We start from the raw sequence: 144,179 nt of genomic DNA, 5'->3' as shown, positions 1-144,179 counted from the left end.
TCATCGACAAGATCCTCCCGTGTAGTGTTGGGCTGATTCCTCACCGTTCTCCTGATCATTGCAACTCCACGAGGTGAGAGCTTGCATGGAGCCACAGGCCGAGGAAGATTGACAGTTATTTTGTGTTTCTTCCATTTGCGAATAATCGCACTAACTGTTGTCACCTTCTCACCAAGCTGCTTGGCGATGGTCTTGTAGCCCATTCCAGCCTTGTTTAGGTCTACAATCTTGTCCCTGACATCCTTGGAGAGCTCTTTGGTCTTGGCCATGGTGGAGAGTTTGGAATCTGATTGATTGATTGCTTCTGTGGACAGGTGTCTTTTATATAGGTAACAAACTGAGATTAGGAGCACTCCCTTTAAGAGTGTGCTCCTAATCTCAGCTCGTTACCTGTATAAAAGACACCTGGGAGCCAGAAATCTTTCTGATTGAGAGGGGGTCAAATACTTATTTCCCTCATTAAAATACAAATCAATTTATAACATTTTTGACATGCGTTTTTCTGGATTTTGTTGTTGTTATTCTGTCTCTCACTGGAAGGCTAAAGCTAGTTACTTTAAGGAGCAGTTCTCTCTCTCTGGGTCTAACCCCAAGAAGTTCTGGAAAACAGTTAAAGACCTGGAGAATAAACCCTCCTCCTCACAGCTGCCCATGTCCCTTAATGTTGATGATGTGGTTGTTGCTGACAAAGAGCACATGGCTGAGCTCTTTAATCACCACTTCATTTAGTCAGGATTCCTATTTGACTCAGCCATGCCTCCTTGCCGTCCAACATTTCCTCATCTCCCACCCCTTCTAATGCGACTAGCTCCGATGCTCCTCCCTCTTTTTCCCCTGCCCCGCTACAAAGTTTCTCCCTGCAGGCGGTCACTGAGTCTGAGGTGCTAAAGGAGCTCCTTAAACTTGACCCCAAAAACACATCTGGGTCAGATGGTTTAGACCCTTTATTCTTTATGGTTGCTGCCCCTATCATCGCCAAGCCTATTTCTGACCTTTTTAACCTGTCTCTCCTCTCTGGGGAGGTTCCCATTGCTTGGAAGGCAGCCACGGTGCGTCCTTTATTTAAAGGGGGAGATCAAGCTGAAACTAACTGTTATAGGCCAATTTTTCCCTGTTTATCAAAAGTGTTGGAAAGCCAGCTGACTGGCTTTCTTGATGTCTATAGTATTCTCTCTGGTATGCAATCTGGTTTCCGCTCAGGTTGTGGATGTCACTGCAACCTTAAAGGTCCTAAATGAAGTCACCATTGCCCTTGATTCTTAGCAATGTTGTGCTGCTATTTTTATTGACTTGGCCAAAGCTTTTGATACGGTAGACCATTCCATCGTTGTCGGCCGGCTAAGGAGTATTAGTGTCTCTGAGGGGTCTTTGGCCTGGTTTGCAAACTACCTTTCTCAAAGAGTGCAATGTATAAAGTCAGAACATCTGCTATCTCAGCCACTGCCTGTCACCAAGGGAGTACCCCAAGGCTCGATCCTAGGCCCCATGCTCTTCTCAATTTACATCAACAATATAGCTCAGGCAGCGCTCTCATCCATTTATATGCAGATGATACAGTCTTATACCCAGCTGCCCCTCCCTGGATTTTGTGTTAAACACTCTACAACAAAGCTTTCTTAGTGTCCAACAAGCTTTCTCTGCCCTTAACCTTGTTCTGAACACCTCCAAAACAAAGGTCATGTGGTTTGGTAAGAAGAAAGCCCCTCTCCCCACCGGTGTGATTATTACCTCTGAGGGTTTAGAGCTTGAGGTAGTCACCTCATACAAGTACTTGGGAGTATGGCTACAGTGCACTGTCCTTCTCTCAGCACATATCAAAGCTGCAGGCTAAGGTTAAATCTAGACTATCGTAATCGCTCCTCTTTCACCCCAGCTGCCAAACTAACCCTGATTCAGATGACCATCCTACCCATGCTAGATTATGGAGACGTAATTTATTGATCGGCAGGTAAGGGTGCTCTCGAGCGGCTAGATGTTCTTTACCATTCGGCCATCAGATTTGCCACCAATGCTCCTTATAGGACACATCACTGCACTCTATACTCCTCTGTCAACTGGTCATCTCTGTATACCTGTCGCAAGACCCACTGGTTGATGCTTATTTACAAAACCCTTTTAGGCCTCACTCCCCCCAATCTGAGATACCTACTGCAGCCCTCATCCTCCACATACAACACCCGTTCTGCCAGTCACATTCTGTTAAAGGTCACCAAAGCACACACATCCCTGGGTCGCTCCTCTTTCCAGTTCGCTGCAGCTAGTGACTGGAACAAGCTGCAAAAAACACTCGAACTGGACAGTTTTATCTCCATCTCTTCATTCAAAGACACTCTTACTGACAGTTGTGGCTGCCTCGCGTGATGTATTGTTGTCTCTACCTTCTTGCCCTTTGTGCTGTTGTCTGTGACCAATAATGTTTCTACCATGTCTTGTGCTGCTACTATAATATGTTGCTACCATGTTGTTTTCATGTTGGGTTGCTACCTTGCGGTGTTGTCGTGTGTTATTGCCATGCTATGTTGTTGTCTTAGGTCTCTCTTTATGTAGTGTTGTCTCTTTTGTTGTGATGAGTTTGGTCCTATATTTTATATATTCATTTTTTTTAACCCAGCCCCCGTCCCCGCAGGAGGCCTTTTGCCTTTTGGTAGGCCGTCATTGTAAATAAGAATTTGTACTTAACTGACTTGCCTAGTTAAATAAAGGTTAAATAACTAAAAAATACTCAACCCTGAGCCTTGGCCATGACCCAAATGGTTCTGTCTGTCCGGACCGAGTCCAGCTCCAATACTTCAAAAATGTATCCTTCCTTCCTTTTCATTGAGACAACAACAATTACTGATCCAACAACATTGGATGGGTGAAACCAAGGGTCTCACTACAGTACAGGTGTAGCGGATGCCAGCTTTTGACCTGCTCTGACAGGTGACAGCTAAAAGGTAGTTCCTGAGTCTGGCGAGAGAGACTAACTAAATCTGTCATGAGATCTGCTCTCACTTGTCAGGTTGTGTCAGATCAATGTGGACAGAGGAGAGAACAGGAGCAGGCCACTTTAGACAGCTGACATACAGCGCTGCTGGTGGAACACTGGTTTCAGAGCGGAGTGCCACCCTGTCTGTCCTGGAGGCAGCATGTCTCTTTCCCACACACACTAGGTGAGTTAGTTTCGCATGGCCCGGTGCCCCGGGTGGGCGGAGTTTGGACATTTGAGACCATTCCATTGGTCCTAAAGTAAAATCTCCACTCACCCAGAGCAGCAGGGCATGCAAAACGAACTTGCCCGTCTAACATTTCTGTGCAAACAGACTGGCACACACACAGTGAGACATTATTTATTCTTCAGACATTTATGCGAGACAGGTTTAATCTCTGCTCTGTTTATGTAGTGGGTGGGAGGTAGATGTATTTATTCAGAGCAGTGTGGGGTGAATGCCACTCAGGCTCCCAGTCTAAGGCACTGCATCTCAGTGCTTGAGGCGTCACTACAGACCCCCTGGTTCGATTCCAGGCTGTATCACAACCGGCCGTGATTGGGAGTCCCATAGGGCGGTGCACAATTGGCCCAGCGTCGTCCGGGTTTGCCGGTGTAGGCCGTCATTGTAAATAAGAATTTGTTCTTAACTGACTTGCCTAGTTAAATAAAGGAAAAATAAACCAACATTTCTCCACTTAATTAATTGCATTCATGATTTTCTTTAACAATAGTTTATTAGATACTTTATGCTTTCTTTATAAGGTGAGTTAGCTAAGAGTTGAGGTGTCGCATTAATTCAGAAGAGTTAACCAAATGAACAACAGCATCATCTCAGACATAATCATTTATTATCCTACATCACCTACACCAAAAATAAATAACATACAAAAATACAGTACATCTAAATCTATGAAATGAATCATGACAAAAATAAATTTATCATTTTTCTTCTGACATAAATAGTTCTGCTCTAGCAGGCTCTTACAGAGCTCAGAAATAATTGTTGCAATGAGTAATATCCAGAACCACTGTTAGACCACACTGGAGGTCTTTGACACTGGACCACTAGACCACATGAGCCACACTGGAGTTAGAAGTTGCCACTAACCACAGGTCTAGAATAACATTATTAACACTAAATCCTAACTTTAACCATTAGGAGGATTTTTAAAAACCTGACCATGGACCACTGGTTAGGGGCAACTTCTAGCTACCTAGTCCAATGAACCGTAACTGGACCACACTGGAAGTTTAACAGCAAGACTGGTCATGTTGCTTCATTGAAGCAAATCCCCTCTATCGCCCTCTCAGAGTATCAGTTTCTTCTTTATGGTGCCTGAAAAGGAAAAACAACCATTGCTGTAATGAACGTATACACTCACCATCTGTTAACAACTAAATTCACATTTCAGCACCCAGAGCCTCTTTTCAACTATAGCTCATAGTATTATAATTTACAGCCAGTCAACCCAAACAGTTCCCAAACCACTAATTGATCCTCCCAGTAACACTGGGTTTTTGTTGCAGTAAAACGTACCGCCACCATCCCTTCAACTGTGTGTGTGTGTTAGTCCTGGGTTGCTATAGCACTAATTTGTATCGCCTACATCCTTGTAATTATTGGGCTCTGAATCTAATGGGATTCCAGTTCTATGTGAGTAGACCATGTTACTCTGAAAGTGTGTGAGAATATTTGTGTTTAATTGATAAGGGTACTTCTGATAATATGGTCACAGTACAAAAATATGTATGCATTCTAGGTATGGGAGGGCCCCTTGCTGGCCCCATCCAAAACTGGAAACCAGTCATTGACTCCTTTGTACAAGCCAAACCATCAGTTTAAATAAGCAAGCAGAATAATATTTACCATGTTGTTATTAATATCATCGTCAAACATAACCATGTCAATGAGGTATTCAACCTTCTAGCTCTGGTATATGATGGAATAATGATGTATGTGCTATTGATTCCAATGGTGAGGCGTACATGTGTGTCTGTGTTGTTCATTACTTGTCCCCAGACCATCTCGTTTCCTCTTGATTCCGATGGTGAGGTTCTCCTTCTCTTTGAGAGCCTCTGCTGAGGAGTTGAGCTGGGGCTGCTGGGGTCAGCCCTGGTCTGTTAGTGAAGTACCTCATCCTCAGAGGCTGGAAAGAGGGGATGGGAGGAGAGGGGGGGGGGGGGGGGGGGGGTAGAGCTGGGAGAAACAGCACTGAATAAACAGAGACCAACTTCATCCCAAATACCTCCCTATTTAGTGCACTGCTTTAAGCTCTGGTCAAACGTAGTACACTAAATAGGGAATAGGGTGCCATTTAGGACGCTTCCAGAGAGCAGCCAAAGAGAAGGGAGGTCGACAGGGGCATCAGGGGTTCCTATAGCCTGAGGTAGTTCTGAAACAGAACTGAACTGAACAGCAGGAGGGACAGGCTGACAAAGCCACACAGCAGCTGGAATAATATATATGTATGCCAGGTCACCCTCCCACACAGGACCCAGGGACCCCCTGTGTGTGTGCTGAACTGTGTATCACATTACAGTCGCTAAAAACAGGTTATACAACCCAGCGAGAAACTAAGTAACTTGTGAAAGATACTAAGTGCCATAGCTTACTAGCATGCCTGTGTAGCTGTAAGGCGTGTGGAGGGGTTGAAGGTGAATAGACCCTGAAGTCGTTCTAAGAGGTTGTTTCCTGCAGCACTGAAGACGTGTTCCAGAGGAGTACCAGAAAACAATTCAAACTACAGAGAGAGAGAGAAGCACAGTTAGATAGAGACATGAAGGCATTATTTAAATCCACAATGTATTATTGAGGACCCCGATATTTTAAAAGGCGATGCTTGGTCTTAAATGAACCACACATGCAGACACAGAAAATACATACACTCACAGGCCAGGTGTCATCTGTAGGAGCTTCAAAGATCTTACTCAGCTGGTCCAGACCTGAGTCTCCTGTTAGGAATGGTAACTAGAGAGAGACAGAGGGTGTTACAGCAAACATGTAGTGAGCATGGGTAGAGTCCCAAATGGCACCATATTCCCTATTTATTGTACAACTTTTGACCAGAGTCCTATGGGCCCTGGTCAAAAGTAGCACACTATATAGGGAATAGCGTGCCATTTGGGATGCATCATTATGTATACAGAAAGGTGTGTGTCTGACAATACAGTAGTCTGAATCTTAATGCTCAGTCTGGATAAAAAAAAGTCGCAGAGACAAGACAATTTCAGAACAAAGTTCAATTGAGCTGCCTAGTTTCAGAATGTTTTAGTGCCATTCTACAGACAACCCCGTTTGTCTCGTCTCAATGTTTAAATTGGACTGAGCTTATGGTGTGTGTGTACCCGTAGGAGGAGCTCTGCAAGGATGCAGCCCACGGCCCACATGTCGATGCCCACCCCATACATCCTGGCACCGAACACCACCACCTGAGAGAGCAAACATTGTATCGCAAACACAGTGACACATGAAATGCTATTTTAAAAAATAAAAAATAAACTGACAATAAAGACTGACATGGTCTAGACTCTGTTAGGGCTACAGAAAGCTTTTGCCAAACCAAAATCAGCCAGCTTCAGCACCCCCTCCTCATCCAGCAGCAGGTTATTGGGCTTCAGATCCTACACACAGTATTTTACTATGGCGCAAATATAATTGATTTCTAATAAACATAATTTATATAAAATACAATTACAAATATCATTTCTGAAGTGGAGACGAGTCTACCACGCCTAACTTCAGCTCACACAGGCACCTATGAGAAGGTGTGTATTGTATGACGGTGCTTTGAGGTGTGTGCATGAACCTACCCTGTGCAGGACCTAGTGGTGGTGCATGTACTCCAGGCGCTGTAGTCATCACTATGAAGGCTTTGATGTTGTCTGGAGTCACAACCAGACTGGTATCTTTAATGATCACCTAGAACACAGGAGAGAGAGAGAGTTAGACCAGAGGTGTCAGCCAGTCTCTCAATAGTCTACCTTTCTTAACTCCAAGGTTGAAGGTCCACAGACAACAAAACGCCTCTCAGGAAAGGACAAGCAGAAGAGAATTTCTCTATATGTAGACTCAGGCTATCAAATCCTCCGAATATTTCAGTCCTCTGTGAGCTATTTCTGTCTGTCTATGATTTGATCATTGTCATTACATCATCTTGAGAGCTACGGGGAGGGTGGTATTGATTATTTAAGACCAGCTATCAATCCTTAATTATGGCTCTAAGGGGTCTGTGTTCCTACTCTCTAACTGAGTTGGCAGTGAACCTGGGCACTCATCTGGAGTCATCTGGCAGGCACAGACTCTCATATATCCAGAGCAAATGGGAGAGATAGAGATAAGGAGAGAGAGAAATAGGGATGGCAGAGAGAGAGAGAGAGGGACAGAGAGTGAGACAGAGGGACAGAGAGAGGGAGGCAGAGATGCAGAGAGACAGACAGAGAGGGGGGTCCCCCAGGACCAGAGCTGGCCCTACAGAACCCCTAAGAGAGAGAGATATAAGCAAACTAATACCATAGCTCTCAGGTTGCTCCCACTCTCTGGTTCTCTCTGGGCATCAGCCAGTCTTTGATGTTCAGTATGACTGAACCCATATCTGTGCCTCAGGGAGGACATCACAGCGAGCTATCAGAATGAACAGAACCTTCATACTGTGAATTGGATGGAGTATCCCTCTAGTGGCCTCTAGTGTCCAAGGTTACTTTTAGAATAAAGCCGTGAATGTCAGCATTTACTGGGGCCAGTTTCCTGGACAGAGATTAATCCTAGTCTTGGAGTAAAAAGCCATTTCGGTGGAGTTTATCCATTGAGCAAGCTTAATCTGGGTCCAGGAAACCGGCCCAATATGACCAAAACATAAAGCTCAGTCTTACCTGCAGGTCTGTCTCTATGAAGTCAAACACCAAGCTGATGTTGGATTTGTGCCCAAATATATCAAGGAACTGAGAAACATGATGGACATATATTGATGTAAGTGTAGGGACATATATGATATTGTGCTTTCTTTGAGAACATTACATAATTTCACAGTAAAGGTGATGGTGAGCAAGATAATTAGTATCGTTTATACAGGGTGCTTTGGTTTGGAATAATATCCAAATGAGCTCTAAATTATCATGAATTCTGAAATTGATGCAACGCTCAACCAGGAAAGCATGAATATTACTACTGGCAGTTTCCATTTAAACAGTAGGAGTTTAGTTAGATTCTTACCCCGATAATGTTTGGGTGACTTAACTCCTGCAGTAGTTTAATCTCTCGTAGGGCTTTCCTGTTGATGCCTGAGAGATACATGACCAACAAACATGAGACAAATATTCAGAACCAAATTTCATTGGGTGATTTCCCAGAAAAAAGATGAAGCCTTTTCAATGGAGTTTTTCCACTGAGCATGCTTTTTAGTCCAGGACTAGGCTTAATCTGTGTCTGGGAAATCACCCCCATACATAGTTTTAACCACTCTGAACTGTACTGGGATGCACAGACACTCACCATCTTTAGCCTCTGCTCTGTGTCCAACTTTGATCTGTCAGGAGAATCAGCACACACTATTAATAGTGTACAGCTAACATTATGAACACATCAAACCGACATAGTGTGGATATTAAATCAACAAGTTTCATTAATGGCATTATGTAACCATGGTCATAGCTCATTTGCATATTTTGTTCAGAGTGTCTTAGTGTTCTGTTCTCCCCACAAGGTTATACCAAAGATTGTTATAACTAACCCAAGATAGACCACAGACTGTCATTTCCAATGGGAGCAAATGAATCATAGTGAGCAGAACAAGCAAGGAGGTGGGCAGAGCCAAGCACAACCTAGCTAGATCCAATTGGCGCATTCTAGCATGTATTTGCATATTTTCGTTAGGGAACGCCTACTACGTGAAGTGCGTTCACCCATGCACTCCTTTTAAACAACACAATTTTTAGATAGATAGATGAGCTTATTAGTCACATGCACAGGGTCGCAGATGTAATTGCAGGGTACAGTGAAATTCTTAAACTCTGAGCTCCAACAGTGCAGGTCCAAAAGAAAAGTGTATGAAACAATAATAATAATATATACATATTTACAAATGTAAACACTCTGACAGTTTTTTCCATGATGCTCTTATACTACCCGCGTCTGAGTGATGGAAGCGGGGAGAACAGGCCATGGCTCGGTTGGCTGAGGTCCTTGATGATCTTCTTGGCCTTCCTGCAACACCTGGTGTCGTAGGTGTCCTGGAGGGCAGGCAGTGTGCGTTCGGCTGAGCGTACCACCCTCTGTGGAGCCTTGCGGTCAGCGGCGGTGGAGTTGCCATACCAGGCTCTGATGCAGCCCGACAGTATGCTCTCGATGGTGCTCCTGTAGAACACTGTGATGGCCTTCAGGGCCGCTCTTGTGCCTTCTTCACCACGATGTCTGTGTGATTTGACCATTTCAGCTCCTCTGAGATGTGTACGCTGAGGAACCTGATGTTTTTGACCGTCTCCACGCGGCCCTGTTGATGAGGATACTACTGCACTGCTGCACTGTTGGAGCTAGGAACACAAGCATTTCGCTACACCCGCAATAACATCTGCTAAATATGTGTATGTGACCAATACAATTTGATTTGATTTGGGGGCGTGCACAGCTTTGTTCCTCCTGAAGTCCAATATCAGTTTCTTTGTTTTGCTGACGTTGAGGAAGAGGTTGTTTACCTGGCACCACCATCACGTCATCAGGGAACTTGAGGTTGGAGTTGGCAAAAAATTTTGGGCCACGCAGTTGTGCGTATACAGGGACTTTGGCAAAGTGTAGTCTTAAAAACTTAGTCCACTCTGTTCGTAACAGATTCTAGTTTTCGGAGCAGAAAACTGTAGTGATCAAATGTTTCATCAATGAGAAAATTTGCAGAATGTCGGCCAAAATCCATCCTCTCCCACTGCCAGCCTCTCATCACCATGGTGAGTGGAAATGTCAACCGGATGCTTCAGATACATACATCCGGTGAAACATCTGGCTCATTGTTTTATCTGTGGTTATACATCCAAGGTTATACCCCTTCTGGGCATGTGTTAGGCCTACACAAAAACCTTACAGCAAAAAAACAGCTGCTCCTGGCAATTTACTTTGTACCATTCATCACAGATCTTAGAGACATGCTGAGTCTCTTACCTGCTTGATGGCAACTATCGTGTCGTTGGTCTTGTCCCTGGCCTTGTACACAGTGGCAAACTGTAAAGTAAAACAGAGAGAAACACTAGCACCAACTTTAAAAGTGACAAGCTGATGAATGTAGCCAGCTAACTTGTCAACAAACCGAGCTAACCTTAGCGTAGCTAGATAATTGTCATTTTGAAGGTGTTGCCTTTGCTGCAACCGGCAACTTAGCTTTAACAACAACTCATGCCACGGCTAGCTCATTCATTGTGCTGCTATAGTAGTTAGCTAGCTAGCAATCAAACTGTTATCTTAATCTATACAGCGCTAACCTTAACAAAGCGGCTCACACGAAAAACACAACAACGGCAATATAATACTGTTTCTCATTACCTGACCCTCTCGTAGAAAATCGAGTTTTTCATATATTTTTGCTCTGGACTTTACATCAAGCGCCATGATTTCAAACTGTAATTTCTCCAACTTCCGGCTTTGTTAATGGTCCATAAGTATTTTCGGGTAAAAGGACCCTCGTGTTGAGAATTATGCTTTTTGAACAACAGCGCCATCTGTTGATTACTGTAAACCTGAAGAATCTTATATTGATGTAATAACAATCTAACCTTCAAAACAAAGAGCAACGACAGGTTTGTAGATATTTTATGTCCTTTTGTCAAATGGAGAAAAGCATGTACTTGTAATATGGCAAATTATTTGATGAGTGTATATTTTATAACGACTGTTTTATGACAAAAATGACTATGTTGAAGACTACAAATGATGATCATAATTTTTTCATAAATCTATTTATGTTATACTCATTTAGTCTATTCATTATTTAAAACCGTTGGTGCCAGTCACAGCTATCAACCAAGGCTTTTTTTACTCACTCTTTCTTTCTAAATATTTCACAGGGATCCCAGAGACATGTCTTTTTCAGTGTGGAAACCTGTGTGATATATGCACCAGTGAACACACACACACACACACACACACACACACACACACACACACACACACACACACAGCTCCATGGCTTCTTTCAGCTCAGTCATATACTGTATATGCATCAGTGAACACATCTCCAGTCTCAAAATTCCATCTTCTACATCCCATCCCAGAGGATTAGACATGGGCCTGCCCCCCTGACCCTTACAAAGATAGTTTGACAGACCCCCCCCCAGCTCCCCCTTATATGCATGCATACACTCATCCTGACAGCTCATTTCTCTCCCTCTCCATCTTTCTTTCTTTTTCTTTCTTTCTTTCTTTCTTTCTTTCTTTCTTTCTTTCTTTCTTTCTTTCTTTCTTTCTTTCTTTCTTTCTTTCTTTCTTTCTTTCTTTCTTTCTTTCTTTCTCTCTGTCCCTCTTCCCACGGGGGGCCAGTATGAAAAATGTATGCACTCACTAATTATAAGAGCGTCTGCTAAATGACTAAAATGTCAATTGGATCACAAAAAAAATGTCTCTCTGTCCCTCTCTCTCTCTCTCTGTCTCTGTCCCTTTCACTCTCTCTCTCTTTCTCTCTTTGTCCCTCTCTCTCTCTCTCTCTCTCTCTCTCTCTCTCTCTCTCTCTCTCTCTCTCTCTCTCTCTCTCTCTCTCTCTCTCTCTCTCTCTCTCTCTCTCTCTCTCTCTCTCTCTCTCTCTCTCTCTCTCTCTCTCTCTCTCTCTCTCTCTCTCTCTCTCTCTCTCTCTCTCTCTCTCTCTCTCTCTCCACCATTACTCTATCAGACACAGACTCAAATTCATGCAGACTCCTTGGTCCTTATGTATGCGTACAGTTGCCTCATTTTAAAGCCACATGACAGACGTGAATGACAGGAGCGTATGTGCTCATGCAGCTGGGACGGGATGGAGGAGGAAAGAAAGATAAAGGGAGAAGAGACGGACGAGAAAGAGACTAGAGAGAAAGTGATGCTATTTTGTGTTTTTTTTTTTTTTTCATGATGTTTCCGCCATCGTTTCATTTGACCAAAAAAAGCTTCTGGACATCAGAACAGCGATCACTAACCTCGATTTGGATGAGGACTTCTACTTCCATGAGTCGTGGCAATCAGCTGTAAAGGGCCATAAGCAAACAAGAAAATGTTCACTTAGAGGTGGCACTCCTAGTGGCCAGTGATTTGAATGCAGGAAAACTGAAAGGAGCTGATTGTGGAAAACAGGAAACGGAGGGCCGAGCATGCCCCTATTCACATCGACGAGACTGTAGTGGAGCGAGTCAAGAGCTTCAAGTTCCTCAGTGTCCACATCAATAAGGACCTATCATGGTCCAAACAAACCAACACAGTCGTGAAAAGGGCACGACAATGCCTCTTCCCCCTCAGGAGGCTGAAAAGATTTGGCATGGGCCCTCAGATCCTCAAAAGGTTCTACAGCTGCAGGATTGAGAGTGTCTTGGTATGGAAACTGCTTGGCTATAGTAGTAAAGGCCAAATTCAATATTTTATCAAATAATTTTCTTCTATATTTTTTTGATATCTAAAGGGGTCCAAAAATGCAATATCAAATAGCTAAATGATACACAGGTGTGGTAATTTGTAAGTCTAAATTTAATTAATGATGATAGATACATAGGAAGTTTCTGCATGAATGCTTTGTAGATAGACACAATAAAATGCTGCTCTCTCCTTACATACAAAGAGGTCCAACCCACTTTTTGATAAAAAAACACTAAGTGAGTTCTATAACCATCAGCAGTAATAAACCTAAGGGCAAAATGGAAAACAGCATCTAGTGGTTTAAGATGCTGCTGCATGCATATAGATAATATCACCATAATCTAAAATAGACATAAAAGTGACCTGGACAATTTCCTTCTTATTAACAAAAGTCAGACATGCTTTGTTTCTGTAAAAGAAAGCAACCTTAAACTTCAACTTCTTCACCAGCTCAGTGACATGTTTTTTAAATGACAGTTTGTCATCAAGCCAGATACCAAGATATTTGTAGGATGGAACTCGGTCAATTTGTGTACCGTTCAAACTAGTCATTACAAATTCATTAAAATCTGGGTTATGGGACCTACAAAAAAGCATGCATTTTGTTTTGTTTGCATTTAGCACTAACTTTAGATCCAATTGTGACCTCTGCAGTGTTTGAAAATCAGACTTCAAATGTGAAAAGGCTTTGCCAACTGATGGAGCAATTGAATACAACACTGTATCATCAGCATACAAATTAATATATTTTTTACAGCATTACCAATGTTATTTACAGGGCATTCAGAAAGTATTCAGACCTTTCCACATTTTGTTATGTTACAGCCTTATTATAAAATGGATATAAAAAAACAATCTCCTCATCAATCTACACACAATACCCAACAATGACAAAGCAAAAACAGGTGTTTAGACTGAAATACCTTATTTACATAAGTATTCAGACCCTTTGCTATGAGACTCGAAATTGAGCTCAGGTGCGTCCTGTTTCCATTGATCATCCTTGAGATGTTTCTACAACTTGATTGGATTCCATCTGTGGTCAATTCAATTGATTGGACATGATTTGGAAAGGCACACACCTGTCTATATAAGGTCCCACAGTTGACAATGCATGTCAGAGCAAAATCCAAGCCATGAGGTCAAAGGAATTGTCCGTAGAACTCCAAGACAGGATTGTGTCGAGGCACAGATCTGGGGAAGGGTACCAAAACATTTCTGCAGCATTGAAGGTCCCCAAGAACACTGTGGCCTCCATCATTCTTAAATGGAAGAAGTTTAGAACCACCAAGACTCTTCCTAGAGCTGGCTGCCCGGCCAAACTGAGCAATCCGGGGAGAAGGGCCTTGGTCAGGGAGGTGACCAAGAACCCGATGGTCACTTTGCAGAAGGACACACCTTCCAGAAGGACAACCATCTATGCAGCACTCCACCAATCAGGCCTTTATGGTAGAGTGGCCAGACAGAAGCCACTCCTCAGTAAAAGGCACATGATAGCCTGTTTGGAATTTCCCAAAAGGCACCTAAAGGACTCTCAGACCACGAAAAACAAGATTCTCTGGTCTGATGAAACCAAGATTGAACTCTTCGGCCTGAATGCCAAGTGTCACGTCTGGAGGAAACCTGGCACCATCCCTACGGTGAAGCATGGTGGTGGCAGCATCATGCTGTGGGGATGTTTTTCAGCGGCAGGACCGAGAGACTAGTCAGGATCGAGGGAAAGATGAATAGAGCAAAGTACAGAGAGATCCGTTTTGAAAACCTTCTCCAGAGACCTCAGGACGTCAGACTGGGGCGAAGGTTCACCTTCCAACAGGACAACGACCCTAAGCACACATCCAAGACAACGCAGGAGTGGCTTCGGGACAAGTCTCTGAATGTCCTTGAGTGGCCCAGCCAGAGCCCGGACTTGAATCCGATCTAACATCTCTGGAGAGACCTGAAAATAGCTGTACAGCGACGCTCCCCATCCAACCTGACAGAGCTTGAGAGGATCTGCAGAGAAGAATGGGAGAAACTCCCCAAATACAGGTGTGCCAAGCTTGTAGCGTCATACCCAAGAAGACTCGAGGCTGTAATCGCTGCCAAAGGTGCTTCAACAAAGTACTGAGTAAAGGGTCTGAATATTTATGTGAATGTCATATTTCCGTTTTTTTATGTTCTAATTATGTACTTAGCCTTGAGATGCTTTTGGGAAACCGGGTCCAGTAGTCTTGGTGGGTTAATGAGCTAAATTAGTTATTGGATAACACATCATGACCGATGCGGCCGATGCGGTGGTGGCATCACGTAAGACCGGGTGGCAGGCAAGACTAACATTAGGCCGAATAAAACGTATCTTGTCTCTTTCCTATTGGCAGGTTATCGGCAGGTTAATGTATTTTGTTTTCGTGTCCCCATTTTATGACACAACTTAATTTCTAGTCTGAATTTATGTGATAAATGTTGGCTCCTGTGAACTGTAACTAGCTAGCTAGCTTAGTGCTAACGTTAATGGTTGACACGTGTCAGATGTCGACACTAGCCTTCTTTGCCCCAGAAACTGCTACTTCACCGCACTAGTATTCAACAGAATGTGCATTCTATCTGACACAAACTGGATCATGACAATTAACATCAGCTTATATATTTTGATTAGCTAGCTAGCTAATCATGAAACTGAATTTGTGTTCATAGAGCTCTGGTTGATATTACGTGAAGATAACACAATCAGCCATGTTATAACTTGTGAATATCTTAGTTACTCCTATTCAACAATAATTGTTTTGTACAGTATGTCATAGGCTATGTCATGCATGATCTCATATCATGTGTATGTGAAAACAAACTCATGATCAAAATAAGGAAGGTTTTGTGGACATGTAGGGCCAACATTTATTTACATTTACATCATTTAGCAGACGCTCTTATCCAGAGCGACTTACAAGTTGGTGCATTCACCTTATAGCCAGTGGGATAACCACTTTACAATATTATTATTATTATTTATAAAAAAATGTTGGGGGGTGGGGTAAGGGGGGGTAGAAGGATTACTTTATCCTATCCCAGGTATTCCTTAAAGAGGTGGTTTCAAGTGTCTCCGGAAGGTGGTGAGTGACTCCGCCGTCCTGGCGTTGTGAGGGAGCTTGTTCCACCATTGGGGTGCCAGAGCAGCGAACAGTTTTGACTGGGCTGAGTGGGAACTGTGCTTCCGCAGAGGTAGGGGGGCCAGCAGGCCAGAGGTGGATGAACGCAATGCCCTCGTTTAGGTGTAGGGACTGATCAGATCCTGAAGGTACGGAGGTGCCGTTCCCTCACAGCTCCGTAGGCAAGCACCATGGTCTTGTAGCAAATGCGAGCTTCAACTGGAAGCCAGTGGAGTGTGCGGAGGAGCGGGGTGACGTGAGAGAACTTGGGAAGGTTGAACACCAGACGGGCTGCGGCATTCTGGATGAGTTGTAGGGGTTTAATGGCACAGGCAGGGAGCCCAGCCAACAGCGAGTTGCAGTAATCCAGACGGGAGATGACAAGTGCCTGGATTAGGACCTGTGCCGCTTCCTGTGTAAGGCAGGGTCGTACTCTCAGAATGTTGTAGAGCATGAACCTACAGGATCGGGTCACCGCCTTGATGTTAGTGGAGAACGACAGGGTGTTGTCCAGGGTCACGCCAAGGCTTTTTGCACTCTGGGAGGAGGACACAATGGAGTTGTCAACCGTGATGGCGAGATCATGGAACGGGCAGTCCTTCCCCGGGAGGAAGAGCAGCTCCGTCTTGCCGAGGTTCAGCTTGAGGTGGTGATCCGTCATCCACACTGATATGTCTGCCAGACATGCAGAGATGCGATTCACCACCTTGTTAGGAGAAAAGGAGAAGATTAGTTGTGTGTCGTCTGCGTAGCAATGATAGGAGAGGCCATGTGAGGATATGACAGAGCCAAGTGACTTGGTGTATAGCGAGAATAGGAGAGGGCCTAGAACTGAGCCCTGGGGGACACCAGTGGTGAGAGCACGTTGTGCGGAGACAGATTCTCGCCATGCCACTTGGTAGGAGCGACCTGTCAGGTAGGACGCAATCCAAGAGTGAGCCGCGCCGGAGATGCCCAACTTGGAAGAGGGTGGAGAGGAGGATCTGATGGTTCACAGTATCAAAGGCAGCAGACAGGTCTAGAAGGACAAGAGCAGAGGAGAGAGAGTTAGCTTTAGCAGTGCGGAGAGCCTCCGTGACACAGAGAAGAGCAGTCTCAGTTGAATGACAAATGTTTCATTCAATTTCATGGCAAATGTGGACAGCACACATACCTTTTAGACATCTACTCCCAAACAGAAATTAATCCCCTTGCATAAAAGGATAACAGCCAGGTCATCAAACCCTGGGACTTTGGGAAATGTGGAGCTATGTTATTACTTTGACGTACGTTACAGAAAGATCTTGCATTAAGGTTTTCTGTAACGCAGACTGTCAATTTCATTTTGGCATCCATCTTGTTTCCCAATTCAGCTGGCTACAACAACCTGGAGGTGGCAGAGTATCTCCTGGACCATAGGGCTGATATCAATGCACATGACAAAGGAGGCCTCATCACCCTGCACAATGCTGCCTCATACAGGGTGAGTCACCACAAAGATTACATCAGGCCTTTGAACACATTTTACATGCTGTAGGGTTTGCCATAAGGTTTTATAACATTTACAATGCATACAAAATACCTACAGTGCCTTTAGAAAGTATTCACCCACTTTGTTACGGCCTGAATTTAAAATAGATTACATTAAAATTTTGTGTCACTGATCTACACAGAATTTTTCCAAATGAAATGTCTTGAGTCAATAAGTATTCAACCCCTATGTTATGGCAAGCCTAAATAAGTTCAGGAGTATAAATGTGCTTAACAAATCATATAAATGCATGGACTCATTCTGTGTTGAATAATAGTGGTTAACATGGTTTTTGAATGACTACCCCATCTCTGAACCCCACACATACAATTATCTGTAAAGTCCCTCAATTGAGTTGTAGTGTATTAAAGATGATGACTTTCTTAATGGAACCAGAGGGGATGTTTATCTTAGTTCAAAAGTAGCCGTTTGTAGGGTGACGCCCCAGGGGAGACAGGTGATTGGACCGCAGAGGGAGCAACCCATATTTTCACATTGTTTATAAGTATATGCTGGAGGGATAGGGGGTTAGAGCAGCCATCACAATTCGAGAACACTGCTCTCCGGGGGATCTTGACTCCTGTAACTCATGCTGAAAGCTTGTGATATTAATAAACTTTATGATCCAAGTTCAGTATGAGCAGACTCCTTTGTTCATCAGCAATAATTGCCAGCATTCACCCGATACGACAGAGTACTTCAAGTACAGATTCACGGATTACAAAAAGAAAGCCAGTCATGTCACGTACACCAACGCCGCACTACCGGACGAACTAAACACCTTTTTTTTTTCTTAGTGCAAAACGACTCTGAGCTGCCGAGGAGAGCCCCTGAGGACGAGGGCTACGTGCTTACGGTCTCCACAGGAGGACGTATGTAAGTAATTCAAACGTGTTAACCCTCGCAAGCCTCCTGGCCCAGACCGCATCCCTAGCTGCGCCCTCAGAGCATGTGCAGACCAGTTAGCTGTTGTGTTTTCAGACATTTTCAATATCTCTCTAGCTCAGGCCTTTATCCCCACCTGCTTCAAGATGTTCACTATCATCCCGTGCCCAAGAAAGGGAAAGTAACTGAACTGAATGATAAAAGAATTAATTTCCTCATGTTTGGCCTTGCCGAGATGAAAGGAAATATGAATTATCCATAAGCACACGGACCCCGTAGCACTCACTTCCGTCATCATGAAGTGCTTCGAGAGACTAGTTAAAGATCACACCACCTCTATGGAAGCATTTAGCTGCCGAAACTCAATTGGAAATGCAAATGGTTAAATGATAAATCAATATCATGTTTGCAATTCCTTTTCCTAAATGGTATGCATTTTTTTGTGACAAAATTCAAATTGAAATGCAAAAAAAGATATTGCATGATCATTTTCATGATTGAGTCTGCATGTCTGCCAAGTGTGTTTGATATTTCATTTCCATGGTATTGTCCAGTACAACACTGACACATTTAAAAATCTAATATAAATGCTTAAATGACAAATAATGTATCATGTTTTCCATTTCATTTCCTTGTTGTGATAGCATGAATTGTGACAAAAAGAAAAAGAGTTCTCTCAATTAGCAATTTCCAATGTTTTTCCATACTCTGTGTGGTTTAAGACTGTCAAAATTAAAATGATCAATCAAATTAGATAAATCAATCACAATGCTTCATTTTGCTATTTCGTTTCTTCATTGCTCCTTTGGGTATTTGTTTTAGATGTGTGTAGACCTGTCAATCAAATCAAATCAATAAATAAATCAAATGTATTTATAAAGCCCTTTTTACATCAGCAGATGTCACAAAGTGCTTATACAGAAACCCAGCCTAAAACCCCAAACAGCAAGCAATCCATTGTTCTTCAAGATGTTCAAACGTTCATAGATGACCGGCAGGGTCAAATAATTATCACAATGGTTGTAGAGGGTGCAACAGGTCAGCACCTCAGGAGTAAATGCCAGTTGGCTTTTCATATCCGAGCATTCAGAGGTTGAAACAGCAAGTGCGATAGAGAGAGAGAGAGGGAGAGAGAGAGAGAGAGAGAGAGAGAGAGAGAGAGAGAGGGGAGAATCGAAAACAGCAGCACGACCAGCTAGCTGGGGACAGCCAGGAGTCATCAGGCCAGGGAGTCCTGAGGCATGGTCCTAGGGCTCAGGTCCTCCGGGAGGGGAGGGAGAGAGAGGGAGCGAGAGAGAGAGAATTAGAGGGAGCATACTTAAATTCACACAGGACACCAGATAAGACAGGAGAATTACACCAGATATAACAGACTGACCCTAACCACCCGGCACATAGACTATTGCAGCATAGATGCTGGAGGCTGAGACAGGGAGGGTCAGGGGACACTGTGGCCCCGTCCGACAATAACCCGGACAGGGCCAACCAGGCAGGATATAACCCCACCCACTTTGCCAATGCACAGCCTCCACATCACTACAGGGATATCAACAGACCACCACTTACTACCCTGAGACAAGGATGAGTATAGCCCACGATAGGAAGATCACGTCAGTGACTCAACCCAGTCAAGTCGAGTATAACGCAAAAAAGCCTGGCATGGCATGACGCACCCCTCCTAGGGACGGCATGGAAGAGCACTAGTAAGCCAGTGACTCAACCCCCGTAATATGGTTAGAGACAGAGAATCCCAGTGGAGAGAGGGGAGCCGGCCAGGCAGAGACAGCAAGGGCGGTTAGTCGGTCCAGTGCCTTGCCATTCACCTTCGCAGCCCTGGGCCAGACTACACTCAATCATAGGACCTACTGAAGAGATGAGTCTTCAGTAAAGACTTAAAGGATAGGCAGACCATTCCATAAAAATTGAGCTCTATAGGAGAAAGCCCTGCCTCCAGCTGTTTGCTTAGAAATTCTAGGGACAATAAGGAGGCCTGCGTCTTGTGACCGTAGCATACGTGTAGGTATGTATGGCAGGACCAGATCGGAGAGATAAGTAGGAGGAAGTCCATGTAATGCTTTGTAGGTTAGCAGTAAAACCTTGAAATCAGCCCTAACCTTAACAGGAAGCCAGTGTAAAGAGGCTAGCACTGGAGTAATATGATCAAATTTTTTGGTTCTAGTCAAGATTCTAGCAGCCGTATTTAGCACTAACTGAAGTATATTTAGTGCTTTAGCCGGGTAGTCGGATAGTAGAGCATTGCAGTAGTCTAGTCTAGAAGTGACAAAAGCATGGATTAGCTTTTCTGCATAATTCTGGACCAAACATTTCTGGGTTTTGCAATGTTACGAAGATGGAAAATAATTGTCATATTAAACAGCAGATCTCTTTGTTTCTTGGGACCTAGAACTAGCATCTCTGTTTTGTCTGAGTTTAAAAGTAAAACATTTGCCGCCATCCACTTCCTTATGTCTGAAACACAGGCTTACAGGGTAGGCAATTTTGGGGCTTCACCATGTTTCATCGAAATGTACAGCTGTGTGTCGTCCGCATAGCAGTGAAAGTTGTTATTGTGTTTGTGAATGACATCACCAAGAGTTAGTATATATAGTGAAAACAATAGTGGTCTTAAAACGTAACCTTGAGGAAAACAGAAACTTAAAATTGATTTGTCAAAGGACAAACCATCCACAGAGACGAACTGATATCTTTTCAACAGATAAGCTCTAAAACAGGCAAGAGCTTGTCCGTGTAGACCAACCAGGGTTTCCAATCTCTCCAAAATAATGTGGTGATCAATGGTGTAAAAAGCGTCACTAAGGAGCACGAGAACAGATGCAGAGCCTTGGTCTGACGCCATTAAAAGGTAATTTACCACCTTCACGAGTGCAGTCTCAGTACTATGATGGCGTCTAAAACCAGACTGATGTCACGCCCTGGCTCTGGGGACACTGTTATGTTGAGCCAGGGTGTGTAATTCTATGTTTGTATTTCTATGTTGGCCTGAGTGACTCCCAATCAGAGGCAACGAGTGTCAGCTGGTTGTCTCTGATTGGGAGCCATATTTAACTGTCTGTCTTTCACTTTGTGTTTGTGGTTTCTTGTTCTTATTTGGTTTTGTGTTAAACCGTAGACATCACGTTATCGTCCGTTGTTTTGATCGTGTGATCAGTATAATAATAAATATGTTCACCTTCAACGCTGCGCCTTGGTCTCTCCCTGACGATCGTGACAGAAGAAACCACCAAGATGTGACCAAGCAGCGGGTCCAGGAGCCATCGCCAGGGAGATCTCTAACAGATCTCCTTCGCCTCCTCGACTGGGTCAAGCCGGATGAGGAGGAGAGGGGCTTGACATTGTGGCAGAAGGGCGAACGGCTGGCGAGGGACATGGAGACCTTGGCCACGGGTAGGAGTGAAGCCCAGAACATTTTTAGGGGGGGGCTAACGCCGTGGACGACGGGCCAGCAGGAGACCGCGGCAGAGCGGCCCAGCGGATTGGCAGAGGAGGCCGCCAGGTTACGGGGGCCACTGGTCGAAGAGGGGGTGGAAGATGTAGAGGCACGGCGAGAGGTACTGGCGTGTGTTGCCAGCCCAGTCCGGCCCATTCCTGCTCCCCGCACCAAGTCTGTGGTGCGTATCGTCAGCCCTGTCCGGCCCGCTCCTGCTCCCCACACCAAGCCAGTGGTGTGCGTCATCAGTCCAGCACGGCCCGTGCCTGTTCCCCACACCAAGCCAGTGGTGTGCGTCGTCGGTCCGGCACGGCCCGTGCCTGTTCCACTGGTGCCTGGTCCGGCACTGGTCAGATGCGTTACGCCGGAGCTAGAGCAATCCGCTCCATCAGTGTGCAGTCCAGCTCCGGCCAGCGGGGCCAGACCGGACCAGGGGTACTTTGGGGGGTTGGAGAGGGAGTGGGGATCAGGCCCGGAGCCGGATCCGCCGCCAAGGCGGAGTGCCCACCCGGTCCCTCCCCTGTGGTATTTAGTTGCCGCGGTCGGAGTCCGCGCCTTTAGGGGGGGGTACTGTCACGCCCTGGCTCTGGGGACACTGTTATGTTGAGCCAGGGTGTGTAATTCTATGTTTGTATTTCTATGTTGGCCTGAGTGACTCCCAATCAGAGGCAACGAGTGTCAGCTGGTTGTCTCTGATTGGGAGCCATATTTAACTGTCTGTCTTTCACTTTGTGTTTGTGGTTTCTTGTTCTTATTTGGTTTTGTGTTAAACCGTAGACATCACGTTATCGTCCGTTGTTTTGATCGTGTGATCAGTATAATAATAAATATGTTCACCTTCAACGCTGCGCCTTGGTCTCTCCCTGACGATCGTGACAACTGAAGCGTTTCGTATAAATGTTTTGTCTTCAGGAAGGCAGTGAGTTGCTGCGCAACAGCTTTTTCAAAAAATCTTCATATAGGCCGATAGTTTTTTTCCACATTTTCCGGGTCAAGGTTTGGCTTTTTCAAGAGAGGTTTTATTACTGCCACTTTTAGTGAGTTTGGTACACCTCCGGAGGATAGGGAGATGTTTATTATGTTCAACATAGGAGGGCCAAGCACAGTAAGTAGATCTTTCAGTAGTTTAGTTGGAATAGAGTCCAGTATGCAGCTGGAAGATTCAGAGGCCATGAATATCTTCGTGAATGTCTCAAGAGATACAGGATTAAAAAACTTGAGTGTCTCCATTGATCCTAGGTCCTGGCAGTTCTGTGCAGAATCAGGACAACTGAGCTTTCGAGAAATACGCAGATTCAAAGAGGAGTCCCTAATTTGCTTTCTAATGATCATTATATTTTCGTCGAATAAGTTCATGAATTCCTCACTGCTGATGTGAAAGCTATCCTCTCTTGCGGAATGCTGCTTTTTAGTTAGCGTTGCGGCAGTATCGAAAATACATTTTGGATTGTGCTTTTTCTCCTCAATTAGGTTGGAAAAATAGGCTGATCGAGCAGCAGTGAGGGCTCTTCGATATTGCACAGTCTTTCCAAGCTAGTCGGAAGACTTCCAGTTTGGTGGAGCGCCATTTCCGTTCCAATTTTCTGAAAGCTTGCTTCAGAGCTGATTTCTTGTGACAAATGTTTTTTGTTTTTAGGGGTGCGACTGCATCTAGGGTATTACACTAGGTTACATTTAGATCCTCAGTTAGGTGGTTAACTGATTTCTGTACTCCAACATCCTTGGGTAGGTGGAGGTAGTCTGGAAGGGGATCTAGGAAATCTTTGGGTTGTCTGAGAATTTATAGCGCAGCTTTTGATAATCCTTGGTTGGGGTCGGAGCAGATTATTTGTTACGATTGTAAACATAATAAGATGGTGGTCCGATAGTCCATGATTATGAGGAAAAACATTTAGATCCAAAATATTTATTCAGAGGGACAAAACTAGATCCAGGGTATGACTGTGGCAATGCGTATGTCCGGACACATGTTGGACAAAACCCATAGAGTCAATGATGGCTCCGAAAGCCTTTTGGAGTGGATCTGTGGACTTTTCCATGTGAATATTGAAGTCACCAAAAATGTGAATATTATCTGCCATGACTACAAGGTCTGATAGGAATTTAGGGAACTCAGTGATAAACGCTGTACACGGCCCAGGAGGCCTGTAAACAGTAGCTATAAAAAGTTATTGTGTAGGCTGCATAGATTTCATGACTAGAAGCTCAAAAGACGAAAACGCTGTCATTTGATTTTTTGTCAATTGAAATTTGCTGTCGTAAATGTTAGCAACACCTTCGCCTTTGTGGGATGAGCGAGGGACATGGTCACTAGTGTAACCAGGAGGAGAAGCCTCATTTAACACAGTAAATTCATCAGGCTTGAGCCATGTTTCAGTCAGGCCAATCACATCAAGGTTATGATACAATTTTATTTGTTACATGCGCCGAATACAGCAAGTGTAGACTTTTCCGTGAAATGCTTACTTACGAGCCCTTTCCCAACAATGCAGTACTGGGGTACAAGGTAGTTGGGGTGATTGATTGAGGTAATATGTACATGTAGGTTTGGTTAGGTTAGGTGATTGATTGATTGAAGTACTATGTACATGTAGGTAGGGGTGAAAAGCAGAAAGTCCGGGTAGCCATTTGATTAACTGTTCAGCAGTCTTATGGCTGGGGTAGAAGCTGTTCAGGAGCCTTTTGGTTCCAGACTTGGCACTCCGGTACCACTTGCCGTGTGGAAGCAGAAAAAACAGACTGTGACTTGGGTGGCTGGAGTCTTTGACAATTTTTAGGGCCTTCCTCTGACACCGCCTGATATAGAGGTCCTGGATGACAGGGAGCTCGACCCAGTGATGTACTGGGCCGTACGCACTACCCTCTGTAGCGCCTTGTAGTCGGATGCCGAGCAGTTGCCATACCAAGTGATGATGAAGCCAGTCAAGATGCGCTCAAATCTTTTCGGCATCCTGAGAGGGAAGAGAAGCTGTTGTACCCTCTTCACAACTGTATTGGTGTGTTTAGACCATGATAGGTCCTTAGTGATGTGGACACCGAGGAACTTGAAGCTCTCGACCCGCTCCACTACAGCCTCGTCGATGTGAATGGGGGCGTGCTCAGCCCTCCCTTTTCTGTAGTCCACGAACAGCTCCTTTGTCTTGCTGACGTTGAGGGAGATGTTGTTGTCCTGGCACCACACTGACAGGTCTCTGACTTCTTCCCTGTAGGCTGTCTCATCGTCATCGGTGATCAGGCCTACCACTGTCGTGTCGTCTGCAAACTTAATGATGGTGTTGGAGTCGTGTGCGGCCACGCAGTCATGGGTGAACAGGGAGTACAGGAGGGGGCTAAGCACGCACCCCTGAGGGGCCCCCGTGTTGAGGGTCAGTGTGGCGCATGTGTTTTTGCCTACCCTCAACACCTGGGGGCGGCCCGTCAAAAAGTCCAGTATCCAATTGCAGAGGGAGGTGTTTAATCCCAGGGTCCTTAGCTTAGTGACGAGCTTGGAGGGCACTATGGTGTTGAACACTGAGCTGTAGTCAATGAAGAGCATTCTCACGTAGGTGTTCCTTTTGTCCAGGTGAGAAACGGCAGTGTGGAGTGCAATAGAGATTGCGTCATCTGTGGATCTGTTGGGGTGGGGTTTTGGTAACGGGAGGTGGAATAGGTTGCCTGGGCTTGCTAGCTATGCTCAGACAGAAATACCGGTACTCTTCATTTCTGGATCAGAGAGAAAGAAGCGAAGCTGTACTATATACTAAATAACTCAGATAGATCATCTTCGCTATGCTGGCTAGGACGGCCGGTGAGCAAGGAGTTCGTGGAAGGAGACACGGGGAGACAGATCGGTCATGGTGCTTGCTGCAAGCTACTAGCAATGATGGCTAGCATGTGTAGCTAGCTAGCTAGGTTAGATACGTTAGTTAGCTAGCTGGCTATGATGAGAGGCAAGTCAACACATTTTAAGAGATGAGTAGATGGACATAAACTACTAAAATCATTCTGGTCTAACAAATAAAATATGTATATAGTGCATTCGGAAAGAATTCAGACCACTTGACTTTTTCCACATTTTGTTACGTTACAGCCTAGGTCTAAAATTTCTCTCATCAATCTACACACAATAACCCATAATGACAAAACAAAAATAGGATTTTAGAAATGTTTACAAATGTATAAAACATTTAAAACTGTACTATCACATTTACATAAGTATTCAGACCCTTTAATCAGTATTTTTTTTTTTTCTGGGGGTAGATCAGCTTAATATTGCAGATCGATTGTAACTTCTATCAATGGAATTGTCTGCATCACTTCCAATCCCCCATGTTTTTTATATATATACTCCCCTTTATTACTTTTCAACCCCACCATCCTTTCCCTACTTGGGGTAAATTAGTGAACAACAATGCCCAGGCCTCTACTTCCAGCCTATACTTACTATCTACACCATCGACACAGTCAATTTTACAATAATTATGTTTTATTTGTTTTTTTTGTTTTTGCTCCTGAACTTCTTCTACTCTCAACCTCTCCGATGTCACACCCTGGCTCTGGGGACTCTATATGTTGAGCCAGGGTGTGTAGATTCTATGTGTTTGTGTTCTATGTTAATAATCTAGTTTTGTATTTCTATGTTGGCCAGAGTGGTTCTCAATCAGAGGCAACGAGTTTCAGCTGTTGCTGGTTGTCTCTGATTGGGAACCACATTTAAACAGGCTGTTTTCCCACAGTAGTGGTGGGATCTTGTTCCGTGTTCCGTGTTGGTTTATTTTGTAGCCAAGGACTTCACGTGTCGTTATCGTTTGTTGTTTTGTTCTTGTTATCACTATTAATAATAAAGTATGTTCGCTCATCACGCTGCGCCTTGGTCCACTCACTCTGACGGTCGTGACGGAAGATCCCACCATGCCAGGACCAAGCAGCGTGTCCAGGAGCAGGCAGCCTGGACGTGGGAGCAGATATTGGACGGGCAGGGGTCCTGGACCTGGGAGGAAATCCAGGCCGGGATGGATCGCCGTCCATGGAAGGAGACGGTGGAGGCGCGACGGAGAGAGGAGCAACGGCGTCAACAGGGTCGTCGTCGGATGGACGAGAGGCAACCCCAAAAAAATTTTAGGGGGGGGCACACGGCATGGACGACGGGGCAGCAGGAGGCAGCTACAGGGCGTATTGGGAGGGTAGGTGAGGAGGCCACCAGGTTAAGGGGGCTATTGGTCCAGAGGGAGCAGGAATTTTGTGGTTCAGAGGGTGGAGCTACTGGAGGCGATAAGGGAGAAGGTGAGAGTAGAGGCACGGCGAGAGGAACTGTGTAGGCAGCTGAGGGAGCGGAGGGTGATGAAGAAACCCAGTCCCGCTCCTCACATCAAGCAAGTGGTGTGCGTCACCAGTCCGGTCCGGCCCGTCCCTGCTCCCCGCACTAAGTTGATGGTGCGCGTCGCCAGCCCGGCCCGGCCTGTTCCTGCTCCCCGCACCAAGCCTACGGTGCGCGTCGCCAGCCCGGCCCGGCCTGTTCCTGCCCCTCGCACCAAGCTTACGGTGCGCGTCGCCAGCCCGGCCCGGCCTGTTCCTGCTCCCCGCACCAAGCTAATGGTGCGCGTCGCCAGCCCGGCCCGGCCTGTTCCTGCTCCCCGCACCAAGCTAATGGTGCACGTCGCCAGCCCGGCCCGGCCTGTTCCTGCTCCCCGCACCAAGCTAATGGTGCGCGTCGCCAGCCCGGCCCGGCCTGTTCCTGCTCCCCGCACCAAGCGAATGGTGCGCGTCGCCAGCCCGGCCCGGCCTGTTCCTGCTCCCCGCACCAAGCTAATGGTGCGCGTCGCCAGCCCGGCCCGGCCTGTTCCTGCTCCCCGCACCAAGCGAATGGTGCGCGTCGCCAGCCCGGCCCGGCCTGTTCCTGCTCCCCGCACCAAGCTAATGGTGCGCGTCGCCAGCCCGGCCCGGCCTGTTCCTGCCACTCGCACCAAGCCTACGGTGCGCGTCGCCAGCCCGGCCCGGCCTGTTCCTGCTCCCCGCACCAAGCTAATGGTGCGCGTCGCCAGCCCGGCCCAGCCTGTTCCTGCTCCCCGCACCAAGCTAATGGTGCGCGTCGCCAGCCCGGCCCGGCCTGTTCCTGCCACTCGCACCAAGCCTACGGTGCGCGTCGCCAGCCCGGCCCGGCCTGTTCCTGCCACTCGCACCAAGCCTACGGTGCGCGTCGCCAGCCCGGCCCGGCCTGTTCCTGCCACTCGCACCAAGCCTACGGTGCGCGTCGCCAGCCCGGCCTGGCCTGTTCCTGCCATTTGCACCAAGCCTACGGTGCGCGTCACCAGCCCGGCCCGGCCTGTTCCTGCCACTCGCACCAAGCCTATGGTGCGCGTCGCCAGCCCGGCCCGGCCTGTTCCTGCCACTCGCACCAAGCCAGGGGTGCGAGTCGTCAGCCCGGTACGGCCCGTTCCTGCTCCACGCACCAAGCCAGGGGTGCGCATCGTCAGCCCGGGATGGCCCGTTCCTGCTCCACGCACCAAGCCAGGGGTGCGCATCGTCAGCCCGGTCCGGCCCGTTGCTGCTCCACGCACCAAGCCAGGGGTGCGCATCGTCAGCCCGGTCCGGCCCGTTCCTGCTCCACGCACCAAGCCAGGGGTGCGCGTCGTCAGTCCGGCACAACCCGTGCCTGGGTCACCGGTGCCTGGTCAGGTACCGGTCAGCTGCTCCACACCGGAGCCTAAGCAATCCGCTCCTACGATGTCCAGTCCAGCTCCAGCCAGCGGGGCCAGACCGGACCAGGGGCGCTACGGGGGGATGGTTGAAGGGTGGTGGTCAAGCCCGGAGCTGGAACCGCCTCCGAGGAGGAATGCCCACCCAGCCCTCCCCTGTTTGGTCTATGTTGAGGCGCGGTCGCAGTCCGCGCCTTTGGGGGGGGTACTGTCACACCCTGGCTCTGGGGACTCTATATGTTGAGCCAGGGTGTGTAGATTCTATGTGTTTGTGTTCTATGTTAATAATCTAGTTTTGTATTTCTATGTTGGCCAGAGTGGTTCTCAATCAGAGGCAACGAGTGTCAGCTGTTGCTGGTTGTCTCTGATTGGGAACCACATTTAAACAGGCTGTTTTCCCACAGTAGTGGTGGGATCTTGTTTCGTGTTCCGTGTTGGTTTATTTTGTAGCCAAGGACTTCACGTGTCGTTATCGTTTGTTGTTTTGTTCTTGTTATCACTATTGATAATAAAGTATGTTCGCTCATCACGCTGCGCCTTGGTCCTCCTCCTTCGACGATCGTGACATCCGATCATTTTCATGATGTCCATCCGGTTTGCTTCTATATGCCATATCTTTCTAACTGTGCTCTTTCCCAAAAGAAAATGAGTTGTTGTAATCTGAATAAAGGGAAAAAGGCCTTTCTTGAACATTGGGTGAGACAATCTTACTAATTTGCTTGAGAACCAGTTGGGATTTAAGTATAACTTTTGTATGACTGAAGCTTTTAGTGATAGGTCTAATGCTTTAATATTTAATAATTTATGTCCTCCGAATTCATATTAATTACATAAATAGGCCCTTTTAATTTTGTCTGGCTTGCCGTTCCAAATAAAGTTGAATATTTTTTTCTCATATAATTTCAAAAAAGCTGTTCACTAGGCGTAGGCAAGACCATAAGCAAATAGGTAAACTGGGATAATACTAAAGAGTTAATCAATCAGGGTGATTTTTCCACAAATTGACAGGTATTTTCCTTTCCATGGTAGTAAGATCTTATCTATTTTTGCTAACTTTCTATTAAAATGTATTGAAGTGAGATCATTTATTTCCTCTGGGATATGTATTCCGAGTATATCCACATCACCATCAGACCATTTTATTGGTAAACTACATGGTAATGTAAAATTTGTATTTTTTAGTGATCCAATACGTAATATAGTACATTTGTCATAATTTGGTTGTAATCCAGAGAGGTTAGAAAATGTATCTAGATCCTCTATGAGGCTGTGGAGGGATTCTAGTTGTGGATTTAAAAGAAAATATGAATCATCAGCGTACAATGACACCTTTGTTTTTAAGCCCTGGATTTGTAATCCTCTGATATTATAATTGGATCTGATTTTAATAGCTAACATCTCGATGGCCACAATAAATAGATATGCCGATAATGGACAACCTTGTTTCACTCCTCTTGACAGTTTAAAACTTTCTGAGAAATAGCCATTATTTACTATTTTACACCTAGGGCTACTATACATGATTTTGACCCATTTTATAAGAGATTCTCCAAAATTGAAATGCTCCAGGCATTTATATATAAACCCCAGTCATACTTTATCAAATGCCTTTTCGAAGTCTGCTATGAATAGCAGGCCTGGTTTCCCATATTTTCTATAGTGTTCTATTGTTTCCAATACTTGCCTTATATTATCTCCAATGTATCTTCCATGTAAAAAACCTGTCTGATTACAATGAATAATATCCGACAATACCTTTTTAATTCTATGTGCTATACATTTTGCTAGAATTTTTGCATCACAACACTGAAGTGTAAGGGGCCTCCATTTTTTTAAATGGACTGGATCTTTATATTTTCCACTTGTATCCTGTTTCAGTAATAATGAGATCTTCTTCTTGAGTGTCAGATAATCTACCATTTACATAGGAGTGGTTAAAACATGCTAATAACGGTCCTCTTAGTATATCAAAAAAGGTTTGACCTCGACTGGTATGCCATCCAACCCTGGAGTTTTCCCAGACTTAAAGTCTTTAATTGCATCCAGAAGTTCCTCCTCTGTAATTTCACCTTCACATGAGTCTTTCTGTATGGCTGTTAATTTGACATTATCAATAGAAAAAAAATCACTACAATTAGCTTCAGTTAGAGGAGATGGAGGCGACTGAAAATAAAACATATGCTTAAAGTATTTTGTTTCCTCCTTCAAAATATCATTTGGTGAATCATGGGTGACTCCGTCAATTGTAACCAGTTTCATTAAGTTATTTTTGGTAGCATTCCTATGTTGAAGATTAAAAAAGAATTTTGTGCATTTTTCCCCATATTCCATCCAGTTTGCTTTATTTTTATAATATATTACACTTGATCTTTCTTGAATAAGTTTCTCCATTTCTTTTTGTTTTTCCTCTAATTTATTCTGTGCCTCTATGTTACAGTTTTTATTGCCATCTATCTGTTCTGTTAGACTTTCTATTTCCTTTGTTAGTATAAACTCTTTTGACCTAAATTGCTTTTGTTTTCGAGATGAGTACTGAATTGCATGGCCTCTAAAGGCACATTTAAAGGTGTCCCATACAATAAGGGGATTTGCTGTACCTATGTTATGTCGGAAAAAGTCAGTTATAAATTCCTTTGTTCTAATAATAAATAAATTACCATCCAATAGGCTTTGATTAAATTTCCAATATCCTCGCCCACGTGGAAATTCAGTAAGAGTAATGTATATGCCAATTATATGATGGTCCGATCGCATTCTGTCCCCTATCAACACTTTTTTAAAAACTTTTGGTGCCAACGAGAATGAGAGAAGAAAGAAGTCAAGAAGACTATCTTGATTCAGTCTCCGCCATGTATATCTCACTAGATCAGTATATTTAAGCGTCCATATATCTACTAGTTCTAATGTATCCATGACATTCACAATTTCCTTAAGAGCATGTGGGTGATTGTTTGTGGTGTGATTTCCTTATCGGTCCATTGAGCTATTTAAAACAGTATTATAATCCCCCACCATAATAATATTGTCTTGAATTGCTTGCAGGGTTGATAAGTTATTATATATATATTGTCAAAGAATTGTGGATCATCATTATTTGGTCCGTAAAGGTTAATGAGCCATATCTGTTTATGGTCCAATAACATATTTAAAATAATCCATCTACCTTGCGTATCTATTTGGACAATTTGCACATTTGGATCGAAATTACTATTAATTAATATCATCACCCCTTTGAATTTCTTTGCCCATGGGAGAAGTATATTCCCCCCCCCCCCCCCCCCCCCCCCACCCCCCCATTCCTTTTTCCACGCAACTTCATCTCGAATTGATGAATGAGTTTCCTGTATACAATAGATATTATATTCCTTCTCTTTGAGCCATGTAAATATTGTTCTTCTTTTGTTATTATCAGCTAAGCCATTACAATTATAACTGGCTATACTTATTTCCCCATACACCATAATGAGATACAAGTTTCAAGTCTATTTATCATTATAGATGTTTGTAAATTGACCAATAAAAAATACCGTAATGATTGAGTGTCCATATAGCTGTACCGTGATATTTGCATTGCTACGGAGTAACCCTTCAATTGTTCTCCACTAATTTCCCCGCTAAAGCCCCTCCCCATCCCAAGTTGAGCCGTCATCCCAGTGATCAGCATCCCACCCACGTCCCTCCGGATCCCTAAGGCCCCGAGAGGCCAGGACCCATCCATCGAAAACAGCACACAGTGCCACCCACAAAACAGAAGCAGATTAACCGGCAAAAGCATTTCCAATGCTGTCACCTCTATATATAACTATTTAAAAAAATTATGCATATCCTATTTTCCATCATTATCAATTAATATGCGTAATAATGTCGGCAGTTCATGCGTAGGATTTTAACATATAACCCGGATTGCCATTGTATTACATTTAATTTATTGACAAGCAATTATTATCCTAGCAAATAATTCCCGTGGTCCATCTCATACCCCCCCCCCCTCCCCCCCAACATCCCCACCCCCCCACAACAGATGCCGGACAAACACACACGCACATACTCACATACTCCAACACACTCAACCCCCCTCCTCCACAATCCACCATAAAATCAGATACTCAACGGCTGTTATATCCCAGAGCCCAACTCAAGAAATAACCTGATTTATGAGTGCACATACAGTTAAAGCTGATTGAGAAAGCATGCAGATTGAGCAGAAATTGACAACAATGTGAGATTTGATTAATCTACTTAATCTATGTAAAGTCCTAGGTGATGGAGATCAGATTCACCCTCTTCACCTGAGACACAAACACTCTGATCCCCTGTTGTAACCATTTTCCCAAGCATCTCCATGCGGTCAGACCTTTGATTATTTGGTGCCACCTGGGCCACAATGATAAACCCCCTCTCTGATTGTCCGAGTGTGACCCCCTCCCCATGGGTTACTGCAGCCAGTGTTGCCAGCACTGCCACTACCTGGGTGGGCGTACCCCACCGGAATCCCCACCGGCTAGGTAAAAGGTCGTCAAGGTTCTCATTAGCAGCTTTGAGCATTTCCTTGTATATTATACTCTCCCATCAGGGGGCTCTGGCTTTGTAGGACCAACCCTGCCAGGCAGGCTCAGAATCTTGAGGGGGTGGTGCTGCTCAAGTAGGTCTCTGACCGCATTTATTTATCTGTTTAGGCTGCATACTCACAGCAGGTCCATAAAAGAGATGGGAACTTCTCTTTGGTGTATGGGTCGCTCAGGTGGGTGTCCAGGTTATAGGGTTAGGGATCTTTCCATCATGATAGGACAATTAAAAATTAGATTAGATGTATACTATATTTAAAAATGTATATCCCTCATCTACACAAAATTGAAAGCTCTCTCTCACTACCCCTGCTCATAGACCCCCATCGGCTCTGGGATATGCAACCATTTCCCCTCTCACTCACTTAACGCCGCACCTTTTCAAACACAAAAATGCACACCACATGGTTGACTGCGGAAGAAATGGGCCGAGCGTGCAAACGCACCCACATCCACATCTGCCGCAAGGGGGAAAGGACGCCAGAGAGAACACAGGATCAACCACAACAACCATCCGCCAAAACAACAATCTCCCGCCAAAAAAGCCATGTTCTAATTATTTGTATTTAAATATGTATTATTCTGCTTGTTATCTTTTCTTGTTATATCGTTTTATCCTTTTATAAATTACTATACTTACTATAAATGTTATTTAATATTACAATCCCTATCATTGCTAGTATTGAGTGTTCCATTATTCAACTCCTCTATTACAACTTTTAGAATAGCCATGGAGTAATCTTTGTGTCTCTGAACATTTGGTTGTCAATATATAGTTTATCCACCACGAGTGCAACACGTTTCCCTTTTAATCTGTTTTCCTTGAAGACTGGATACAGAACTTTGCGCCTTTCTGCAATCTCCCTCGGGAACTGATCATTCATGCCTATTTTCGTGCCAGCAAGTATTTTCCCTAGGCTTTTAACCATTGCTTTATCTTTTAAAAAAGCAAATTTGGCAACGATTGGGCGCTCATATTTCTGTCCTCCTTTTCCGAAACGGTGTACACGTTCGAGTTGGATTTTATCGACAGCCTCGAGTGGGATTTGTAGCGCTGTATGCAGGAAGTCCTTCACAATAGTCTCTGTTATTTATCCCTCCTTTTCCTGAATACCCGTAAGTACTAGATTTTCTCTCATCGATCTAGTTTGGATGTCTAGTAAGGCTTCTCTCAGAAGGTTGTTCTCCTTTTTTAGTTCCCTAACGTCCGTTTCCATCTTAGAGACTGTCACTTTTAATTTTGGAGTTTCTTTCTCCATTACCAAAGCTTTTTCGTCACTCATTTGAAGACTCGCTTTCAACTCTTTTACGTCTTTACTGACCAATTCTAGTATGCCCAATTTGTCATTTATCGACTTCAACAGGTCGCTTTCCACACTTACCATACCCAGTGGTGAAAAGCATATATCATCTGTATCAGTCGATGAGTCGCGTTTCCTTTTGGGGATCGGCTCTCCACACTTATCTTCAGTCATGTTTGGGTGTTGCGTGTTGTTGTAATATTTGTCGATATATTTCTCTAGCCTTATGATCTGTTTTGTGTTATTATCCAGATAGAATTTTATTAACTGCGAATATATGAAATGCTAATATTTAGTCTAACTTACTGATTTTGAATATTATGTTTTTATCTTGAGGTGTTTTGTACCGCTTTCTATTCAATACGCCATCTTTGTTGAAGCACCTTTGGCAGCGATTACAGCCTTTATTTAATTTTTTATTTAACCAGTTAAGCCAGTTGAGAACAAGTTCTCATTTACAACTGCGACCTGGCCAAGATAAAGCAAAGCAGTGCGATAAAAACAACAACACAGAGTTACATATGGGGTAAAACAAAACATAAAGTCAAAAATACTACAGAAAATATATATACAGTGTGTGCAAATGTAGCAAGTTATGGAGGTAAGGCAATAAATAGGCCATAGTGTAAAATAATTTCAATTAGTATTAACACTGGAATGATAGATGTGCAAGAGATGTTGTGCAAATAGAGATACTGGGGTGCAAATGAGCAAAATAAATAACAATATGGGGATGAGGTAGTTGGGTGGGCTAATTTCAGATGGGCTGTGTACAGGTGCAGTGATCAGTAAGGTGCTCTGACAACTGATGCTTAAAGTTAGTGAGGGAGATAAGAGTCTCCAGCTTCAGAGATTTTTGCAATTCGTTCCAGTCATTGGCAGCAGAGAACTGGAAGGAATGGCGGCCAAAGGAGGTGTTGGCTTTGGGGATGACCAGTGAGATATACCTGCTGGAGCGCACACTACGGGTGGGTGTTGCTATAGTGACCAATGAGCTAAGATAAGGTGGGGATTTGCCTAGCAGTGATTTATAGATGGCCTGGAGCCAGTGGGTTTGGCGACAAATATGTAGTGAGGACCAGCCAACAAGAGCGTACAGGTCACAGTGGTAGGTAGTGTATGGGGTTTGGTGACAAAACGGATGGCACTGTGATAGACTACATCCAATTTGCTGAGTAGAGTGTTGGAGGCTATTTTGTAAATGACATAGCCGAAGTCAAGGATCGGTAGGATAGTCAGTTTTACGAGGGCATGTTTGGCAGCATGAGTGAAGGAGGCTTTGTTGCGAAATAGGAAGCCGATTCTAGATTTAACTTTGGATTGGAGATTCTTAATGTGAGTCTGGAAGGAGAGTTTACAGTCTAACCAGACACCTAGGTATTTGTAGTTGTCCACATACTCTAGGTCAGACCCGTCGAGAGTAGTGATTCTAGTCGGGTGGGCGGGTGCCAGCAGCGTTCGATTGAAGAGCATGCATTTAGTTTTACTAGTGTTTAAGAGCAGTTGGAGGCTACTGAAGGAGTGTTGTATGGCATTGAAGCTCGTTTGGAGGTTTGTTAACACAGTGTCCAATGAAGGGCCAGATGTATACAAAATGGTGTCGTCTGCGTAGAGGTGGATCTGAGAGTCACCAGCAGCAAGAGTGACATCATTGATTTACACGGAGAAAGAGTCGGCCCAAGAATTGAACCCTGTGGCACCCCCATAGAGACTGCCATAGGTCCAGACAACAGGCCCTCCAATTTGACACATTGAACTCTATCTGAGAAGTAGTTGGTGAACCAGGCGAGGCAGTCATTTGAGAAACCAAGGCTATTTAGTCTGCCAATAAGAATGCGGTGGTTGACAGAGTCGAAAGCCTTGGCCAGGTCGATGAAGACGGCTGCACAGTACTGTCTATTATCGATCACAGTTATAATATTGTTTAGGACCTTGAGCGTGGCTGAGGTGCACCCATGACCAGCTCAGAAACCGGATTGAGTGTCACCCCCTTTGAAGAGGTGGATGACCGCGGCAGCTTTCCAATCTCTGGGGATCTCAGACATTACGAAAGAGAGGTTGAACAGGCTAGTAATAGGGGTTGCGACAATTTCGGTGGCTAGTTTTAGAAAGAAAGGCTCCAGATTGTCTAGCCCAGATGATTTGTAGGGGTCCAGATTTTGCAGGTCTTTCAGAACATCAGCTGTCTGAATTTGTGTGAAGGAGAGGGGGGCATGGGCAAGTTGCAGCGGAGGGTGCAGAGCTGGTGGCCGGAGTAGTGGTAGCCAGGTGGAAAGCATGGCCAGCCATAGCAAAATGCTTGTTGAAATTCTTCTTGGGGATGAAGCTACAAGCTTGGCACACCTGTATTTGGGGAGTTTATCCCATTATTCTCTGCAGATCCTCTCAAGCTCTGTCAGGTTGGATGGGGAGCATCGCTCCACAGCTATTTTCAGGTCTCTCCAGAGATGTTCCATCGAGTTCAAGTTTGGGCTCTGGCTAGGCCACTCAAGGACATTCAGAGACTTGTCCCAAAGCCACTCCTGCATTGTCTTGGCTGTGTGCTTAGGGTTGTTGTCCTGTTGGAAGGTGAACCTTTGCCCCAGTCTGAGGTCCTGAGTGCTCTGGAGCAGGTTTTCATCAAGGATCTCTCTGTTTCTCATGGTCTGAGTCCTTTAGGTGCATTTTGGCAAACTCCAAGCAGGATGTCATGTGCCATTTACTGAGGAGTGGCTTCCGTCTGGCCACTCTACCATAAAGGCCTGATTGGTGGAGTACTGCAGAGATGGTTGTCCTTCTGGAAGGTTCTCCCATCTCCACAGAGGAACTCTGGAGCTCTGTCAGAGTGACCATTGGGTTCTTGATAATCTCCCTGACCAAGGCCCTTCTCCCCCGATTGCTCAGTTTGGCCAGGCGGCCAGCTCTTGGAAGAGTCTTGGGAAGCCAGATAAAGTACATATTTGTTTTTTTACCAAGAACAAACAACACTTTGCATGTGAACACTAAATCCTACATCATTCCTCCACGTTCTTGAAATATGTCACTTTGTTTTGTGCTGACTTTGCAGTGGGCTTTGAACGGGGCATCCGGCTCACGCCCGAAGGTAGCCCGGTTTTCAAAACAATCACTTTTCTCCCGGTGCAATCTCCGCCCACCCGGGCCAGCTTAATCAAATCCCCTCATTGTAATATCGCTGTAACCCTCAGCTACAGGAATTGGCATATAGGTGATTGAGAGAGCACATGAGGGCTACATCCCAATTCTTCACCATTCTCTTATGGTGTGCACTTGCAAACTCCTCATCATGGAAGTATGCAAGTGCACACTTCGGGAGAAAGGAGGAGAATCGGACACAACTCAGCAACATGACAGTAACTCTGCAACAAGTCCAACTCATTTGAGTACTGCCTATGAGGAGAAAGTGTGCTCCACACGGTCTGTTCACGGTGTGTGACACAATGTGTCTTTGAGTTGCACAATCACTGCCAAGTAATGACTTGCAAACATACAGTACACAGTATCTACCTGTATGCTTGCAACCTCTGCCTCCTATCTATACAAGTACTGGGATACTTAAAGGCGCTGCATGGTCAGTCCGCGTCTGCATTGGCCGTGCAGCATTTACGGTGATACGGCCTCTGCAGAAGTCAGGGCATTCATACTTCTTGTGCTTCGCGAAGCAGCGCAGAGCTGTTGAGCAGAGTTGTTGTGAAGGAAGTTGTCAAGGAAGTGAGTTTGTGTTTATACAGGACCTCCCGCCCCCACCTACCGTCAACCAATCATGTCAATGCGGAGCTATACAGAGCTATACAGAGCCCTTTGCATTGTTACAACATTTGGGAGGCGCACGGTGATGCGGTACGGAGCACAATTTGGCCTCTGCATGCCTCCGGAGGCTCCGCGATTGCATCACACCCTCCATACAGAGCCTTCGACCACATTTCGGATCAAGCATAAATTGGCTTTTACTTGTACATGTGCTCATTGCTCAGTGAAGATGCCCTCCAGTGTTGTCTGCCACTACTCTCCTGCAGCCACATCTGGAACTCCTAAACAGACAGAAAGACATGCTGACACAGACAGACAGACATAGACACAGGCACACACAGTGTGAGATATGGGCAAAAAAAAAGAAACAAAAGCTAAACAAAATGTTGTATCGTACATGTGATGTTACACTATATAGTCTGATGACATGCTTTCAGAAAAGTCCCTTGTTTTTGAATAGCCACATATAATTAGTGATCCCCTCTAGAGTAACTTTAGCGCACCATAGCATGCTAGCTATCTGTGGTAGAAACGAAATAACAATGCTAGTTTTCCAGCTAATTGTTTCAATGCGCCTTCCAAATGTGCCTTCCAAAGACCAGGGAGGTTTTTCAATGCCTCGCAAAGAAGGGCACCGATTGGTAGATGTGTTTAAAAAAAAGCAGATGCTGAATATCCTTTTGGGCATGGTAAAGTTATTAATTACACTTTGGATGGTGTTTCAACACACTCAGTCACTACAAAGATACAGGTGTCCTTCCTAACTCAGTTGCCAGAGAGAAAGGAAACTGCTCAGGGATTTCACCATGATGGCCAATGGTGATTTTGAAACAGTTACAGAGTTTAATGGTTGTGATATGAGAAAACTGAGGATGGAACAACAACATTGTAGGTACTCCACAATACTAACCTAAATGACAAGAGTGAAAAGAAGGAAGCCTGCACAGAATGAAAATATTCCAAAACATGCATCCTGTTTGCAACAAGGACCTTAAGGAATATGGCAAAGAAATTAACTTTCTGTCCTGAATACAAAGCATTATGTTTGGGGCAAATCCAGCACAACACATCACTGAGTACCACTATTCATATTTTCAAGCATGGTGGTGGCTGCATCATGTTATGGGTATGCTTGTCTTCAGCAAGGACTAGGGAGTTGTTTAGGATAAAAATAAATGGAATAAAGCTACTGTAAGTGCAGGCAAAATCCTAGAGGAAAACCTTTTTCAGTCTTCTTTCCAACAGACACAGAGACAAATTCACCTTTCAGCAGGACAATAACCTAAAACACAAGGCCAAATCTACACTGGAGTTGCTTACCAAGACAACATTGAATGTTCTTTAGTGGCGTAGTTACCGTTTTGACTTAAATTGGCTTGAAAATCTATGGCAAGACTTGAAAATGGCTTTCTATCAATAATCAACAACCAACTTGACAGAGCTTGAATATTTTTTATTTATAATAATGGGAAAATATTGTACAATCCAGGTGTGCAATGCTCTTAAGAGATTTACCCAAAAAGACTCACAGCTGTAATCGCTGCCAAAGGTGTTTCTAACATGTATTGTCTCAGGGGGTTGAATACTTATCTAATCAAGATATATTAGTATATATTTTTAACAAATGTTAGATATTTTTTCCCACTTTGACATTACAGAGTGTTTTGTGTAGATCATTTACCAAAAATGACAATTAAATCCATTCTAATCCCACTTTGTAACACAAAAAAATGTGGAAAAAGTCACCCACTGTCACGACTTCCTCCGAGGCTGCCTCCTCTCCTTGTTCGGGCAGGCTTCGGCGTTCATCGTCACCGGCCTTCTAGCCACTGCCACTCCTCATCTCATCATTCCATTTGTTTTGTCTTGTTTATTGCACACACCTGGTTCATATCCCGTCATCAGTACCTGTATAAGTGTTCCCTCTGCCCCCTTGTCTTTGTGTGTGATTGTTTTTTGTGAGGATCATGAAGCTCGGGTGAGCTCCTTGTATTTTGTATCGCCGGGTTATTTTCCCCGTGTGCCTTGTTGGTTCCAGTGCGCCTGTTTTGCGTACTAGACTGTTTTGATGCATTTCTACGTAACTCTGTATTCCGGAATAAATCCTGTTATCCTCCTGCGCCTGACTCCTTTAAATCACCCATCACACCCACACCGTGATGAAAGTGACCTTATGGAAAGTTACAGTGGGGAAAAAAAGTATTTAGTCAGCCACCAATTGTGCAAGTTCTCCCACTTAAAAAGATGAGAGAGGCCTGTAATTTTCATCATAGGTACACGTCAACTATGACAGACAAAATGAGGGAAAAAAATCCAGAAAATCACATTGTAGGATTTTTAATGAATTTATTTGCAAATTATGGTGGAAAATAAGTATTTGGTCAATAACAAAAGTTTCTCAATACTTTGTTATATACCCTTTGTTGGCAATGACACAGGTCAAACGTTTTCTGTAAGTCTTCACAAGGTTTTCGCACACTGTTGCTGGTATTTTGGCCCATTCCTCCATGCAGATCTCCTCTAGAGCAGTGATGTTTTGGGGCTGTCGCTGGGCAACACGGACTTTCAACTCCCTCCAAATATTTTCTATGGGGTTGAGATCTGGAGACTGGCTAGGCCACTCCAGGACCTTGAAATGCTTCTTACGAAGCCACTCCTTCGTTGCCTGGACGGTGTGTTTGGGATCATTGTCATGCTGAAAGACCCAGCCACGTTTCATCTTCAATGCCCTTGCTGATGGAAGGAGGTTTTCACTCAAAATCTCACGATACATGGCCCCATTCATTCTTTCCTTTACACAGATCAGTCGTCCTGGTCCCTTTGCAGAAAAACAGCCCCAAAGCATGACGTTTCCACCCCCATGCTTCACAGTAGGTATGGTGTTCTTTGGATGCAACTCAGCATTCTTTGTCTTCCAAACACGACGAGTTGAGTTTTTACCAAAAAGTTATAGTTTGGTTTCATCTGACCATATGACATTCTCCCAATCCTCTTCTGGATCATCCAAATGCACTCTAGCAAACTTCTGACGGGCCTGAAAATGTACTGGCTTAAGCAGGGGGACACGTCTCGCACTGCAGGATTTGAGTCCCTGGCGGCGTAGTGTGTTACTGATGGTAGGCTTTGTTACTTTGGTCCCAGCTCTCTGCAGGTCATTCACTAGGTCCCCCTGTGTGGTTCTGGGATTTTTGCTCACCGTTCTTGTGATCATTTTGACCCCACGGGGTGAGATCTTGCGTGGAGCCCCAGATCGAGGGAGATTATCAGTGGTCTTGTATGTCTTCCATTTCCTAATAATTGCTCCCACAGTTGATTTCTTCAAACCAAGCTGCTTACCTATTGCAGATTCAGTCTTCCCAGCCTGGTGCAGGTCTACAATTTTGTTTCTGGTGTCCTTTGACAGCTCTTTGGTCTTGGCCATAGTGGAGTTTGGAGTGTGACTGTTTGAGGTTGTGGACAGGTGTCTTTTATACTGATAACAAGTTCCAACAGGTGCCATTAATACAGGTAACGAGTGGAGGACAGAGGAGCCTCTTAAAGAAGAAGTTACAGGTCTGTGAGAGCCAGAAATCTTGCTTGTTTGTTATTGACCAAATACTTATTTTCCACCATAATTTGCAAATAAATTCATTAAAAATCCTACAATGTGATTTTCTGGAATTTTTTTTCTCATTTTGTCTGTCATAGTTGACGTGTACCTATGATGAAAATTACAGGCCTCTCTCATCTTTTTAAGTGAAAGAACTTGCACAATTGGTGGCTGACTAAATACTTTTTTTCCCCACTGTAAATCATGTCCTCCGTCTCTCTTGCTCCCCTCCTCTCTGTTACTCCTCTCCTCTGTCTCTCTTGCTCCCCTCCTCTCTGTTACTCCTCTCCTCTGCCTCTTAAATCACATTTTATTTGGTCATGTTTAGCAGATGTTATCGCAGGTGCAGTGAAATTAAGAAATATCAGAATGAGCAATGTCAAAGTCCGGAATACAAATATATATATGTACTGGATATCTCATATATCTCGTAGGGACGTTGGATGTTGGAGTAGCTTTAAGGGCAGTAATTAGCAAGAGACAGCAGGATCAGGTGCAAAATAGTGTCCAGTTTGTTAACAGAGAAAAGGTGGATCCCGGTGAATGACGAAATCCAATGAATATTTACATAATCTACAAAAGGTATTTACAAAATGAACAGACTCAAAATACAGGTTTGAATATAAATCAAAACCTAAGCCTCAATCAGGCCTACCCTGCCAAACCAACTATATCAGGTTGGGGTATACCAGGCTATGGATCGCCTCCCCACACAGCTCACATACCAGAACAAAACATATTAGTTATGGAGCCGTGCACCCATTACGCACGACAAGACATGGAGCTCCGAGGCACGCAAACTTCAAACACAGAACACATTACAATATGGAAATATACAAACTTCTTTCCCATCAGTGTAGGAAGTGTTCATGTGCACCTGAACATCGCATCCACTTGGAGGATTGCAAAATGGTTAATTACTGCATTTAAATATGAAACTGAAATGCGTCACAATGCAACTCGACAAAACATTTCCTCTACACATAATTAGCCTTGCACACACTAAATACCAATGATACTGGCAAAATAGGAAAATAACAACAGTATATAATATACATTTAGGAGAAATTAATGACTATGATATGATATGATATGGGAAAACATGAACGCGCTAAACTATTTATAAGGGGAATTAAATTATGCGTGTTCGTGAGGAGAGCTACTGAGTCAGCTTCATCACAGTATATAATGGTGTGTATAGACAGTATGGACAGTATATAATGGTGTGTATAGACAGTATGGACAGTATATCATGGTGTGTATAGACAGTATGGACAGTATATAATGGTGTGTATAGACAGTATGGACAGTATATGAAAAGGAAAGGTGTGTACAGTAACAGTCGCTAAATTCAGGGCAGGGAACTGGGCAGACTATTGGTGACTATTTAACAGTCTGATGGTCTGGAGATAGAAGCTGTTTTTCAGTCTCTCGGTCCCAGCTTTGATGCACCTGTACTGTCTCCGCCTTCTAGATGGTAGTGGGGTGAACAGGCTGTCGCTCAGGCGGCTGAGTTCCTTGATTATATTCTTGGCCTTCCTGTGACACCGGGTGCTGTAGATGTCATGGAGTGCAGGCAGTGTGCCCCCGGGGATGCGTTGGGCTGACCGCACCACCCTCTGGAGAGCCCTGCAGTTGCGGACAGAGCAATTGCCATACCAGGTGGTGATACAGCCCAACAGGATGCTCTCAGTGGTGAATCTGTAGAGGTTCGTGAGGGGCCAAGCCACATTTCTTCAGCCTCCTGAGGTTGAAGAGGTGCCGTTGCGCCTTCTTTACCACACTGTCTGTGTGGATGGACCATTTCAGGTTATCAGTGATGTGCACGCTGAGGAACTTGAAGCTTTTCACCCTCTCCACTGCAGACCCGTTGATGTGGATGGGGGCATGCTCTCTCTGCTGTCTCCTGAAGTCCATGATCAGCTCCTTCATTTTGTTGATGTTGATTATTTTCCTGGCACAACTCTGCTAGGACCTCCTCCCTGTAGTCTGTCTCGTCGTTGTTGGTAATCAGGCCTACCACTATTGTGTCATCAGAAACTTGATGATTGAGCCATGTAGTCATGGGTGAACAGGGAGTACAGGAGGGGGCTGAGCACGCACCCTTGTGGGGGCCCACGTGTTAAGGATCAGCGTGGCGGAGGTGTTGTTGTCTACCTTCACCCCCTGGGGTCGGCCCATCAGGAAGTCCAGGACCCAGTTGCACAGGGCGGGGTTCAGACCCAGGGCCCCAAGCTTAGTGATGAGCTTGGAGGGGACTATGGGAAAGGGGGAAAGGGGATACCTGAATGCATTCAACCAAAATGTGTTTTCTGGATTTAACCCAACCCCTCTGAATCAGAGAGGTGCGGGGGGCTGCCTTAATCGACGTCCACATCATCGGTGCCCAAATAGAGCTGAGCTGTTGTCGATGAACAGCATTCCTACATAGGCATTTCTGTTGTCCAGATGGGAGGGCAGTGTGCAGTGCAATGTCATTCTGTCATCCGTGGATCTGTTGGGGAGGTATGCAAATTGTAGTTGATCTAGGGTGTCGGGTAAGGTGGAGGTGATATGATCCTTAACTAGCCTCTCAAAGCACTTCATGATGACAGAAATGAGTGCTACGGGACGATAGTCATTTAGTTCAATTACCTTTGCTTTCTTGGGTACAGGAACAATGGACATCTTGAAGACAATAGACCAGCACGTGGTCATTGCAGCCTTCCTGATCAAGTTCAACATGTGTGTGAAAGCCACAGACAAGTGGGCCTTCAACCATCTCCACGAGGCGGCTCAGAAGGGCTATACTCAGCTGTGTGCTCTACTGCTCTACTTTTTTAGCAGCAGAGGTAAAAACAAACAGACGCATTTTGGCAGCAACCTTGGGCAGCGTTTGGAGAACAGTAGACATCCACCCATATTTGTAGATGACATCACACTTTAGTACTGCTTCTGAGAGGAGGTGATAGAGAAACATTGCTGTTACAGAGAGAGGCATATTATATCCATGCCTTACAAACAGAGAAGCCTTAATGAAGAACTCCTGTTCTTTGTTTATTATTATTTATATTTTGAAGCTCTTGTGGAAAACAGTTGAAAATGTATGTAAATAATGTACAGTATGTACATAATGAATATAAATAATGATTGTTAAAAAAGAATGAAGCAGTACTACAATGTGACGTCTATTGTTCTCCAAATGCTGACGAAGGCTGACGCCAAAATGCATGTTTGTTTTGACCTCTACTGCAAAGAAATAAGACATTAAAACGGAAAGAATATTTCAGTGAGTGCGGGTTTTTCCTTTCTTCCAGTATATGCCTTTTGAACACGGCACCCAAACATTATTGGGGACTACTGTCACGCCCTGACATAGTTGGTTTGGTCAGGGTGTGAATATCTATGTGTAGATCTAGGTTATCTATGTCTATGTTGGCCGGATGTGGTTCCCAATCAGAGGCAGCTGTCGATCGTTGTCTCTGATTGGGGATCATACTTAGGTAGCCATTTTGCCTACCTATGTTGTGGGATCTTGTTTCAGTTTGGCTTGTTGGATGTTTATCCTTTTGAACTTCACGTTCTGTTGGATTTTGTTATTTTGTCGGTGTTTATATAATAAACGACTATGTACGCATACCACGCTGCACCTTGGTCCAGTCCTTTACACGACGAACGTGACAACTACAAACATTTGAGCTGAGCACACCAATTTCTCTTTATAAAATGAAGTGTTACCATCAGTTTTCTCTGATAATTCTCAACATAAACAAGAGAGCTCTCATGTTTTTTGCTCAAAATGCTAGACAGTGAATATATACATGTGTTATATTTTTCTAGTTGCACAACTGTGTCTGACTTAGAATTACGTAGTCTGCTCACATTCAATGTATTTTGCTACACATGGCTAGTAGGGAAACCCCTTACCACCCAGTAACTCTCCGTCTGACCACATCCTACTCCTTCCTCAGGCTGATGATATCCGTGCCCTGTTGATGGACACTATGCCCCCAGACACAGAGAAGAGGGATCAGACACAGACACAGCTCATCAAACTGTCCAATTTCGGAAGGGGACAACAGACATTACTGAATCGGCTCTTGATTCGACCCAGTTGCCACCCAGCTGAACAGACTGACGTTTTAATGCATAAATAGCTATTGTATTTTAACATTTTGTTTGTATTTCTTAGAAGCTGGCAGCTGTTCTGAGGTTCAAACAGTTTCATTATGTTTAATATCTTCTCATAATTAGTTATCAGTTATTACATATGAAAAGATTAGCTGTGGAATATTCCACTCTATTAGGATATTATTATATTATTGCTTTATAACTCTCCAACAAATCTGTAATCATATCCTGTATTCGTGTAAAGTGGAGTGCCTCCTCCACCAGTCCCTCAGGACTGCAATGTTAATTCTCTTATAAGCTAAGGTGAACTGATGGACAGTGGCCCAGCAGTAGTCAGTATGTAACCTGACACCACTGGAGGTCTTGGTGGTATTTGTGTAGAACAAGAAAGAAAAGTAGACGGCCAGTACGATGCAGAACACTTTAGTGAACTATTTACAGATAACATATACAAAATAATCCATAGAAGTAGGAGCAGATCAGCCTATAGTTTACATCAGGATGTACAACTTTCCACTTCTGTACGTTCTGTACGTCTGTGCAGTTGGGTGGAGATATGCTTGGCATCCCTATTCTGACACAACGAGGACTCTTTGTACAGTGGTTCCAGTTCCAAATACAGTAGTTAAGTGCCACTGAAAAACCATGTGGGCGTGACTACCTGCCCTTGCAATTTAGTACAACACATTTGGGGGCGGCTGTAAAAACGGCCACAGTCAGGTATGGTATGTATCTATTAGGGGTTGGAAAATATTTGTTTAGTTCCATTCAACTATTCCAACCAGCAAAATAAAGTTCCTCACCGCTTCTAATCCAAAGAAGTACCGGTTTATATTGTTCCTTACTGTTTCTTTTTAAACCTCGAAATATATTGAAATTGGATCCAATCAAGCGCCATCTACAGGGTATGGCATGGCGTTGCAAAATGGGAGTGATAGCCTTCCTACTTCAAGATCCCTTTTACCCTGTACAAATCTCCCAATGTACTACCACCAAAGCACCCCCAGACTATCACATTGCCTCCACCATGCTTGACAGATGGCATCAAGCACTCCTCCAGCATCTTTTCATTTGGTCTGCGTTTCACAAATGTTCTTCTTTGTGATCCGAACACCTCAAACTTCGATTTGTCTGTCCATAACACTTTTTTCCAATCTTCCTCTGTCCAGTGTCTGTGTTCTTTTGCCCATCTTAATCTTTTCTTTTTATTGGCCAGTCTGAGATATGGCTTTTTCTTTGCAACTGTGCCTAGAAGGTCAGCATCCCTGAGTCGCCTCTTCACTGTGGACGTTGAGACTTGTGTTTTGCGGGTACTATTTAATGAAGCTGCCAGTTGAGGACCTGTGAGGTGTCTGTTTCTCAAACTAGACACTCTAATGTATTTGTCCTCTTGCTCAGTTGTGCACCGTGGCCTCCCACTCCTCTTTCAATTCTGGTTAGAGCCAGTTTGCACTGTTCTGTGAAGGGAGAAGTACACAGCGTCGTACAAGATCTTAATTTTTTTGCCAATTTCTCGCATGGAATATCCTTAATTTCTCAGAACAAGAATAGACTGACGAGTTTCAGAAGAAAGTTATTTGTTTCTGGCCATTTTGATTCTGTAATCGAACCTACAATTGCTGATGCTCCAGATACTCAACTAGTCTCAAGAAGGCCAGTTTTATTTCTCCTTTAATCAGCACAACAGTTTTCAGCTAACATAATTGCAAAAGGGTTTTCTAATGATAAATTAGCCTTTTAAAATGATAAACTTGGATTAGCAAACACAAGGTGCCATTGGAACACAGGACTGATGGTTGCTGATAATGGGCATCTGTATGCCTATGTAGAAATTCCATAAAATAGCCATTTACAACATTAACAATGTCTACACTGTATTTCTGATCAATTTGCTGTTATTTTAATGGACAAAAAAATTGCTTTTCTTCCGAAAAGAAGTGACCCCAAACTTTTTAACGGTAGTGTATTTTTCTGTACATTTAGCTCGACATTAAACTACTTCACCAATCAGTGTGGATAGAGCTGCTTGTTGTGGAGCGATTTACTCTGTATAGGAAAGTCGTTAAGAACAAATTGTATTTTGCCTTAACATAATGAAAGACAAACAGGGTGTGAGATGCAAGTGACATTTTGAGGGTGAGGAGAGAGTGAGAGAGGATGGAGGAAGCTTGCCTTGATGCGCTGGGCATCTTATGACGTGCATTATCTGAATTAGGCCCACAGAATTATACCTACAGAGGTGTGGCTTCTTTGGAAGAACTTTGAATGTGTTTGAACTTCCGGGTTGGTTTAACGTTGGACCAGAGCAAACGCTAGCTAGATAGCTAACAAGCTTGTGTGTGCAGAGCAGCACTATAATTAAAAACACATCTTACCTTTTTGTAGTTAATAAATCCAATGTGAAACGTGATAACTCTAGTATCCTTAACCAGCATTTAAAATGTCAATCCATTCTTCTCTAATTAAACATCTCTCCCTAATTTCTGAATTACGCTTCTAATGTCATCAGTAGGCTACAGTAACCTACGCTTCAGAGGGGAGGGGCAGGTAGCCTACACACACACGCCCACTGGCAAAGATTTCCAGCTGGCAGGCAGACGCTGGAATAAGTTTCTGAGTGACAGAGTAAGGGCTTTGCATAGGCGCTTTGTTGCGATTTTTGTGGGACTGTAAAAAAATTCCTGGTACGTAAAATAACGTTATTAACCGTATCCTATGCTTTTAAAATAATGCACCTCTATGCACCCCTAGTTTGTGCCTTTAGTTAGAATGCCTGACGACAGCTCCTCAGTCAATCACCCTACGTTTCTGACCAATTAGAGACATTCTCTTTCATTTGTAAGTTCCGCCTCCAGCCAGTGAGTTGCGGTATTTTACATATTATTGTGTATTATAATATGCCTATTTCTACCGTTGTAGAACCACTATCTACAGTTATTCATTGATGTCAGAGTGGTGTCAGCTATGTGTGTGTGTGGATCCTTCCTGTCAATTAAACCGCCTTACCTGGACATTCTGACTCCTCATTGTTCTGGACAGACATTCTGTAGTGGATACTACCGGCCTAAAAACAGCATCTACGTTTTTCTCTATTTGTAATGGTCCTTTGAATCTACAAACCTAGCAATATTTTTCATACATAATGGCTTTCCATCACTGTATAAGATGAGGGAGGTGTGTGTTTATTCAGTCCCTTTCTTAAAAAGACGGTAAAAACAGAGTACAAAGACATCTTTTAGTCCATCAGACACACACACACACACACACACACACACACACACACACACACACACACACACATACACACACACACACACACACACACACACACACACACACACACATACACACACACACACACACACACACACACACACACACACACACACACACACACACACACACACACACACACACACACACACACACTCATCTCTCTGTCTGGGACTAAAGCAGCCACTCCCTCGGCCTAATGAGACAGATAATGATGTCTGAAAGGTAAATACAAACCAAAACAACAGGAACAAATAACAACAGCAAATGCTGGCTTCACCAAAACAAAGACATGAATGTGTCTCAGTAGTCTCCGTCTGGACTCCCTGCTGTGTCCGTCAAATAGAGGATATCATTCACCCATCCCCCTCAGTGTTTACTGCTATAACGTTATTATCATCATGTTTATATTTTCTCTGTATGAACCTTTCATGGGCTGTGGCCATTAGTGTGGTTGTCATGTCAGACTGTTAGTATGTGTATTTGTGTGTGATATTGAGACGTGTGTGTTTGTGTGGGCATGTTCGTGCGTATGTTTGTGTGTGTGTGTGCGTGACTGACTGAAACACAAGCGCATGGTACCACAATAATAACTCCCTGTCATCAGAGTGAGGGAGACAACTGTGACACTACACCCGTCACACACTCAAACCCATTACAATAAACATACTGTGGCGTCCTGTTCAGGATTCATTATTGTAACTACATGGTTTACCCACTTCAGATATAACACGATCCAAGCAACGGTTAGCAATGCTGGGCCTACTGTAGCCTAGTATGTATGTATACACACACTTACACACACTGTAATCATAACTACAGATACTAATCATAACTCCAGATATAACTGTAAATTATAATTAGACTGAGTAATATCTGAATTATAAGTTCAGAGAACCTTCACACCTCAAACGACACCATAGCTTCCTGTTATTCTACAGCTGTGAATGTGGCGAGGTAGGTGATTTCTGTGTTGTGTGCATGTGTGTGTGGGTGTTTAGTTCTAGTTCTGATATGTGAAGTTAATAAATCACCTTTAGAGAATGGGGAGGTGGAAGAAAGAGGAAATGAATTTAATCACCTCAACAGTTCCCCTGTACTGTATCAGCTAGAAAGAGAGAGAGAGGAGTGGATGGGTGTCAACTCAGTTCTCTACTACAGGTTTGTTCTCCGTAAAGATGTTCCCTATGTGACCCTTCACTGACCTGAACTGACCTGGCCCAACCCTGATCATGAGTAAACAAACCTCTCTGACAGTTACACATCATAAACCACATCCAGCATATTTCACAGGTGAAGAACAGAGCAGCAGGTGGACTAAATCACCTCAGACACCTGAGTTGTATCTTCTAAAGATGTTGAGGTTTTTGACCAGCGGTGTTATGTTTCTGCCATTCTTTGAAATAGAGAGTCTACTGTTATGAGTGGTGGTGTGAAGAACATGGTAAATCTGCAGGTGCTATGCTCTTGGCCGAATGCTCTGACCACATTACACACACACACACACTCACACTTTTGCCACCTCTGTACAGTCAAGGTAGATTGTGGTGTCCCGTCACAAGTTGTTCTCTCAGCATGCAGCAGGATGTGGTCTCAGAACTTCCTCTCAGAACAACACCTACTTCCTGTCAATTTGATAAATAAACGTGTGGCTTCGCACTCCAGCCCCAGAACACACACACACACACATGCACGCACACATGCACTGACACAGCCCTTGAAACACTGCCAGTAAGAGATACGATCAACTCTAACGGTTTCTAGTATGCCATTGTATCTATGTATTTATTGAACACAAATCTGAAACATTTGCATGAGGTGGCCGACTAATCAGTCTTCTAATGTCGAGATGAATCCATGTCCTATTAGCCACATGAAGCAATAGCTCAATCCCAAATGAATGAATAAGGGCGGCAGGTATCTTAGTGGTTAAGAGCGTTGTACCAGTAACCGAAAGGTCGCTGGTTCTAATCCCCGAGCCGACTAGGTGAAAAACTGTCTGTGCCCTTGAGCAAGGCACTTAACCCTAATTGCTCCTGTAAGTCGCTCTGGATAAGAGCGTCTGCTAAATGACTAAAATGTAAAAATGTAAATGAAATGGGCTTGATGAAATCAGATGGTGCCTTGATCCTTGCTCTCTCCCCCCTTCCTCTCTTTCTCTCTCTCTCTGCAACCACAGAGGAGCGTTGGCTGTTTCCACATAAAAGCTGAAGCGTTTGGTAAAGTGGTTTAGAATAAGATTCACTTTCATCTCCTATAGATCTGGCCTGAGGATACAGACATTTAATACCATGTTATACTCTAGAGGATGGAGAGACAGGGGAGGGAGATACACAGGCAGTCCTTGGCTCTGTGGAGTTATTTGTAGAGTCCATAGAGTGTGTGTGTGTGTGTTTGTGTGGTGATTCATCCTCAGAGTGTCAGTTTGAGTAGTGAGTAAGCGGGAAGAATTGCAGCGCCTCTCACTAGTCAGTCTGACAATGACAAGTACTGTAGATACATCTACAGACATCTATTGTCCAACTGGTTCACAATAATCAATAAAACACACATTCAAGCTATGTAAAGGTATACCATGCTCAGGAAATACAATGGTAACACTTGAAACAAACATGATGGATGGACCAAATAAACATGACTATGCACCACTTAGATGTACATTTGGAAATGAATTAAAAAGCCTCAATCCTCTCTGTCTCTACCTACCCAATAGTAATTCAGTATTTACAGTTTAAGATGGAAACGGTTCCCCTTGGATATGCCAGTATCTGGTATCCATGGTAACGCATCCAAAAGCAAAATACTACTGTGTGTGTGTCAGTGTGTTGGTGTTCTGGTGTGTGTATGTAAAAATCATACAATGTGCATTGATTGGTTGTCTAGGGAGCAGCTGTTGACCTCTTATTCTCAGAGGCCTGTCTGTACCCTCACACATACACATACACACACACACACATCAGCGCTATAATACTGGCCCCACACCCATAACCAGAGAAATTAGCTGATGATGGACCATAAACAGTTCTGCTTTAGCATTGTTATGACAACACTGCCAATGAAACATTTATAGAGGGAATGAATGCAAAAGCAACAAACACACACACATAAACAGTCAGTCTGTCAGACTAGGGTGGGATTGGCGCCGGAGGGGATGGCTGCCGTTTTACGGGCTCCTAACCAACTGTGCTATTTTGTTAGCTTTTCGCATTGTTTGTAACTTATTTTGTACATAATGTTGCTGCTACTGTCTCTTATGACCGAAAAGAGCTTCTGGACATCAGAACAGCGATTACTCACCTCGAACTAGACAAATATTTTTTATTTAATGAGTCCGACGTGAAGGATATACTGCTTCCCAGAGACCAGGCCCAAATCCCCATCATTCGCGTGAAGAAAAGACGGAAATACAGGGGGCGGAGATCGGGGTGCCTTGAGAATTTGTCGGAGACTGGGTAAACTGGTAAAAAACTGGATGATCTACGATCGAGACTATCCTACCAACAGGACATTAAAAACTGTAATATCTTATGTTTCACTGAGTCGTGGCTGAACGACGACACGGATAATATAGAGCTGGCTGGGTTTTCCGTGCATCGACAGGACAGAGTAGCTACGTCTGGTAAGACGAGGGGTGGGGGTGTGTGTCTATTTGTCAATAACAGCTGGTGCGCGATGTCTAATATTAAAGAAGTCTTAATGTATTGCTCGCCTGAGGTAGAGTACCTCATGATAAGCTGTAGACTACACTATCTACCAAGAGAGTTTTCATCTATATTATTCGTAGCCATCTATTTACCACCACAAACCGATGCCAGCACTAAGACCGCACTCAACGAGCTGTATAAGGCCATAAGCAAACAATAAAATGCTCATCCAGAAGCGGCGCTCCTAGTGGCTGGGGACTTTAATGCAGGCAAACTTAAATTACCTCATTTCTACCAGCATGTCACATGTGCAAAGGGGAAAAAAAACTCTAGACCACCTTTACTCCACACACAGAGATGCATACAAAGCTCTCCCTCGCCCTCCATTTGGAAAATCTGACCATAATTATATCCTCCTGATTCCTGCTTACAAGCAAAAACTAGAGCAGGATGTACCAGTGACTCGCTCAATACGGAAGTGGTCAGATGACGCGGATGCTATGCTACAGGACTGTTTTGCTAGCACAGACTGGAATATGTTCCGGGATTCATCCAATGGCATTGATGAGTATACCACCTCAGTCACCGGCTTCATCAATAAGTGCATCGACAACGTTGTCCCCACAGTGACCGTACGTACATATCCCAACCAGAAGCAAACTATTACGGACTACAAATGGGGACTACAAATGGGGGGGGGGGGGGGGGGTCAAAAGGGAAACCCAGCTGCGAGCTGCCCAGTGACGCAAGCCTACCAGATGAGTTCAATGTATTTTATGCTCGCTTCGAGGCAAGCAAAACTGAAGCATGCATGAGAGCACCAGCTGTTCCGGACGAATGTGTGATCACACTCTCCATAGCCGATGTGAGCAAGACCATTAAACAGGTCAACATTCATTCACAAGGCCACGGGGCCAGACGGATTACCAGGACGTGTACTCAGAGCATGCGTGGACCAACTGGCAAGTGTCTTCACTGACATTTTAAACCCCTCCCTGACCGAGTCTGTAATACCTACATGTTTCAAGCAAACCACCATAGTCCCTGTGCCAAGAAAGCGAAGGTAACCTGCCTAAATGACTACCGCCCCATAGCACTCACGTCGGTAGCCATGAAGTGATTTGAAAGGCTGGTCATGGCTCACATCAACACCAACATCCCGGAAATCCTAGACCCACTCCAATTCGCACACCTCCCCAACAGATCCACAGATGACGCAATCTCAATCGCACTCCACACTCCCCTTTCCCACCTGGACAAAAGGAACACCTATGTGAGAATGCTGTTCATTGACTACAGCTCAGCGTTCAACACCATAGTGCCCACAAAGCTCATCACTAAGCTAAGGACACTGGGACTAAACATCTCCCTCTGCAACTGGATCCTGGACTTCCTGACGGGCCGCCACCAGGTGGTAAGGGTAGGCAACAACACATCTGCCACGCTGATCCTCAACACTGGGGCCCTTCAGGGGTGCGTGCTTAGTCCCCTCCTGTACTCCCTGTTCACCCACGACTGCATGGCCAAGCATGACTCCAACAACATCATTAAGTTTGCTGACGACACAACCGTGTTAGGCCTGATCATCGACAACGATGAGACAGCCTATAGGGAAGAGGTCAGAGACCTGGCAGTTTGGTGCCAGGACAATAACCTCTCCCTCAATGGGAGCAAGACAAAGGAGCTGATCGTGGACTATAGGAAAAGGAGGGCCGAACAGGCCCCCATTAACATCGACAGGGCTGAAGTGGAGCGGGTCGAGAGTTTCAAGTTCCTTGGTGTCCACATCACCAACAAACCATCATGGTCCAAACACACCAAGACAGTTGTGAAGAGGGCACGACAACACCTTTTCCCCCTCAGGAGACTAAAAAGATGTGGCATGGGTCCTCAGATCCTCAAAAGGTTCTACAGCTGCACCATCGAGAGCATCCTGACCGGTTGCTTCACCGCCTGGTATGGCAACTGCTCGGCATCTGACCGTAAGGTGCTACAGAGGTAGTGCGTACGGCCCAGTACATCACTGGGGCCAAGCTTCCTGACATCCAGGACCTATATACTAGGCGGTGTCAGAGGAAGGCCCAGAAAATTGTCAAAGACTCCAGTCACCCAAGTCATAGACTGTTCTCTGCTACCGCACAGCAAGCGGTACCGGAGCGCCAAGTCTTGGACCAAAAGGCTCCTTAACAGCTTCTACCCCCAAGCCATAATACTGCTGAACAATTAATCAAATGGCCACCCGGACTATTTACACCCCCCCCCCCCCCCCCCCGTTTGTTTTTACACTGCTGCTACTCACTGTTTATTATCTATGCATAGTCACTTTACCCCTACCTACATGTATAAATTACCTTGACTAACCTGTACCCCCGCACATTGACTCGGTACCGGTACCCCATGTATATAGCCTTGTTATTGTTATTTTATTGTGTTACTTTTCATTTTATACTTTAGTTTATTTAGTAAATATTGTATTAGCTCTATTTTGTGAACTGCATTGTTGGTTAAGTAAGCATAAGGTCTACACCTTACTCCTCTGTAGCTCAGCTGGTAGAGCACGGCGCTTGTAACACCAAGGTAGTGGGTTCGATCCCCGGGACCACCCATACACAAAAAAAATATATAAAAAAATGTATGCACGCATGACTGTAAGTCGCTTTGGATAAAAGCGTCTGCTAAATGGCATATTATTATTATTATTATTATACACCTGTTGCATTCGGCACAGGTGACAAATACAATTTGATTTGACAAATTTAGTTTGAGATATAGTGACACTGAGCAAGGGAGGAAAAGGTCATGAATCATTTGCATGTTAGTTAATGTTAGAGGATGTTTTCCATAGGTCAGAGCCAACTTGCAGGATGTGTTTCGCATTGAATAACTGTACACAGAGAGCATCCCACTATGTGAGCAACTGTCCCTATAGCTTATAACGACCATGAAAGAGAAACACCAATAATCCTTTCAACTAATGCAGCATAAATGTGTGCATTCATAGAAATATCAGCACTGGTTGCAATGCTATCCTGACAGCAAAAACACACACCAATATGCAAACGCACTGTCCAGTTGTTCTGCAGTGGATGCTGCTAACCTACTTTCTGTCTTTATCATTATTCAGCTCTATGTTTTCTCTGTAAATATATTATATTCTCCTAGAAGCACAGGATGCACATACTGTTGTTTATGCATGAAATATAACACAGACACACAATGCAGTGTTTATGCATGATAAAATAAATCCAGTTTGATGTTGCCCCAATTCTGAAACAGAGGAGGATGCCTTCAGAATAATAATATGACTGGCTCATTAAAATAACTGTGTAGCCTATACAGTGTGTGTGACACTATTTGACATAACATGTATAAACATCAGACATGGTAGGACATCACATACTGATTAGACAATGAAGGTTGGTTTGTGAATAAAGGAAACTCTCCTGGAACTGACCAGTGATCTCCTGTCCTGTTATGAAACAGGTTAAAACGAACAGGGAGGGATATATCCTGTGTGTCTGTAGTAGCCTCGGCTAGTCTACCACCCGCTACCAGTTGGAGGCGACACTGCGCTCCTCTCCTCTATCAGAGCGCGAGCTGCGTCTACAGCCCTGTCTCTCTCTGAGATCATTATCAGTCACGGCAACCGGTCCCAACACACACGGATCTAGAGCGAGTGAACAGAACATCCCCTAATTCCGACCCACCGCTAACCCGGGAGGGAAAACGATCGAAAACACCAGTCTTCTGCTCAACCAACACCGACTACCATTTTTACGCATGTAACCACGATCTCTCCAGTGACGTTACCGTTGGATGTGGGGTTGGAGGCTACTCGGATACAATCTGCTAGTTATTTTCACTGCAGTAAAACGGTTTGCTCCGATCCTCCCCCCGAGACACTGATTTGAGAGGGAAGCAGCGCTATGCAGCTGGCAGACTGACCAGTCACGGACACGGCGAGGTGATCTCTGCAGTGGACGTGTGAATGTGCGTAGTTTACCCGCATGCAAAGTTTAGCCTATTAGTATTACGCGCTATATTTCACAGAAAAAGGAAATCTTCGATTTTTGTGAACATATTCATTTGATTATTAGATCGGCTATAATTATTTTGGGGGGGCTGTTTTCAGCGCACTGTTGTGTTGACGCCATTTTCCTCGGGTCTTTCTATAAAAAATATTCTTGCTCCATTTGACAGCTATCCAGGACGCTGTCAGTGCAGACGGCAGGTTCAGTACATGTGACTACATGGATTTTAAATTATCTTGATAACATATTTACACGATAGACTCGAGTGTTCGAAAACATTGGACATGGGTAAGTAGGCTAGCCTAGTTGACCATCATTACTAACCAACTTGAATTCTTGCAGTCTAAATGTGAATTGAACATGATTATATGTAGGCCTATTTATGAGATTTATTTGCGATTGGCTGTAGTTAAAAAAAGAGGACACATATCCAAATAAACTTTTAATGTGTAGCTTGTTTTGACTGTCAAATGTATCAAACATGTAACTAAACTACCTGCTACAATGTTTCTCTGTAGCCTACTAGGCGGATGTTCTCCCATCCAGGATTATACACCAGAAAAGCATTGGAGGAATCTCTGTCTAGCCATAGATATGTATCTGCTACCACGATTAGGCACAGCAGCCTACTAGTGCTTACACTTGGAGCATAGCCTACAAGTACATTTTAGCAAATATGTTTCCTTCATAGCCGACTGGATTGTTTTAGCAGCGGGATATCACAGCATGGTCGGTCAACAGCACCAAGGAGAGGGGCATGGATTGGTGACTGGTTGTAACTATGGTAATACTGTGTGTGTGTGTGTGTGTGTGTGTGTGTGTGTGTGTGTGTGTGTCTGTGTTGTGGAGCAGGTGGAAGGCATAGATATAACCCTCTGACCACTGGTCTAGGCCAGGTTTTGAACCAGTAACCCTTTGCCAAGTGCATTGCGTCCTGTGCCATTAAAGGAGTCCAGACTTCTGATGAGATGTTCTAGGAGTTGTAGCGTAAGCCTATTTATGGTCCAAGTGTGGGTGGTGGTGTGAAGGGTTATACACGCATCCTAAAGGCAAGTCAACTGTAGATTGAGGAAATCACTGTAAAATACAATATGAGAGCATATGATATTTCTGTCATACTTTGAGAGTGTATAAAACAACCCATTACACCAAGAGGTCTAAACCTTCTGAGAAGGTCCCATGGTGTTGTAGCCTATAAGGACACTTCCACCCTCCCCTAGGGTGTGTGAAACCCTGCTGGTATGTGTGAGAGAAAGCCAACGCAAGCAGATCACTGCATCACCAGTCTGTGTCACAAATGGCGATGATCTAATCTCAGGATGGAGTTACAGTCCACTATTTACCAGGTATTTACTTGGCAAGATATAAGAGCAAAGTAGTAATTTATTAATTATTTCTTAATAACAAATTACTTTCCAGTGTCTTTGCGATTCATTGAAACGAGCACCACTGTTTACCATTTGGTAACAGCCAGGTAGTTACTAACTGTGGAGTTGTTCAGCGTACCCAAAGGTATTGTCCGCTGTTACCATAGCAGTTGAAACAGGACTGTCAAATAGAGCGCTCCACATTAGTGTCAGGGTCAGGGCAGGTATGCTTTGAGCTTACTTCAAGAAACCAGTTACAGGCCGGCCCCATCAACCCCTGGATTATTTCACTGAGTGTATGTTTTATATAATAAAGTGTTAACTTGTATGCTCTGGTAGTAGGCTAATATAAAGTGTGACCCATTAGGGAAATTAGACCAGGAAGATTTGAAACAGTGTGTGTATGTGTAGGCTGTAATTATATGCAGTGCCTTCTGAAAGTATTCCTACCCCTTGACGTATTGCACATTTTGTTGTGTTAGAGCCTGAATTCAAAATGGATTAAATAGATTTTTCTCACACACAATACCCCATAATGACAAAGTGAAAACATGTTTTTAGAAATGTTTGCTAACTTATTGAAAATGAAATAATTTACATAAATATTCACACCCATGAGTCAATACTTTGTAGAAGCACCTTTGGCAGCGATTACAGACGTGAGTCTTTCTGGGTAAGTCTCTAAGAGCTTTCCACACCTGGATTGTGTAACATTTGCCCATTATTCTTTTCAAAATTCTTCAAATTCTTTGGTTGTTGATCATTGCTAGACAATCATTTTCAGGTCTTGCCATAGATTTTCAAGTAGATTTAAGTCAAAACTGTAACTAGGCCACTCAGGAACATTCCCTGTCTTCTTGGTAAGCAACCCCAGTGTAGATTTGGCCTTGTGTTTTAGGTTATTGTCCTGATGAAAGGTGAATTAATCTCCCAGTGTCTGGTGGAAAACACACTGAACCAGGTTTTCCTCTAGGATTTTGCTTGTGCTTAGCGCCATTTAGTAAATTTTTTATCCTGAAAAACTCCCGAGTTTTGCGAGGCATTGGAGAACCTCCCTGGTCTTTGTGGTTGAATCTGTGTTAGAAATTCACTGCTCGACTGAGATACCTTACAGATAATTGTATGTGTGGGGTACAGAGATAAGGTAGTCATTCAAAAATCATCTTAAACACTATTATTGCACACAGAGTGAGTCCATGCAACTTATGTGACTAGTTAAGCACATTTTTATTTCTGAACTTATTTAGGCTTGCCATAACAAAGGGGTTAAATACTTATTGACACAAGACATTTCAGCTTTTCATTTTGTATTAATTTCTAACATTTTCGAAAGATGTGATTCCACTTTGACATTATGGGGTATTGTGTGTAGGCCAGTGACAAAAAAATCTAAATGTAATCCATTTTAAAGTCAGGCTGTAATACAACAAGAGGTGGAAAAAGCTGAGGGTGTGAATACTTTCTGAAGACACTGTATGTGTTTGTAGGACAGATGAAGTATAGCTGAGTGACATAGCTATAGTATAGATGTATTGCTGAGTGGTGTAGTGGCATAATGAGAAGTAGCAGGCTGCTGGATTGAGACACTAAGAAATGGAGACGGTCGGTGTGGGGCTTCTTGTTGTCATGACAACTGGAAACATACTGGATGGTGGACTACAGTAGAGTACTAACAGAGGCTCTTTCCATTTGGATTCAGTTTGGATTCCTGGAGCAAATTCCAATCCCATGATGTAGGCAGGCTAACTGTTAGGGCCAGGGTTGGAATCATAGGGGTACCTAGAGCAGGGACAGGGCACCCCTTTAAGAGTTCATGGGTACTCTCTCTCAAATGTGAAGATTGTTAAGGTTGGTCCAGCTGTGATGGTAATTCTGGTTTGAGACCTGAGCCAAGAGCAGACCCATCGACTGTAACTGCCAGTGCATAGGTATTAGGGACACTTATTGTAAAGTGAAACCCAATCGGCTACAGTGGCTTTCTCTGCTTGTTTCTTCTCCATCTGAAGTGATGTGAAACACAGGACAGAGGAGAGGAGTGTGGCCAGATCTCCCCTGTCCCCTGTGTTCCCTCTCCTCTGGGTAACACTGGACCCCAGCCAAGACTGGAGAGAGAGGGGGTTGAGGAAAAGAGGATAGAGAGGGAGGGAGGTAGCAAGATGAGGGAGGGGGAGGTAGAGAGAGATGGGCAAGAGAGAGGCGGAGAGGAGAGAAGAGAGTGGAAGAGAGGGAGAGGGGGAAGAGAAAGAGCTGGTCAGAGGGGCAACGGAGAGAGGGGGAATAGAGGAAAGAGATCCAAGGACAAATCTAACTGTTGGCGGACTCTGAGCTGAGTATCAGTACAGGAACACCTTTTGGCAAAGAGGGTGGGGGGGAGGTAGAGGGAAGGGAGAGAGGAGGAGAGGGGGTGAAGTAGAGAGAAGGGAGAGAGGGGGTGTGGTAGAGGATTAGGTGTTTTTGCTGACAGCCATTTTGTGTCTCCTGCTGCATTTGAAGTGGTTGAACATTCATCTGCTGTCCTACCAGCCATGCTCATACAGCAGACTAGTACAGAGCCTCAATGGCAATGTGCATGTTGAGGACCTGTCTGTGTGTCCTTTGGTTCTGTGATCAGGGATAGCAGAGTAAGCCATGTCGCACGCCCGCACGCACACACACACATACACACACAGAGTTGGGGGGGACTCAGCAGGAACTTAGACTGCTCAAACATCAGGAACTGCTTTAGTCCATTAGATTAATGCTGGGTGTGCGTGTGTGTGTGTGCGTGTGACTTTATCAGGGGCATTATGCAACCACAGCCACCCAGACCTGTGTTACCTCACTCTCACATAATGTCTTAGAGTGTTTTAACCAGCTCAGTCTCTCTTTGTGTGTGAGCATGTGCGTGTGCTTGCGTGTGTGTGTATTACGTGGGACAGATCACACGCCGTATCTTAAAATGTGGTTCAACTGGTTAACAGAATCAAGGTTTTTAGCCAGGACACAGTCTCAAAGGAGCAGCCAACTGATAGGGAGCCACTGGTGTTTACAGATCAGTCTGTACAGGAAGTTTCATCCTTTTATCCTCATCCACCTATCTCTGTTAAAGAGACAGTCAGGAGAGAGAGAGAGATCGAGTAGCTGGCATCAGATGTATGAGTCTCTGCAACAGACTCCTACACCAAAAGACACCAAATCTTCTACAAGAGCAATCATACTCATGCTGTGTGTGTACACGTACGTGCTTGCGTGAGCTATTTGTGAGTCCGCCTAAGGCTGCTGGGTTTGCAGCCTTAAAAGGTTGTGTTTCGGCTGGGCCTCTCTCTCTCTCTCTCCTTCCATCTCTCTATCTTATACCCATATGCACGAAGAGGATCATAGCTTTCATTAAAGTGCTCTTCAAGTACGTGTTGGGAGTAGTAGTTGGTGAAAATGAAAGATTTTAATAGTCTAAATTCTGTCCTATTACTGCCAAAGACTGTCCATTCCCTGAAACTGTATAGTCCAGCACCAAAAGTATTTAGGTTATAGTGACACCACACACACACACACACACACACACACACACACACACACACACACACACACACACACACACACATACACACACACAGTGAAGGAAAGGCCTTATGCTGGTTAGAGGGAAACTGTGGGTAGAGCTGGCAGTGTTAGGAACATAATAAAGCTATTTATGCAGCCAGTCTGGCCTCTCACAATCACCCTGCTGTCTACACGGCCTACAGTGAGGTGTCTGTGTGTGTGTGTGTGTGTGTGTGAGAGTCTGAGGCTCCGACCGAAAGAGGCTCAGTAAGGGTCATCCTAACATAAACACAGCCTCATTTCCAGTAACAGAAGCATTGACATTAAAACCAGTAGATAGTGATAGCGCTGACGTCATCCACGTATTCCTATGAAAACCTCCCGATGGCGCATGAAGCTGGAAGTATTTGAATTTGAAGCGCACCATATTGCTGAATGTGGCTGTATGGCACCAAAAAATTGCTAAGGATCATGGAAAGTGGCTGTAACTAGCAAAAGATCATGGTCGATGTAGTCATTTTCATCCTGCCTGAGAAGAGTCAACTGGAGCTTCCTGGTAGCCTGCCGGCCCCTGATTGGTCTGTGTCAGCACGTGGTCCTGTGTGACGACAAATGTAGCAGTCAGAAAGGATCACTATCACTATTTAATTAAATATCTCGATTTGTAGCAAACTTTAAAATAATTCACTGTGGGGATCGAACTTGATAATAATAAACTAATTTTAGAGGCCAAAACAGCTGTCAAATGTTTTGATCTGGAGTAATTTACATAGGCTTTCTAGAGCAGACCAGGGCTTTTGGCACCACTAGGTTGCTATGCAGTAGCCGCCCAGCAGACCTCTTGACTTCACGCTCCAGACCGGACACTGGGAGCCTGAACACAAGTAAATAAGAGCAGGGTTGGTAAACTATACTCTATTTCATAGGTCTTATTAGTTGTGTATTATTGATCGTCAAGTGTAACAAACAGTACTTTTGCCAAAGCCTATTCAAAGTACAAAAGCTACATGGACATGCAGCTGGAGCAGTGAGATGTGGAATCATCTAGCAGTTTAATATGGTTTTGCCTCAGTTGTAAACGTCTTTTTTAAGGTCTTGTAAAGGATACCATTTAGTGTAGACACAGAGCAGTGTAGAGACTGCTGTGGTATCCTCCTCCAGAGGCTCTGGTTGGTCACTGGATTTGTTGCTATGTGGTTGGACTTGGCAGCTGTCCTTGTTTTCCTCTCATTGTTCCAAGGGAGAGTCCTGGTCCCTGGACACAGACTCATATGGGGTGGCTTTAACACATGCCTTAGGGCCCAGTCACTGTACACACACACACACAGGCGGGTTTAAAAGATGCCATTGGGCCGAGTCACAGTCCTGGCATTAGGGAGACCCAACAGAGAGGACCAAACAGGGACATACTGCCAGAGCTGTGTGTCAGCAGAGCTGTGTGTGGAAGGCATATCTATGTGTGTGTGTGTGTGTAGACAGTTCTACTCTGATAGTCTGTTGAAACTCTATAGTGTATTATGCTGGTTATCCAAGCCCACGGTGAGCAGAGCATTTAAGACCTCCAAGGCCTGTTGGCTAACATGACTACAGGGGATCAGCTGTACAGGACGGGAGGCTGATACAGGAGCTAACACATACAGGAGCTAACACATACAGGAGCCTGAAGCACATGCTAACCCAAACCCTAAGTACACAAACTCTCAGTATGGAATGTCCAGATGAGAAGTGTAGCTGAGGTTTATTTCAATAAATTCAAATCGTGGATTACAGTTTCTCCTGACCCATGGATGACTTGTAAGGTCAAATAAAAAGTGAATGTACACAGAACATGTCCTTTGAAACAATGCAATGTTGTGTTAAACGTGGCTCATGTTGGTGTGAGGGATGGGACTCACACGAGCTGGAGTGTGAGGTGTAGTGTTTGTTTTGGTCGCTGTGTTTGTGTGTTCATGTAAGAAAAGTGAGTTTGGACATGAGCCTATGTAAGAGTGGACGTGTGTGTGTGTACAGTTCCTAGACAGCTGTGTGTGTGTGTGTGTGTGTGTGTGTACAGTTCCTAGACAGCTGTGTGTGTGTGTGTGTGTTTAGGCTTTGTACATATACATCTCTCAGTTGGATTAGACGTGTCCACTGAGAGATAGATGTAATACTGGTGGTAGTATGACTGGCTCACTGAGTGACGGGGCTTTATGTGTGTTTGTTCTAAGTGTGTCTGTGCTGAGTCTGAGACAAACACGCTCTTCCCTAGAGAGCAGAAACGGCATTAGAGGTGGACAACTCTGGTCCTCGAGTGCCGCGGTGTCTCTGCATGCGTGAGTGTGTGTGTGTGTGTAAAACAGGTCAGACACCGTTTTTTTTCGAGACCAGCTCGTAAACCACATCTGGAAAAATAATTTAGATTCCTCTCACCAAACCCCCCCCCCCTCTATAAAAAAAGCCTACGGTTAAATATTCTAGAACACTGCTGTGCGGACGTGTACACGTTTTGGACTCTGACAAATCCTTATGTTTATTGTGTGTGGAGATGTGGCTGTGCTCTGCCCCGTGCGTCCTTTAGCTGTACTCAGATAGGTCAGCATCTCTTTTTTTTCCCTTTTTTTTTTCACCTTTATTTAACCAGTTAAGCCAGTTGAGAACAAGTTCTCATTTACAACTGCGACCTGGCCAAGATAAAGCAAAGCAGTGCGATAAAAACAACAACACAGAGTTACATATGGGGTAAAAAAACATAAAGTAAAAAAAATACAACAGAAAATATATATACAGTGTGTGCAAATGTAGCAAGTTATGGAGGTAAGGCAATAAATAGGCTATAGTGCAAAATAATTACAATTAGTATTAACACTGGAATGCTAGATGTGCAAGAGATTATGTGCAAATAGAGATACTGGGGTGCAAAAGAGCAAAATAAATAACAATATAGGGATGAGGTCTTCACAACACACTCTGAATGCCAATCGTTCTGTAGCAACATACATAGCAACAAGAGACGCTGCAAACCAAGCTAAACAGACAAGGGAAAGTAACAGTCGTTTTTTACAGATCGGTATTTGTGATAATGTTTAATGTATTGGCTTTCATATGTGTCACTACAAAATGTATGTTGCTTAAAAGTTTTGATAGTAATTTCTCTCTCTCCTCTCCTCTCTCTGTAGTTTGGCCTTGTTGGATTACATGTGTTCCTGTGGGACAACCAATCCAGAAGCAGTAGCTACCGTTCCTAAGGCAACCCACTCTGACGGACAGCCACTCTCTGCAAACCTATTGGCTAGCTGCCACTGCTCTCTGGATCCTGACTGGTTCTGGCGGGAGCGTGGATGGAGTCGAGGGATCTGGTTGGCTCAGCCCGACCCAAGGAGGCGGAATTAGGAGGTGGAAGGGCTGAGCCTGAAGAGCAAGAACAGGAAAGGGCAGGTCTGGGGCCTGCGTCGCGGGGTGATGAGGTTATTGGTGACGTGATGAGTGAGCGCTGGGGGTCCCAGGGGGAAGGGGAGGGGCTAGAGGAACAGGAGTTCTCCATTAAAGAAGCCAGCTTCCAGGAGGGGAGTCTGAAGCTGAAGATCCAGACCACCAAACGCACCAAGAAGCCCCCCAAGAGTCTGGAGAACTACATCTGTCCCCCGGAGATCCGGATGACCATCAGACCCCCCTCAGGGGAGGGCCGAGTGGGCCGGCTGGGGGGCCGCGCAGTGCAGGATAAGGGACCCCCTAGGAAGAGGGTAAGGATCCCTTTAGATATGTTACTGGTCTGAATACACTGTTGCTAATGTAGCTTTAAATTATGCTGAATCACTTTGAAATGTTCGTCAGCAGTTTAGAACTGATTGTTTGGTTGTGTTACCCGAAGAGATGATCAGTAGGGATGTAACGATTCACTGATACAAAATCAAATCAAATCAAATTGGATTTGCCACATGCGCCGAATACAACAGGTGTAGACATTACCGTGAAATGCTTACTTACAGCCCTTAACCAACAATGCATTTATTTTTAAATAAAAAAGTAAAATAAAACAACAACAACAAAAAAGTGTTGAGAAAGAAAGAGCAGAAGTAAAATAAAATAACAGTAGGGAGGCTAAATACAGGGGGGTACCGGTGCAGAGTCACATCGGTCCCCTGTTAAAATGTTTAAGATGCAAGTGCATCGGTCCCAGGTTCAAATGTTTAAGATGGGAGTGCATCGGTCCCCGGTTCAAATGTTTAAGATGCAAGTGCATTGGTCCACGGGAGCCCAAACCGATCCAAATGAAGCGTGCATCGGTAAGAAAACCGACTTAAACGTTACTAATGGCAAGTTCACTTATGTTTTTTACTCTTATTTTTTTCTGCCTTATTCTGAAAATACCTCATCTGTTGTGACTGAATTGATGCATCCTCTCCTTCAGGATATCAAACTTTTATGCATGTAAACTGCATATGACATTGATCTACAAGTCAGATAATAACTGTGTGCACAGTGCGGGAGACGTAGCTGCTCACGCCAACGAGAGGTAGGCCTACCCTATCCCTGTTCTAATTTACATAGGCTACATCTGCGTGGCATCTTCAGTATTCAGATGTTTGTAAAATAGCTTTTGCAATATTAAATCACTTCCGCTCCATCCACTTACTGAGTTGTTAGGTAGTCAGAACACAAGTAGAGGTTTTTGTATCCAATCTATATAAAAAACTACTAGAAGCCATCCGTAACCCAATGGGAATAGTTACTGTATGGAAATAGATCTTAAAGACTACCAACAGAATACAGATGGGAAAATAGTTTGGAACAATATCTCAATGTCCTCCCGAAACTACAAATTAATTCACAGATTTTATTTGACTCCGCGGAAATGCTGCCAAAATTTTTACTTGCTCCTACTCCAAATTGTTCTCAAATAAATATTGGAACCTACAAGCACATGATGTGGGACTGCCCCAGTGTGAAGACCTTCTGGTCACAGGTTGCCAGGTCTGTGTTGAGCATAGTTGGTGCTACCATTCCCTATATCTTCCAAATATACTATTGTTGAATGATGACTCTTCACTGACTCTCACAGTTCCCCAGAAACTAGTTTAGTTGTCTGGACTGACTGCGGCAAAAATAATGTTGGTGACCAGATGGAGACCTCCACATAAGCTCACCATAACTCAATGGCTACAAAACTTCCTTGACGTCCTTTCACTAGAGCTCTCCATAGCTCGTGTGACCTGCGCCAAGGAAACAACATTAGATACATTTAATAGAGCAGTCGAAAAGGTCAAAAGCTTATTATGAGTTAATGTAATGCAATTATGTTTGAATTCATTAATTGTATTTTGAATATTTTGAATATCTGTATCGAATATTGATGTATGCAGGCTGATTCTAAACATTGTGTGTCTTGTTCCTACAAACAATTTTACAAACACAAGATGAGTTACCCATTAAGTTTTGTTTTGGGAATAGATACAGTTGAAGTCGGAAGTTTACATACACCTTAGCCAAATACAATTAAACTCTGTTTTTCACAATTCCTGACATTTAATCCTAGTAAAAATTCCCTGTCTTAGGTCAGTTAGGATCACCACTTTATTTTAAGAATGTGAAATGTCAGAATAATAGTAGAGAGAATTATTTATTTCAGCTTTTATTTCTTTCATCACATTCCCAGTGGGTCAGAACTTTACATACACTCAATTAGTATTTGGTAGCATTGCCTTTAAATTGTTTAACTTGGGTCAAACGTTTCGGGTAGAATTCCACAAGCTTCCCACAATAAGTTGGGTGAATTTTGGCCCATTCCTCCTGACAGAGCTGGTGTAACTGAGTCAGGTTTGTAGGCCTCCTTGCTCGCACATGCTTTTTCGGTTCTCCCCACACTTTCTATACGATTTAGGTCAGGGCTTTGTGATGGCCACTCCAATACCTTGACTTTGTTGTCCTTAAGCCATTTTGCCACAACTTTGGAAGTATGCTTGGGGTCATTGTCCATTTGGAGGACCCATTTGCGACCAAGCTTTAACTTCCTGACTGATGTCTTGAGGTTGCTTCAATATATCCACATAATTTTCCTTCCTCATGATGCCATCTATTTTGTGAATTGCACCAGTCCCTCCTGCAGCAAAGCACCCCCACAGTATGATGCTGCCACCACGGTGCTTCACGGTTGGGATGGTGTTCTTCGGCTTGCATGCGACCCCCTTTTTCCTCCAAACATAACGATGGTCATTATGGCCAAACAGTTCTATTTTTGTTTCATCAGACCAGAGGACATTTCTCCAAAAAGTACGATCTTTGTCCCCATGTGCAGTTGCAAACTGTAGTCTGGCTTTTTTATGGTGGTTTTGGAGCAGTGGCTTCTTCCTTGCTGAGCGGCCTTTCAGGTTATGTTGATATAGGGCTCGTTTTACAGTGGATATAGATACTTTTGTACCTGTTTCCTCCAGCATCTTCAAAAGGTCCTTTGCTGTTGTTCTGGGATTGATTTGCACTTTTCGCACCAAAGTACGTTCATCTCTAGGAGACAGAACGCGTCTCCTTCCTGAGCGGTATGACGGCTGCGTGGTCCCATGGTGTTTATACTTGCGTACTATTGTTTGTACAGATGAACGTGGTACCTTCAGGCATTTGGAAATTGCTACCAAGGATGAACCAGACTCGTGGAGGTCTACAGTTTGTTTTCTGAGGTCTTGGCTGATTTCTTTCGATTTTCCCATGATGTCAAGCAAAGAGGCACTGAGTTTGAAGGTAGGCCTTGAAATACATCCACAGGTACACCTCCAATTGACTCAAATTATGTCAATTAGCCTATCAGAAGCTTCTAAAGCCATGACATCATTTTGTGGAATTTTCCAAACTGTTAAAAGGCACTGTCAAATTAGTGTATGTAAACTTCTGACCCACTGGAATTGTGATAAAGTGAATTATAAGTGAAATAATCTGTCTGTAAACAATTGTTGTTAAAATTACTTGTGTCATGCACAAAGTAGATGTCCTAACCGACTTGCCAAAACTATAGTTTGTTAACAAGAAATTTGTGGAGTGGTTGAAAAACAAGTTTTAATGACTCCAACCTAAGTGTATGTAAACTTCCGACTTCAACTGTATATCCACAACATGAGCCCGTGGGGGTGAAGGAGGGGGGAGGTGAGGAGTGAGTGAGGGGGGTATAGCAATGGGTCGCTCAAACTAAGAAGGGGGGAGGGAGAGACAGGACAAATAATTCGTATTACATTTTTTCTCTATTGTTTTTTGTTTCTTTACATATGTACTTTTTGAACATTATTGCCTGTCTGTGATCTGAACCATTCACAAATAAATAATAATAATAATAAAAAGTTGGTCACAAAAATGAAATAATCATAGACTTTATTAATTGAGGGACAACCAATGTAATTTTCACAATCATAGACTTTATTAATTGAGGGACAACCAATGTAATTTTCTGCGTCATTGTTACCAAAGGCGTTGTAGAAAATTGTGTTTTACCGGTGGAGCTGTGTAGGCTACTGGAGTGGACACAACTTACATCTTGCTGATTGCACATCTAACTGCTGATTGGGGCATTTCGATTGCCAGGTTCACTGTACAAAATATTTCTGGTAGTTCTGCTTTAAACAGTCAGTGCATTTGGTCATTTTTACATGAATAGGTTAAAGGTGTAATTTCATAAAAAGGACAGCAATCATTTTTTGTGAGCCACACTGATCGGAACAGGAGAAGAGCGCAGCTCTCCTCCGTAATGTTCCAAACGCTCAAAACCATTAGCTTTTGAGATGGGTGAAATCCAGAACTGTGTTATATTAATTGGCTATGTATTTCATAGCTAGTTTCTAAATATAAATATTGAAATATTACTAGCTCAAAATATCTTAATCTGCTATACAATGTTCCCTCTAAACTGTGCACGTGCGCAGGCGCGCAGCTCCCCGGGACTGCCACACAGAAGAAATATCAGCAATATTAACTTTTTAGAGTTTTCCCCGTTAGTTAACACTGTCAACGTTTCTCTTTACTGTGGGAATTGTGAATCACTGCAATATTAACCACTTTCAATGCAACATACTGAAAAACAAAACAAACTATGCAAGACTTTAGTATGCAAAACTAACTATGCAAGAGATTTTGTTGTAGGCAGAACGCATCGGAGTAGTCTTCTATTACATTGGCAGGCACGACTCAGGCCCATACTCTACACAAACCGGTGCGCCATAACCAATCAGAGCTGCAGTAGGCCTAAATGCAAATAGCCCATTGCCATATATGGATCTGTGCCATTCACTTTGAACTGGACTGTTTTTACAGCATGAGCGGTCATGAGTAGATGCGCTTGTTTTAAGATCAAAGCCAGAGCTACATGTAGTGACGTGCACATTCGTGTATTTGTTCATATCCTTTGCTAGTTAGAGAGTTATTAGCCCAGTTATAGATCATTTGTTGTCAGCAATGGGGGAGTGATTGCTTACTACATTTCTAGACATCTTTGAAAAGCGAGTGAGGTAAAGAGCTTTTTTTTGTCTTAAAGGGGCAGTGTTATATTTTGAGACAGGCTTGAATAAGCTAAGTAGCCAATAGGCAGAGGGTAGCATAATTTGTCTGATTCTCTGTAATAATGGTATGGGAATAATGATGCATTTGATTTTGTAAAGTAGTTTCTTGCATCAAACAACACAATAACCTTTTCAGTCATCCACCTGTCCTTGTCTGAAGGACAGGTGGATGAACAGGTTAATGTCAAGCCCTGCATGTTTTTTTTCAAAGGTCTCATGGAATGTAGGCCTATATTGAACACCACACATTGGCTGCTACTGTAGGCTGAACGATAGAACAGCTATTTCCATGTTAAAATATTATGGGATGCATTTTCTCCATTGTTTTTTATGGTAGGCCACTCTGGTAGGCTTACATTATGATCAAATAGCCACACTAGCCTACTTGACCACTGTTAAAACTAACTTAAAGCAGGTACAGCCTCAGTGTTCACAGTAAACGCGCGTCGGAAGTTGCACAGAATTTTCACAATGTTCAAGTTTGTGCTTAGCAGACCTAAAATGTACTCAGTGATGAAAAACATTTGAGGGAACATTGCTGCTGTATGACAAGTTAATCAGTAGGTGATGAGGATTTCAGATAAATGTGGTGGGACCAAAACATAAATTGCCCCCCCCCCCCCCCCCCCCCCCCTAATCTGATAGTGGTAGATGCTCAGTCTGCCCTATGGCTCAGCTCACACACACGCACACACACGCACACACACACAGAGAGTTCAGACAGATCCAGCTCAGCTACTGAACTCCATCAGTATCAGATATTAGTTTAGAATGGAAAATAAATGTGTTCATGCAACAATTGTTAGTGTATCGAATCAAACCTAATCACATCGGTTTGTTCCACTAATCGAATCGTTTCGAACTAAAAGTATCGTTCCTGCATCGTATCGGAGCCCATGTATCTAGATGCTTCTCGAATCAAATCAATTTCCTTTTGTCACATGCACCGAATACAACAGATGTAGACCTTACCGTGAAATGCTTACTTACAAGCCCTTAACCAACAATGCAGTTCAAGAAATAGAGTTAAGAAAATATTTACTAAATAAACTAAAGTCAAAAAATCAAATTAAATCAAAAAGTAACACAAGAAAATTACATAACAATAACGAGGCTATATACAGGGGGTACCGGTACTGAGTCAATGTGCGGGGGTACAGGTTAGTCGAGGTAATTTGTAAAGTGACTATGCATAGATACTCTCGACCCGCTCCACTTCAGCCCTGTCGATGTTAATCAGGGCCTGTTCGACCCTCCTTTTCCTATAGTCCACGATCAGCTCCTTTGTCTTGCTCACATTGAGGGAGAGGTTGTTGTTCTGGCACCACACTGCCAGGTCTCTGACCTCCTCCCTATAAGGCTGTCTCATCGTTGTTGGTGATCAGGCCTACCACTGTTGTGTCGTCAGCAAACTTAATGATAGTGTTGGAGTCGTGCTTGGCCACGCAGTCGTGGGTGAACAGGGAGTACAGGAGGGGACAAAGCATGCACCCCTGAGGGGCCCCAGTGTTGAGGATCAGCGTGGCAGATGTGTTGTTGCGTACCCTTACCACCTGGGGGCGGCCCGTCAGGAAGTCCAGGATCCAGTTGCAGAGGGAGGTGTTTAGTCCCAGGGCCCTTAGCTTAGTGATGAGCTTTGTGGGCACTATGGTGCTTGTAAGGAGAGATCCCATCCCTATTGATCAGATCAGATTTTGATAGTTAAACATAGTTTAAAATATGTTGTTGAATAGTTATGCTGTAATTGTCCTTTAAACGTTAGCTGTGTTGCTGTTCGCTGTGTTGGATTGACTGTTGGGTTGTTGGTAGCCCATAGCCGCTAAAGAGTGTTTTCTTATGTTAGCTGTGATGAATTTGGCTCTCGTCTGCTGTTGCCTATAGCAGCTGAGAAGGTAAGTTTATATTGATGGATATGTTCTGATTGTATAGCTATATTGTGGGTGTATATACAGTGGGGAAAAAAAGTATTTAGTCAGCCACCAATTGTGCAAGTTCTCCCACTTAAAAAGATGAGAGAGGCCTGTAATTTTCATCATAGGTACACGTCAACTATGACAGACAAATTGAGAAAAAAAAATCCAGAAAATCACATTGTAGGATTTTTTATTAATTTATTTGCAAATTATGGTGGAAAATAAGTATTTGGTCACCTACAAACAAGCAAGATTTCTGGCTCTCACAGACCTGTAACTTTTTCTTTAAGAGGCTCCTCTGTCCTCCACTCGTTACCTGTATTAATGGCACCTGTTTGAACTTGTTATCAGTATAAAAGACACCTGTCCACAACCTCAAACAGTCACACTCCAAACTCCACTATGGCCAAGACCAAAGAGCTGTCAAAGGACACCAGAAACAAAATTGTAGACCTGCACCAGGCTGGGAAGACTGAATCTGCAATAGGTAAGCAGCTTGGTTTGAAGAAATCAACTGTGGGAGCAATTATTAGGAAATGGAAGACATACAAGACCACTGATAATCTCCCTCGATCTGGGGCTCCACGCAAGATCTCACCCCGTGGGGTCAAAATGATCACAAGAATGGTGAGCAAAAATCCCAGAACCACACGGGGGGACCTAGTGAATGACCTGCAGAGAGCTGGGACCAAAGTAACAAAGCCTACCATCAGTAACACACTACGCCGCCAGGGACTCAAATCCTGCAGTGTAAGACGTGTCCCCTTGCTTAAGCCAGTACATGTCCAGGCCCATCTGAAGTTTGCTAAAATGCATTTGGATGATCCAGAAGAGGATTGGGAGGATGTCAGATGAAACCAAAATAGAACTTTTTGGTAAAAACTCAACTCGTCGTGTTTGGAGGACAAAGAATGCTGAGTTGCATCCAAAGAACACCATACCTACTGTGAAGCATGGGGGTGGAAACATCATGCTTTGGAGCTGTTTTTCTGCAAAGGGACCAGGATGACTGATCCGTGTAAAGGAAAGAATGAATGGGGCCATGTATCGTGAGATTTTGAGTGAAAACCTCCTTCCATCAGCAAGGGCATTGAAGATGAAACGTGGCTGGGTCTTTCAGCATGACAATGATCCCAAACACACCGCCCGGGCAACGAAGGAGTGGCTTCGTAAGAAGCATTTCAAGGTCCTGGAGTGGCCTAGCCAGTCTCCAGATCTCAACCCCATAGAAAATCTTTGGAGGGAGTTGAAAGTCTGTGTTGCCCAGCGACAGCCCCAAAACATCACTGCTCTAGAGGAGATCTGCATGGAGGAATGGGCCAAAATACCAGCAACAGTGTGTGAAAACCTTGTGAAGACTTACAGAAAACGTTTGACCTGTGTCATTGCCAACAAAGGGTATATAACAAAGTATTGAGAAACTTTTGTTATTGACCAAATACTTATTTTCCACCATAATTTGCAAATAAATTCATTAAAAATCCTACATTGTGATTTTTCTGGATTTTTTTTCTCATTTTGTCTGTCATAGTTGACGTGTACCTATGATGAAAATTACAGGCCTCTCTCATCTTTTTAAGTGGGAGAACTTGCACAATTGGTGGCTGACTAAATACTTTTTTTCCCCACTGTAGATATATATATTCTGGGTTGATTGTTCATGTCTTATCAAGATTCCATAGACTGAAAGCTTGAGGAGTGAGTTATTGATAGAAAGACCAGTATTGCTGTTTAAATGAGATACCATCACCCCACCCCCCTACAACACCACTTAATGGGTTTTCTGGCAGTGTGTGTATAAATACATTTTGTGTGTGTGTGAGGCAGTCTCTTCTAGAGTCATTAACCTGCGTTGACATCTCTTGCTGTGTGCTCAGCTCTTCTCATACACTCTGCAGCTCGCTGTGTGTGTGCGTGTGTGTGTTTGTTCCTTTCATACACCCAGCACCTCGCTGACTCCCTCTTTTCCCTGGAGAGCAGCCATCTTGTACCCAAGCATCTCATTATGAGCAGTTTTGAGTGTGTATGTGTGTGTGTACTAGTACAGAAGGAAATTGATCTTAGGTAATCGGTATATCTCTCACTCAGTAGCTCCTTCGCTTCCTTGGTTACAATACAGTGGCTTGCGAAAGTATTCACCCCCCTTGGCATTTTTCCTATTTTGTTGCCTTACAACCTGGAATTAAAATTGATTTTGGGGGGGGTTGTATCATTTGATTTACACAACATGCCTACCACTTCGAAGATGCAAAATAATTTTTTTTGTGAGACAAACAGGAAATAAGACAAAAAAACTGAACTTGAGCGTGCATAACTATTCACCCCCCCAAAGTCAATACTTTGTAGAGCCACTTTTTGCAGCAATTACAGCTGCAAGTCTCTTGGGGTATGTCTCTATAAGCTTGGCACATCTAGCCACTGGGATTTTTGCCCATTCTTCAAGGCAAAACTGCTCCAGCTCCTTCAAGTTGGATGGGTTCCGCTGGTGTACAGCAATCTTTAAGTCATACCACAGATTCTCAATTGGATTGAGGTCTGGGCTTTGACTAGGCCATTCCAAGACATTTAAATGTTTCCCCTTAAACCACTCAAGTGTTGCTTTAGCAGTATGCTTTGGGTCATTGTCCTGCTGGAATGTGAACCTCCGTCCTAGTCTCAAATCTCTGGAAGACTGAAACGGGTTTCCCTCAGGAATTTCCCTGTATTTAGCGCCATTTATCATTCCTTCAATTCTGACCAGTTTCCCAGTCCCTGCCGATGGAAAAACATGGTGTTCTCGGGGGAATGAGAGGTGTTGGGTTTGCGCCAGACATAGCGTTTTCCTTGATGGCCAAAAAGCTCAATTTTAGTCTCATCTGACCAGAGTACCTTCTTCCATATGTTTGGGAAGTCTCCCACATGCCTTTTGGCGAACACCAAACGTGTTTGCTTATTTTTTTCTTTAAGCAATGGCTTTTTTTCTGGCCACTCTTCCATAAAAGCCCAGCTCTGTGGAGTGTTTGGCTTAAAGTGGTCCTATGGACAGATACTCCAATCTCCGCTGTGGAGCTTTGCAGCTCCTTCAGGGTTATCTTTGGTCTCTTTGTTGCCTCTCTGATGAATGCCCTCCTTGCCTGGTCCGTGAGTTTTGGTGGGCAGCCCTCTCTTGGCAGGTTTGTTGTGGTGCCATATTCGTTCAATTTTTTGATAACGGATTTAATGGTGCTCCGTGGGATGTTCAAAGTTTCTGATATTTTTTTATAACCCAACCCTGATCTGTACTTCTCCACAACTTTGTCCCTGACCTGCTTGGAGAGCTCTTTTGTCTTCATGGTGCCGCTTGCTTGGTGGTGTCCCTTGCTAATGGTATTGCAGACTCTGGGGCCTTTCAGAACAGGTGTAATAATACTGAGATCATGTGACAGATCATGTGACACTTAGATTGCACAGAGGTAGACTTTATTTAACTAATTATGTGACTTCTGAAGGTAATTGGTTGCACCAGATCTTATTTAGGGGCTTTATACATATGCACGCACCACTTTTCCGTTATTTATTTCTTAGAATGTTTTGAAACAAGTTATTTTTTTCATCTCACTTCACCAATTTGGACTATTTTGTGTATGTCCATTACATGAAATCCAAATAAAAATCCATTTAAATTACATGTTGTAATGCAACAAAATAGGAAAAACGCCAAGGGGATGAATACTTTTGCAAGGCACTGTACATAGGGTCAAAGTGTATATGTAATTGAAACCGGTCATGCAGGGGCACACACACAGGCTGAGAATAGAGCTGACATCAGCCACTGACAGCTGGCCTCTGCTCTCTCCATTTGTGGTCACAGACCTCTCTCCTCTCCTCTCCTCTCCTCCATCTCTCCTCTAATGAAATCAGCACGTGGGCTCTGCTGTCTCTCCAACCCCTCCTCATCTCTCATACAGCCACCTTTTCACTTTGGTGTCACAGTAGTGCTCTGTGTATGTCTGTTCAGGTCCCTAGGGGAGTGTAGTGTTTGCAGTGTGTGTTTGACCTACTCTCTGTGTGTGTGTGTGTGTGTGTGTGTGTGTGTGTGTGTGTGTGTGTGTGTGTGTGTGTGTGTGTGTGTGTGTGTGTGTGTGTGTGTGTGTGTGTGTGTGTGTGTGTGTGTGTGTGTGTGTGTGAGCGAGCGTGTGTGTGTGGTGTGTATGTGAGCTTGTGTGTGTGTGTGAGCATGTATGGTGTACACGTATGTGAGTGTGTTTGTGTCTGTTTCAAGCAAACTTGCACTTTGACCCTCTGATCCAGAGCGATCTCCCTCTCATCCTGTCTGTCTCTCTGCTATGATTGGCAGTTGCTGCCGTGGTGACAGGGACAGGAGTGAGCATGCTCACTGACCGGGTTGCGGTGGGTTGTTGTCATCTTCTCCCCCTCTCTCTCTCTCTCTCTCTCTCTCTCTCTCTCTTCTTACCTCTAGTCTATCCCACTATTTCTCCCTCTCTCTCTCTTTTTCCTATCCTCCTCCTCTCTCCTCTATCCCTCCATTCAGCTATTAGCGATCATTGTAATACAGACTGGTCCTGTGTGTGTGTGTGTGTGTGTGTATGAGAGAGGCAGAGAGCAGATGTACAGTCTCTCTCCAAGGTATTGTGTCTGGGGCTGCCCTCTCTCTCGTTCTCTCTCCCTCCCTCTTTCTTTCCCTTTCTGTGTCTCTTTCTGCCTCAGCCCGTTGCCTCTATCTTTCCAAACACCTCTCTCTCTCTTTATTTATTTCCCTTTCGTTCTTGCTTTTTCTCTCTCTCTCTGTGTCTCTCTCTCTCTTTCATCCCTCTGTTGTGAAGTGGCAGATGGTGACAGAGAGAAGAGGAGAGGCCAGAATGTGAGCCATAGAGTGAGGGGGGAGATGGGCATATGGAGAACCTGGTTAAGGGGCCCCTCCGGAGCGGGAGGTGTGTGAGGGGGAGGGTAAGGGGGACAGGGATACAATAGCTGGTCATTAAGAAAGGGTTTTGGGTGGGAGAGAGAGAGAATTTTGAATTATTCTAGCATTATTATCAGATACACAGTCATCTCTGTAGTGTCATCACTGTATGTAGTGTCATCTCTGTAGTGCCATCACAGTGTGTAGTGTCATCACAGTGCACAGTGAGTGATGTGTGTGTGAGTGATGTGTGAATAAGTGATGTGGGTGTATATTCTGTCACACAAACCAGTAAACGGTGTGTGTTATTAGTGGAAGATTAATGTGTGTGTTCTGGTAAAATGAACATTGGGTCAACCCCTGCATCACTCTCCCTGACACATTCAGTTAGCAGTCCAACACACACACACACACACACACACACACACAGAGCCATGATTGTGGTCAGAGCGTGTGTGCCAGATTTAGCTGTTAATCCATCTCACTATCTGTCTCTCTGCGTGTCTGTGTGTGTGTGTGTCTCTCTCTCTCTCTGTGTGTGTGTGTGTGTGTGTGTGTGTGTGTATTTTGAGTGCCTAAGTGTGTCCTGGTTTTGGACACACACACTTGTCTCGTCTCGGCAGCCTCTATACTTGGTGGTCCCCTGAGCACTGTGTGTGTCTGTAATGTGTGTCTGTGTGGGGTGTGTGGCGTGCCTTTTGATGTGTGAATTTATCCCAGGCTTGGGTGGCGGTTGGTGACCTGAGGGACTTGATGAGTTCATAAAAGCACATCTGTGTGTGTGTGTTACTTAAGAAATGTAAATGAGCTGTGGGCTGTAGCCTGGGCAGTGTTTTCTAGTCTTTTAGCAAACATTTCTTCCAACTTTCGGCCAGTCTCTTCATGTGTTCCAGCCTGTAGAGCAGGGTTCCTCAACTGGCGGCTGTGATTTTATTTGGCCCCCCAAGTTTTCTGACGAAATAAAATATAAATGTTTTATTGTTGGACATAAAAAACATCAGCAAATCAGCTCCAAGTGATTTTAATGATGGAAATCTATTCCAAAGTATTCCCACGCATAATAGAGAGATACAGTATACACTATATATACAAAAGCATGTGGACACCCCTTCAAATTAGTGGATTCGGCAATTTCAGCCACACCCGTTGCTGACAGGCGTGTAAAATCGAGCGCACAGCCATGCAATCTCCATAGACAAACATTGGCAGTAGAATGGCCTTACTGAAGAGCTCAGTGACTTTCATCGTGGCACCGTCATAGGATACCACCTTTCCAACAAGTCAGTTCGTCAAATTTCTGCCCTGCTAGAGCTGCCCTGGTCAACTGTAAGTGCTGTTACTGTGATGTGGGAACGTCTAGGAGCAACAACGGCTCAGCCGCAAAGTAGTAGGCCACACAAGCTCACAGAATGGGACCGCCGAGTGCTGAAGCACGTAGAGTGTAAAAATCGTCTGTCCTCGGTTGCAACACTCACTACCGAGTTCCAAACTGACTCTGGAAGCAACATCAACACAAGAACTGTTCGTCGGGAGCTTCATGAAATGGGTTTCCATGGCCGAACAGCCATGGTTCGGGCTAGGCCCCTTAGTTCCAGTGAAGTGAAATCTTAACGCTATAGCATACAATGACATTCTAGACGATTCTGTGCTTCCAACTTTGTGGCAACAGTTTGGGGAAGGACTTTTCCTGTTTCAGCATGACAATGCCCCCGTGCACAAAGCGAGGTCCATACAGAAATGGTTTGTCGCGATCGGTTTGGAAGAACTTGATTGGCCTGCACAGAGCCCTGACCTCAACCCCATCGAACACCTTTAGGATGAATTGGAACACCGACTGCGAGCCAGGCCTAATTGCCCAACATCAGTGCCCAACCTCATTAATGCTCTTGTGGCTGAATGGAAGCAAGTCCCCGCAGCAATGTTCCAACAGTGGAAAGCCTTCCCATAAGAGTGTAGGCTGTTATAGCAGGAAAGGGGGGACAAACTCCATATTAAAGGCCATGATTTTGGAATGAGATGTTGATCATGTAGTGTATGTGATCATATACAAATGTAAGCAGGGTTTGAAATGATTATGTTTTTGTCAAATGTTATATCTGTTTGGGCTTCTTGCGGTCAATTTGCGATCGACAAATTATTTGTAATTAAGTTCCGGCCCCCTTACCATCCTCTCAAGAAAGAATCGGCCCGCAGCTGAATCTAGTTGATGATACCTGATATAGAGGACCGCTTCTCTGTGTGAGGGAGGGGGGTGGGGCCAGAGTTGTGTGTGTGTGTGTGTGTGTGTGTGTTTCGAGGGGTGCCTCTGAGTGATTTACCATCACAGAAACACCAGCTGTCCATCTGTGTCTACCCCACCCCCCACTACCTCACACACACACACACACACACACACACTTCCCTGCTCTTCTGAGGGGATGTATGACTGTGCAAAATGGCCAAAACAGAGTTTTACACACACACACACAAACGCTGCTGCTTCCTAAGCCAAACTGCTGGTGCTGAAGTGTATAACCTCAAATGGAAACAATGACTGCAAGGTCACTCCCACACACACACACACACACACACACACACTGGTAGGCTGGCTGCACAGAGACAGAGGTGAACTCTGACCCTGCCTGACCTTCTGGGGTCGCAGAGAGAAGAGCAGGCTGGGGAATGTGGACTAGACCAATAGTGTGTCTTTATGTGAAGGAGTCAGGGTTGAGACAACAGCAATCTGGCCTGGCCTCCACTCCCTCAGCTGTCTTGCCCTGAGGGATGGATTATGTGTGTTAGGGCTGTGATGATACCAGTATAGCAATATTTTTTCCATGGCAAAAAAGAAAACACGAAGCAGACCGAACTCTTTGGTCCTTTAAAAACCTGCTGTATGTAAAATATTGTGTGATATAGCTTGGAGAATAAACAAATGTGACTGGATGACAACAATGATGTTTGTTTGCAACATTAGGGCTGTTTTCCTAAAGAAGTTAAACCTGCTTCGTGTTTTGTTTCCTTGCCACGATACTAATTAGTTTTGCGATTAGTGAGGGGGGGAATAAATCGATACAGTTACATATCACAATAATATTTTGGGACGATATTGTATCGATATTTGACTCCAACGATCGATTTGCTAAAAAAAGTATTATAATACTGTAGGTAGCGTTAGTTGTGTATGGGTGGTCCTCTGTAGCTCAGCTGGTAGAGCACGGCGCTTGTAACGCCAAGGTAGTGGGTTCGATCCCCGGGACCACCCATACACACAAAAAAAATAATGTATGCACGCATGACTGTAAGTCGCTTTGGATAAAAGCGTCTGCTAAATGGCATATTATTATTATTATTATTATAGTCGGCTGTACTTGCGCCAAAACTCCGGTATTTTTCATCCTATAGCTTATTCTCCATCTTATTTTTACATAGTTAGCCAACATGTTTTCAGCACTTATTTCCCTGACTGATCTAAACTAGTTTTCTCATGCTCTCTGTTTTCTCTCTGCAGCAGACATACATGGAGTGTACAAAACATTAGGAACACATTCCTAATATTGAGTTGCACCCCTTTGCCTTCAGAATAGCCTCAATTCGTCTGGGCATGGACTCTACAAGGATGTTCGAAAGCGTTCCACAGGGATGCTGGCCCATGTTGACTCCAATGCTTCCCAAAGTTGCGTCAAGTTGTCTGGATGTCTTTTGGGTGGTGGACCATTCTTGATACAGACGGGAAACTGTTGAGCGTGAAAAACCCAGCAGCGTTGCAGTTCTTGACACACTCAAACCGGTGTGCCTGGCACCTACTACCATACCCCGTTCAAAGGCACTTACATCTTTGTCTTGCTCATTCACTCTCTGAATGGCACACATACACAATCCATGTCTCAATTGTCTCAAGGCTTAAAAATCCTAATTTAACATGTCTCCTCCCCTTCATCTACACTGATTGAAATGGATTTAACAAGTGACATCAATAAGGGATCATAGCTTTCACCTTGAAAGTCTATGTCATGGAAAGAGCATGTTTTGTACACTCAGTGACCAATATGTTTGGAACATCAAATCGCAATACAATCGCAGTGTCATAATACATATAAAATTGCAATACATACCCTATCGGCCTACGTTTTGTGATAATATCGTATCGTGAGGTCCCTGGCAATTCCCAGCCTGTGTATGTCGAAGGGACTAAGCAGACATGAGGAATCCTCTTGTCAGATGACAGGAGCGTTTTTTTTCTTTCATTCAGTTTTTACAAGGTAAGTTGACTGAGAACACATTCTCATTTACAGCATGTCTCCCATGTCCTGGGAAACAGTTACAGGGGAGAGGAAAGAGCCAATTGGAAGCTGGGGATGATTAGGTGGCCATGATGGTATGAGGGCCAGATTGGGAATTTAGCCAGGACACTGGGGGTTAACAACCCCTACTCTTTTGTTAAATGCCATGGGATCTTTAGTGATCTGAAAGAAGGCACCCTACACAGGGCAATGTCCCCAATCACTGGGATACATTTTTTTTAGACCAGAGGAAAGAGAGCTTCCTACTGGCCCTCCAACACCACTTCCAGCAGCATCTGGTCTCCCATCCAGGGACTGACCAGTACCAGCCCTGCTTAGCTTCAGAGGCAAGCCAGCAGTGGGATGCAGGTTGGTATGCTGCTGGCTATGGGAGATCACAGCAACACGCCGGCCCTGCTGTGGTAGCACTATCCCACCTCACACATTCCCACTGTGCTATCCAAGCGCTATTCTGTGTGTGTGTGCATTTGCTGGCGACAGAATGTGAAACTCTAGCCCCCTAACACATCGTCTCTGCTGTATGGTGACCGCTCACCTCTGACCTTTCAGAGGCTACTACAGCATCGCTATGGAAACGGTAGCATTGTTCTGACACACTTGTTAAAGGTGCCTCAGCTAACAGGCTTCAAGGCTACAGCACAGAGACAGTTAGGTGTGGGTAAGGCTACCTACAGCACAGAGACTGGGTTGATTATTGTGTGTTAGGGCTAGTGCCAATTAGGGTGGACATTTGAGATCAGACCTCTAGTTGAGTAACCTGTGTGTATGCGGGGGATGGGAAGTGGAGACATGGGAGGTAAGGAGATGGGCGGAGGTTGAGGCAGGGCAGGGAGAGAGGAGACATGGAAAGGCGCGGAGGGGAGGCAGAGGTGTAGAGTATTGACTTTCACTGTTTCTCACTTAAAGCTTAAGTGTGTTTGTCAGTGAAATGAGATCTCCCCATCAGCTGTCCTCTAGAGCCTGCCTGTCAGAGGGTGTGTGTGTGTCTGTGTGTGTGTGTGTGTGTGTGTGTGTGGTGGGACGATCTCCTTTCAACACTGCCCTATCAGCCCTTGAACCTGTCCCCATACTGCTACCTTTCCCTCCCCTCTCTCCCCTTCTCTCGTTCCACCTCTTACTGTATGTTCCTCTCTCTTCTTTCTTTCTTTCTTTCTTTCTGTCTGTCTGTCTGTCTGTCTGTCTGTCTGTCTGTCTGTCTGTCTGTCTGTCTGTCTGTCTGTCTGTCTGTCTGTCTGTCTGTCTGTCTGTCTGTCTGTCTGTCTGTCTGTCTGTCTGTCTGTCTGTCTGTCTGTCTGTCTGTCTGTCTGTCTGTCTGTCTGTCTGTCTGTCTCCTTCCTTCCTTCCTTCCTTCCTTCCTTCCTTCCTTCCTTCCTTCCTTCCTTCCTTCCTTCCTTCCTCTCTCTTTCTTTCCATCATTATTTTCTGCCAGTTAGTCTGTCAGTCAGTCTGTTTTAGGACAAACAAACAGCTGTTTTATGACTACAGTCACAAGGGTCTTCTGTAGTGGTACACACACACATACACAGCTCAGTGTGTGTTTGTGGCTCTATGGCAGTATGAGAACCCATAACTTCTCTTTCTGTAGTTCTCTGTCATTTTCTCTTCTCTGTTCTCGTCACTGCTCTGTCGTTCTCAGTGTGGAATGCTGCTGTGTGTGACCTCTCACCTACAGGGAGAGAGAGGGGAAAAAAGGAGATGGGGGGAGGGGGAAAGAAGGGGCAGCTGCAGTCATGTGCCCAGGTGGACGCACACACACACACACACACATACACAAAGGCACGCACACACACAAACTCTCTCACACACAGAAGACCAGTCCTGTGTCCAGAAATTGTGTTTCCTTCACTGCAAGATGCTGGTGTGTGTGTGTTTGTCAGAGAGCGAGAGAGAGAGAGTGGAGTGCTGCCTGACACAAAGGCCTTATTGTTGGTGTGTGGGGGCTGGAGGGCAGGGAGTTGTGTGATTGGTTAAGACCATTGTGTCTCTCTCTGCCCATTTTCCCTCTTTGTATGTGTGTATGTGTGTTTGCGTGTACGTGTGTGTGTGTGCGTGTGTATGTATGTCTGTGTCTGTGTGTTTGCACACATTTGTGTGTGTGTGTTTCCCCTTATAGGGTTATCAGGTCATCTAGGGACAGAGAGTAGACAAATAATGACACAGTGATAGAAACACGTTTGGTTTGTCCTAAATTACCCACCATTCCACACAAGAAGTCATCCTTCAGGGTCTGAAGCAACTCAGGGGTTAGGCATTGCTTCCTGTTGTACTTGAGACATTTTATTCACCTTATGTAGCCCCTCCCACTTTGACAAGCAAAACCATTGTTAAATATTAATTACATTTGTCCAAATTATTTAAAAAGAAAGATTATTTGAAAGACATGTTAGTTCTCTATTGAGCAACATTTTTGAAAAAATAAAAAGGTTTGTTTTCTTGGAGTAGGACACTGTCATTAGCCAGTTAGCATTTCCATAGACTGAACATTTATGGTTAGCTAGCTAGCGTATTCAAATCAAAATCAAATCAATTTTTATTTGTCACATGCGCCGAATACAACAGGTGTAGACCTTACAGTCAAATGCTTACTTACAAGCCCTTAACCAACAATGCAGTTTTAAGAAAGAATACCAAAAAAAATCACACACAAAAATACAATATTAAATAATACGAAATAAAAGTAACAAATAATTAAAGAGCAGCAGTAAAATAACAATAGCGAGGCTATATACAGGGGGTACCGGTACCGAGTCAAAGTGCGGGGGCACCGGTTAGTCGAGGTAATTGAGGTACATGTAGATAGAGTTATTAAAGTGACTATGCATAGATAATAAACAGAGAGTAGCAGCAGCGTAAAAGAGGGGGGGGGGGGGGGCAATGCAAATAGTCTGGGTAGCCATTTGATTAGATGTTAAGGAGTCTTATGGCTTGGGGGTAGAAGCTGTTTAGAAGCCTCTTGGACCTAGACTTGGCGCTCCGGTACAGCTTGCCATGCGGTAGCAGAGATAACAGTCTATGACTAGGGTAGCTGTAGTCTTTGACAATTTTTAGGGCCTTCCTCTGACACCGCCTGGTATAGAGGTCCTGGATGGCAGGAAGTTTGGCCCCAGTGATGTACTGGGCCGTACGCGCTACCCTCTCTGTAGTGCCTTGCGGTCGGAGGCCGAGCAGTTGCCATACCAGGCAGTGATGCAACCAGTCAGGATGCTCTCGATGGTGCAGCTGTAGAACCTTTTGAGGATCTGAGGACCCATGCCAAATCTTTTCAGTTTCCTTAGGGGGAATAGGTTTTGTCGTGCCCTTTTCACGACTGTCTTGGTTTGTTGGTGATGTGGACACCAAGGAACTTGAAGCTCTCAGCCTGCTCCACTACAGCCCCATCTATGAGAATGGGGGCATGCTCGGTCCTCTTCTTTTTCCTGTAGTCCGCAATCATCTCCTTTGTCTTGATCGCATTGAGAGAAAGGTTGTTGTCCTGGCACCACATGGCCAGGTCTCTGACCTCTTCCCTATAGGCTGTCTCGTCGTTGTCTGTGATCAGACCTACCACTGTTGTGTCATCTGCAAACTTAATGATGGTGTTGGAGTCGTGCCTGGCCATGCAGTCATGAGTGAACAGGGAGTACAGGAGGGGACTGAGCACGCACCCTTGAGGGGCCCCCGTGTTGAGGATCAGCGTGGCGGATGTGTTGTTACCTACCCTTACCACCTGGGGGCAGCCTGTCAGGAAGTCCAGGATCCAGTTGCAAAGGGAGGTGTTTAGTCCCAGGGTCCTTAGCTTAGTGATGAGCTTTGAGGGCACTATGGTGTTGAACGCTGAGCTGTAGTCAATGAATAGCATTCTCACATAGGTGTTCCTTTTGTCCAGGTGTGAAAGGGCAGTGTGGAGCGCAATAGAGATTGCATCATCTGTGGATCTGTTGGGGCGGTATGCAAATTGAAGTGGGTCTAGGGTTTCTGGGATAATGGTGTTGATGTGAGCCATGACCAGCCTTTGAATGCACTTCATTGCTACAGACGTGAGTGCAACAGGTCGGTAGTCATTTAGGCAGGTTACCTTAGTGTTCTTGGGCACAGGGACTATGGTGGTCTGCTTGAAACATGTTGGTATTACAGACTCAGACAGGGAGAGGTTGAAAATGTCAGTGAAGACACTTGCCAGTTGGTCAGCGCATGCTCGGAGTACACATCCTGGTAATCCGTCTGGTAGGCTCGTGTCACTGGGCAGCTCGCGGCTGTACTTCCCTTTGTAGTCTGTAATAGTTTGCAAGCCCTGCCACATCCGACGAGCATCGGAGCCGGTGTAGTACGATTCGATCTTAGTCCTGTATTGACGCTTTGCCTGTTTGATGGTTCGTCGGAGGGCATAGAGGGATTTCTTGTAAGCTTCCGGGTTAGAGTCCCGCACCTTGAAAGTGGCAACTCTACCCTTTATCTCAGTGCGGATGTTGCCTGTAATCCATGGCTTCTGGTTGGGGTATGTATGTACAGTCACTGTGGAGACGACGTCATCGATGCACTTATTGATGAAGCCAGTGACTGATGTGGTGTACTCCTCAATAGACCGCCACCCCTTGTCTTACCAGAGGCTGCTGTTCTATCCTGCCGATGCAGTGTATAACCCGCCCGCTGTATGTTATTCATGTCTTCGTTCAGCCACGACTCGGTGAAACATAAGATATTACAGTTTTTAATATCCTGTTGGTAGGATATACGTGCTTGTAGTTCGTCCAATTTATTATCAAGGGATTGTAAATTGGCCAATAGTATCGATGGCAAAGGCAGATTAGCCACTCGTCGCCGGCTCCTTACCAGGCACCCCGATCTCCTTCCGCGATATCTCCTTTTCTTTCTACTGCGAATGACGGGGATGAGGGCCCTGTCGGGTGTCTGGAGCAAATCCCTCTCGTCCGACTCATTAAAGAAAAATTATTGGTCCAGTTCAAGATGAGTAAATGCTGTTCGGATGTCCAGAAGCTATTTTCGGTCATAAGAGACGGTAGCAGCAACATTATCTACAAAATAAGTTAAAACAATGCGGAAAAACTAACAAAATAGCATGGTTTAGCAAGAGTCCATAAAACGGCAGCCATCCCCTCCGGCGCCATCATACTATCTAATGGTCGTTATCCACACAAGCTATTTCCCCTTTCAATCAAAGAGCAATACTTGAAAGGGTGAAGTTGTTATACACAGAAAACCATTGACAAAGGACAGAAGTGATGCTGAGGTGTTTTATGTAGATAACATTAGGACATTTGAGTCTGTGTTGCCACATGGCTAGGTAGCTAACCAGCCATGTTCAGTCTATGGGAATGCTAACTGGCTAACGACTGTGTCCTACTACATGAAAGCAAAGTTTACATTTTTTTCAATAATTTTCCTCAACAGAGAATTAACATCTCTTTCAAATTCTGTGCACATTAATTAATAGTGTTGACAAATGCAATTTATATTTAACGACATCACCAGCTGTTTGTTAATGCTCCAGAAGCTGAAAGACAACCGCAAAAAATTGTCTGCGCCCTTGTTGCCAGGCTGAACAACTCAGTGGCCTCATGATTGGAGTGTCCGCCCTGAGATTGGAAGGTTGGGAGTTCGTCCCGGGTCTCTGCTTGGCACTCAGCATTAAGGAGATAGATTGAGGGTAAGGCGCTGCAATAGACTAGCGTCCTGTCCAGGGGGTGTACTTGTAGGCTACATCAAGCTGCCTCACACTACAGAAACAGGAGATGGGCTCCTGCTCCCATGAGCCGTTCCGGCTCGCACATGCCAAAGCTCACACGAGCCAAGGTTACTTGTTGCCAGGCTGCATAAGGTGGATTGGGTCCTGTTCACAGAATATGGGATGTAATGGCGGGCCGGTGGAAATGTTGTGCGTTGTTTACGTTTTGGGAGCACTGGGCATCTTTTCCTCTGTAGCTCAGTTGGTAGAGCAAGACGCTTGCAACGCCAGGATAGTGGGTTCGATTCCCAGGACCACCCATACATAAAATGTACACTGAGTGTACAAACATTAGGAACACCTTCCTAATATTGAGTTGCATTCTCTTTTGCCCTCAGAACAGCTTCAATTCGTCGGGGTATGGACTCTACAAGGTGTCGAAAGCGTTCCACAGGGATGCTGGCCCATGTTGACTCCAATGCTTCCCATAGTTGTGTCAAGTTGGCTGGATGTCGTTTGGGTGATGGACCATTCTTGATACACACAGGAAACTGTTGAGAGTGAAAAACCCAGCAGCGTTGCAGTTCTTGACACACACAAACCTTATTCCGTTAAAAGGCACCCTCTGAATGGCACACATTCACAATCCATGTCTCAAGGCTTAAAAATCCTTCTTTAACCTGTCTCCTCCCCTTCATCTACACTGATTGAAGTGGATTTAACAAGTGACATCAAGAGATCATAGCTTTCACCTGGATTCTCCTGGTTATTCTATTTCATGGAAAGTGCAGGTGTTCCTAATGTTTTGTGCACTGTGTATGCATCAAATCAAATCAAATGTTATTTGTCACATACACGTGTTTAGCAGATGTTATTGTGGGTGTAGTGAAATGCTTGTGCTTCTAGCTCCGACAGTGCAGTAATATCTAACAAGTAATATCTAACAATTTCACAACATATACCCAATACACACAAATCTAGTAAGGAATGAAATGTAAGAATATATACATATATGGACAAGCAATGACAGAGTGGCATGGACTAAGATACAGTAGAATATTATAGAATAGAATACAGTATATACATATGAGATGAGTAGTGCAAGAAATGTAAACATTATTAAAGTGACATGCATGACTGTAAGTCGCTTTGGATAAAAGCATCTGCGAAATGGCATGTATTATTATTATTTTGTGTAACCTAGGAGAACACTGTGTTGCTGAACAATTCTTTTTTGTGTGTGCGTGTGTTAGTGTTGCACGATATACCGAAACGTCGTTACTTTTTCGATACTAGTACATGAAAAACAGTTCGGTACTAGACTTTTTGTTACTTTCGGTACTTCTGTTGAATGTGTCTGTCTATCAGTGCAGCTGATGTACCCCTTATAGCGCATGGCGCGCACTGTCAAATCAATCAAATTCCATTTTTATTTGTCACATGCGCTGGGTGTAGACTAAACCGTGAAATGCTTGCTTACGAGCCCTTTCCAATGATGCAGAGTTTTAAAAGTATAATATGAAACAAATAAGATGACGAGGAATAAAATACACATTGGAGCTACAGTGCCTTCAGAAAGTATTCATACCCCTTGATTTTGTTGTGCTATAGCCTGAATTCAAAATGGATTAAATATTTAAAAAAATCTCACCCATCTACACACAATACCCAATAATGACAAAGTGGAAACATGTTTTTAGAAAGTTTAGCAAATTTATTGAAAGTGAAATACAGAAATATCTTATTTACATAAGTATTCACACCCCTGAGTCAATACTTTGTCGAAGCACCATTGGCAGCGATTACAGCTGTGAGTCTTTCTGGGTCTCTAAGAGCTTTCCACACCTGGATTGTGCAACATTTGCACATTATTATTTTCAAAGTGATTCCAGCTCTGTCAAATTGGTTGTTGATCATTGCTAGACAACCATTTTCAGGTCTTGCCGTAGATTTTGAAGTAGATTTAAGTCAAAACAGTAACTCGGCCACTCAGGAACATTCACTGTCTTCTTGGTAAGCAACTCTAATGTAGATTAACCTCTTAAGGCCCAAGCTGTTTTTTTACATGCATTTTTTATTTCTCTTTGCTATTTGGGCTTATTGGAACCTAATTAGAATAAAAACTAAGTATCATCTTTTGATATGATGTACTTTTAGAGAAAAATGATGTCCACATATGTGGATTCATGGTCCGAATTGCATTAGGCTAACATTTTCAACACAACTAATTTAAGTATGTATGTATGTATTTAGTGATTTAATTGTTATTTATTTCATTGGGACCATGTACAGCTTTTTAGCTGCATCAGAGCTAGCTTTTTTCCCATTTTACGTGTGTGCATGTTTACAAGCATATTAGCTGTTTCGAGGAGCCTCAGTCCATAAGTACACTTACGTGTACTTCATGTTTAGCGACCTACAAAGTTGCTAGTTTTACACTTTTTTTTTCAAATTTGCATGTCATGACAAATATACAAGGCTTTTATAAATATCTAAATCACAATAAGCCATGAAATATGACAGAACTTCTACACAATTGTGGACATAAGAGCTAAAAAGTGCTGTCCACGTATGTGACCACTAAGCCCTAGGAGGTTAAGTTGTTGTCCTGCTGAAAGGTGAATTCATCTCCCAGTGTCTGGTGGAAAGCAGACTGAACCAGGTTTTCCTATAGGATCTGCCTGTGCTTAGCTCCGTTTCTTTTTTATCCTGAAAAACTCCCCAGTCCTTAATGATTACAAGCATACCCATAACATGATGCAGCCACCACTATGCTTGAAAATATGGAGAGTGGTACTCAGTAATGTATTGGATTTGCCCCAAACATAACACTGTTTTTTTTTAGTATTACTTTAGTGCCTCGTTTAAAATAGGATGCATATTTTGGAATATTTATATTCTGTACAGGCTACCTTCTTTTCAGTCTGTCAATTAGGTTAGTATTGTGGAGTAACTACATTGTTGTTAATCCATCCTCAGTTTTCTCCTATCACAGCCATTAAACTCTGTAATTGTTTTAAAGTCACCATTGGAAAACCTCCCTGGTCTTTGTGGTTGAATCTGGTTAAACACTATTATTGCACACAGTGAGTTATTCCATGCAACTTATTATGTGACTTGTTAAGCACATTTTTACTCCTGAACTTATTTAGGCTTGCCATAACAAAGGGGTTGAATACATAGACTCAAAACATTTCAGCTTCAAATGTTTAATTAATTTGTAAACATTTTGAAAAACATAATTCCACTTGGACATTATGTGGTTCTGTGTGTGTAGGCCAGTGACATAAAATCTCAATTTCATCCATTTTAAATTCAGGCTGTAACACAACAAAATGTGGAAAAAGTAAAGGAGTTGTGAATACTTACAGTGGGGAGAACAAGTATTTGATACACTGCCGATTTTGCAGGTTTTCCTACTTACAAAGCATGTAGAGGTCTGTAATTTTTAATCATATGTACACTTCAACTGTGAGAGACGGAATCTAAAACAAAAATCCAGAAAATCACATTGTATGATTTTTAAGTAATTAATTTGCATTTTATTGCATGACATAAGTATTTGATCACCTACCAACCAGTAAGAATTCCGGCTCTCACAGACCTGTTCGTTTTTCTTTAAGAAGCCCTCCTGTTCTCCACTCATTACCTGTATTAACTGCACCTGTTTGAACTTGTTACCTGTATAAAAGACACCTGTCCACACACTCAATCAAACAGACTCCAACCTCTCCACAATGGCCAAGACCAGAGAGCTGTGTAAGACAACAGGGATAAATTTGTAGACCTGCACAAGGCTGGGATGGGCTACAGGACAATAGGCAAGCAGCTTGGTGAGAAGGCAACAACTGTTGGCACAATTATTAGAAAATGGAAGAAGTTCAAGATGACGGTCAATCACCCTCGGTCTGGGGCTCCATGCAAGATCTCACCTCATGGGGCATCAATGATCATGAGGAAGGTGAGGGATCAGCCCAGAACTACACGGCAGGACCTGGTCAATGACCTGAAGAGAGCTGGGACCACAGTCTCAAAGAAAACCATTAGTAACACACTACGCCGTCATGGATTAAAAAATCCTGCAGCGCACGCAAGGTCCCCCTGCTCAAGCCAGCGCATGTCCAGGCCCATCTGAAGTTTGCCAATGACCATCTGGATGATCCAGAGGAGGAATGGGAGAAGGTCATGTGGTCTGATGAGACAAAAAATAGAGCTTTTTGGTCTAAACTCCACTCGCCGTGTTTGGAGGAAGAAGAAGGATGAGTACAACCCCAAGAACACCATCCCAACCGTGAAACATGGAGGTGGAAACATCATTCTTTGGGGATGCTTTTCTGCAAAGGGGACAGGACGACTGCACCGTATTGAGGGGAGGATGGATGGGGCCATGTATCGCGAGATCTTGGCCAACAACCTCCCCTCAGTAAGAGCATTGAAGATGGGTCGTGGCTGGGTCTTCCAGCATGACAACGACCCGAAACACACAGCCAGGGCAACTAAGGAGTGGCTCCGTAAGAAGCATCTCAAGGTCCTGGAGTGGCCTAGCCAGTCTCCAGACCTGAACCCAATAGAAAATCTTTGGAGGGAGCTGAAAGTCCGTATTGCCCAGCGACAGCCCCGAAACCTGAAGGATCTGGAGAAGGTCTGTATGGAGGAGTGGGCCAAAATCCCTGCTGCAGTGTGTGCAAACCTGGTCAAGACCTACAGGAAACGTATGATCTCTGTAATTGCAAACAAAGGTTTCTGTACCAAATATTAAGTTCTGCTTTTCTGATGTATCAAATACTTATGTCATGCAATAAAATGCAAATTAATTACTTAAAAATCATACAATGTGATTTTCTGGATTTTTGTTTTAGATTCCGTCTCTCACAGTTGAAGTGTACCTATGATAAAAATTGCAGACCTCTACATGCTTTGTAAGTAGGAAAACCTGCAAAATCTGCAGTGTATCAAATACTTGTTCTCCCCACTGTATCTACCTCAGTTACCTCGTACCCCTGCACATCGACTCGGTACTGGTACCCCTTGTATATAGCCAATTTATCGTTACTTATTGTGTATCTATTATTACTTCTATTTTTGTGTTTTACGTTGCTATTATTTCTCTATTTTCTTTCTCTCTGCACTGTTTTGAAGGGGCCGTAAGCATTTCACTGTTAGTGTTGTTTACGAAGCATGTGATGAATACATTTTGATTAGATTTTTATCAAAATCTTGGTGGTGTATAGCCAGTCGTGTCATTTCAGCAAAAACCTAGGAAATGGAATGGCAAAATTACTTCCTTAAGGCGTCAGCATACTTCGGTTTGGCTAGCGGCTAGGTCTGGATTAAGGTCTGGAGACTGGCTAGGCCACTCCAGGACCTTAATGTGCTTCTTCTTGAGCCACTCTTTTGTTGCCTTGGCCGTGTGTTTTGGGTCATTGTCATGCTGGAATAACCATCCACGACCCATTTTCAATGCCCTGGCTGAAGGAAGGAGGTTCTCACCCAAGATTTGACGGTACATGGCCCCGTCCATCGTCCCTTTGATGCGGTGAAGTTGTCCTGTCCCCTTAGCAGAAAAACACCCCCAAAGCATAATGTTTCCACCTCCTTGTTTGACGGTGGGGATGGTGTTCTTGGGCTCATAGGCAGCATTCCTCCTCCTCCAAACACGGTGAGTTGAGTTGATGCCAAAGAGCTCGATTTTGGTCTCATCTGACCATAACACTTTCACCCAGTTCTCCTCTGAATCATTCAGATGTTCATTGGCAAACTTCAGACGGGCTTGTATATGTGCTTTCTTGAGCAGGGGGACCTTGCGGGCGCTGCAGGATTTCAGTCCTTCACGGCATAGTGTGTTACCAATTGTTTTCTTGGTGACTATGGTCCCAGCTGCCTTGAGATCATTGACAAGATCCTCCCGTGTAGTTCTGGGCTGATTCCTCACCGTTCTCATGATCATTGCAACTCCACGAGGTGAGATCTTGCATGGAGCCCCAGGCCGAGGGAGATTGACAGTTATTTTGTGTTTCTTTCATTTGCGAATAATCGCACCAACTGTTGTCACCTTCTCACCAAGCTGATTGGTGATGGTATTGTAGCCCATTCCAGCCTTGTGTAGGTCTACAATCTTGTCCCTGACATCCTTGGTGGAGAGCTCTTTGGTCTTGGCCATGGTGGAGAGTTTGGAATCTGATTGATTGATTGCTTCTGTGGACAGGTGTCTTTTATACAGGTAACAAACTGAGATTAGGAGCACTCCCTTTAAGAGTGTGCTCCTAATCTCAGCTCGTTACCTGTATGAAAGACACCTGGGAGCCAGAAATCTTTCTGATTGCGAGGGGGTCAAATACTTATTTCCCTCATTAAAATGCAAATCAATTTATAACATTTTTGACATGCTTTTTTCTGAATTTTTGTTTTGTTATTCTGTCTCTCACTGTTCAAATAAAACTACCATTAAAATTATAGACTGATAATTTCTTTGTCAATGGGCAAACGTACAAAATCAGCAGGGGATCAAATTCTTTTTTCCCCCGCAGTATGCACGCACCACTTTTCCGTTATTTATTTTTTTGAATTTAAACTATTTTGTGTATGTCCATTACATGAAATTCAAATAGAAATCCATTTACATTACAGGTTGTAATGCAACAAAATAGGGAAAACGCCAAGGGGGATGAATACTTTTGCAAGGCACTGTAACTGTTGAGGAAATGGAAGTTGTGCGAATTACCCGGGATCTACTAGATTTGATGTACCTAGCAACACATATAATAGGCGAGATATAGCGACAGAGACTGAGAGGATGGTCAGTGTGACCAGTCAACATAGAAAGAACAACGGATGGGGAGTATGCAATGCTGGTCCAACAACCACTGGAAGTTCACAGCAGGCTGTGGCGAGCAGCTACAGAATGGGTACCGTATGCAGTATCATATTGAAGGTCTGCAAAGCCCTTTTGCTTGCCCTGAAGGACGACTTTGTAGCTTTTCCTACAGGGGATCAGTGGACCACGATTGCCCAAGTCTTTTGGAGACTCTGGAATGATCCCAAGTGTGTTGGATTGATTGATGGAAAGCATGTCCAGATCAGGGTCCCCGTCAGTGCCGACAGCGACTACTTCAACTACAAAGGCACCCACTCCATTATCTTGATGGCAGTGTGTGATGCCCGCTACAGGTTCACAATGGTGGATGCAGGGGCATACGGCAGAGAGAGCGATGGTGGAGTGTTTCAAGAGTTATTTTGGGTCCAAACTGCTGCAGAAGACCCTTGATTTATCACCGGCAGCTGTCCTTCCAGGTAGCACAATGCTAAGTCCTCATTTTTTCCTGGGAGATGCAGCTTTCCCCCTACATGAGAACCTCATGCGCCCTTATCCAGGTATGTTGATAATAGAATGTTGGAATCAATTTCACTTTTTCTGTTTCTAATTTCTCTGGTTTCTGCATACATGTATGCACCTCTATATGATCACTGTCATTTTACCAAGGCTTTTAGAATATGGTTCCTGGAAAATTGTATGGTGTTTTTTGTTGTTGACCAAATATGCAAAGGACATTGTGAAGGCATGTGTGGCCCTCCACAACTACCTGTCCTCCACAGAAGAAGCTCATGAGCCAAACGCAAGACACGTGCCTCCCGCTTTTGCTGACATGCCCCTCCTGGCAACTATCAACCGGGAGAGTGGAGGCAGGGGACAACAATCTCCAAGAGCCAGGGAGACACTCTCGTGCCAGGGCGACACGGCTTGCAAGTGAAACAAGAAACAAGCTTAGGGACTCCTCCCGCCACCCCGCCCCCCGGACGTGTGCCATGGTTAGGTGAGGACAACTCAACCCAAGGCCAGCAAATCATGCAGAATAGGCTTTTGTTGGACTACTCACACACACACACCCCTTGATGGACGCACACAGACTCACAGTTCTTTATGTGTGCACTGTGAACCAAAGTAATTGTACTAAAATGTAGAGTTGTAATCTTGTTAATAAAATGAAACCTGATTCTATGATGTCTCAGTGTGCAGTAATGTAGATTAGGTTGGACTACATCACACAAATAGAAGAACGCCCTGTAAAGTCTGTGGCACACAGCTCTTCTCTACATTGTCAGCACTTGAGATGAAGAAATGCCAACAGAGCTTTTTCAGCACACAACAGTAAACCTTTATTCTTGCTTTGGGACGCTGAAAGTAAACCACAATACTATACAAAAGTGTCTGCTAAGAACAGACATGTAAACAACAAGTGACTATGGAATAAAATGAAAGTGTCAGGTTGGAGATACAAATATTTATGAACAATCTAAATATTTCGGAACAAATCTTGAGATCCGTCTTCAGTCATTTGCAATGTCTTTGCAAGTGATGTGTCAAGGGCTGAGTCTGCAGCTCTTTTCTCCCTTCTTCTCACACCCCTGCTACTACTGCTGCTACTCTGTGGCATTGGTAAGGAGCAAGCCAGTGGAGTAGGTTTTGGAGGTGGGCCGAGAATACAGCGTCCCAGTTCCTGCATGGAGATTGTTACCAATTCTTCACTGCAGCGAAGTGCAGGAGATGGGCTGGGGGCCGATGATCAGTCAGTACTGGGGGCAGAGGCAGTGCTGGGGACTGGTGAACAGGCAGTGCTGGGGCGCAGAGAACAAAACCTAATTCTGTCTTCATTCTGGTATTTGTGCCTTGAAAAATAAAAAAGTAGAGGGCTATTTAGTACACATATCCAAACCATCCAAAACGATCAATGAAGATCATATAAAATATCATTAACCGAGACTAGAATAGACTAGAATGTTGCAAACGTTTGAGCAGAGTTTAGTAGGCCTGGCCTAGCTACTCAACTCTGCTCAAACATTTGCAACATTTTAGCTAGCTGGACCTTGCTACTAAACTTTGACTTACCAATGTGTGAAGCTTTTGATTTTATTTCTCTGACATAATGATGTTTGATCAAAAAGTTGTAAAGATCTCAAGTTTAGTTGGTTTTCTTGCTTTCTCTGCACAAGTATGCTACTACGCTAGCTAGCCACTAGCCAGCCAAGTAGCCAGCACTAGCTGGCTAGCTATTGTTAGCAAACATGGCTACTCTTTTCGTCGACTACAATAGAAAATTCAACAACATACCTCATCCTCTGGTGAAGATGGCATGTTGCTTTCAGTCTTCCCATGCTTCACGTGCCGAACAAGCCAGGGAAGCTGCAGCAAAATTTCTGGAGTAGCCTTTCCACCGTTACCTCCACTGCAGTCCTCTGTTTTTTTCTTTGCCTTGAGGAACTTTTTTTTTTCTTTTTTTTTTGTAATTTAGCAGACGCTCTTATCCAGAGCGACTTACAGTTAGTGAGTGCATACATTTTTCATACTGGCCTCCTGTGGGAAACGAACCCACAACCCTAGCGTTGCAAGCACCATGCTCTACCAACTTGTCGCAAACCCTACCCCACTTTTTACAACAAGTGGTTGGGTCGGACCTCAGCGTCTCCGCAATCTCCCTCCATTAATTGGCCTTTACATGCTGGTCTTAATGTAATGCATGGCTAGAATCGTAGAGGTGCAGGTACTTCTGTACCTCCTCGGTCAATCGATGCTCGAAGTTGTCGTTCGCCATGTTGAATGCATACTGAGTTTTGGGCTGAATCGTGAAGAAGAAACCCTCGTCACCCCTACAGTTGACCAATCACAGATGAAGGAGCGTAGACTTCGGCTACCGAAATTAGTCTTGCCTCTAAAAAATGATTTGTGTGCACGAACAGTCGAAAAAACCCTTGCCAAAATGTTGTCATAATATCTACACAAACTGTTTCGGAAGGGAAGCATGCGGCCGCCTTTAGCCAAGATAGGTTTTCAACTGACTTGCTTTAGTGTGTAGGGCGCTGTCCATGGTGCAGATAGAGATTGGAGATTTTGCACCAACCTGTCACTTCTTGGTCAAAAGCACTCAATGGTCTTGTAGCCTATTGGTTTTCATGGTTGTAAATGGAATTGTACGTATTGGAAACGTGTTTATGGTAGGCTGGCATTGCTTAATTGATTACGTGGGTTGAATTTGTTCCACAGAAGTGTATTGTGCCATATCACAACGTGTTGCTGTACTCATGAGTGGCATGATTTTCCAAGTTTGAAGCCGGCCTATAGGCAAATTTGTTTGGCAAAATAGCTGTGCATGGCTACATCTCACAGTAGTAGACTGTAGGCTATGTTCTGGTTATTTGGATCTCCATTCGCCTTTTGTTTACTGCGTTTTTTTAATGTTAATGTAACTAACCTAAATATAGATTGTCACGCCTTTATCAATCTGATATTTTGTTTACTAGGCCTTCTTGGTACCGATGTTTTGTTCTGTTCGCATTCATTCGTTCGCTTTCGCAGTTGTGTCTTTATTCTAAGCCAAACTGCTATTCAGTATTTTTGTTTGCATGCATGAATAACTATGCTACTGCTTTCAGCATTTAGTTTGCATTATTTTGGTAAGATAGCTGTGTGTACGGCTGCATTCACATAGGCTGTTTGTAATAAGGGAATTACCTTATCTATCTTGTAGCCTATATTCATTACCAAAACGGCCTTGCATTAGTGTGTAGGGCGCTGTCCATTGTGCTGATACAGCTCAGCGAAGATGTCACACGCCAGCCTGTCACTTCAAAAGCACTCAATCAATGGTCTCAGCGTCTAGGCATTTAAACTTTATGTTTATTGTGGTATAGCGAGATATAAGCAGAATTCAATATAATTCCGATGCAAGAACCCCCCCAAAATTGTCCCCCCTCACCAATTTCAACTGCCCCCTTAGTCACTTTATCCTGGTGCCAGGTGTGCTGCACTGGGAGTCTGGGAGTCATGTTTAGCTCCCCAGTCATGCGGCACAGAAATTAACACACTTGAATAATGCGACACGGCATGTAGAAATGTTGAAACTGTTCATTACTGTTCGCAAAACAATGTCCATACAGGATAGAAAACTTTACAATGCGAGAAGATACTGGTAGCTTCCTGCTTTGTAGGCTAACTTTCCTTGCTAGCTTACAGCTGAAGCTAATATCAATTCACTACCCTAGTACTTTGTTTTTGATAATATGCAAACCATATGATCAAACCACCTGATTTCAATGCTGATTGCCACCAAAACTTTATTAATTCACTTAATCGGTCTATCTCTCACGTCTCTCCCAAAGATGATCTATTGCCTCAGCGAACTGACTGTGTGTGTGAATAGGGCTCCGACTGAGGCCGCCATCTCTTGCCTCATGAATGACATCATTACAGGTTAAAGAGGCAGCACACACTTTTATAAAATAAGCTACTTATATGCAAATGTTGTTGATCAGTACAATAAAATAAGTCTCAAATGGAAGGGAAACAGATTGTTTGTCATCTGTAGCCCCATGAAATCAGCCAAAACAAGCTCAATAACTAAATGCATGCAACACACCTATTGAATATGCATTTACCTGTATTGTGAATAGGCCTAAGCTACATCTTGATTTACCCAGTTTATCAATAGAGATTTACCATTCAAAAAAATTATTACCGTTATGTTGTTAGGTAGTTAGATTGGTAAAAACAAAGTCAAATTGATTGTATGATTGTATCATTGATTCATTAATACACACATGGCTGTCTCTGAACATTTTTGACGTAAAACATTTGAATGTAATGATATTGAACTCATAAGATGCCCAACGATTGAACAGAGCAGTAGCTGAGTTTATCTGTCTGGATTTAAGTGCTATTCTGTGACTTTGGCTAATATGCCTTCTTTTTTTCAGCGGTATCATTTTGGTATCGAGTATCATGATACTAAACCTGGTAACTTATCGGTATCGAAGTCTAAATGTTGGTATCGTGACAACTCTAGTGTGTGTTTGTGTGTATGTGTGTCTGCATGTGTGGGATATTTTCTGTGTGTAGAGCATCTGCTCTGGCTTAGTGTCACACTTACCACTACATAAGAGGAACAATCAGCACATAATCGCCGTAATAATCACTGTAATTGCCTTCCTAAAGCGATGCTCTTATAGCTATTCACCACGCACGCACGCGCACACACACACACACACACACACACACACACACACACACAGTCATTAATGGTAATGACAGGCATTAGACATATGCTTTGTATAGCATGTAAATGTGACTGTGTTGTTCAGCAGGGGACCCTCTCCATTCTGTTGTAATAACACACTCTGAGATCGAGTCATCTCTGTAGGATAAAGATTAATTCATGCTAATAATCACACATTTTAATACCAAGCATATCACTCACATTCTAAGAGTTACGCTTTTAAATGTATGAGCAAGCCTTGTGTAGCACTGTGCATTACATCCATGGTTGCCTTAAATAAGTAATGTAAACAGAACTCTCTCAAGCTCAGTGGGAAAGGGAAGAAGACACCTTGAATAAGGCAGTTTTTCCAAAGATGGCTTATTTTATTGGACACTGTTTGAACTGGTTTAAATACCTTGTTTACATCGTCTTTGAGCTGAAGATGCAGGCACTCATGCACGCACGCACGCACACACACACACATAGAGATACACTACATGACCAAAAGTATGTGGACACCTACTCGTCCAACATCTCATTCTAAAATCATGGGCATTAATATGGAATTGGTCCCCCCTTTGCTGCTATAACAGCCTCCACTTTTCTGGGAAGGCTTTCCACTAGATGTTGGAACATGGCAACGGGGACTTGCTTCCATTCAGCCACAAGAGCATTAGTGAGGTTGGGCACTGATATTGGGCGATTGGGCCTGGCTTACAGTCGGCGTTCCAATTCATCCCAAAGGTGTTCGATGGGGTTGAGGTCAAGTTCTTCCACACCGATCTCGACAAACCATTTCTGAATGGACCAGGCTTTGTACACGGGAGCATTGTCATACTGAAATAGGAAAGGGCCTTCCACAAACTGTTGCCACCAAGTTGGAAGCACAGAATTGTCTAGAATGTCATTGTATGCTGTAGCGTTAAGATGTCACTTCACTTCACTGGAACTAAGGGGCCTAGCCCGAACCATGAAAAACAGCCCCAGACCATTATTCCTCCTCCACCAAACTTTACAGTTGGCACTATGCATTGGGGCAAGTAGCATTCTCCTGGCATCCGCCAAACCCAGATTTGTCCGTCGGACTGCCAGATGGTGAAGCGTGATTCATCACTCCAGAGAACGAATTTCCACTGCTCCAGAGTTCAATGGCGCGAGCTTTACACCACTGCAGCCGACGCTTGGCATTGTGCTGCTGGTCGTTCTCTGGAAGCTCCAAACGAACAGTTCTTGTGCTGACATTGCTTCCAGAGGTAGTTTGGAACTCGGGTAATGAGTGTTCTAACCGAGGACAGACTATTTTTACGCGCTACGTGCTTCAGCACTCGGCGGTCATGTTCTGTGAGCTTGTGTGGCCTACCACTTCGCGGCTGAGCCGTTGTTGCTCCTAGACGTTTCCAGTTCACAATAACAGCACTTACAGTTGGCCGGAGCAGCGCTAGCATAGCAGAAATTTGACAAACTGACATGTTGGAAAGGCGGCATCCTATGACGGTGCCACGTTGAAAGTCACTGAGCTCTTCAGTAAGGCCATTCTAGTACCAATGTTTGTCAATGTAGATTGCATGACTGTGTGCTCAATTTTATACACCTGTCAGCAACGGGTGTGGCTGAAATAGCCAAATCCACTAACTTGAAGGGGTGTCCACATACTAGTATTCAGTGCATTCGAAAAGTATTCAGACCCTTTTAATTTTTACACATTTTGTTACGTTACAGCTTTATTCTAAAATGGATTAAATAAATAAAAAATCCCCATCAATCTAGACACAATACCCCATAATGACAAAGCGAAAACAGGCTTTTAGAGATTTTTGCAAATGTATTAAAAATAAAAAAACATACCTTATTTACATAAGTATTCGGACCCTTTGCTATGAGACTTGAAATTGAGCTCCGGTGCATCCTGTTTCCATTGATCATCCTTGAGATGTTTCAACAACTTAATTGTAGTCCACCTGTGGTCAATTCAATTGATTGGACATGATTTGGAAAGGCACACACCTGTCTATACAGTGGCTTGCGAAAGTATTCCCCCCCCTGGCATTTTTCCTATTTTGTTGCCTTACGTTTGTATCATTTGATTTACACAACATGCCTACCACTTTGAAGATGCAAAATATTTTTTACTGTGAAACAAACAAGAAATAAGACAAAAAAACAGAACTTGAGCGTGCATAACTATTCACCCCCCCCCAAAGTCAATACTTTGTAGAGCCACCTTTTGCAGCAATTACAGCTGCAAGTCTCTTGGGGTATGTCTTTATAAGCTTGGCACATCTAGCCACTGGGATATTTGCCCATTCTTCAAGGCAAAACTGCTCCAGCTCCTTCAAGTTGGATGGGTTCCGCTGGTGTACAGCAATCTTTAAGTCATACCACAGATTCTCAATTGGAATGAGGTCTGGGCTTTGACTAGGCCATTCCAAGACATTTAAATGTTTCCCCTTAAACCACTCGAGTGTTGCTTTAGCAGTATGCTTAGGGTCATTGTCCTGCTGGAATGTGAACCTCCTTCCCAGTCTCAAATCTCTGGAAGACTGAAACAGGTTTCCCTCAAGAATTTCCCTGTATTTAGCGCCATCCATCATTCCTTAAATTCTGACCAGTTTCCACCACCATGCTTCACTGTGGGGATGGTGTTCTCGGGGTGATGAGAGGTGTTGGGTTTGCGCCAGACATAGCGTTTTCCTTGATGGCCAAAAAGCTCAATTTTAGTCTTATCTGACCAGAGTACCTTCTTCCATATGTTTGGGGAGTCTCCCACATGCCTTTTGGCGAACACAAAACGTGTTTGCTTATTTTTTTCTTTAAGCAATGGCTTTTTCCTGACCACTTTTCCATAAAGCCCAGCTCTGTGGAGTGTATGGCTTAAAGTGGTCCTATGGACATATACTCCAATCTCTGCTGTGGAGCTTTTCAGCTCCTTCAGGGTTATCTTTGGTCTCTTTGTTGCCTCTCTGATTAATGCCGTCCTTGCCTGGTCGGTGAGTTTTGGTGCCATATTCTTTCCATTTTTAAATAATGGATTTAATGGTGCTCCGTGGGATGTTCAAAGTTTCTGATATTTTTTTTTAACCCAACCCTGATCTGTACTTCTCCACAACTTTGTCCCTGACCTGTTTGGAGAGCTCCTTGGTCTTCATGGTGCCGCTTGCTTGGTGGTGCCCCTTGCTTAGTGGTGTTGCAGACTCTTGGGCCTTTCAGAACAGGTGTATATATACTGAGATCATGTGACAGATCATGTGACACTTAGATTGCACACAGTTCAACTTTATTTAACTAAATATGTGACTTCTGAAGGTAATTGGTTGCACCAGATCTTATTTCGGGGCTTCATAGCAAAGGGGGTGAATACATATGCACGCACCACTTTTCCGTTATTAATTTTTTAGAATTCTTTGAAACAAGTTATTTTTTTATTTTCACTTCACCAATTTGGACTATTTTGTGTATGTCCATTACATGAAATCCAAATAAAAATCCATTTAAATTACAGGTTGTAATGCAACAAAATAGGAAAAACGCCAAGGGGGATGACTACTTTTGCAAGGCACTGTATAAGGTCCCACAGTTGACAGTGTATGTCAGAGCAAAAACTAAGCCATTAGGTCGAAGGAATTGTCCGTAGAGCTCCAAGACAGGATTGTGTCAAGGCACAGATCTGGGGAAGGGTACCAAAAAATGTCTGCAGCATTGAAGGTCCCCAAGAACACAGTGGCCTCCATCACTCTTAAATGGAAGAAGTTTGGAACCACCAAGACTCTTCCTAGAGCTGGCCGCCCAGCCAAACTGAGCAATCGGGGGTCACTCTGACAGAGCTCCAGAGTTCCTCTGTGGAGATGGGAGAACCTTCCAGAAGGACAACCATCTCTGCAGCACTTCACCAATCAGGTCTTTATGGTAGATTGGCCAGATGGAAGCCACTCCTCAGTAAAAGGCAGTAACTGTCTCTTCACAGTCCCCAAATCAAGAACAGACTATGGGAGGCGCACAGTACTACATAGAACCATGACTGCATGGAACTCTATTCCACATCAAGTAACTCATGCCAGCAGTAAAATTAGATTTAAAAAACAGATAAAAATACACGTTATGGAACAGCGGGGACTGTGAAGCAACACAAACATAGACACATGCATACAAACACACGATAACAAACGCACTATACACACATGTACACATGGATTTTGTGTTATAGATATGTGGTAGGAGAGTAGAGGCCTGAGGGCACACACTTAATATGTTGTGAAATCTGTTATGAATGTATTGTAATGTTTTTCAAATGTATAACTGCCTTAATGTTGCTGTATCCCAGGCAGGACCCCTTGGCAGCAGCTAATGGGGATCCATAATAAATACAAATACAAATACAGCCCACTTGGAGTTTGCCAAAAGGCACCTAAAGCACTCTCAGACCATGTGAAACAAGATTCTCTGGTCTGATGAAACCAAGATTGAACTCTTTGGCCTGAATGAATGCCAAGCGTCACGTCAGGAGGAAACCTGGCACCATCCCTACGGTGACGCATGGTGGTGGCAGCTTCATGCTGTATGGATGTTTTTGAGCGGCAGGGACTGGGAGACTAGTCAGGATCGAGGGAAAGATATACGGAGCAAAGTACAGAGAGATACTTGATGAAAACCTGCTCCAGAGTGCTCAGGATCTTAGACTGGGGCGAAGGTTCACCTTCCAACAGGACAATGACCCTAAGCACACAGCCAAGACAATGCAGGAGTGGCGTTGGGACAAGTCTCTGAATGTCCTTGAGTGGCCCAGCCAGAGCCTGGACTTGAACCTGATCAAACATTTCTGGAGAGACCTGAAAATAGCTGTGCAGTGACACTCACCATCCAACCAAACAGAGCTTGAGAGGATCTGCTGAGAAGAATGGGAGAAACTCCCCAAATACAGGTGTGCCAAGCTTGTAGCGTCATACCCAAGAAGACTCGAGACTGTAATCGCTGCCAAAGGTGCTTCAACAAAGTACTGAGTAAAGGGTCTGAATACTTATGTAAATGTGGTATTTCAGTTATTTTTTAAATAAATGTGCTAAAAAATCGAAAAACCTTTTGTTGCTTTGTCATTATGGGGTATTGTGTTTGTATATTGATGAGGAAAAAACAAACAATTTAATTCATTTTAGAATAAGGCTGTAACATAACAAAATGTGGAAAAAGTCAAGGGGTCTGAGTACTTTCAGAATGCACTGTATATAGTGTATATATATACACGCACACACACACACGTTATGTTCTTCTATCCTCGTGGGGACCTAAAATTAATTTCCATTCAAAATCCTATTTTCTCTAATCCCTAGCCCTAACCCTAACATAAACTAACTCCTAACCCTACACCTAACCACTAACCCCTTACCTTTACCCTAACCCTAATTCTAACCCTAACCCTAATTGTAACACTAAACCTAACCCCTAAGCGTTTGTACTCATGGGGACGTGGGCAAAAGGGATAATTTTCCTTGTTTTACTATCCTTGTGGGGACTTTCAGGGATTTTAGGTCCCCACAAGGATAAAAGAACCAACCCACACACACACACACAAACACACACACACACACAAACATAGAGAGTTCCACAGACTGTCCCACCTTGAGCCTCCCAATGCCTCCCCTTCTCCCCCCTGCTGTGTCTCTCCTCCAGATGAATGGAGGTCTTTATTCCCCAGAGAACTGGTGGGAAGAAGGAGAAAATGAGAGAGGTGGGAGGAAGGGAAGGGGTCTGTGAGAGTAGCCACAAGATCAACACGATTACAGCTCCTCTTTTCTCCCTCGTTTTTTTCCCTCTCTTTCTCTCCTCCACCTCCCTCTCTCCCCCGCTTTAAGTGCGGCGGACACAAAGGCGTTAGTATTCATGGTGTTTGTTTGCTGAGGAGCTGTGTGTGTGTGTGTGTGTGTGTGTGTGTGTGTGTGTGTGTGTGTGTGCTAGAGTGTGGTTCCCACAGGGGGAGAATGGTCCTCTCCAGAACAGAGAAAGAAAATGAGTGCTTAGATAGGAGAGGGGGACACGATGGCAGCTAAGGGGAGGGAGGGAGAGAGGGAAAGAGAGAGACGGAGAGAGAGAGAGACGGAGAGAGAGAGGGAAAACTGCTTGTGTGATCATATCAATCACTGTGTTTTGGAGGGAACTGATAATAAGAGGGTCTGGGGTCTTCGTTTTCTTTTTTTCCTTCTGTTCCTCTCTTTCCATCCCTTCCCCTACTCTTTCATTCTTTTACTAAATCATCCCCCTCTCTCCTCTCTCGCTCCTCTCTCTCCCTCTTTTTCCCCCCTCCCTCTCTCTTTGTCTGTCTCTGGACAGCTGCCCAGTTCTTTACAGGGAAAATGAAACACTCTAACCACCGGGCACACTGCCAAGTAAAAGGCTGCAAAAAAACTATTTGAAGGGCAGTGAGTGTGTGTATGTGTGTCTCTCTGTGTGTGTGTTTGTTTGTGCGTTCAGTTTGTGTGTATGTGCTTATGTGCTTGTGTGCTTGTGTGTGTGTGTGTGTTTTTGTTTAGCTATCCTTGTACCAGAGGTCCTCATAAGGATAGTAAAACAAGGAGTGTGGACATTTGTGGGGACATTTGCCTGTCCCCATGAGGAAAAATACTATTTTCAGCTTAGGGGTTAGGTTTAGGGTTAGAATTAGGGTTAGGGTTAGGAGTCACTTTTTAAAGTGATTATTTGACAATCAGATAAACTTCATGACTGGTTGTGTTTCTGCCACATTAAAAGTTAATACATGTTAAAAGTTATATGACAATCTTGACTAGGCCTACTGGGCCTACAGAGATCATATCAAATTAATAGGGATTATAGATGTATTCTATGATTATATCTAGGCTATAACATTTTTTAAAATGTGCGCGCACACATAGGGAGTACCGTACCGGTAAGTCTACTTTCACCACTGTGTACACTACAGTAAGACCTCAATCTTCTGTTCTGTCCAGTACCTCTCCTATACTGCTGTCTGCAGAGTGTGCTTGTTGTTACAGAGTAGAGCTATCCTCTGTGGGTAGAAGTTGACCACAGGAAGTGCTCGAGGATCAGCTTTCCCTCCTTGCATTTGAACCGCAACCATCAGCAGGGGGAACGAACTGACCTCACTGATTAGCAGGTCTATGCTGTTGTCCTTAGATGTCAGAGGGGGTGTGTGTGTCTGTGCGTGTGTGTGTGTGTGTGTGTGTGTGTGTGTGTGTGTGTATGTGTGTCTATGTCTGTATGTGTCTGTCTATGTCTGTGTGTGTGTGTCTGTCTATGTGTGTGTGTATCTGTGTGTGTGTGTATCTGTGTGTATCTATGTGTGTGTATCTGTGTGTATCTATGTGTGTGTATCTGTGTGTGTGTGTCTGTCTATGTCTGTGTGTGTGTATCTATGTGTGTGTTTGTGTTAACCCTTGAGCCCAACTGATAAATCGGTTGGCCAATATTATCGGCCGATATTAGCCTTTCACATAATTATTTGTCGATCATTGTTGCACAGATAAAGCGCCAATATTATATACATAGAATAAACAAATACAGTGTCTTCAGAAAGTATACACACCCTTGACATTTTTAACATTTTGTTGTTACAAAGTGGAATTCAAATGGATTTAATTGTAATTCTTAGTCAACGATCTACACAAACTACTTTGTAATGTCAAAGTGGAAGAAAAATTATAGCATTTGTCAAAAGTGTATGAAATATTCAACACTAATATCTTGATTAGATAAGTATTCAACGCCATGGCAGCCTTTGGCAGAATCACCTTTGGCAGTGATTACAGCTGTGAGTATTTCTGGATAAGTAAGTCTCTAAGAGCTTTGCACACCTGGATTGTACCATATTTGCATATTATAATTTTTTTAATTCTTCAGGCTCTGTCAAGTTGGTTGTTGATCATTGCTAGACAGCCTTTTCAAGTCTTGCCATAGATTTTTAAGCCGATTTAAGTCAAAACATTAACTAGGCCACTCAGCAACATTCAATGTCATCTTGGTAAGCAACTCCAGTGTATATTTGGCCTTGTGTTTTCAGTTATTGTCCTGCTGAAATGTGAATTTGTCTCCCAATTGTCTGTTGAAAAGCAGACTAAACCAGGTTTTCCTCTAGGATTTTGCCTGTTCTTAGTTCTATTCCGTTTCTTTTAATCATAAAAAACTCCCTAGTCCTTGCCGATGACAAGCATACCCATTGTACGTTGGCGGTTGGTCAATTTGCAGGGCTCTACAGTGCGAGCATTACATTCGCATTTGTGAATAAAAATAGAGTCAAAAGTCAAGTATGAGCATATGTGCGAGTTGCAAGTTCTAGCAGAAAAATGCTGAAGTAGCTGTTTTCAAAGTATTTCTGCTGTTTTGTTTCATAGCTGCTAAACGCACAAAGAAATATGAATCCTACCTCCCACCTCACACAGCAACAGCTTTGCGCACTGTGAGTGAAGCGCTGATAGATTCATTTTTGGAGGCACTGGCACAGGCATAAAAGTTGGTCTAATTTACTTGAGTCAGCAAAGTGAGACTTTGTCCTCCTTTTTCTTGGCTATTTACATTGTTTTCTTCACAAGCTTGGTTGTTTTTCAATGTTAGTTTGAATCTGCTGCTTCAACTGATATAATTGAGACGCTGTAGATGCTGTCTACTACTAGTCACATCCCAAATCACACACACCGACACACTGAAACGACTCGAGTGGCCCCGTTAACCCCAGTAACCTCCCGCCCTTAAAGGGACAGCTGACATTTTTTTCTCATCTGATATTTTGGGTAAAAGACTCAGGTCACAAATAATGAAATGAAATTGAGCAATATACCACATTACTTCTTACTAATACATTTCTTGTTTTAGAAACATTACAAAGCATGATCATCATTTTTTTAATGTAATTATGGTGAAAAAATATTTTGGCAGGTACCTGCCACAGTGGCTGGTGGAACAAAAAGTACATTTTAGGCCTTGTTTGTAGTGACTGGGTGTATTGATACACCATCCAAAGTGTAATTAATAACTTAACCATGCTCTGGGATATTCAATGTCTGTTTTTAGTTATAATTTTCTTCTCCCATTTACCAATAGGTGCCCTTCTTTGCGAGGCATTGGAAAACCTCCCAGGTCTATGTGGTTGAATCTGTGTTTGAAATTCACTTCTCGACTGAGGGACTTTACAGATAATTGTATGTGTGGGGTACAGAGATGAGGTAATCATTCAAAAATCATGTTAAACACTATTATTGCACACAGAATGAGTCCATTCAACTTATGTGACTTGTTAAGCAAAATGTTGTTCCTGAACTTATTTACGCTTTCCATAACAAAGGGGTTGAAAACTTATTGACTCGACATTTTAGCTTTTCATTTTTTATTTAATTTGTAAACATTTCGAAAAACGTAATTCCACTTTGACATTATGGGGTATTGTGTGTAGGCCAGTGACAAAAATCTAAATTTAATCCATTTACAATTCAGTCTGTAACACAATAAAATGTGGAAAAAGTGAAGGGGTAGGGAATACTTTCTGAAGGCACTGTACGTCTCTGCTCATTGCGGTCATTTTTATAAATGTTCAATGGTTGCCTGAAGAGGGCGCTCTACGAGCTGCTCATTGAACATCATTCAGCCCTAGGTCACAATGTGAGAGAGAGTAGGCATGGTGGTTTAATGGTGAGTAGCTTGCCACAGCCAGCGTATATGAATAACTAAATAATCAAAAGTAGACTTCACCAAGCAAGTAGCCCTGTCCTCATCACATTCTCACTTAGTTAACGTTAGCTGGCTAGCTAGCCAGCAAGGTAGTTAGCATAGCTAGCTAGCTAGTTGAAATCTGTGTTACTTATGTGCTAACACTGGACTAGCGCCAACGTGAACACTCATACTTGATACAAAAAGAACACAGTTACTATCTGGGCCAATTATGTTAGCTAGTGGGCTTATTTAGTTAGTTTTCCGAAAAATGCTATCTGCAAAAAGCAAGACATTTGGCACAGATCTATCATTAAGGCCATTCATGATGAGATAAGTAGCTAATGTTAGCTAGCTAGCTAAATTAGAAAGTGTGACTTAAACCAGTGCGGCAAGCGTTTTCCTGCATAAATGTTTTCAGTCATTAGCGCATGCCATTTTCAGTTGAAATGTATAGCCAATAAATGTTTTTATTGAGTACATATGGTTTCTGTAAGAAAACGTGGTCGTAATGAACAACTAGCTTGTGCTTGTCATAACGTACCCTCATTGCACACGCCTTTTGCTCTTGGTAGGCCATCATTGTAAATAGGAATTTGTTCTTCATTGATTTGCCTAGTTAAATAAAGGTTTAGGGCTGTCCCTGACTAAACAAATATTGGTCGACCAAGAGTCGTCTGTTCTTTTGACCACTCGACTGGTCAAAATTTTAAAACATGTATTTTTCCATATATAGACACACCCTATGTGTTTTAATAAAATCAACTATATGTAGGCTACTGAGCTTGTCTGATGCTTTAAGCATGCTGTGATTAAATAAGTAAGACACACAAATGACTCGAGGGAGGCAGAGATCAAGATAGCCTAAAGAAAAAGAACTGTTCCCGAACCACCTCCTCCCACTGCTGCTGGCCTTCGCAGATTCTGCCATTATGCTCCCGAAGTTGCCGGTAATAGGCTACACCAGGGGTTGCAACCGTTTCCATTTGGAGTGCCAATTTATCTTACCATTTCTACCGATCTGCGTGCCAGTTTTCGTGGAACAGTTCCATTTATTGTATAATATAGTCTTCGTATCTCAATCATTGTCGTGATTAATAAAAATCTAAAAGTAACTTATATTGCCATTTCCAACTATGTAAGAATAGCCTACATAAAGCCAACAAATAAAAACATTGCAGCCTGCAGGTAGAAAATATCCTGATAAAAATAAATCCCATTGGAAAATCATGGTCTGCAAGGAACTTGAAACATTGTATCAACTATCAACTTGGTCCATCCCAAAGCTTGGGCAAACAAACTTACAACATTGTATAAAACATTCTGGACCCTCAGAGTTTCATGCATTGGTGAGCTCCGGACAGACACAGCTGTAGGCTATTTGCGCAAGGGATAAGAAGCGATCAGGTAGGCCTATTTCCTGACTTTCCACCGGATGAGAGCATTACATTTCTTTTGCCTTTCATGCCGAGTGGTTATTGAAAGGGAGAAAGCTGGAAAGATTTTTCAAATAGGCTACATTTTCTCAATGGATGTAAAACAGACTTTGTTTACTTTCTGTTTGAGGTGAAGAATAAAATTACTTTGAGAAGCCCCACAGCTCATTAGTGGTGGTGAGTTAAGACAATCAGAAATACTATCAGATCCCCAAATGGGCACATTTATAAGCCTACATTTGCGCACAGGCCAGGTAGCCTAGGCCTACTTCTATGCGTAGTCAGGTGCGCATCCTTACTCAACATTGAATAATGTTGCTGAAGACAATGAATAAATTGACAACTCGTAAATAGAATGAAATAAACCAAAACTTGTCCCTCACAAGTGTAGCCTAGGTTGTACACTCTGCAAACAACGTGTCCACTCCGACAATGAGAACTGTAAACGACTGTAATAATAATATATTGAATGCATTAACTGATTTACGATAACCAAACAAACATTGTAGATTACTAATTATGGGAATTAACAGTAAATGTACTACTGGTGATACTGGTGTGCCACCTCCGCAATGGATTAGTCCACTGAGATAGGCATCAATCAAGACATGCCATAAAACATTTTTTTTTGTTGCAACTGCTCGACTAAAAAATTCTCGGTCGACCAACAGCCTATCGACCAAACAATCAACCAGTCGACTAAATGGGGTCAGCCCTTTAAAGGTTAAATTTAAAAAAATTATACAAATTTGCGAGGTTTGTTTACATGACCTTTCACTGTTGTAAACACTGTAGTAAATCTACTTGACAAATGCTGACGCTGACACCTAGTGGTGATATTACGAATGGCATGTTACTGCATTTCAGTGCTTATTTGTGAACTTGTGAACAGTGCATTTTCAGATTTACTATTCATTCACCCAGCCACCCCTTGTGGTGGTTTAGCACAACAGTTTTGCATACTTCTTATCCACTGCCATAGATAGACATCTTTAAGTTGTACCTAAGAAGGTAAACTAATCAAGTTTTACTGTCGTATTTATAGAGGATATAGTTGCTTTTTGGTGGATATCCTGTAAACCGCAAATAAAATGTTAAGGAATCATAATTTAGAGTATCTGTTAATCCTTTGGAGCACAATTTATGAAAAAAAAAACGAAATGGTGACTTTAGCCTCCGTAAAATCGGTATTGGACCCAAAAATATACCTACCTACCCCTTTCATATCTACACTGCCTAGGTGATAGGGGTCGATTTGGGATGTGCAACAGTGTCACACACACACAGAGAGTGAGAGGCTGATAATATATGCCATTTATAATAATAATATAATTGCTTTTATCCAAAGCAACTTACAGTCATGCGTGCATACATTTTACGTATGGGTGGTCCCGGGAATCGAACCCACTACCCTGGCGTTACAAGCGCCATTTTCTACCAACTGAGCTACAAAGGACCGCATGATGTAACATTCAAGGTCAAAAGGGGTCAAAGCGGAGGGTCAGGGGAAAGTGTGACTCATTCCTCTGTGGAGGTAAAGGTCACTATGTGACTCATCAAGTTGTGTGTGTGTGTGACTCTTCATATGACTCAACACTCCAAATGAGTAGACTGCTGAAGGCCTTTTGACAACAGAAATAAGCAGTTAGACATGTGACCTGGGACCACGTAGGCTATACGTGGAATTCTAACCATATTTATGATATAGTACACAAAGTTGGGATTAGGCCTAAAGTGTGTAGTGCCTAGGAGCCAGGGGCTAGTGTAGATGTCTAGGTGGGTAGGGGCTAGGGTAAGTGTCTAGGGCAGGGCTCTCCAACCCTGTTCCTGTAGAGCTGCCGTCCTGTAGGTTTTCACTCCAACCCTAATCTAGCACATCTGATTCTAATAATTAGCTGGTTGATAAGGTGAACCAGGTGAGTTACAACAGGGGTTGGAGCGAAAACCTACAGGAGGGTAGCTCTCCAGGAACAGGGTTGGAGACCCCTGGTCTAGGGGGTAGTGGCTAGGGGTGGATTTGGGAGTTGTCAGCTAGCGGTACTCGCACACCACTGGGCCGGAGGAACATTGGGACTGACAAAATAGAGGTAAACTAAAGAGAGCGTAGAGAGAGATAGATAGAGAGATAGATAGAGAGAGAGATAGATAGAGAGAGAGAGAGAGAGAGAGAGAGAGAGAGAGAGAGAGAGAGAGAGAGAGAGAGAGAGAGAGAGAGAGAGAGAGAGAGAGAGAGAGAGAGAGAGAGAGAGAGAGAGAGAGAGAGAGAGAGAGAGAGAGAGAGAGAGAGAGAGACTCTCAGGGGAAGTGGCCATGCATCCTTCCTTTATTATCTCTGTGGTGAGTTTGTGGTTAGACTCATGTCACAGGGGAATTCTCTTTGGTGTTAGATTTAAAACGCATGTTTCTTTTAGTATTTGGGACTATTGACTATGTGTGTGTGGTGTAGAAAGAGGGTATCGGCTCCTGCCTGTCCATTCTAAGATGTTCTGGGTCATTTGAGTTAGCGTGTCTGTATCAGGTGCCTGTCATTCTATCTCACCACATGCCGTCTCCTCTCCAGTGTCACCTTACACACACACACAGCTCCCTCTCCAGACTCATCTCAAAGCATCCTGTAAGTGACGGCCAACCGTGACTCTGCAGCATGTACTCAGCAGATAAACATTCCTGTGTGTCCCTATTCATGTGTATTTGTCTGTGCCTGTGTGTACCTGTGCATGTCAGTATTTTCCACAAGCACATGGAGTAGCCAGCCAAATAGAAAAAGTAGCCAGCTAGGCACCCCTGGGCTGGGGGGGGGGGGGGGTTGTTAAGATTTTATTTGCCGAACAAGCTCTATTTTGGTGGCCTCTGGTACATTCTAATGCTAGACTGTATTTTCAACTGTCAGGAAATCAAATTTTTCACACTTTTTCACACACATCAGCTGTTGTACAATATGATATAAAACACAGGAAAAACTTAATTTTGACTGCACTGGGCATTTAAAGAATCCTGTAATAGTCTGCTAACTACCTCAGGCGTCAAGCTTCCTTTTTAAGAGGCATTTTCTCAGCTATCTGCAATACAGGTATGATTGAATAATTAATCAGGTGTTAAACATGGGCTTTGCTACACAGAAAGCAGCAGATGACTACTCCATTGTCAACACTTTGATTAAATCAATATCTTTGGAAATACCATATAAGTAGCATTAGCTTTTAAAACAATTCAATTTGTTTTCTTTTATCATATTTTGGACCAGAGTGAGGCTATCTCTCCACTAGCCTACCAATTGTTCCTGCAGTGAGGAGGATTCACCATCTTCATAAAATGTTTTCATAATTTATCTGCAGATAAGCCAAATGACCAGCTCTCTTACGGCAATTCAGTAGGCTACTGATGAGTCACTCACTTTAACATCACTGTCTGTGTAGTGGGTGATTTTGGACGGAGCCAGGCGCAGGAGGGTAAATCACAGAATATATGGTTTATTCAGGAACACAGCGGTACGCAGCATTGCGTAAAACACTCCAATGCGGTAAATACAGTGAGGGAAAAAAGTTTTTGATCCCCTGCTGATTTTGTACGTTTGCCCACTGACAAAGAAATGATCAGTCTATAATTTTAATGGTAGGTTTATTTGAACAGTGAGAGACAGAATAACAACAAAAAAATCCAGAAAAATGCATGTCAAAAATGTTATAAATTGATTTACATTTTAATGAGGGAAATAAGTATTTGACCCCCTCTCAATCAGAAAGATTTCTGGCTCCCAGGTGTCTTTTATACAGGTAACGAGCTGAGATTAAGAGCACACTCTTAAAGGGAGTGCTCCTAATCTCAGTTTGTTACCTGTATAAAAGACACCTGTCCACAGAAGCAATCAATCAATCAGATTCCAAACTCTCCACCATGGCCAAGACCAAAGAGCTCTCCAAGGATGTCAGGGACAATATTGTAGACCTACACAAGGCTGGAATGGGCTACAAGACCATCGTCAAGCAGCTTGGTGAGAAGGTGACAACAGTTGGTGCGATTATTCGCAAATGGAAGAAACACAAAATAACTGTCAATCTTCCTCGGCCTGGGGCTATAGTCACCAAGAAAACAATTGGTAACACACTACGCCGTGAAGGACTGAAATCCTGCAGCGCCCACAAGGTCCACCTGCTCAAGAAAGCACATATACAGGCCCGTCTGAAGTTTGCCAATGAACATCTGAATGATTCAGAGGAGAACTGGGTGAAAGTGTTGTGGTCAGATGAGACCAAAATTATTCCAGCATGACAATGACCCAAAACACACGGCCAAGGCAACAAAGGAGTGGCTCATGAAGAAGCACATTAAGGTCCTGGAGTGGCCTAGCCAGTCTCCAGACCTTAATCCCATAGAAAATCTGTGGAGGGAGCTGAAGGTTCGAGTTGCCAAACGTCAGCCTCGAAACCTTAAAGACTTGGAGAAGATCTGCAAAGAGGAGTGGGACAAAATCCCTGCTGAGATGTGTGCAAACCTGGTGGCCAACTACAAGAAACGTCTGACCTCTGTGATTGCCAACAAGGGTTTTGCCACCAAGTACTAAGTCATGTTTTGCAGAGGGGTCAAATACTTATTTCCCTCATTAAAATGCTAATCAATTTATAACATTTTTGACATGCGTTTTTCTGGATTTATGTTGTTGTTATTCTGTCTCCCACTGTTCAAATAAACCTACCATTAAAATTATAGACTGATCATGTCTTTGTCAGTGGGCAAACGTACAAAATCAGCAGGGGATCAAATACTTTTTTCCCTCACTGTACAGCGCACTGGAGAAAAACAAGGCACACGGGATTCACCCGGTGATACAAATACAAAGTAGCTCCACCGAGCTAGAGTCACCTCCACAATAACTAATCACACACAAAGACAAGGGGGCAGAGGGAACACTTATACAGATACTAATGAGGGGATATGAACCAGGTGTGTGTAATAAACAAGACAAAACAAATGAAAAGATGAGATGAGGAGCGGCAGTGTCTAGAAGGCCGGTGATGACTAACGCCGAAGCCTGCCCGAACAAGGAGGCAGCTTCAGAGGAAGTCGTGACAGTCTGGCAAGTCCTGACTGACTTCATATCGAAAATACAAACGACATGTTTAGTTTACTTGTCTGAATATGATACCATGGACATATACATTTTAAGTCGGAAGTTTACATACACCTTAGCCAAATACATTTAAACTCAGTTTTTCACAATTCCTGACATTTAATTCTAGTAAAAATTCCATGTCTTAGGTCAGTTAGGATCACCACTTTAATAGTAGAGAGAATGATTTTTTCATCTTTTATTTCTTTCATCACATTCCCAGTGGGTCAGACGTTTACATACACTCAATTAGTATTTGGTAGCATTGCCTTTAAATTGTTTAACTTGGGTAAAACGTTTCGGGTAGCCTTCCACAAGCTTCCCACAATAAGTTGGGTGAATTTTGGCCCATTCCTCCTGACAGAGCTGGTGTAACTGAGTCAGGTTTGTAGGCCTCCTTGCTCGCACACGCTTTTTCAGTTCTGCCCACACATTTTCTATAGGATTGAGGTCAGGGCTTTGTGATGGCCACTCCAATACCTTGACTTTGTTGTCCTTAAGCCATTTTGCCACAACTTTGGAAGTATGCTTGGGGTCATTGTCCATTTGGAGGACCCATTTGCGACCAAGCTTTAACTTCCTGACTGATGTCTTGAGATGTTTCTTCAATATATCCACATAATTTTCCTTCCTCATGATGCCATCTATTTTGTGAAGTGCACCAGTCCCTCCTGCAGCAAAGCACCCCCACAGCATGATGCTGCCACCACGGTGCTTCACGGTTGGGATGGTGTTCTTCGGCTTGCAAGCGACCCCCTTTTTCCTCCAAACATAACGATAGTCATTATGGCCAAACAGTTCTATTTTTGTTTCATCAGACCAGAGGACATTTCTCCAAAAAGTACGATCTTTGTCCCCATGTGCAGTTGCAAACCGTAGTCTGGCTTTTTTATGGTGGTTTTGGAGCAGTGGCTTCTTCCTTGCTGAGCGGCCTTTCAGGTTATGTCGATATAGGACTTGTTTTACTGTGGATATAGATACTTTGTACCTGTTCCTCCAGCATCTTCAAAAGGTCCTTTGCTGTTGTTCTGGGATTGATTTGCACTTTTCGCACCAAAGTACATTCATCTCTAGGAGACAGAACACGTCTCCTTCCTGAGCGGTATGACGGCTGCATGGTCCCATGGTGTTTATACTTGCGTACTATTGTTTGTACAGATGAACGTGGTACCTTCAGGCGTTTCGAAATTGCTCCCAAGGATGAACCAGACTGTGGAGGTCTACAATTGTTTTTCTGAGGTCTTGGCTGATTTCTTTTGATTTTCCCATGATGTCAAGCAAAGAGGCACTGAGTTTGAAGGTAGGCCTTGAAATACATTCACAGCTACACCTCCAATTGACTCAAATTATGTCAATTAGCCTATCAGAAGCTTCTAAAGCCATGACATCGTTTTCTGGAATTTTCCAAGCTTTTTAAAGGCACAGTCAACTTAGTGTATGTATACTTCTGACCCACTGGAATTGTGATACAGTGAATTATAAGTGAAATAATCTGTCTGTAAACAATTGTTGGAAAAATTACTTGTGTCATGCACAAAGTAGATGTCCTAACCGATTTGCCAAAACTATAGTTTGTTAACAAGAAATTTGACTCCAAGCTAAGTGTATGTAAACTTCCGACTTCAACTGTACGTTTAATGATTTACAGTGCATGTGGGAAGTATTCAGACTTTCAGACTTTTCTACATTTTGTGACGTTACAGCCTTATTATAAAATTGATTACATTGTTTTTCCCCCCTCATCAATCTACACACAATACCCCATAATTACAAAGCAAAAACAGGTTTTTAGAGAAATGTTTGCAAATTCATTAAAAAGAAAATGCTGAAATATCACATTTACGTAAGTATTCAGACCCTTTACTGAGTACTTAGTTGAAGCACCTTTGGCAGTGATTACAGCCTCTAGTCTTCTTGGGTATGACGCTACAAGCTTGGCACATCTGTATTTGGGGAGGTTCTCCCATTCTTCTCTGCAGATCCTGTCAAGCTCTGTCAGGTTGGATGGTGAGTGTCGCTGCACAGCTATTTTCAGGTCTCTCCAGAGATGTTTGATCGGGTTCAAATCCGGGCTCTGGCTGGGCCACTCAAGGACATTCAGATACTTTTCCTGAAGCCACTCCTGCGTTGTCTTGGCTGTGTGCTTACGGTCGTTGTCCTGTTGGAAGGTGAACCTTTGCCCCAGTCTGAGGTCCTGAGCTCTCTGGAGCAGGTTTTCATCAAGGATCTGTCTGTACTTTGCTCCGTTCATCTTTCCCTCGGTCCTGACTAGTCTTCCAGTCCCTGCCGCTGGAATACATCCCCACAGCATGATGCTGCCACCACCATGCTTTACCTTAGGGATGGTGCCAGGATTCCTCCAGATGTGAAGCTTGGCATTTAGGCCAAAGAGTTCAACCTTGGTTTCATCAGACCAGAGAATCTTGTTTCTCATGGTCTGAGAGTCCTTTAGGTGCCTTTTGGCAAACTCCAAGCGGGCTGTCATGTGCCTTTTACTGAGGAGTGGCTTCCATCTGGCCACTCTACCATAAAGGCCTGATTAGTGGAGTGCTGCAGAGATGGCTGTCCTTTTGGAAGGTTCTCCCATTTCCACAGGTGAACTCTGGAGCTCTGTCAGAGTGACCATCAGGTTCTTGGTCACCTCCCTGACCAAGGCCTTTCTTCCCCGATTGCTCAGTTTGGCTGGGCGGCCAGCTCTATGAAGAGTATTGGTGGTTCCAAACTTCTTCCATTTAAGAATGATGGAGGCCACTGTGTTCTTGGGGACCTTCAATGCTGCAGACATTTTTTGGTACCCTTCCCCAGATCTGCGCCTCGACACAATCCTTTCTCTGAGCTCTACGGACAATTCCTTCGACCTCATGGCTTGGTTTTTGCTCTGACATGCACTGTCAACTGTGGGACCTTATATAGACAGGTGTGTGCCTTTCCAAATCATGTCCAATCAATTGAATTTACCACAGGTGGACTCCAATCATGCTGTAGAAACACCTCAAGGATGATCAATGGAAACAGGATGAACCTGAATATATTAGGTATAAAGTAATCCTTCTTCCCCCACCCCCCATACAAAAAAAAAAAAAGTGGTTGTCCCACTGGCTGTCATAAGTTGAATGCACCAATTTGTAAGTCGCTCTGGATAAGAGTGTCTGCTAAATGATGTAAATGTAAATGTAAATTTCGAGTCTCATAGCAAAGGGTCTGAATACTTATGTAAATAAGGTATTTCTGTTTTCCCTTTGTCATTATGGGATATTGTGTGTAGATTGATAAGGAAGAAAATTATTTAATCCATTTTAGAATAAGGCTATAACGTAACAAAATGTGGAAAAAAATCAAGGGGTCTGAATATTTTCCGAAAACACTGTATGAATAGCAAGGATATATGAGATTGACTATATTCAGTCAATTCGACACCTTTTACAAACTACTCAAGCTTGCTGTTCGTCAATCATATCGTTCATTCTAGCGGGAGAGGGCTCGGCAGACTTTCTTCTCACTAGCAAATTGAAAAGTAGCCTAGTTGATTTAGGTGGGAAAAGTACCCGGCTGAAAATGACTCTGTAATCGGCTGTATAGCCGGCGCTAGTGGAAAACACTGGCATGTATGTCTATCTCTCTGTGTGAGTGTGTGTGTGTGTGTGAGCGCGTCTCTCTCCCTCCTCCCCCCGTCCCTCTCTCACCCTCCTCCCCCGTGTCTCTCCCTCCTTCCCCCTGTCCCTCTCTCTCTCTCCCCCTTCCCCATCCCTCCTCCCCCTGTCCCTCTTTCCCTCTTCCCCATCTCCCTCTCTCACCCTCCTCCCCCTGTCCCTCTTTCCCTCTTCCCCATCTCCCTCTCTCTCCCTCCTCCCCGTCCCTCTCTCACCTTCCTCCGCCATCTCTCGCTCTCCCCCTTTTCCCCCTGTCCCTCTCTGTCTCTCCCTAATCCCCTCTCCCTTTTCACCACCGCTCATTCTTTCCCTCTTCCCCCGTCCCTCTCTCCCCCTCCTCCTCCCTGTCCCTCTCGCTCCCCTCTGTCCCTCTCTCTGGTAGAGGAGATGTGACTGTGTAGCAGAGTGGTAGAAGAGATGTGACTGTGTAGCAAAGTGGTAAAGGAGATGTGACTGTGTAGCAGAGTGGTAGAGGAGATGTAACTGTGTAGCAGAGTGGTAGAGGAGATGTGACTGTGTAGCAGAGTGGTAGAGGAGATGTGACTGTGTAGCAGAGTGGTAGAGGAGATGTGACTGTGTAGCAGAGTGGTAAAGGAGATGTGACTGTGTAGCAGAGTGGTAAAGGAGATGTGACTGTGTAGCAGAGTGGTAAAGGAGATGTGACTGTGTATGGCTGTTATGCTTTGTTCCCTGCAACCACTGAGCAGAGGTGCATCCTGTAAAATGGCTCTCATAGGCTCTGGTCTTGTTGGTGCAAAGATGCAAAGATGTGGTTAACTGCATCTCTGTAGCTCATTACATCAGGCAGGTTCTTGCATTATAGGCTGAGCCTGCTAATAACAGACAAAACCACACACACACATCCGCTTCTTTACATTTCAGCCCGTTAACATTTTGTTACTGTATGTATAATAGTACACACCACAGTGTTTAGACTAGTGCGTGTACTGTATTGATGTTTAAACTGAGAACAGGGGTTGTGTGATTCAGTTATCCAGACGTCCTCCGCTGACTGGTTGAGCATCCTGACATCATGATAGAAGCTCTTCTGTGCTTCCCCCCTCTTTTCCCCTTGTCTTCTACTGGTGCTCTCTCTCTCTCTCTCTCTCTTTCTCTCTCTCTCTCTCTCTTTCTCTCTCTCTCTTTCTCTCTCTCTCTCTCTCTCTCTCTCTCAGTATGGAACATCTTTACCACAGGAATTGAATTGCTCTGTAAACAGCTTTTGTTCAACATTGTTTTGTTATCCATTCAAAATGCTTAAACACCAGCAGACAGACTTGGATATAAGCTGTTGTCACATATGTTGATGTTTCTCCATAAAGAGCAGCTGTACTGATCTCTCTCTTCTCTGTGTTTCTGTCTTCAGACCTATGAGAGACCCTTCAGAGCAGCAGAACCTAGAGAGGGGGGGCTACTGCAACTGCTTGGGGATGTCACCCCCCCGAAACACCAGTCCAAGCCCTCTATCCTACACACCACACCATTGCCCCCACACACACTCACACACCAACCCCAACAGCAACACACACAGCCACTACAACTCACACACCAACATACACACAGTCCAGCCTGGGCCTCGCCTCCCTCTGCATTCCCAGCCAATCCAGTGCATGCTGAGCCCAGCAGAGAACCAGCGGGAGCCAATAGGAGCCCTCTCTCTGATCTGGCCCCTTCCTTCCTAAAACCTCCAATGAAGAGAGTCCCAGGAAGCCCCTCCCCTCGCTCTTTCAGCCCCTCTCCCCACCGACCCCTGAGCCCTGATCCTGTGTTGCCCGTAGTAACTGACGCCAGCATTCTGAACCTGACCTCTCTCTCCAGAGGACGGGGCTTACAGGAGGTCAGTGAGAAGCTGTTTGGAAACATCAAGAGGAAGTACGGCAGGAAGGACCCCCAGAGGACTCTGGGTAATACCCAGAATGCTGAGTTGCCATGGGGGAGGATGGCAGAGAAAGATGCAGAGAGTCTGATAGTTCTGGATGAAAGGCAGGAGGAGACCCCTGAGCTGGAGAGAGATGAGAGGGAGAGCATAGGCAGGACAGGAGAGGAGGAGGAGAGGGAGATGCCAACGCTTGGTGCTCCTGAGCTGATGGAGGAGGGAACAGGGAGGAAAAGGAGGAGGAGGCGGTGTCTCCAGGAGTCACTCACCCAGGAGGACCAATCAGAGCAGCTGCAGGGCACTGACATCACAGAGAGGAGCGAATCAGGGCCTCCAGAGCCCAAAGTGGCCCACAAGATGGAAGGCAACAAGATGGAGTCTCATAAAAGAGAGTCCCACAAGATGGACTCCCACAGGAGTGAGTCTCGGTCAGGACGGGGTGAGGAGGGTAGCCAGCCTGAGGCAGACGGGGATAGAGGAGAGAGAGGGGAGAAAGGAGAAAGAGCAGATAAGGGAGAGAGAGGAGACAGGGCAGAGAAAGGAGAGAGGACAGAGATGGGAGAGAGAGCGGAGAGAGGAGAGTGGGTGATGAGTGGGGCCGACATGGAATCAGCCATGATCCAGAGCCGGGTGAGGAAGAACCCAGTTTGTCATCCTAGATCAGCCACAGACCCCCACAAACACCCTGACCCTAACCCTAGCCCCAGACTGCCTAGCCCTAACCCCAACCATATCCCTAGTTCAAGATCCAGCCTCACTCCTAACCCTAGACCGCCCAACCTAAGCCCCAGCTTTAACCCTAACCCCAAAACCAGCCTAAAACCCAGCCCTATCCCCAGCCCCAGACCCCCCAAGACCAAGGACCGGTGGTCCTACCTGAAGTCCCGAAGCCCCCCCAACCTAGTCCAGAGGGAGAGTGGCCGCAGCCCCCTCTCAGTTATGTGTGAGCCCCCCTCTGCCTTCCCCATCACCCCCTCCAGCCCCCTGTACACCAACACAGACAGTCTGACTGTCCACACCCCCACCAAGCGCAAACGAGGTCGTCCCAAAAAACAACCCCTGCTCACTGTGGAAACCATCCATGAGGGCACCTCCACCTCCCCCCTGAGCCCTTTAGCCCGGGACAGCTCCGCGGGGCTCAGCCGCAGGAGAAAGACCGCGATTTCCCAAATCACATCTGGTTCCACTAGCCCCAATGCTAATGGGTTGAAACTGAAACGCGGTGAGGGAGCCCATGTCAGGCCGGTGAAGAGGCTGAAGCTGGGGAAGGTGCAGAGCATCCTGAATGAGATCCTATCATGCTCCAGCCAACATGGCAGCCTGGCGCTGAAGTCCGCCTCGGCTCCCGTCTCTTCTGCCATGACGGTCATGGCCTCTACCATTGAGGCTCGTCTGGGGAAGCAGATCAACGTCAGTAAAAGAGGAACCATCTACATTGGGAAGAAGAGGGGGAGGAAGCCGCGCTCTGACACCCAAACCCTTCCCCCAAGAGGTGGGGGGGCCAAGCCCTCTGTGCCTGCCTCCATGTCCAGCCTGTACAACAGCCTCTTAGTGCCTTCCACCCCCACTCTCAGCTCCACTACCCTCCTCCTCAGACCCCACACCCTGTCCTCTATGTGCCACCCTGGCCCTCACGGCTCCCACTCTGACGCCACCATGCCCAGCCTGCAGCCCATCAGTGCCCTGCCCTCTAAACCCCCAGGCAGGGGGCTACTGGGGGCCGGCTGGAAGCTGTCTCCCCCGCGCCTCCTGGCCAACTCCCCGTCCCACCTATCTGAGGGGGCGGCGTCCGTCAAGGAGGTGACGCTGTCACCCATCAGCGAATCACACAGCGAGGAGACTATTCCCAGCGACAGCGGCATAGGAACGGACAACAACAGCACCTCTGACCAGACAGAGAAGGGGACCAACGCACGACGCAGGTATCTATCTCTCTGTTAGTTTACATGGTTAGTTAGTTAGCTAGAAGTGACTGACTGAGTGAGTGAGATAGTTAGTATGCTAGTTGAGGGAGGGAGGGAAGTGAGTGAGTGAATATTGCCAGGGGTTTGTTTGAAACCACAATAGCAACATTGTACATCCAGTTGACAGGTTTTGGTTTTGTGTTGCAGATACTCGTTTGACCTGTGTGGGTTTGAGGCTGCGGAGGCTGCCGTTCTGGAGGCGTCCAGTCGCGGCAGTAGGGGTCGCTGTGAGCAGCCGGCAGTGGTGGACAGCTTTCTGTCCCAGCAGGAGAAGAAGCAGAAACACCGCAGGAAGAGGAAGTGCCTGCAGAGCCGTGACAACCTGCACTTCCTGTCTGAGCTAGAAGAGGTATCAAATTAAACTTCCTATTAAAATTACATCAAACTTAATGTAGGAGTAGAATGAAGTTGCCACTAGACTTATTGTATATGATGTCACAGAGATATCAGAGGACAGGTTCATTGTGATGGCTGGAATAGAATAAATGGAACGATATCAATCACATGGAAACCCCATGTGTTTGATGTGTTTGATACCTTTCCATTCATTTCAGTCCAGCCATTACAATGAGCCCACCTTCATATATTTTTGCCCACCAGCCTCTTCTGGACTGTATATATTATCCAGTACTGATGTGGCCTCTCCTCCTCTCCTCTGCCAGGTGGTGGTGAAGCTGCAACAGCTACATGTGTCTCACCGACGCTACGCCTCCTGCTTCCCCCAGCACCCCTACCCCTCCATCTTCCGCCTCAACTTCCACCATCTCTACTACCCCCTGACCTATGACCCCTACCCCTGTGACCCCGCCCCGTACCTTCGCAGGACTGCCGAGCTCAAGGCAAAGAGGAGGCGCGGCCGGCCCGCCAAAGCCAGCGAGCCAATCACGTCCAAGCTGCCTTTTGTCCAGGGGTTTGGATATCCGCTGGCGGGGGGAAACTACTATGCACCATATACCATGCCTTATGCCCCGCCTCTGAGCCTGGGCTACTACCCACCATCACCCCCCGTCTACCTTCCCCACCATCCCCACAGCCCTTCACCACCCTCCCCCTTCATGAGGCCTGCCGTCCCCCCTCCTAAGTTCCACTCTGGGGGCCACTCCAAACTCCAGGCGTCTAGCGGCCCACTGCAGGGCTCCTCTGGTCGGGGAGAAGGACTGGGATCCCTGGGTGGTGGAGGTCTTGGAGGGGTACGGCTCCACAAGAGGAAACACAAGCACAAACACAAACATAAGGAAGAGACCAACCTCCTCTCACCCCATGACAGACAGGAGCTGGGCGGGCTCTTCAGCGGTGCCAAGACCAATGGGCTGCTCAACCTGTTGACTGACAGGTGGGAGATGACCAACCAGAAGCGTCAGGAGAAGCAGAGGGGGGGTGGGAGAGGCTCTAGAGGAGGATCCAGGGGAGCGATGTTTGAGTCGAACCCTCCCTCTTCTCTCTCTATGGACCATGTCCAGTTCCGCCAACGCACGCCCGGAGAGCCAGTGAACAGCTTCGTGAGCAGTTACAGTAGCCAATCACTGCGTCCAGAGCTGACCTCGGACCTTTTCAGATTGCGGGAGGAGAAGGAGGAGGGCAGTGGGCGTGGCAGAAGGAGGGGCTTAGCAGTGTTCGGAGAGGAAGGGGTGATGTCGTTCCACAATGCCAGGAAAGAGAAGATCCATGCAAGAGAAGAGTCCTTCCACAATGCCAGTCCCACTCAAACAGGTAACAACGTATTACTACTCTATTAGGCTTATTACCATGTTATAATACAGCCCCACTCTAACAGGTAACAACGTGTTACTGACAGTAACAGGCTTATTACCATGTTATAATACAGCCCCACTCTAACAGGTAACAACGTGTTACTGACAGTAACAGGCTTATTACCATGTTATAATACAGCCCCACTCTAACAGGTAACAACGTGTTACTGACAGTAACAGGCTTATTACCATGTTATAATACAGCCCCACTCTCTCCAGATATCTGATTGTTCAGATTTAGCTCAAAATATGTTTTTGTACCGAGGCAGTGCATGCATTAATTCCAGTCCCGATAGTGGAAAAAAACATCAGTAATTGCTTATTATTCTTTTTTTACATAAAATGTGTATATATATATATATATATATATATATATATATATATATATGATGTGGATAGTGTTTAAGATGTCTTCCCAGTTTTCGAAGCAGACGGATGAACATGTGTTAGCCTATAGCAGACAAAGAGGCAGTCAGCTCCTAAAGCACCAAATACTGAACAAATGTGTTTTTGGTACATTCTGTATTCTGAGTGCAGCGAGCACATCTGGCCAGAGAGAGAGAGAACGAAACGCATGGCTGAAGAGGACTATAATTCACCAATCTCTCCCTCCCTCCCTCTCAGCCTGCCAATGGTTGGTCCCAGAGATATATGATTCCCAGGTTGTGATTTATATTCTCCAGACAGGCAGTAAAAGGCTGTGGCTGTGTTAACGGAGCTGGCTACCAGCCAGGGCTTTAATGAGTGGGGCCTAGTCCAGCGGAGGGGGAGAGAAGCCAGGGGCTCACTTAGATTACATCCCCCTCCCCAGGGGTCCCACGGGGGATGACTCACGCACACACTACCCCCCTCTCTCTACCCCTTTTTCTCCCTCTCCCTTCCTCCATCTCTTCGACTGCTCTAGACAGGGTATACCCCCTCTTCCTCTCTATTCCCTCACTTCACTCTCTCCTCTCAATGTTCCCCCTATTTCCCCCATCTCCCCCGTCTCCCTCTCTCTCCTCCCTCTCCTCGCTCTTCCCTGTCTCCCTCTCTCCTCCCTCCACCAGCATGACTTACTGCTACGCTCCACAGACCAGCCCCAGCCCAATTAAAACACACACACACACACACACACACACACACTCTGATCTGAAATTTATATTATTCTCCACTCTTGTGTGATTGAATGTTTCTAAATCATTTCCTCCCTGTGATTGGGTGTTTATCTGAGCCTGATTTGAACTGTGTGTGTGTGTGTGTCTGCTCCCACTAATCAGCAGGTTCAACTGCACCTGACAGCAATCTCTCACAATTATTTGCATAAAAGCAGGTCATCCTTTTTGCAGAGTTAATGAAAGTGATTTTCTCTGTGTGTGCGTGCACACACACACACACACACACAATATAATCCTTCCTCCTGCAGTTCGCTGAAAGCGAAATCTTAAACAGTTAAACAGGACACAGAACTGACCACAGACCAGTAACTTTATTCTCCTCTGGACTGAGACAGAGCTATAGACACTCAAGTACTGCTAAAGGTCATCAGTTTTATAATGCGTATACACTGAGTGTACAAAACATGACAGGTGAATCCAGGTGAAAGCTATGATCCCTTATTTGATGTCGCTTGTTAAATCCACTTCAATCAGTGTAGATGAAGGGGAGGAGACAGGTTAAAGAAGGATTTTTAAGCGTTGAGACAATTGAGACATGGATTGTGTATGTGTGCCATTCAGAGGGTGAATGGGCAAGACAAAATATTTAAGTGCCTTAGAACGTGGTATGGTAGTAGTTGCCAGGCGCACCACTTTGAGTGTGTCAAGAACTGCAATGCTGCTGGGTTTTTCACGCTCAACAGTTTCCTGTGTGTTTCAAGAATGGTCCACCACCCAAAGGTCATCCAGCCAACTTGACACAACTGTGGGAAGCATTGGAGTCAACATGGGCCAGCATCCCTGTGGAATGCTTTCGACGCCTTGTAGTCCATGCCCTGACAAATTGATGGTGTTCTCAAGGCAAAAGGGGGTGCAACTCAAAATTAGGAATGTGTTCCTAATGTTTTGTACACTCAGTGTATGCAGCTCATAAATTCCTGTCCCCGTGTGTGTCCGTGTTTATGTCCCTGCGTGTGTGTCTGTGTGGTTCTGCGCCTCACAAATTGCTGCTACTCAGTGCTAGTGTATTGTCTCAGTAGAAGAGAAACTATGGACAAGAGGCTTTATTTTATCATGATCATAATATGATGCAGGTCTTATCTCAATACCATTGGTCAAGTTTACAATACTAGAGTCTGGACTAAACGTTTTATGTGTTTTGAAATCATCAGCAAGCATTTGATAGCTAGGAAGACCGATGATGGATTCAATATGAATTCATTTGTGTGTCATTCAAATTTATTTTGGTCTATTTATCACTTTGTTAGCCTTAGTGGTTAGTTAGTACTGTTACATTGTCATAGCTTAGAACAATGTTGAGGAAAACCCTGAAATACTGAGAAACCACACTGAATAGGAGAGGAGAAGGAGGGAGAGACAAGGGAGGATAGAGAGCGGTAGAGAGCGGTAGAGAGCAGGTGCGTTTAAAGGCGGCTGTTTTGGGGACTATTGTGTCTGATTGTGCTTTTCCTCCATTTTGGCTTTGGTTCAATCTGGGAACACTGCCCAGAGAGGAGGGGGTGGGGCTGTGAGAGAAGGGAAGAGGGAGGAGGTGGAGAGAGAGAAGATCTGAATTGCATACTCCTCGCATCCTCTATCCTCGTCTCCTTCTCAAAACCCATTGAATGAGAAGGTCAGAGGTCCTTCCCAGACAGCAAGAGCAAGAGAGGGGAGGGGAAGGGGGGGGGGGGGGGGGGGGTGGAGAGAGATAGAGCTGTGTGTATGAAGGGCAGAGTGCCCAGTTCATCAGCATGAAGGAAACAATATGGCTCCAGTTTCCTCTGCTCAGCTAATCTTATGCTGAATTTGTGTGTGCATGCGTGTTTGTGCATTTGTGTAATTATCTGTGGTGCGTGTGCGTGTCTGGCCTGTTTGCCAGCCGGTGCTCCAGCACTGTTGTATAGCGACACATTTAATGGTTGGACACATTTCTGTGGGTTTCCTGCTAGCAGAATGGAAGCTCCTCTCTCTCTCTCGCTATTCATCTTTCTCTTTCTCTCTCTCTCTCTATCCATCTCTCTCTCCTCTCTTTAGCACAGGATTGAATCTCTACTTCTGTCTCAGCTGCATGGCAGGCCTGAATATGGCGGAAATTAGCAGGAAGGAGCTTAAACAAAAAACTAAATATTTCAATGAGCAGCAATGTGGGCATTTTTTTGTTGTATTCAGGCCAATTCTTTCTTGGTGACATAGTCTTGTGAACACCCTGATTTATCTTTTGTTTCTTTCTCTGTTAAACAGCTTGATATATGTCTTGTAAAATCACCCCCCCCCCCCCCCCCCCCCTTTCCCTCTTCCCCATCTTACATTGTCAAAATGTGATCACACAACTAACTCTCTCCTCTCTCTCTCCTCTCTCTCCCCTCTCTGTCTGTCTGTCTGGCTGTGTCGCCCTCTCTTTCATTCTGTCTCTCTCTGTCTATGTCTCTCTCTCTGTCTCTCTTTATCTGTCTCTCGCTCTCTCTCTGTCTGTCTTGCTCTCTCTGTCTCTCTGACTATGTCTCTCTCTCTCTGTCTCTGTCTCTCTGTTTGTCTCTGTCTGTCGCTCTCTCTATGTCTCTGTCTCTCTCTCTATGTCTCTCTCTCTCTCTCTTTCAGGTGTTCCAGGTAAGAGGAGGTATAAGCGTCATGAGGTGGAACAGATCCACGGTGAGGTCAGGAGGATGTGTTCTCTCAACAATGTGCTCAACAATCAGAGGAGCTTTGAGCACGTACAGAAGATCCTGCGTGTGAAGCGTCTCCAGCGCCAGGCCAAGACCGGCAACAACGTTGTCAAAAGGCGACCTGGTCGCCCCCGGAAACACCCCATTGATGAATCTGAACCCAACAATTACGGGAGCGACATAGGGAGGGGCTTCGGGATGCCGGTGCTGGAGAGGTGTGTGGACCTACCGGGAAGGCGGAGCTTAAGACCAAGTCCCGCCCCCCAGCCTCTGGAGTTTTCCAATCACGACTCGATCTCGGCGGCTATTGAGTTGGTAGTGCACCGAGCACGCTCTCTGGTGTCCCCTCCGACCAGAGGAGGGAAACGCAGGGGTAGACCCAGGAAGGAGGAGGGAGGGGATATGGCCTTCCACTAGCTAATCAGACAGCAGAACAGTTGCAGATACAGATGAGCTCTGGCCTATCAGAGAGCTGGTGAGAGGAGCTAACACTGGCCTTAGCAGCCAAAACAGACGTCAATGCTGGGACCTCTGTGCACTTTGACCTATTGGCCTGTCTGTTTCTTTTCTATGATTGGATGTAAGGAGTGTGACTGCAGTAGGTCTCTATGGAGTAACATTAGAAGGGGAGCACTGTTGCACTCTGAACGAGTGTGCCTCTGAGGACTGACAATGACTCTTACCATACATGTATGTGATACAATGATCCGTACGGTACTATAATATGATACTGTATGGTACTTTATGGTACAATATCTGATACTATATGGCACTCTTTGATAAGGTACTGTATGATACTATGGTACTATACGGTATGAAATACTATGGTACTTTATGATAGTCTTTATCTGAATGTGGCATTAGCCACACCTTTACCAGCAGACGGGGGGTGTTGATTGGTTAATATGATATTGTGCAGCTCTGCTTAGTTTTGCCTTCTCTAAGGAAACTAGTCAAAGATCACCCACCTTACCCCTCTCACCTCTTATCCCTTACCCCTCAAACCCCCACCCTTATCCTCCCCCATTAGCCAGACCCCACCCTTATCAACCCCCCGCCGCAGAGATACTATAAAGGCAATATGTTGGACTGAGTCTCCCTGGTCTTTACAGCTATGATCTAACTGTACATAGGAACATACTCCACTTTCACACCGCCTTTTACCCCGCGTTTAATACAGTCCATTTACATGTACTGGCTCATATCAAATTGAAATGTTGTACCATAGTCCATAAACGTTGGGATTGTTGTTTTATAACCAAAAATAGACCTGGATGTGACTCAAGACATGTTTGTTTTCAGACTGAAGGAACCACATCTATTCATTCATTTATTCTGTGTATATGAGGTCATCACATACATATGAATATCAGGGGTGTTTGGTGAAACCTTAAAGGTCAACTTTGGGCAAAAACACAAAAAGAACAACTTTTAACTGTATAACTGATCAATGCTCCATTATACCAGGTCTTTTTTTTTTTTTTTAGATAAATACGATATTTGGCTAAAGAAGTGCAATTTCCTACCGATCTCTACAGTCGTGGTCAAAAGTTTTGAGAACGACACAAGTATTAATTTTCACAAAGTCTGCTGCCTCAGTTTTTATGATGGCAATTTGCATATACTCCAGAATGTTATGAAGAGTGATCAGATGAATTGCAATTAATTGCAAAGTCCCTCTTTGCCATGAAAATGAACTTAATCCCCAAAAAACATTTCCACTGCATTTCAGCTCTGCCACAATAGGACCAGCTGACATCATGTCAGTGATTCTCTCGTTAACACAGGTGAGAGTGTTGACGAGGACAAGGCTGGAGATCACTCTGTAATGCTGATTGAGTTAGAATAACAGACTGGAAGCTTTAAAAGGAGGGTGGTGCTTGAAATCATTGTTCTTCCTCTGTTAACCATGGTTACCTGCAAGGAAACACGTGCCGTCATCATTGCTTTGCACAAAAAGGGCTTCACAGGCAAGGATATTGCTGCTAGTAAGATTGCACCTAAATCAACCATTTATCGGATCATCAAGAACTTCAAGGAGAGAGGTTCAATTGTTGTGAAGAAGGCTTCAGGGCGCCCAAGAAAGTCCAGCAAGCGCCAGGACCGTCTCCTAAAGTTGATTCAGCTGCGGGATCGGGGCACCACCAGTGCAGAGCTTGCTCAGGAATGGCAGCAGGCAGGTGTGAGTGCATCTGCACGCACAGTGAGGCGAAGACTTTTGGAGGATGGCGTGGTGTCAAGAAGGGCAGCGAGGAAGCTACTTCTCTCCAGGAAAAACATCAGGGACTGATATTCTGCAAAAGGTACAGGGATTGGACTGCTGAGGACTGGGGTAAAGTCATTTTCTCTGATGAATCCCCTTTCAGATTGTTTGGGGCATCCGGAAAAAAGCTTGTCCGGAGAAGACAAGGTGAGCGCTACCATCAGTCCTGTGTCATGCCAACAGTTAAGCATCCTGAGACCATTCATGTGTGGGGTTGCTTCTCAGCCAAGGGAGTGGGCTCACTCACAATTTTGCCTAAGAACACAGCCATTAATAAAGAATGGTACCAACACATCCTCCGAGAGCAACTTCTCCCAACCATCCAAGAACAGTTTGGTGACGAACAATGCTTTTTCCAGCATGATGGAGCACCTTGCCATAAGGCAAAAGTGATAACTAAGTGGCTCGGGGAACAAAACATCGAAAATGTGGGTCCATGGCCAGGAAACTCCCCAGACCTTAATCGCATTGAGAACTTGTGGTCAATCCTCAAGAGGCGGGTGGACAAACAAAACCCCACAAATTCTCCAAGCATTGATTATGCAAGAATGGGCTGCCAGTCAGGATGTGGCCCAGAAGTTAATTGACAGCATGCCAGGGCGGATTGCAGAGTTCTTGAAAAAGAAGGGTCAACACTGCAAATATTGACCCTTGCATAAACTTAATGAAATTGTCAATAAAAGCCTTTGACACTTATGGAATGCTTGTAATTATACTTCAGTATACCATAGTAACATCTGACAAAAATATCTAAAAACACTGAAGCAGCAAACTTTGTGAAGACCAATACTTGTGTCATTCTCAAAACTTTTGACCACGACTGTACAGCTTCCTTCCAAAAACAAATCCTGTGAAATGATATCTACACATGGAGGAGTTACTGGCTAGCTACAGTGGCTAGCTTAGCTAACAAACTAGCTATGTCGGTCGCAGCGTAAGACCAGAATGATACATCGATGAACCACCAAAGGCACACCCTATTTTGAAAATTGAGAAAGAGGCGGGGTTGGACCGTTTTTGGTGCCCAAAGGCGACCTTTAAAGTTGGTTTTAATTCACTATATAAACATACACTTACATTTAATCAAAGTCAGCACTTACATGCTTGTTCTAGCCTTACGATTTGGCCTTGACTTCAATTATGGATATCCATTCAGAAACATGTGCATTCATTTAATCAATTTTAATATGCAGGACGCTCAGCCAATGGCGTCAAACGTAAGCCCAAGCCTGAGATTTGATTGGACAGTGAAGCTGGAGGAGGACTAATGATCAGTGAGTGTGTGGTACTCTGATGGTTCTATCTGAGTAGTGGTAGAAAAACAACAATTAAGTATTGGAATAGGGAAACCAAAGTCTCAGAGTTATATGTGTTTCACAGACTTGTCAGACAGGTGTGGGGTTGTCAGTGTTCTCATTCTGCAGCTAAACACACAGGACATCAAACGCTAGCTAGCTATCATGTTTTCAGTATTTCATAAAATAGCAGTAGGTACGTATTTCATTGGGACCTATGTTTAATCTAAACTTGGGAAGCCTCTCCTTTCTCTGTGAGGATATTGTCAGCTCCAGCAGTTCTGCACGTGCCTTATGTTTGCTTCTTAAACCATCACATCTCATTCTGTGGGAATTAAAAATGGCAGAGAAGTCACTGAGATTGAAACCACGTACTAATGATTGTGCATTTTCGACACGTGTGTCTTAGCCACCACAACACAGGCACTACCTGTGTCCCTTTGCAGCCATACGTACAACAGGCCTGATTCCATTTCAGGTTCCACACCCCTTGTGCTCACCCCTGGCTCTTTGGATTGAATAGATAAAAGGGCTCTGTTAAGCACTCTATTAGAGAGAAAGGTGGATCCATCACCATCCAGTCCGTTCATATCTGTGAGCTGTGGGCAGCAGAGGCGGTAGAAGCCAGGGAAAGGGGACTTGAATATAAATGGAACCAGGCCCCGGGCTGTGGGCGTGCAGGCTGTGCCAGGGGAGTTGTGGTGGGAACCATGCTGTCTTACGTAGTTGTTTGCTATGCATCAGGTCTGGCCTGGGCTGTCTAAGGAGTCCACCCTTCCACATAGACAAATAAGTGTCTTATTTACCCAATAAAACATGCAGTCGTGTATCCAGAAGTGTGAATAATATCAGTAATAATTTGTAAAGCGTTGTGCAGAAAGTGACTATCATTTCATGTCAACTTTAGTGACTGCAGCTCCCTGCAGTGCTGCCTTAATCAGAAGTCAAGCTCCAGTAGTGAAGTGTTTATCTGTTGTAAATAGTGTGTTCTGTTGTGTTCTGCCTGCATGGATACAAACTGGGCTCAGCTACATATGTTGGCATATCCCCTCAGACCAACCTAAGCCCATCCTAGAACACAGACCTATCTTAGACAACATTAGACATTAGAACCAGCAATACCCCTTTAGTCAGTCTCTCCATCAATAAGAATTTTCATCAAACAATAATAGCAAGGTTAAGATCCCAGGGCCTGTGCCAGCCTACGATAATGACTCTTGTTGCACTTCAGCCAAGACCAAGAACCCCCATTGGCTAGCAGCTATACTCCCCTCAGCCAATGGGTGCCTAGTGCAGAAGTGTATATGTGTGTGTATGTGTGTGCTCAAGAGGACATTACCCAACCACGTACTCAGACCACGTGCTCAGAGGGCATTACCAAATATACACCTGTCCTTGTCAGTGTGTGTGTCAGTTCTAGGCCACTTAGAGAGAGCAGAGACTGAGCCTGAACTGGATCTCATAACCAAACGACACCTTTCACAGGAGGCCTGGATCTCTCTAACCGGGTCTAGGGTCTGGGTGTCTTGAGTATGGTCTAGTGGTAGTCTAGGTTTGGTCTAAGGGGTCTAGATGTGGTATAGTTGCGGTCTAAAGGGTCTATAGACTTCAGGCTTGGCAGCTCAATATTCCATGGTTGGTCTCTGGTGTTGGAGTTAAGCCACTAGGATCTGTCTGTTTCTCTACCAGCCGATGTTCCGGTGCCTTCTACAGCTGACTAGTATTGTCCTGATCCTCTGCTTTAACTACACACAGAGACCGACCGCATGGTCCAGTACGGTCAAGTTGGGTTTTTACGGTCCCTGTTGTGTCCTGGATGCTGTATTCACTCTGGTCCAACTGTATGGCTGGTATGACTACAGATAGAAGTTGCCCTTAACCACAGATCTAGGATCAGATTACCCAACCCTAAATCATAACCTTCATTATCTTGATGAAAGAACAGCTGGTCCTGAATCAGTGGTTAGAGAAGAGTTCTACCCTTCCACACTGAGACCAGTCTAACTGGTCTAATACAGCCACTGGAGCTGAATCATACTGGATGCATCTCAAATCACTCCCTACACCCTAAGTAGTGTACTACTACAGAAGACTATATGGAGAATATGGAGTTATGTGAGAAACAGCCACAGTCTCTACTAATATGTGTAGTCATTAACATATATGTTATAATTCTAAGCTATAATGTTGTTCAAAGCTGAACGTGCAGATGAAGCATCGATGAGGAAACCAATAAATGTACTTTCCAAGAGCACAAAGTGAGCTCTTAACTGTGTTGGCATATATGAGTTTGTATACATAGTGTATTTGAACCTTTTTACTAGAGTGGGTTTTCTTTTATTTGCATGCTCGACTTGATTGTATGCATCAATATTTTAGACAAGCAGAGAAGTTGACTTTCAATTCAATTTGAAGCAAGACTTGTACATTGTTTGATATGTTTCTTTTGTAATGGATTTTTAATTCATAAAGCATTTTTGTACATTGTATGAATATTAAAAATGGCAAATATTTGACATATAGAAATAAGTAAATACTTAGATGGGCATGCATATGCATATATCCTTCTTAGTATGTATGTGTAAATGTACACATATATTTTGTATTTGCCTTCGCTGTATACAGATATATGTCATATGCACATATACATGCAATATATATGTATATCCATGTCTGCTGGCATGCTTCTGGTCATGTTTACCTATCATGATCTTTTAGTCTATTTTTTTTATTTCTTTTCTCTGAGGAAAAGCTTGTTCTTTTGCTACCGTTTTCCTGGCTGGCAGCATTGGGCACTTATTAAGATGAAATACAGTTGAACTTGTTAATGTTATTCATTGTGTGAAATAATAAATGAGTTTATTGAAAGCTGATGATGTCATTGATGTTTTTTTTTTCTACGACCTCTCCTTGAGGTAACCTTCCACAGGGGGACATCGGCTTGTGTCCCAAATGGCACCCTATTCCCTATATAGTCCACTACTTTTGACCAGTTTTTTGCGTTCGTGCATGCGTGCGAGTTAGATGGCTGCAGTAAGCTGTGCTATGCTGCAGAGACCCACATCCTACTCTTAACTCTCTCACACTTACACACACATGCATACACACACATTGTCACGTTATTCTCAAACTCCACTAGCTTGCAGTGGATCACACATGCACACACACACACACATTCTCTCACTCTTACATTTTACTCTCACACCTACCTTACAACACACACACACACACAACACACACACTCATTATTAGCGTAACCTACAGAGTAGATACCCTCTACTCTTGCCCTCTGTTAGCTCATCAAGAGCTGTGCAGGGTGGGCTGGGTTGCAGGCCACTCTGTGATTGGTGTAGGCTAAGAGGGAAGTGCCTTACCATTGGCCGCTGCCACCTTGTAAAATTCTCCTGTTGCCATGGTTGCAGTGTGAACTGCCCAAATGTGTGTCTGTGGGTTTGGTGTAGTGCTGATGGAAATGTTGGCACCGGTGTTGTTGCGCTTAAATCATTCCTCTTTGATGGAACTCTGGGATGTAGTGGTGTCACACTTAAATCTCTCCCCTCAGGTCTTAACTCTAACCCCAGATAAAGAACACATATAGCTCACCAACTAACTCAACAAATCTTTTTTTTTCATAGAAGACTAAGTGATTTCTAGCATTGCCATCTATTGACTACCACAACTCTCTCCACAGATCTGATCTGCCTTTATGAAAGGTTACAGGGTGAAAGGACAGATGTACTAAACATTTGCGTCTCTTTTAGAACTGGAAAGTAAAGGTCAAAACACCATAATAATATGCTCCATCACCACAGACTGTTGAAGTCTGGTGAATACTGGGAGTTGGGCCTGCTCTCTAGCAGGGTGCATCGCAAATGGTACCCTATTCTCTAAATAGTGCACTACTTTTGACCAAAGCCCTATGGGACCTGGTCAAAAGTAGTGCACTATATAGGGAATCACAGGAGGTTGGTGGCATCTTAATTGGGGAGAACGGGCTCGTGGTAATGACTGGAGCGGAATTAGTGGAATGGTATCAAATACATCAATGACATGGTTTCCATGTGTTTGATGCCATTCCATTTGCTCCGTTCCAGACATTACTATGAGCAGCCTCCTGTGTAGGGAATATGGTGCAGTTTGGGATGCAAACTTTTTGACTCTGGCTTTTTGACTCTGGCTTTCCTGTTCTGTGCTCTGTGGTCCACACAGCAGAGAGACTGGAGACGACCTCTGGTGGTAAGAAATTAAACGACACCCTGACCATCACTGTCCACCAGGCAGATCGCTCAAGATTGACTTTGAAATTGGATGTCTGTCCATGTCCTGAGGGCATCAGGAAATGCCTTCAAAACTGGCCACTAGGGGCAACAGTGAGCGCTATTAAAATCAAGTAGGCTTGGGCTTTGCTAAGGTGTGGTGGATAGGCAAAATCCCATGACTCTGGATCCGAAGGTCACATATTCAATCCCAGTGGTAGACACTAATTATATATATTTTTGTTATAACCCTATCCCAAACCTTAACCCTTAACTATTCGGAATGAATGCCTAAACTTAATGTTTTAACTCTATCCAAAACCTTTACCCTTAACTACCAAATTTGACGTTTGGAGAAACAGAAAGATGCTGAGCTGGAGGAGTCAAACTAGGGTGTAAAAAACATTTGACGTCCTCTCCTTCAACTGCACTGACCAGAAAACATAGGATTGGTGAAAGTAATATGGTGGATGCTCAATGTGTAGCTATCTGCTTTTACCTGTCCTGTCCTTTCACATGAGCATAAATGAAGGACAGGAAGCCATGTTAGACTATTGAGATTCATGCTATGCCACATTCAGCTTGAGAGAGGGGGCCTCTTCGAGCACCTTTGTGTGTGTGAATCACAGTAGTCATTCTGCATAGCCTGTAACACTGTACAGATCTGGAGGAATCTGCTCTGCACAGTGATGGCTACTGTTGCCACGGTGACAGCATGACTCATGGCAGTTTTGTGAGTGGAGTCGTCTTTTTGGTGTGTGTGTTGTGTATTTGTTGAGCCTTCATGAGCAGATCCGTTTAAATGATATTAATGATCTCTACATTTAGTTAATGCAACTCTTTGGTTAGGGTAGCATACTTAATTTTTTTCTCCCTCCCTCTATTCTCTCTCTCGCTCTCTCTCTTGCTCTCCAATCAGTTCTTCAGCTATGTTAATCAGCTGTCTTTCTGTCAGTGCTAATTCATCCACAACGCCCTAGCAAAACCCAAGCCTACTTGCTGGTAAAAGCGCTCACTGTTGCCCATGGTGGCCGGTTTTGAAGGCATTTCCAGACGTATTCAGGACATGGATAGATGTCCAATTTCAACGTCTATCTTGAACGACCTGGCTGTGTTTGCAACACTTCAACTAGTTGCCTTGAACGCAGCTCCTCAACAAACATCAGCTGCTACTCACTGCCACCACTACTTAAACCTGACCAAATGCATCTTTGTTCTGCAGTGCATGTCGTGTTGCATGGCACTGTGCATTACTAGCCGCAACAAGTTTTGCATCCCTCCACGTTCTATCTATAGTATCTCTCAGGTTCTTCCAAGGATCTCCTGGGGGGATTACTATCACCACAGCAGCCTAACTACCATGGCCTGATGACTCCAAGCCAGAACTACAGAGTCCACCCCCTGGATCTTTCATCTGCAGCCCTTGGCTTCATCTGGTCCATTCTCATTTCCCCCCTGAATCTGAATTCTCACATTAATTCCATTTCCTCAATAAATATTCTAAACCCATTTCAATGTCTGGTCCTTAAACTCGGGAATACCACAGTCATATTATTAATGATCCCGCACAGGGAACACACACACACACAGGAGGCTGCTGAGGGGAGGACGGCTCATAATAATGACTGGAATGGCGTGAATGGAATGTGTTGGATACCATTCCATTTATTCCGTTCCAGACATTACTATGAGCTGTCCTCCCCAATTAAGGTGCCACTAGATGCCTTTGACACACACACAGCTAACCCCGCAGAATAAGGTTATAAATAGATATTTCCCCTTGGGGGCGGGCTCATAGTGACAATAGTGGTAGGTGGATCGTTTGTCCAGATCTGCAATAGGCTAACTAGCAATCATCCCACACATACAGTGCATTTGGAAAGTATTCAGACCCCTTCACTTTTTCCACATTTTGTTAAGTTACAACCTTATTCTAAAATGGATTAGCATTTTTTTTCCTCATCGATCTACACACAATACCCCATAATTACAAAGCAAAAACAGGTTTTTAGAAATCTTTGCAAATGTATTAAAAATAAGAAACGGAAATATCACATTTACATAGGTATTCAGACCCTTTACTCAGTACTTTGTTGAAGCACCTTTGGCAGCAATTACAGCCTCGAGTCTTCTTGGGTATGACGCTACAAGTTTGGCACACCTGTATTTGGGGAGTATTTTGGCAAACTCCAAGCGGGCTGTCATGTGCCTTTTACTAAGGAGTGGCTTCTGTCTGCCCACTCTACCATAAAGGCCTGATTGGTGGAGTGCTGCAGAGATGGTTGTCCTTCTGGAAGGTTCTCCCATCTCCACAGAGGAACTCTAGAGCTCTGTCAGAGTGACCATCGGGTTCTTGGTCACCTCCCTAACCAAGGCCCTTCTCCACCGATTACTCAGTTTGGCCAGGCGGCCAGCTCTAGGAAGAATCTTGGTGGTTCCAAACTTCTTCCATTTAAGAATGATGGAGGCCACTGTGTTCTTGGGGACCTTCAATGCTGCAGACATTTTTTGTTACTCTTCCCCAGATTTGTGCCTCGACATAATCCTGTCCCGGAGCTCTACAGACAATTCCTTTGACCTCATGACTTGGTTTTTGTTCTGACATACACTGTCAACTGTGGGACCTTATATAGACAGGTGTGTGCCTTTCCAAATCCTGTCCAATCAATTGAATTTACCACAGGTGGACTCCAATCAAGTTGTAGAAACATCTCAAGGATGATCAATGGAAACAGGATGCATCTAAGCTCAATTTCGAGTCTCATAGCAAAGGGTCTGAATACTATTGTAAATAAGGTATTTCTGTTTTTATATTTAATAAATTAGCAAACATTTCAAAAAGCCTGTTTTCGCTTTGTCATTAGAATAAGGCTGTAACTTAACAACATGTGGAAAAGTCAAGGGGTCTGAATACTTACCGAAGGCACTGTATATTCCCTATAAACAATGGTTTGACTTACTTTTGATATTACCCTAATAAAGTTTAGAAACTTTTGTGAAAGTTTGGTGTGGCCTGGCTATCATTAAGCTTTAGCTACTGCAAGCCTATGATATGAAGGCAGTGCGCACAAGCGCTCCAATTGACTCCGACAGTTGAACTTGAGGTCAGGAAGAATGTTTTAGGCCTACCAGTTACTTCTATAATCTAACAATATAATGCTTATCTTTATACAAAATATTCTGATAGAAAATTAACGACTTAACCTCCTTTTGTAAGTCTGTAAGTCTATATCTGCAACCATCTGACATAAAGAAATGCATGACTGTGTTGTAACATGCCGCTGGCATATCTCTAGCTCTCTGGTGATAGGCCTAAGCTTCTCTTCCTTTATATAGGCTAAATCTTTTAAAAATATTAACATCATACAGTGGACACCTAAGCCTATAGGCCTATGCATGCAATGCCATGATGCATTCAGTGCTCAAATCTCCAACACCTGAACCTTGAGGTGGACAATTGTAGCTTAAAATCCACCCCCCAAAAAATGTTTGCCTATAAAGTTTTGCATATGCTACACATCGAAACACATGGAATAGTGTTTTTGTAAATTGTTATAGGCTGTTTTTAAGACCATGTAAATGCACTTGGATGTCCGGTAAATTTCTCAAATGTCAGGTAAATTAAAATCTTCCTGGTCACATTGTCTGGCGCAAAATTTTCCGAAAGGAAACCCTGAAATGCTCATATTGTGTATATGCAGGTTTTAGAATATTAGCATGACAATCTGTCGCCAATTGGATGGAAATCTAGCTATAGACACACTAAAGACCGTGATAAGTGCACTAGTCCAGTGTCACTTTGATTATTGTAACAAAGACGCTGGGAGTCAGGAAGCAGGTGCTGAGTTTAATAATAATGAACAAGCGCGATTCAAAACAAGCGAATCGTCTGGACATGAAAACAGAACGAAGACTGCCTGATTAGTGACGCCACAGAGTGCTAGATAAAGTGGCAGTAAACAGGGCGTGATGAAGTCCAGGTGCGATCCGAATGTGCAAATTGTCCAAACAGATACGCAAGGTAGATGGATTATTTTAAATATGTTATTGGACCATAAACAGATATGGCTTATTAACCTTTACGGACCAAATAACGATGATCCACACTTCTTTGACAATATATATGATAAATTATCAACCCTGCAATCAATTCAAGACTATATTATTATGGTGGGAGATTATAATACCGTTTTAAATAGCTCAATGGACCGTAAAGGAAATCACACTACAAACAATCACCCTCATGCTCTTAAGGAAATCGTGAATGTCATTGATACATTAGAACTAGTAGATACAGTGGGGGAAAAAAGTATTTAGTCAGCCACCAATTGTGCAAGTTCTCCCACTTAAAAAGATGAGAGAGGCCTGTAATTTTCATCATAGGTACACGTCAACTATGACAGACAAAATGAGATAAAAAATTCAGGAAAATCACATTGTAGGATTTTTAATGAATTTATTTGCAAATTATGGTGGAAAATAAGTATTTGGTCACCTACAAACAAGCAAGATTTCTGGCTCTCACAGACCTGTAACTTCTTCTTTAAGAGGCTCCTCTGTCCTCCACTCGTTACCTGTATTAATGGCACCTGTTTGAACTTGTTATCAGTATAAAAGACACCTGTCCACAACCTCAAACAGTCACACTCCAAACTCCACTATGGCCAAGACCAAAGAGCTGTCAAAGGACACCAGCAACAAAATTGTAGACCTGCACCAGGCTGGGAAGACTGAATCTGCAATAGATAAGCAGCTTGGTTTGAAGAAAACAACTGTGGGAGCAATTATTAGGAAATGGAAGACATACAAGACCACTGATAATCTCCCTCGATCTGGGGCTCCACGCAAGATCTCACCCCGTGGGGTCAAAATGATCACAAGAACGGTGAGCAAAAATCCCAGAACCACACGGAGGGACATAGTGAATGACCTGCAGAGAGCTGGGACCAAAATAACAAAGCCTACCATCAGTAACACACTACGCCGCCAGGGACTCAAATCCTGCAGTGCCAGACGTGTCCCCCTGCTTAAGCCAGTACATGTCCAGGCCCGTCTGAAGTTAGCTAGAGTGCATGTGGATGATTCAGAAGAGGATTGGGAGAATGTCATATGGTCAGATGAAACCAAAATATAACTTTTTGGTAAAAACTCAACTCGTCGTGTTTGGAGGACAAAGAATGCTGAGGTGCATCCAAAGAACACCATACCTACTGTGAAGCATGGGGGTGGAAACATCATGCTTTGGGGCTGTTTTTCTGCAAAGGGAACAGGACGACTGATCCGTGTAAAGGAAAGAATGAATGGGGCCATGTATCGTGAGATTTTGAGTGAAAACCTCCTTCCATCAGCAAGGGCATTGAAGATGAAACATTGCTGGGTCTTTCAGCATGACAATGATCCCAAACACACCGCCCGGGCAACGAAGGAGTGGCTTCGTAAGAAGCATTTCAAGGTCCTGGAGTGGCCTAGCCAGTCTCCAGATCTCAACCCCATAGAAAATCTTTGGAGGGAGTTGAAAGTCTGTGTTGCCCAGCGACAGCCCCAAAACATCACTGCTCTAGAGGAGATCTGCATGGAGGAATGGGCCAAAATACCAGCAACAGTGTGTGAAAACCTTGTGAAGACTTACAGAAAACGTTTGACCTGTGTCATTGCCAACAAAGGGTATATAACAAAGTATTGAGAAACTTTTGTTATTATTATTTGTTAAATACTTATTTTCCACCATAATTTGCAAATAAATTCATTAAAAATGCTACAATGTGATTTTCTGGATTTTTTTCTTCTCATTTTGTCTTTCATAGTTGACATGTACCTATGATGAAAATTACAGGCCTCTCTCATCTTTTTAAGTGGGAGAACTTGCACAATTGGTGGCTGACTAAATACTTTTTTTCCTCACTGTATATGGAGGCTTAAATATCCTAATCCAGTGAGATATACATGGCGGAGACTCAATCAAGCTAGTCGTCTTGACTTCTTTGTTATGTCATTCTCGTTGGCACCAAAAGTTTAAAAAGTGTTGATAGGGGACAGAATGCGGTCGGACCATCATATAATTGGCATATACATTACTCTTACTGAATTTCCACGTGGGCGAGGATATTGGAAATGTAATCAAAGCCTATTGGATGATAACTTGTTTTTAACTAGGACAAAGGAATTTATAACTGATTTTTTTCCGACATAACGTAGGTACAGCAAATCCCCTTATTGTATGGGACACCTTTAAATGTGCCTTTAGAGGCCATGCAATTCAGAACTCATCTCGAAAACAAAAGCAATTTAGCTCAAAAGAGTCCATACTAACAAAGGAAATAGAAGGTCTAACAGAACAGATAGGTAGCAATAGAAACTGTAACATAGACGCTCAGAATAAATTAGAGGAAAAAGAAATGGAGAAACTTATTCAAGAAAGATCAAGTGTAATATATTATAAAAATAAAGCAAACTGGATGGAATATGTGGGAAAATGCACCAAATTATTTTTTTATCTTCAACATAGGAATGCTACCAAAAAGAATGTACTGGAACTGGTTACAAATGACGGAGTCACCCATGATTCACCAAATGATATTTTGAAGGAGGAAACAAAGTACAAATGTTTTCGTTTCAGTCGCCTCCATCTCCTCTAACTGAAGCTAATTGTAGAGATTTGTTTTCTATTGATAATGTAAAATTAACAGCCATACAGAAAGACTCTTGTGAAGGTGAAATTACAGAGGAGGAACTTCTGGATGCAATTAAAGACAATAAGTCCGGGAAAACTCCAGGGTTGGATGGCATACCAGTCGAGGTATACCAAACCTTTTTTGATATACTCAGAGGACCGTTACTAGCATGTTTTAACCACTCCTATGTAAATGGTAGATTATCAGACACTCAAGAAGAAGGTCTGATTTCATTATTATTGAAACAGGATACAAGTGGAAAAAATAAAGATCCAGTCCATTAAAAAAATTGGAGGCCCCTTACACTTCAGTGTTGTGATGCAAAAACTCTAGCAAAATGTATAGCGCATAGAATTAAAAAGGTATTGTCGGACATTATTCATTCTAATCAGACAGGTTTTTTTACATGGAAGATACATTGGAGATAATATAAGGCAAGTACTGGAAACAATAGAACACTATGAAAAATCTGGGAAACCAGGCCTGCTATTCATAGCAGACTTCGAAAAGGCATTTGATAAAGTACGACTGGGGTTTATATATAAATGCCTGGAGCATTTCAATTTTGGAGAATCTCTTATAAAATGGGTCAAAATCATGTATAGTAACCCTAGGTGTAAAATAGTAAATAATGGCTATATCTCAGAAAATGTAAAACTGTCAAGAGGAGTGAAACAAGGTTGTCCACTATCGGCATATCTATTTATTATGGCCATCGAGATGTTAGCTATTAAAATCAGATCCAACAATAATATCAAGGGATTAGAAATCCAGGGCTTAAAAACAAAGGTGTCATTGTACGCTGATGATTCATGTTTTCTTTTAAATCCACAACTTGATTCCCTCCACAGCCTCATGGAGGAGCTAGATACATTTTCTAACCTCTCTGGATTACAACCAAATTATGATAAATATACTATATTACGTATTGGATCACTAAAAAATACAATTTTTACATTAACATGTAGTTTACCAATAAAATGGTCTGATGGTGATATGGATTTACTCGGAATACATATCCCAAATGAAATAAATGATCTCACTCCAATACATTTTAATAGAAAGTTAGCAAAAATAGATAAGATCTTGCTACCATGGAAAGGTAAATACCTGTCAATTTATGGAAAAATCACCCTGATTAACTCTTTAGTATTATCCCAGTTTACCTATTTGCTTATGGTCTTGCCTACGCCTACCGAACAGTTTTTTAAATTATATCAGAAAAAAATATTCAATTTTATTTGGAATGGCAAGCCAGACAAAATTAAACGGGCCTATTTATATAATGAATATGAATTCGGAGGACAGAAATTATTAAATATTAAAGTATTTTACCTATCACTAAAAGCTTCAGTCATACAAAAGTTATACTTAAATCTGAACTGGTTCTCTAGCAAATTAGTAAGATTGTCTCACCCAATGTTCAAGAATGGCCTTTTCCCCTTTATTCAGATTACAACCTCTAACTTTCAGTTATTTGAAAAGGAAATCATCTCCCAAATATCACTATTTCTAAAACAAGCCATAGAAAGTTGGTTGCAATTTCAATTTAATCCTCCAGAAACGACAGAACAAATAATGCAACAAATATTCCCACGGGGGGCCAGTATGAAAAATAAAAAAATAATGTATGCACTCACTAACTGTAAGTGCTCTGGGTAAGAGCGTCTGCTAAATGACTAAAATGTAAATGTAAATGTAAATTGTGGTTAAACTCAAATATACTAATTGATAAAAAAACATTTGTTTTTGACAAAATGTTTAAAAAAGGTATAATTTTGTAAATGATATCATCAGTAGGACTGGTGGAGTTATGTCGCACATGCAGCTAACAAAAACATA

The 144,179-nt window shown here is 43.9% G+C and overlaps 2 protein-coding genes across 2 annotated transcripts; one reads left to right on the top strand and one right to left on the bottom strand.

The window, feature by feature from the left end:
* Nucleotides 1-3,802: 3,802 nt before the first annotated feature.
* Nucleotides 3,803-10,593, bottom strand: LOC311144240 (cyclin-dependent kinase 7-like). The gene is given in 14 exon segments (XM_084180248.1): nucleotides 3,803-4,307; nucleotides 4,958-5,118; nucleotides 5,585-5,712; nucleotides 5,856-5,939; nucleotides 6,317-6,400; nucleotides 6,500-6,592; nucleotides 6,782-6,793; nucleotides 6,797-6,824; nucleotides 6,826-6,890; nucleotides 7,841-7,909; nucleotides 8,181-8,248; nucleotides 8,460-8,493; nucleotides 10,116-10,175; nucleotides 10,494-10,593. Coding segments are annotated over 13 exon segments (798 nt in total). The 5' UTR covers nucleotides 10,560-10,593; the 3' UTR covers nucleotides 3,803-4,307; nucleotides 4,958-5,111.
* A 45,479-nt stretch (nucleotides 10,594-56,072) lies between these two features.
* LOC311144901 (SET-binding protein-like) lies at nucleotides 56,073-129,412 on the top strand. Its single transcript, XM_084181075.1, has 6 exons — nucleotides 56,073-56,403; nucleotides 64,486-65,049; nucleotides 119,829-122,260; nucleotides 122,450-122,651; nucleotides 122,965-124,012; nucleotides 127,788-129,412. The coding sequence occupies exons 2-6, from the start codon at nucleotides 64,648-64,650 to the stop codon at nucleotides 128,267-128,269; spliced, it is 4,566 nt and encodes a 1,521-aa protein (XP_084037201.1). The 5' UTR covers nucleotides 56,073-56,403; nucleotides 64,486-64,647; the 3' UTR covers nucleotides 128,270-129,412.
* Nucleotides 129,413-144,179: the final 14,767 nt, after the last annotated feature.

Source organism: Coregonus lavaretus, assembly GCF_964263955.1.
Source record: "Coregonus lavaretus genome assembly, chromosome: 17".
Lineage (NCBI taxonomy): Eukaryota > Metazoa > Chordata > Actinopteri > Salmoniformes > Salmonidae > Coregonus > Coregonus lavaretus.
This window is presented reverse-complemented; position numbering and strand designations above follow the sequence as displayed.

What these genes read in the sequence shown, in the direction of transcription:
- LOC311144901 (XM_084181075.1), top strand. Translation starts at nt 64,648, where the DNA reads ATGGAGTCGAGGGATCTGGTTGGCTCAGCCCGACCCAAGGAGGCGGAA. An exon ending in AGGGACCCCCTAGGAAGAGG is followed by an intron (nt 65,050 to 119,828) that starts GTAAGGATCCCT and finishes TTCTGTCTTCAG; the next exon opens with ACCTATGAGAGACCCTTCAG. An exon ending in TCCTGTCTGAGCTAGAAGAG is followed by an intron (nt 122,652 to 122,964) that starts GTATCAAATTAA and finishes CTCCTCTGCCAG; the next exon opens with GTGGTGGTGAAGCTGCAACA.